Here is a 140,707-nt window from a genome sequence, read left to right on the forward strand (position 1 = left end):
AGTCAAGTACTTATACTAACTTTTATTTAAATAAAACTTAGTATAAGCGCCCACAGTATATTCTTATATGTAATGGTTTTGTAGTGAAGACATTTCTGCCTGGAAGGAGTACATTATTACTAGGGATGCACCGATACCAAGCATATGAGCGAGTATCAGTACTTGGCCAAATGCTCCCGATACTGAAACAGATACTTTGCAGTGCGATTTCCATCAATGCAAATTGAATGGGTGCAAATCGCACTGCAAAGAATCGCACGCATGCCATTTGAACAGGAATTTGGTGCGATTTCTGTCTGAATTCTATCGCTCCTGTGTGTATGTGTATAGAAAAGGGATTTAAAAAGCCATCTAATGAGCAGTTTAAAAAAATGTTAGAACTCTCAGTACATATCCGGTAGCATATCAGGGCTGCTGGAGGTGCTCACAGGGCTGGAGGAGATGTTGAGGGGGTCCACCCCCCAGGCCGACATCACTTCCGCCCTATACCCACGTCCCAGAACATCTCTTCCACTCCAGCGGCCCTGATTTGTTGCCGGTGGCAGACCAGGACACCCTATGGAAACTATTTTGCATGTCACACACTCGGTGGGGGAAATCGCATGTGATTTGGATAGGCATCGCACTGCATTCCTGTTCAAATCACACGCGATTCTTTGCAGTGTGATTTGCGCTGTTTTTTTTTTTTATTGACACAAATTACTCTGCAAAGTATCGGTACTCGTACTCACTGATAAAAAAAAATGTATCGGCGCAACCCTAATTGTTACCCTTCTAATTTACCTTTTTTAATTAAATTTTATTTATTTATTTTTTTAATCCTATAACATCAGATGTAGCAAAGGCTTGGATGCCTTAGACCCCTTTCACACTGAGGCTGTTTTCAGGCATTTTAGCACCTGAAAACCGCCTCCCATTCATTTCAGTGTGACTTTTCACACTGGGGCGGTGTGCTTGCGGGACGTTAGGAAAAGTCCTGTAAGCAGCATCTTTGGTGCGGTTTGGGATTGCTGTATTTAGCACTCCCAAAACCCCCTGCCCATTGGAATGAAATTGAAAAGCAATTCGGAAGCGCCGCAACGCGGGCGCTTTTAACCCACTTCTTTGGGGTTAAAAGCACCCTGCTAGCAGCCGAAAAGCGCCGCTAAAACGAGCGGCTCTTTAGCGACGCGGCCCCAGTGTGAAAAGGGTCTTATAGGGCTGCAGACAAGTCAAACCTTTTATGTTTTACTATATTGTGCCTTTAAAGAGACCCTCCACCCCCAATAAATTGTTTTGTTTTGTATAATGAAAATTGCTGCTGGAAAATGTGCTCTGAGCCTCCTCCACACAGCAAATGTCACAAGTTTAGGTGACATAAACTACTGCCACAGCGTCTGTAAGGTGTCTGTATTTTGCAGTGACAGTATTTGGGTGAATGAATGTCATTATTGGCATCTGGCTGTAATAGTACAATTATTTCCTCTAGAGAGTCTCAATTACACCTCCGGAAATGCACTATATTACCAAAAGTATTGGGACACCTGCCTTTACACGTACATGAACATTAATGACATCCCAGTCTTAGTCCGTAGGGTTCAATATCGAGTTGGCCCACCTTTTGCAGCTATAACAGCTTCAACTCTTCTGGAAAGGCCGTCCACAAGGTTTAGGAGTGTGTCTATGGGAATGTTTGACCATTCTTCCAGAAGCGCATTTGTGAGGTCAGGCACTGATGTTGGACGAGAAGGCCTGGCTCGCAGTCTTGGCCATAATTCATGCCAAAGGTGTTCTATTGAGTTGATGTCAGGACTCTGTGCAGGCCAGTCAAGTTCCTCCACCCCAAACTCGCTCATCCATGTCTTTATGGACCTTGCTTTGTGCTCTGGTGCGCAGTCATGTTGGAACAGGAAGGGGTCATCCCCAAACTGTTCCCACAAAGTTGGGAGCATGAAATTGTCCAAAATGTCTTGGTATGCTGACGCCTTAAGAGTTCCCCTCACTGGAACTAAGGGGCCAAGCCCAACCCCTGAAAAACAACCCCAAACCATAATCCCCCCTCCACCAAATGATTGGAAGTACACAAAGTAAGGTCCATAAAGACATGGATGAGTGAGTTTGGGGTGGAGGAACTTAACTGGCCTGCACAGAGTCCTGACCTCAACCCGATAAAACATCTTTGGGATAAATTAGAGTGGAGACTGCAAGCCAGGCCTTCTTGTCCAACATCAGTGCCTGACATCACAAATGCTCTTCTGGAAGAATGGTCAAACATTCCCACAGACACACTCCTAAACCTTGTGGACGGCCCTTCCCAGAAGAGATGAAGCTGTTATAGCTGCAAAGGGTGGGCCAACTCAATATTGAACCCTACGGACTAAGACTGGGATGCCATTAAAGTTCATGTGCGTGTAAAGGCGGGCGTCTCAATACTTTTGACAATATAGTGTATGTCTGAACTCTGATCTGCCTGAATCCCCCCAACACATTGCAATGGACAGCCACCAACCAATCACCTTCTCTATACTGGACAGGAGTACTAACTGCCACTGAAAACAAATGACAGAAGTTATATTGTACACATGATGGGGTAATGATGCTTTGCACTGTGGGGGAGATTTACTAAAACTGGAGCACTGAGAATCTGATAGAGCTGTGCACGGCAGCCAATCAGTTTCTAACTTCTACTTCTTCAATTAAACTTTGACAATAAAACCTGGAAGCTGATTGGTTTCTATGCAGAACTGCACCAGATTTTGCACCATACAGTTTTAGTGAAAACCTCGTGTCTTTATTAGTCGGTGATATTTGGTCTTTCATACGGCTGGCCGTCATATGATGTCCGGGGCTTTCAATGGTGATATCTGAATGATGCTGCAGCTGCAGGCATCCATTTTTTCAGCCAGCGATTCCCTTCACCGTAAGAACAATCGATGGGGCTGTTCAGCCGCTGATCGTTTCTTATAGGTGGCGGAAGGAGACGTCCCCTCCTGCCTCCCTCCCGGTGCGTCTACTGGCTCGCCTGTGTGATTGGTGAGCCGGAGAAGGAATCCGCCTCTGGAAGTTAGTCATAGAGAAAACCGAGGGCCACAAGGTTTAGGAGTGTGTCTGTGGGAATGTTTGACCATTCTTCCAGAAGCGCATTTGTGAGGTCAGGCTATGATGTTGGATGAGAAGGCCTGGCTCGCAGTCTCCGCTCAAATTCATCCCAAAGGTGTTCTATCGGGTTGAGGTCAGGACTCTGTGCAGGCCAGTCAAGTTCCTCCACCCCAAACTCACTCATCCATGTCTTTATGGACCTCGCTTTGTGCACTGGTGCAAATCATTGGGTGGAGGGGGATTATGGTGTGGGGTTGTTTTTCAGGGGTTGGGTTGGCCCCTTAGTTCCAGTGAAGGGAACTCTTAAGGCATCAGCATACCAAGACATTTTGGACAATTTCATGCTCCCAACTTTGTGGGAACAGTTTGGGGATGGCCCCTTCCTGTTCCAACATGACTGAGCACCAGTGCACAAAGCAAGGTCCATAAAGACATGGATGAGGGAGTTTGGGGTGAAGGAACTACTGGCCTGCACAGAGTCCTGACATCAACCCGATAGAACACCTTTGGGATGAATTAAGAGTGGAGACTGCGAGCCAGGCCTTCTCGTCCAACATCAGTGCCTGACCTCACAAATGCTCTTCTGGAAGAATGGTCAAACATTCCCATAGACACACTCCTAAACCTTGTGGACAGCCTTCCCAGAAGAGTTGAAGCTGTTATAGCTGCAAAGGGTGGGCCAACTCAATATTGAACCCTACGGACTAAGACTGGGATGTCATTAAAGATCATGTGGGTGTGAAGGCAGGCGTCCCAATACTTTTGACAATATAATGTAAATCTGTCTGCCTGAGGTGGGGCTTCACTGTCCACCAATCAGGAGTGGAGATTCAGATTACAAATGTTTGGCCTTTTAAATGCTTTCAATACATGATAGGGTGACCTGTCAGAGATGAGGGGTGTCATAGATTTCCTCCTCCTAACAACAATAGTTAAACATCGTTTCCGACTGTCCCTGATTTTGAGGCACCGTCCCTCTTTCCCCTCATGTGTCCTATTTATGGTCTGATCTATATATAGCTGTATATAAAGTTCTCTATTTATATATCAAAAACTATTTTACAGGACTAAGACTTTTATCCAGTTTGTACATTGCTGCATTTGTAAATTGCAGAAGCAAATATAAAAGGTATAGTTGTGCTAAAAGGGGTGTAGGGCTCTATTCTCCCAGTACAGAGGTGTAGGGATCTCCTTTCCCCGTACAGAGGTGTAGGGATCTCCTCTCCCAATATAGAGGTTTAGGGCTCTCCTCTCCTCTCCTTGTACAGAGGTGTAGGGCTCTCCTCTCCCCGTACAGAGGTGTAGAGATCTCCTTTCCATGTACAGAGGTGTAGGGATCTCCTCTCCATGTACAGAGGTATAGGGATCTCTTCTCCATGTACAGAGGTGTAGGGATCTCCTCTCCATGTACAGAGGTGTAGGGATCTCCTCTCCCAGTACAGAGGTGTAGGGCTCTCCTCTCCCGGTACAGAGGTGTAGGGATCTCCTCTCCCAATATAGAGGTGTAGGGCTCTCCTCTCCTTGTACAGAGGTGTAGGGCTCTCCTCTCCCCGTACAGAGGTGTAGAGATCTCCTTTCCATGTACAGAGGTGTAGAGATCTCCTTTCCATGTACAGAGGTGTAGGGATCTCCTCTCCATGTACAGAGGTATAGGGATCTCTTCTCCATGTACAGAGGTGTAGAGATCTCCTTTCCATGTACAGAGGTGTAGGGATCTCCTCTCCATGTACAGAGGTGTAGGGATCTCCTCTCCCAGTACAGAGGTGTAGGGCTCTCCTCTCCCGGTACAGAGGTGTAGGGATCTCCTCTCCCAATATAGAGGTGTAGGGCTCTCCTCTCCTCTCCTTGTACAGAGGTGTAGGGCTCTCCTCTCCCCGTACAGAGGTGTAGAGATCTCCTTTCCATGTACAGAGGTGTAGAGATCTCCTTTCCATGTACAGAGGTGTAGGGATCTCCTCTCCATGTACAGAGGTATAGGGATCTCTTCTCCATGTACAGAGGTGTAGAGATCTCCTTTCCATGTACAGAGGTGTAGGGATCTCCTCTCCCAGTACAGAGGTGTAGGGATCTCCTCTCCCAGTACAGAGGTGTAGGGCTCTCCTCTCCCGGTACAGAGGTGTAGGGATCTCCTCTCCCCATATAACGGTGTAGGGATCTCCTCTCCATGTACAGAGGTGTAGGGATCTCCTCTCCATGTACAGAGGTGTAGGGATCTCCTCTCCCAATATAGAGGTGTAGGGCTCTCCTCTCCTTGTACAGAGGTGTAGGGCTCTCCTCTCCCCGTACAGAGGTGTAGAGATCTCCTTTCCATGTACAGAGGTGTAGAGATCTCCTTTCCATGTACAGAGGTGTAGGGATCTCCTCTCCATGTACAGAGGTGTAGGGATCTCCTCTCCATGTACAGAGGTATAGGGATCTCCTTTCCATGTACAGAGGTGTAGGGATCTCCTCTCCATGTACAGAGGTGTAGGGATCTCCTCTCCCAGTACAGAGGTGTAGGGCTCTCCTCTCCCGGTACAGAGGTGTAGGGCTCTCCTCTCCCGGTACAGAGGTGTAGGGATCTCCTCTCCATGTACAGAGGTGTAGGGATCTCCTCTCCCCATATACAGGTGTAGGGATCTCCTCTCCCCATATACAGGTGTAGGGATCTCCTCTTCTACAGAGGTGTAGGGATCTCCTTTCCGGTTACAGAGGTGTAGGGATCTCTTCTCTGCATATAAAGGTGTAGGGATCTCCTCTCCCCATGTAGAGGTGTGGGGATCTCCTCTCCCCATGTAGAGGTGTGGGGATCTCCTCTCCCCGTACAGAGGTGTAGGGATTTCCTTTCCCCGTACAGAGGTGTAGGGATCTCCTCTCCCAGTACAAAGGTGTAGGGATCTCTTCTCCCCATATAGCGGTGTAGGGATCTCCTCTCCCCGTACAGAGGTGTAGGGATCTCCTCTCCCCGTACAGAGGTGTAGGGATCTCCTCTCCCCATATAACGGTGTAGGGATCTCCTCTCCATGTACAGAGGTATATGGATCTCTTCTCCATGTACAGAGGTGTAGGGATCTCCTCTCCCGGTAGAGGTGTAGAGATCTCTTCTCCATGTACAGAGGTGTAGGGATCTCCTCTCCAGGTACAGAGGTGTAGGGATCTCCTCTCCCCGTACAGAGGTTTACGGATCTCCTCTCCCCGTACAGAGGTGTAGGGATCTCCTCTCCCTTTACAGAGGTGTAGGGATCTCCTCTCCCCGTACAGAGCTGTAGGGATCTCCTCTCCCGGTACAGAGCTGTAGGGATCTCCTCTCCCAGTACAGAGGTATAGAGATCTCTTCTCCATGTACAGAGGTGTATGGATCTCCTCTCCCGGTACAGAGGTGTAGGGATCTCCTCTCCCCGTACAGAGGTGTAGGGATCTCCTCTCCCCATATAACGGTGTAGGGATCTACTCTCCCGGTACAGAGGTGTAGGGATCTCTTCTCCATGTACAGAAGTGTAGGGATCTCCATCCCCGTACAGAGGTGTAGGGATCTCCTCTCCCCGTACAGAGGTGTAGGGATCTCCTCTCCCCATATACAGGTGTAAGGATCTCCTCTCCCCATACAGAGGTGTAGGGATCTCCTTTCTGGTTACAGAGGTGTAGGGTTCTCCTTTCCGGTTACAGAGGTGTAGGCATCTCTCCCCATATAGAGGTGTAGGGATCTCCTCTCCCCATATAGAGGTGTAGGGATCTCCTCTTCCCATATAGAGATGTAGGTATCTCCTCTCCATGTACAGAGGTATAGGGATCTCTTCTCCATGTACAGAGGTGTAGGGATCTCTTCTCCATGTACAGAGGTGTAGGGATCTCTTCTCCATGTACAGAGGTGTAGGGATCTCCTCTCCATGTACAGAGGTGTAGGGATCTCTTCTCCATGTACAGAGGTGTAGGGATCTCTTCTCCATGTACAGAGGTGTAGGGATCTCCTCTCCCGGTACAGAGGTGTAGGGATCTCCTCTCCCTTTACAGAGCTGTAGGGACCTCCTCTCCCTGTACAGAGGTGTAGGGATCTCCTCTCCCAATATAGAGATGTAGGGATCTCTTCTCCCAATATAGAGGTGTAGGGATCATGTAGGGTAATGGGGGGATCCTGGTGAAGTGTACAGAGCCCCCCCTCCTCCAATGATCGATCTTTGGAGGGAAATCGGCCGATCTTCATCTTCTGCTCACACAGCCCCTCCCCCACACACACCGAGCGCCACAAATCAGGAAATTACCGCACCGAGCGGTACAACACCGCCTGTCTGAGCCGCACAGTGAGGTCATCATTCTGTTTCCCGATCATCCTGTGCATGTAAACACACATAAACCTTATATAGTATAGTATAGTAAGTGAACCTGATCACTGACGCATGCGTAGAAGGATCGGGATTTCCGAGGCTCCTACTGCGCATGCGTCGACCGGAGAGGTGTAGGGATCTCCTCTCCTTGTACAGAGGTGTTGGGATCTCCTCTCCCAATATAGAGATGTAGGGATCTCCTCTCCCGGTACAGAGGTGTAGGGATCTCTTCTCCCAATATAGAGTTGTAGGGATCTCTTCTCCCAATATAGAGGTGTAGGGATCTCCTCTCCCAATATAGAGGTGTAGGGATCTCCTCTCCCGGTACAGAGTTGTAGGGATCTCCTCTCCTTGTACAGAGTTGTAGGGATCTCCTCTCCCAATATAGAGGTGTAGGGATCTCCTCTCCCGGTACAGAGGTGTAGGATCTCTTCTCCCAATATAGAGGTGTAGGGATCTCCTCTCCCAATATAGAGGTGTAGGGATCTCCTCTCCCGGTACAGAGGTGTAGGGATCTCTTCTCCCAATATAGAGGTGTAGGGATCTCCTCTCCCAATATAGAGGTGTAGGGATCTCCTCTCCCGGTACAGAGGTGTAGGGATCTCCTCTCCCGGTACAGAGGTGTAGGGATCTCTTCTCCCAATATAGAGGTGTAGGGATCTCCTCTCCCAATATAGAGGTGTAGGGATCTCCTCTCCTTGTACAGAGTTGTAGGGATCTCCTCTCCAAATATAGAGGTGTAGGGCTCTCCTCTCCTTGTACAGAGGTGTTGGGATCTCCTCTCCCAATATAGAGATGTAGGGATCTCCTCTCCCGGTACAGAGGTGTAGGGATCTCTTCTCCCAATATAGAGTTGTAGGGATCTCTTCTCCCAATATAGAGGTGTAGGGATCTCCTCTCCCAATATAGAGGTGTAGGGATCTCCTCTCCCGGTACAGAGGTGTAGGGATCTCTTCTCCCAATATAGAGGTGTAGGGATCTCCTCTCCCAGTACAGAAGTGTAGGGATCTCTTCTCCCAATATAGAGGTGTAGGGATCTCCTCTCCCAATATAGAGGTGTAGGGATCTCCTCTCAAGGTACAGAGGTGTAGGGATCTCCTCTACCAATATAGAGGTGTAGGGCTCTCCTCTCCTTGTACAGAGTTGTAGGGATCTCCTCTCCCAATATAGAGGTGTAGGGCTCTCCTCTCCTTGTACAGAGGTGTTGGGATCTCCTCTCCCAATATAGAGATGTAGGGATCTCCTCTCCCAGTACAGAGGTGTAGGGATCTCTTCTCCCAATATAGAGGTGTAGGGATCTCCTCTCCCAATATAGAGGTGTAGGGATCTCCTCTCCCGGTACAGAGGTGTAGGGATCTCTTCTCCCAATATGGAGGTGTAGGGATCTCCTCTCCCAATATAGAGATGTAGGGATCTCCTCTCCCGGTACAGAGGTGTAGGGATCTCTTCTCCCAATATAGAGGTGTAGGGATCTCCTCTCCCAATATAGAGGTGTAGAGATCTCCTCTCCCAAGATAGAGGTGTAGGGATCTCCTCTCCCAATATAGAGGTGTAGGGATCTCCTCTCCCAATATAGAGGTGTAGGGATCTCCTCTCCCAATATAGAGGTGTAGGGATCTCCTCTCCCGGTACAGAGGTGTAGGGATCTCTTCTCCCAATATAGAGGTGTAGGGATCTCCTCTCCCAATATAGAGGTGTAGGGTTCTCCTCTCCCGGTACAGAGGTGTAGGGATCTCCTCTCCCAATATAGAGGTGTAGGGCTCTCCTCTCCTTGTACAGAGGTGTTGGGATCTCCTCTCCCAATATAGAGATGTAGGGATCTCCTCTCCCAGTACAGAGGTGTAGGGATCTCTTCTCCCAATATAGAGGTGTAGGGATCTCCTCTCCCAATATAGAGGTGTAGGGATCTCCTCTCCCGGTACAGAGGTGTAGGGATCTCTTCTCCCAATATGGAGGTGTAGGGATCTCCTCTCCCAATATAGAGATGTAGGGATCTCCTCTCCCGGTACAGAGGTGTAGGGATCTCTTCTCCCAATATAGAGGTGTAGGGATCTCCTCTCCCAATATAGAGGTGTAGAGATCTCCTCTCCCAAGATAGAGGTGTAGGGATCTCCTCTCCCAATATAGAGGTGTAGGGATCTCCTCTCCCAATATAGAGGTGTAGGGATCTCCTCTCCCAATATAGAGGTGTAGGGATCTCCTCTCCCGGTACAGAGGTGTAGGGATCTCTTCTCCCAATATAGAGGTGTAGGGATCTCCTCTCCCAATATAGAGGTGTAGGGATCTCCTCTCCCGGTACAGAGGTGTAGGGATCTCTTCTCCCAATATAGAGGTGTAGGGATCTCCTCTCCCAATATAGAGGTGTAGGGTTCTCCTCTCCCGGTACAGAGGTGTAGGGATCTCTTCTCCCAATATAGAGGTGTAGGGATCTCCTCTCCTTGTACAGAGTTGTAGGGATCTCCTCTCCCGTTACAGAGGTGTAGGGATCTCCTCTCCCAATATAGAGGTGTAGGGATCTCCTCTCCCAATATAGAGGTGTAGGGATCGCCTCTCCCGGTACAGAGGTGTAGGGATCTCCTCTCCCAATATAGAGGTGTAGGGATCTCCTCTCCCAATATAGAGGTGTAGGGATCTCCTCTCCCGGTACAGAGGTGTAGGGATCTCTTCTCCCAATATAGAGGTGTAGGGATCTCCTCTCCCGGTACAGAGGTGTAGGGATCTCCTCTCCCAATATAGAGGTGTAGGGATCTCCTCTCCCCATACAGAGGTGTAGGGATCTCCTCTCCTTGTACAGAGGTGTAGGGATCTCCTCTCCCAATATAGAGGTGTAGGGATCTCCTCTCCCAATATAGAGGTGTAGGGATCATGTAGGGTAATGGGGGGGATCCTGGTGAAGTGTACAGAGCCCCCCCTCCTCCTCCAATGATCGATCTTTGGAGGGAAATCGGCTGATCTTCATCTTCTGCTCACACAGCCCCTCCCCCACACACACCGAGCGCCACAAATCAGGAAATTACCGCACCGAGCGATACAACACCGCCTGTGTGAGCCGCACAGTGAGGTCATCATTCTGTTTCCCGATCATCCTGTGCATGTAAACACACATAAACCTTATATAGTATAGTATAGTAAGTGAACCTGATCACTGACGCATGCGTAGAAGGATCGGGATTTCCGAGGCTCCTACTGCGCATGCGTCGACCGGAGAGCCGACGCATGCGTAGAATGATCGAAATTTTTGCTACTCTTACTGCGCATGCGTCGGCCGGAATTCCGACGCATGCGTAGAACGATCAGGATTTTTTCGGCTTCTACTGCGCATGCGTCGGCCGGAGATTCGACGCATGCGTAGAACGATCGGGATTTTTGCGGCTCCTAGTGCGCATGCGTCGGCCGGAGATCCGACGCATGCGTAGTATGATCGGGATTTTGCGGCTCCTAGTGCGCATGCGTCGGCCGGGATTCCGACGCATGCGTAGAACGATCGGGATTTTTCCGGCTCCTAGTGCGCATGCGTCGGCCGGAATTCCGACGCATGCGTAGAACGATCGGGATTTTTTGTGGCTCCTAGTGCGCATGCGTCGGCCGGAGATTCGACGCATGCGTAGAACGATCGGGATTTTTGCGGCTCCTAGTGCGCATGCGTCGGCCGGAGATCCGACGCATGCGTAGTACGATCGGGATTTTTTGCGGCTCCTAGTGCGCATGCGTCGACCGGTATTCCGACGCATGCGTAGAACGATTGATATTTTTGCGGCTTCTACTGCGCATGCGTCGGCCGGGAATCCGACGCATGCGTAGAACGATCGGGATTTTTGCGGCTCCTATTGCGCATGCGTCGGCCGGAATTCCGACGCATGCGTAGTACGATCGGGATTTTTGCGGCTCCTAGTGCGCATGCGTCAGCCGGAGATCCGACGCATGCGTAGTACGTTCGGGATTTTTTGCGGCTTCTATTGCGCATGCGTCGGCCGGGAATACGACGCATGCGTAGAACGATCGGGATTTTTGCGGCTCCTAGTGCGCATGCGTCGGCCGGAGATCCGACGCATGCGTAGTACGATCGGGATTTTTGCGGCTTCTACTGCGCATGCGTCGGCCGGGAATCCGACGCATGCGTAGAGCGATCGGGATTTTTGCGGCTCCTAGTGCGCATGCGTCGGCCGGAATTCCGACGCATGCGTAGTACGATCGGGATTTTTTGCGGCTCCTATTGCGCATGCGTCGGCCGGAATTCCGACGCATGCGTAGTACAATCGGGATTTTTGCGGCTCCTAGTGCGCATGCGTCGGTCGGAATTCCGACGCATGCGTAGTACGATCCGGATTTTTATGGCTTCTACTGCGCATGCGTCCGCCGGAATTCCGACGCATGCGCAGAACATTCGGGATTGCCGTGACTGCTACTGCCGGGGATCCGCTCCTTTATTCATGCTTTGTGTTTCCCTCTATAGTATGCTGTGTGTACTGAATGTGCTTTTCCTGCACAGCTTCTCACACAGCACACTGTGATCACCAATCAGCACTCTACAATCCCTCCGGGGGGAAATACTACAAATATACAAATATAATGCTTACAATAAAATGATATTCTATGTGGATGAATAATCTCCATGGATCCGCCTCTATCTAGAATTTCCATCTATGAGATGATGATGAACACAAACATTTCTCTATTTCATGTAAAAATGTTAGAAAATGACTTAGAACACCAAACTATATATATTTATATTTCTAGCAGAGGCGCTAGAGAATAAAATGGTGGCTAAAAATTAACTTTAATGAATATTATTGCAAAAACAGACAGTATATCCCGGATGTTTTTGGTAAGATATAAAAGATGACGTCACGCTGAGTAAACAGACGTCTGACATGTTGTGATTTAATCGTCCGCCTGCACATGGAATGGTGACACACAGAGGAGAATTGTTGCTCTTACTATAACTTTCACAGCGATATCTCCCGTGTGTGGTGAGAACACGTTTACATGTATGTGCACAACATACGTATGCCATCGCCTCTGCATGTGGGAACCAGGGCACTTTAAAAAAATGTTTTAATTTATCTTATTTAAAAACTTCAACCCCCGGAAGATTTTACCCCCTTCCTGACCAGAGCATTTTTTGCGATTCGGCACTGCGTCGCTTTAACTGACAATTGCGCGGTCGTGCGATGTTGCACCCAAACAAAATTGAAGTCCCCTTTTTCCCACAAATAGAGCTTTTTTTTGGTGGTATTTGATCACCTCTGCAGTTTTTATTTTTTGCGCTATAAAACAAAAAAAGAGCGACAATTTTGAAAAAAACGCAATATTTTTTACTTTTTGCTATAATAAATATCCCCCAAAAATATATAAAAAACTATTTTTTTCCTCAGTTTAGGCCGATATGTATTCTTCTACATATATTTGGTAAAAAAAAATTGCAATAAGCATATATTGATTGGTTTGCGCAAAAATTATAGCGTTTACAAAATAGGGGATAGTGTTATGGCATGTTTATTATTTTTTTTTACAAATAATGGCAGCAATCTGCGATTTTTATCGGGACTGCGACATTATGGCGGACACATCGGACAATTTTGACACATTATTGGGACCATTGGCATTTATACAGCGATCAGTGCTATAAAAATGCACTGATTACTGTAAAAACGTCACTGGCAGGGAAGGGATTAACACTAGGGGACGATCAAGGGGTTAATGTGTTCCCTAGTGTGTGTTCTAACTGACGGGGGGAGGGGACTGTGTAGGGGAAGAGATAGATCGCTGTTCATACACTGTATAAATAGACGATCTGTCAATTCTCCCCTCAGAGAAGCAGAAACTGTGTGTTTACACGCACAGATCCCGGTTCTCCACGTGCCCCGAGCGATCGTGACTGCCGGGCACTCGCATCGGCTCTGTGGGCGAGCAGGGGGCGCACGCTCGCCCCTAGTGGCCAGAGGGCAAAGCGACGTTACGTTGTTTCGCCCAGCCATGCCATTCTGCTGCAGTACAACAATTCCTTGTGATAGCAATAAAGCGTGACAGGTCCTCTTTATGGAGACATCTGCAGTCTAAAGGACCTCACATCTCTCCTCTACCATTGAAAGTATGAGAGCAAAAAAAATAAAAAACATTGATCTCGTTCTTGAAGGGTGACACTTCCTCCATGTTCCCCTCCTCGTTGAGCACTAAGTGTTGGTCACATAGGAGGCCTACCCTAGGGGGGGGTTCTTTTGGGCTACACTAGGCCCTGGAGATAGGATCACATGGGCTACTTTTACTTGCACGGCCAACTTGACTTTCGTTAACTCTCCGGATGTTCATAAACACCATCACAGTCACTTGTGCATTTAGGAGGGGCAATCAGAGCCAATGCCCTCTCCACCTATCCAGCGTATCTTCCCTACCTCACTCCCAGTAACAGTATGGGGTCCTGCCGTGCACCTAGGGTGCCCACATGTCCCGGATTGCCCAGGATTGTCCCTTATTTCTGATTTTTGTCCCGTGTCCCGGGCATCTTCATTCCGGGACAATACAGTGTCCCGGAATGAAAAAAAAAAAACCACACCGCGAGCCAGCTGAGCCAGTCCGCCACCCTTATAAACATTTACACACCGCCAGTCCGCCGCCCGCCACCCTTATAACATTACACACTGTCACTACACAGTAACACATGACACATCATAGCATGGTTTCTAGGCTAGGTCCGCCCCGCGTCTAGAAACCAGTGACGTCGGCTGAGGGCTGACACGTGGGCAGTCAGTGTAGGCACCCGCACCCTACGGCTGAGCAGCGCGCCTCCGAGAGAGAGAGAGCAGCCAGCCACAGACACCACACCAGACAGAGCCACAGTCACTTACTGGTGGTAAAGATCATCCAGCCTGTGCTCAGTCAGTGCCAGTCCCGGCCAGGGCCGCCGCCGACTACTCCCGCAGCCGCTCTCCGCTGCAGGCATATTGCCATTTGCCAGCAACGCACTTCTCCACAGTAACAGTTCAACTTCTCTCCTGAGCTGAGCTGAGCCTCGTCCGAGTCCTCCTCCAGGCTCCCGCCCACGAGGTCCGCCAGTTTGCCGCCCGCCAGACATTGACAAACTTCCAGGACAGGTTAGTGTACTGTGTTACACACTTTGTTACAGTGAGCATGCTCCCACTCCGTTCTGCTGCTGTCCCCCTCCGTTCTGCTGCTGTCCTCCTCCGTTCTGCTACCGTCCCCCCCGACCCCTCCGTTCTGCTACTGTCCCCCTCCAGTTTTCCTCCATGTCCCCCTCCGTTCTACTGTCCCCCTCCAGTTTTCCTCCTTCACTCCGTGTCCCCCTCTGTTCTGCTGCTCCCCTCTCTTCTGCTGCTGTCCCCCTCCAGTTTTCCTCCTTCACTCCGTATCCCCCTCCGTTCTGCTGTCCCTCTCCATTCTTCCTCCGTGTCCCCCTCCGTTCTGCTGCTGTCCCCCTTCAGTTTTCCTCCGTGTCTCCCTCCATTCTGCTGTCCCCCTCCATTCTGCTGCTGTCCCCTTCCGTTCTTCCTCCGTGTCCCCCTCTGTTCGGCTGCTGTTCCCCTCCGTTCTTCCTCCGTGTCCCCCTCTGTTCTGCTGCTGTCCCCTTCCGCTCTTCCTCCGTGTCCCCCTCCGTTCTGCTGCTGTCCCCCTCAGTTCTTCCTCCGTGTCCCCCTCCGTTCTGCTGCTGTCCCCCTCCGTTCTGCTGCTGTCCACCTCCGTTCTTCCTCTGTGTCCCCCTCCGACCTGCTGCTGCCCCCCTTCAGTTTTCCTCCGTGTCTCCCTCCATTCTGCTGTCCCCCTCCATTCTGCTGCTCTCCCCTTCCGTTCCTTCTCTGTGTCCCCCTCCATTCTGCTGCTGTCCCCCTTCAGTTTTCCTCCGTGTCTCCCTCCATTCTGCTGTCCCCCTCCATTCTGCTGCTGTCCCCCTCCGTTCTTCCTCCATGTCCCCCTCCGTTCTTCCTCCGTATCCCCCTCCATTCTGCTGCTGTCCCCCTCCGTTCTGCTGCTGTCCCCTTCCGTTCTTCCTCCGTGTCCCCCTCCGTTCTGCTGCTGTCCCCCTCCGTTCTTCCTCCGTGTCCCCCTCCGTTCTTCCTCCGTATCCCCCTCCATTCTGCTGCTGTCCCCCTCCGTTCTTCCTCCGTGTCCCCCTCCGTTCTGCTGCTGTCCCCCTCCGTTCTTCCTCCGTGTCCCCCTCCGTTCTGCTGCTGTCCCCCTCCGTTCTTCCTCCGTGTCCCCCTCCGTTCTGCTGTCCCCTTCTGTTCTTCTTCCGTGTCCCCCTCTGTTCTGCTGCTGTCCCCCTCCGTTCTTCCTCCGTGTCCCCCTCCATTCTGCTGCTGTCCCCCTCCGTTCTTCCTCCGTGTCCCCCTCCATTCTGCTGCTGTCCCCCTCCGTTCTTCCTCCGTGTCCCCCTCCGTTCTGCTGCTTTCCCTTTCCGTTCTTCCTCCGTGTCCCCCTCCGTTCTGTTGCTGTCCCCCTCCGTTCTGCTGCTGTCCCCCTCCGTTCTTCCTCCGTGTCCCCTCCGTTCTGCTGCTGTTCCCCTCTGTTTTTCCTCCGTGTCCCCCTCCGTTCTGCTGCTGTCCCCCTCCGTTCTTCCTCCGTGTCCCCTCCGTTCTGCTGCTGTCCCCCTCCGTTCTTCCTCCGTGTCCCCCTCCGTTTGCTGCTGTCCCCCTCTGTTCTTCCTCCGTGTCCCCCTCCGTTCTGCTGCTGTCCCCTTCCGTTCTTCTTCCGTGTCCCCCTTTGTTCTGCTGCTGTCCCCCTCTGTTCTTCCTCCGTGTCCCCCTCCATTCTGCTGCTGTCCCCCTCCGTTCTGCCTCCGTGTCCCCCTCCGTTCTGCTGCTGTCCCCTTCCGTTCTTCCTCCATGTCCCCCCTCTGTTCTGCTGTCCCCCTCCATTCTTCCTCCGTGTCCCCCTCCGTTCTGCTGCTGTCCCCCTTCCGTTCTTCCTCTGTGTCCCCCTCCATTCTGCTGCTGTCCCCCTTCAGTTTTCCTCCGTGTCTCCCTCCATTCTGCTGTCCCCCTCCATTCTGCTGCTGTCCCCCTCCGTTCTTCCTCCGTGTCCCCCTCCGTTCTGCTGCTGTCCCCCTCCGTTCTTCCTCCGTGTCCCCCTCCGTTCTGCTGCTGTCCCCCTCCGTTCTGCTGCTGTCCCCCTCCGTTCTTCCTCCGTGTCCCCCTCCGTTCTGCTGTCCCCTTCTGTTCTTCTTCCGTGTCCCCCTCTGTTCTGCTGCTGTCCCCCTCCGTTCTTCCTCTGTGTCCCCCTCCATTCTGCTGCTGTCCCCCTCCGTTCTTCCTCCGTGTCCCCCTCCATTCTGCTGCTGTCCCCCTCCGTTCTTCCTCCGTGTCCCCCTCCGTTCTGCTGCTTTCCCTTTCCGTTCTTCCTCCGTGTCCCCCTCCGTTCTGTTGCTGTCCCCCTCCGTTCTGCTGCTGTCCCCCTCCGTTCTTCCTCCGTGTCCCCTCCGTTCTGCTGCTGTTCCCCTCTGTTTTTCCTCCGTGTCCCCCTCCGTTCTGCTGCTGTCCCCCTCCGTTCTTCCTCCGTGTCCCCTCCGTTCTGCTGCTGTCCCCCTCCATTCTTCCTCCGTGTCCCCCTCCGTTTGCTGCTGTCCCCCTCCGTTCTTCCTCCGTGTCACCCTCCGTTCTGCTGCTGTCCCCTTCCGTTCTTCTTCCGTGTCCCCCTTTGTTCTGCTGCTGTCCCCCTCCGTTCTTCCTCCGTGTCCCCCTCCATTCTGCTGCTGTCCCCCTCCGTTCTGCTGCTGTCCCCTTCTGTTCTTCCTCCATGTCCCCCCTCTGTTCTGCTGTCCCCCTCCATTCTTCCTCCGTGTCCCCCTCCGTTCTGCCGCTGTCCCCCTTCTGTTCTTCCTCTGTGTCCCCCTCCATTCTGCTGCTGTCCCCCTTCAGTTTTCCTCCGTGTCTCCCTCCATTCTGCTGTCCCCCTGCATTCTGCTGCTGTCCCCTTCCGTTCTTCCTCCGTGTCCCCCTCCGTTCTGCTGCTGTCCCCCTCTGTTCTTCCTCCGTGTCCCCCTCTGTTCTGCTGCTGTCCCCCTTCAGTTTTCCTCCGTGTCTCCCTCCATTCTGCTGCTATCCCCTTCCGTTCTTTCTCCGTGTCCCCCTCCATTCTGCTGCTGTCCCCCTTCATTTTTCCTCCGTGTCTCCCTCCATTCTGCTGTCCCCCTCCATTCTGCTGCTGTCCCCCTCCGTTCTTCCTCCGTGTTCCCCTCTGTTCTGCTGCTGTCCCCTTCCATTCTTCCTCCGTGTCCCCCTCCGTTCTGCTGCTGTCCCCCTCCGTTCTGCTGCTGTTCTTCCTCCGTGTCCCCCTCCGTTCTGCTGCTGTCCCCCTTCAGTTTTCCTCCGTGTCTCCCTCCATTCTGCTGTCCCCCCCATTCTGATGCTATCCCCTTCCGTTCTTCCTCTGTGTCCCCCTCCATTCTGCTGCTGTCCCCCTTCAGTTTTCCTCCGTGTCTCCCTCCATTCTGCTGTCCCCCTCCATTCTTCCTCCGTGTTCCCCTCCGTTCTGCTGCTGTCCCCTCCGTTCTTCCTCCGTGTCCCCCTCTGTTCTGCTGCTGTCCCCTTCCGTTCTTCCTCCGTGTCCCCCTCCATTCTGCTGCTGTCCCCCTCCGTTCTTCCTCCATGTCCCCCTCTGTTCTGCTGCTGTTTCCTTCCATTCTTCCTCCGTGTCCCCCTCCGTTCTGCTGCTGTCCCCCTCCGTTCTTCCTCTGTGTCCCCCTCTGTTCTGCTGCTGTCCCCCTCCGTTCTTCCTCTGTGTCCCCCTCCGTTCTTCCTCCGTGTCCCCCTCCGTTCTGCTGCTGTTCCCTTCCATTCTTCCTCCGTGTCCCCCTCTGTTATGCTGCTGTCCCCCTTCAGTTTTCCTCCGTGTCTCCCTCTATTCTGCTGTCCCCCTCCATTCTGCTGCTATCCCCTTCCGTTCTTTCTCCGTGTCCCCCTCCGTTCTGCTGCTGTCCCCCTTCAGTTTTCCTCCGTGTCTCCCTCCATTCTGCTGTCCCCCTCCATTCTGCTGCTATCCCCTTCCGTTCTTCCTCTGTGTCCCCTCCATTCTGCTGCTGTCCCCCTTCAGTTTTCCTCCGTGTCTCCCTCCATTCTGCTGTCCCCCTCCATTCTTCCTCCGTGTCCCCCTCCGTTCTGCTGCTGTCCCCCTCCGTTCTTCCTCCATGTCCCCCTCTGTTCTGCTGCTGTCCCCTTCCGTTCTTCCTCCGTGTCCCCCTCCGTTCTGCTGCTGTCCCCCTCCGTTCTTCCTCCGTGTCCCCCTCCGTTCTTCCTCCGTGTCCCCCTCCGTTCTGCTGCTGTCCCCCTCAGTTCTTCCTCCGTGTCCCCCTCCGTTCTGCTGCTGTCCCCCTCCGTTCTTCCTCCGTGTCTCCATTCTGCTGCTGTCCTCCTCCTCTCTCTCTCGGTCCTCCTCCCGCGGCTGCTGTAACAAAGACCCGGCTCCTATAATTCAAGTCACACTGATTGAATTTGCCATTGGATCAGTGTTCCACCTATCACTAGAGCCGGGACTTGTTACAGCGGCCGCTGGAGGAGGAGGACCAAGGGAGAGGATAGACACGGACACCCTCACTGCCTGCCTCAGCTCCCAAGCTTGAGGCCAGTCCTGCAGGGCTCGGCTGCTAATGGGAACGCCGTTCCTGCTGTGGAAAATGTACAGGAACATCATTCCCATGTGTTCCCGCAGGACTCGAGCCTTGACAGCACCCCAGTATTATCTGCACTCCTCACTCTAAATATTGAGAGCCTCCATAATAGGAGCACATGCATTATAATGAATAGGCAGATGGCAGGTAAGCTTGGAGGGAGCCCACCCCTCCATAAAGACACAGGGGCGCACTGGACACCCAGCATAGAGCACAATGGCAGCAAAGGTGTCTAGTGTGTCCCCTCACTAGCACTCCAACAGTACAAACAAATAGCTACTGCCCCCACCTTGTGCTATATGCTGTGTTAAACAACTTTGAACTCAGCACAGGATTTTTTTTAATGAGTACTTCTGTGCTTTAATCCTGTTTTATGTATTTTTACAGTTTTCTGTGTTCTACATTAGCGGCAATACTCTAAAACACTGAATTGTGAATAATAAGAAGAAGTCAGTATTGGGCATCACTAAATCTTGGCTCCTTCATTCACCCTCATCTCTGGGATATCTATGTACTGTTAGTTATATTCTCCCCAGGACCTGTGGCATCATTGTGAGGTTTGGGCTCCTATAGGGACAGCCTCGTACCTCCTGCATCAGCTTGGGGCTAAAAAACTGTTTTTTTTTTAAGCAAGAGATTGCCCCAATACTGTGCATATTTTTAGACAATTAACCCCTTGATCGCCCTAGGTGTTAACCCCTTCCCAGCCAGTGTCATTAGTACAGTCACTGTCTATATTTTAAGCACAGATTACTGTATTAGTGTCACTGGAGAGGTCAGTGGCCGTTAGGGTCACTGTCCCACTATATTTCACTAATCGCCGCCATTACTTGTATAAAAAAAATAATAAATCCCAGTACATATACAATCCTTAGTGGATGCTATAACTTTCACACAAATCACTTTATTGGGTTTTTTTTTTTTTACCAAAGACATGTAGCAGAATATATTTTGGCCTAAATTTATGAAAAATTAGATTTTTTTTTTTTATTGAATATCTTTATAGCAGAAATTTAAAAATATTTTTAAAAAATTCTATATAATATAAACCCAGTGGTGATTAGGAATGGGCTCGGGGGTGTGTTCGGGATCCCACCTGCCCAATCCTGCCAGGAAGCCGACAATGCACACCGCTAATCACAGGCAGTGAGACATTTCCTGGTCCACAGTGCACAGATCAAGAAATGTCTCAGTGCCTGTGATTAGCGGTGTGCAGTGCTGGCTTCCTGGTGGGATCGGGCAGGTGGGACCACAAACACGCCCGAACCCATCTCTAGCAGTGATCAAATAACCACCAAAAGAAAGCTCTATTTGTGTGAATAAAATTATTTAAATTTAATTTGGGTACAGTGTTGCATGACTACGGGATTGTCAGTTAAATTAGCGCGTTGCCGAAAAGCAAACAATGACCTGGTCATAAAGGGAGTAAAATTTTTTTTTTTTTTGTAGGCTGTTTTCTTCTGTTCTACTTCTTCACAAAATGGAATATTCCCAGCTCAGCCTCCAAGGCCATCATTCATACACCATCACACAGTGCTCTTTATTCAGCTTTATGTATCATAACACAGTCCAGCAATCAGCCACAAACCAAATTCCTAAGACAGTAGAAATGTGTCATTGTACAGAACTAGAATGAATATTCCCATGTGACATTCAATACATATTTTATTGCACAAATATACATAATATTGTTTTTTTGTGGTGTTTGTATGTGAAAGCCATTTCACAAAGACTATTGCACATTCTTGCACCTATAAATGGTGCCTCCTTCTCTCCAATATTTATAGTGATGATAGACAAAAGCAGAAAATCGAATGGTTCCAGGTTGCAATAAATTAGGACCTGCTGAGTAAGATCGGGGCACGATGACCATGGAGCTTCGGAAATAACAGGAGATTGTACACAAAGACACCCACCCGACCTCAATGAAAGAAACATAATGAGTAGAAACATTCCCTGGCTAAAAGTAGTACTCATCCTTCGTCCATTCATACAGTGTGTTCCTGTAAAATATTTATTCTAATTTCTACTTAATGTTGGCAGATTATATGAATGCATTGATTTGTTGGGTTTCAAGCCTCAGCAGATGTGAACTGGTAGCAGTAGTCATAATTCGTAGGCCGTGGTGGAATTGGTGGAGGTTGTTCTGGGATTTGAATATTCTCCAAGTCCAGTAACCTGAGTTTCAGTTCAGTATTGAGCAGTAGGTCTAGATCAGTGCGGCACCGTTCACTGGGCATTTCTTTCCCCAGCAGAGCATAAAGCCCATCCAGCCACAGACAGAACTGTACAAAGACAAGAAACATTTGGGTCATCTTTCATTGAGCTATATGGAGGCCCTCCACCCTCCATCTCCACCCTACTTCTCCCCTGAAAAGGTCCCCCTCAGTCAATGCCCCAAGCCTTCCTTCAAAAGTTCACCCCAATCACCCCCCTCAGCTTCACATTTCCCTTACAAAGGCCTGCCTCTGTCCTTGCCCCACTCCGCCTCAACAGAGTGAGTGTCCCCCTCAGTCAATGCCCCAGGCCTCCCTACAGCAGTCCATCCCTGTCCCTGCTTCACATCTTCCTTACAGAGGCCCAACTCTAACCCTCACACATCTCTCTTTCAGAGTCCCACCTCTTGTCATTGCCCTACCCCCTATAGGGGTCTCCCTCCATCTCCACCCCACTTCTGCTCTACAGAGGTCCCCCTCAGTTACTTCCCCAAGCCTCCCTGCAGCAGTCCACCTCTGTCCCCGCTTCACATCTCCCTTACAAAGGCCTACCTGCCTGCCTCCATCCTTGCTCCACTCCTCCATCCCCACCCCTCGCCTACCGAGGTCTGCCTCAACGGAGGAGGCATAAGACAGGGACAGAGACTAACCTCTGTGGAGGTGCCATGAGAACAGAGGCTCCACAGAGGCTGGGTCTCTGTCCCCACCTCTCATCTCCCCTGAAGAAGTCAGCCTCCATCCCTGTTTTGGATCTCCCATACTGGGAACAGCCTCCATTCCCACCTTCCTCTACAGAGGTCAGACTCTATCCCTGCCAAACATTTCCACTACAGAGTATAGTCTCTGTCCCCACCCTACATCTCGCAAATATAGGTCAGCCTCTCTCTGCCCCCCTGCCCCCCATCCCCCCCCCCCCCCCACGTCAACCCTATTTCTCCCAAACACAATGTCTGTTCATTCTTACATCATTAGATGAGGGAGCGATGAAATTCAAACAACTGTCCACGTCATAGCAGATGGAGAAGGCTTGATCCATGAGATCCTACAAGACAAGACAAAGTTTACACAATGCAGTACCTTCAGTTGAACTCTTCTTATAATGGTTTCTGCACAAATATTGCATAGGAAAAAAGCAAAACTGCATCTACTGGGAAATCCACCCACTGCCTCTACCAACACCTCCACAACTCCTTCAGCAGTATACCATTTCTCTTTTCACTCAAACTCCACTGGCTACATACTTTTTAATGACAAAAGTATGACATAGGTACAACTAGCATTTTCATGAGATCAGCAACGATAAACTACATATTTCTCTCTTGATGCCTTTTCCTTAAAGCTGAACTCCGGGATAATATATAATATAATCGATATGCGTAGTCTTCTTAAATCTCGGTGTGCTTTGTGCATTTCTTCCAGACCTCTGCAGTAATCCAGTGTGAAACTCTCTGTAATAAGGACCAGTCACTGCTGCTCTCTCTATTTGTGCATCATGACTGGTCTTGTCTCCGCCCCCTCCTGTAGTTTTCTGTTGGCAACCTGTGGTAGATGAAGCCTGCTGAGCCCCTCCCACAGCTCTGCTCTTTCCACAGGCTATGTACAGCACAGTGATGATATCACTGCTTCTTTTACAAGTAATATCTGAGTTTGCAAAGGCATTTGGAGCATACAAAATGAATATACACCGATCAGCCATAACATTACTGGTGACTAATAAAGTGAATAACATTGATTAGCTCATTACAATGGCACCTGAAAACCGGTGGAATATAGAAGGCAGCAAGTGAACATGTTGTCTCTGAAGCTGATGTGTTAAAAGCAGAAAGGGGGCAAGTGTACAGATTTGAGTGACTTTGACAAGGGCAAATTGTAATGGCTGGTTCAGGGGTCTCCAAACTTTCTAAAAAAGGGCCGTTTTACTGTCCTTAAGCCCTTTGGGGGGCCGGACTGTGGCTATTGGGAGTCTAAAATGTCCCACCGCCAGTGGGAAATAATGCCTCATTGTTGATGTCACTGGCAGGAACTGTGCCCCATTGTTGGGGTCACTGGCAGGGACTGTGCCCCATTGTTGGGGTCTCTGGCAAGGACTATGCCCCATTGTTGGGGATCACTGGCAGGAATTGTGCCCTATTGTTGGGGGTCACTGGCAGGAACTGTGCCCTATTGGTGGCGGTCACTGGCAGGAACTGTGCCCCATTGTGGCGGTCACTGGCAGGAACTGTGCCCCATTGTGGCGGTCACTGGCAGGAACTGTGCCCCATTGTGGCGGTCACTGGCAAGAAGTGTGCCCCATTGTTGGGGTCATTGGCAAGAAGTGTGCCCCATTGTTGGGGTTATTGGCAGGAATTGTGCCCCATTGTTGGGGCCATTGGCAGGAACTGTGCCCCATTGTTGGTATCGGTAGATGAAATAGTGCCCCAAGGGCCAAATAAAAGCAAGCAAAGGGCCGCATCTGGCCCCGGGCCGCAGTTTGGAGACCACTGGGCTAGATGATTGGGTCAGAGCAACTCCAAAACTGCAGCTCTTGGGGATGTTCATGGTCTGCAGTGTTCAGGATTGACCAAAAGTGGTCCAAGGAAGGAGAACCAGCAGCCAAGTCTCATTGATGCACGTGGGGAGCGAAGGCTGACCTGTGTAGACGATCCAATAGAAGATACTGTGGCTCCAACTGCTGAAAAAGTTAATGCTGATTCTGATAGAAAGGTGTCAGAACACAGTGCATTGCAGTTTTGTGTGTAGCAGACTGGTTAGGCTACCCATACTGACCCATGTCCACAGCTAAAAGCGCCGACAATAGGCAAGTAAACATCAGAACTGGACCACAGATCAATGGAAGAAAGTGGCCTGGTATGATTTATTCAAGAATAATTTGAGGAAACAACGAGTTTAAGGTATTGACTTGGGCTACAAATTCTCCAGTTCTCAATCCAAATGAGCATCTGTGGGATGTGCTGAAAAAACAAGTCTGATCCATGGAGCTCCATCCTCACAACTTATTCCAATTTCAGGAATTCAGCAAACTACGAGTTAAGTCCAATTAGGTGCATTTCACCTCCGGCAGTTACCTCTATTAGGCTGCTTTCACAATGATCAGTTTTCGCTGTGTTTTTACCTTGCTAAAAACACAAGAAAAACACAAGTAAAATATTTCCCTTTAAATCCTACGGGATTCTTCACACCACTGTGCTTCGGGTACAGTGTGTTTTGCAAAGTCATACATGCTGCACCTTTAATGCGCTTTACAAAAACACAGCTCCCCATTAAGATGAATGGAAAACGCATCACAAAAGCTCTGTGGTTGCGTTTTGGTGCATTTTTTGAGTCACACATCCACATTTCATAGGTGCATGCTGGGAGTCAGGCACCCAGAAAACGCAACTGAAACGCATCAAAACTGCATTTGCCTTTTTAGTGCATTTTGTTATGTCAACAGTGTAAAAAAATCCTTACTTACATCTAATAGGTTTGTTGCACTCCTGAAGGTTACACTTCAGCTGTGAGAAGAGAAAAATACTATGACACCCCTCGCTGCTTATTAACAGGAGCATTTGTATTTTGTGTTCACAGAATATAAAATAATGGTCAGAAGGGAGGGCGGGCATAGTAGTTCCAGCAACTCTGCTCTTGAAGGAATTGAGACTACAGTGAGCAAAGTTGGGAATTTATCTTCCTGGAGCACAATAAACCTGTCAAATGTGAATAATACAGACAGGTCTACAAGGTAGCAGGCACCTCCTTAGACTAAGGTATGTGTGCAGTTTTTACAAAGTAGCTGAATTCCTGGAATTCAGCTTTAAAGGATCTGCTACAGACAGCTTGGTGTCAATTACCACCTCATACCTTCAAAGGTCTAGTGGTGCCCATACCTCGGCGGGTTATGGTGGTTGGTCATGTTATGGCTGTACGGTGTTTATCCTCTGTGGCAAATCAGGAATATATTAAAATGAAAGTTTGACTGGAGTTGAGCTTTAATGAAGTCCTCACTTTCCTGATAGCATATAGAGACATAATTGGATTTTATTTAGCTGTGGATGGGTTGGTTCAATATATACCATAATTATTATTTTAGGTGAGTATTAAAAAAAGTATTAAAGACCATTTGTTCTCCTTTGATCTAATTGGCTGCAGTGTGTCCCAGGGAAGTTTATTTTTCGGATCTCATTGGCTGCAGCACTTCTCAACAAGATTTATTCCTAGAATCTCATTGGCTGCAGCACATCCTAGGGAGGTTTAATCTAGGGATCTCTTTGGCTGCAGTGTACCTATGGAGGTTTAATCTTGGGATCTTATTGGCTGCAGCATATTCCAGCAAGGTTTTTTCCCGGAATCTCATTGGCTACAGTGCATCCCAGGGAGGTTTAACCTTAGGATCTCATTGGCTGCAGTGTCGAGCGAGATTTATTCCTGGAATCTCATTGGCTGCAGTGCATCCCAGGGAGGTTTAATCTTAGGATCTCATTGGCTGCAGTGTTGAGCGAGATTTATTCCTGGAATCTTATTGGCTGTAGTGCATCCAGGGAGGTTTCATCTTTGGATCTCTTTGGCTGCAGTGCATTCAGGGAGGCTTAATCTTGGGATCTCATTGGCTACAGCGTATCTCAGCAAAATGTATTCCTGGAATTTGATTGGCTGCAGTGTATCCCAGGGAGGTTTATTCTTGAAATCTTATTGTCTGCAGTGCATCCCAGGGAAGTTTAATCTTAGGATCTCATTGGCTCCAGTGTACCCAGGCAAGGTTCTTTCCTGAAACAAGCATGGCAGCATACTTCCGGGTAATCTCCACCTCTTCTTACCCCACAGGACTGGCTAACCTATTGCCTGCATTCTTTTTCCTGCTCACAGGATCTGACATGAATCCTTTTCTCTTTTTGCCCTTCCCTGACCAATTTCCTGTGGCATGCCACCCAGGTTCTCCCCTTCTCCTAGTTGAAGTCACCATTGGACAGCCTCAATATGTTGTTTCATGTGGAGCGTCCTGTTTTGGTGGTCTTTGGGGGTCCAGCACGATTCCCTCAAAAGGTGTGGAATCCTAGTTATTTGATTTTTACCTTAAGGCTGTTTCTCTGTGCTTGTGGTCCTTCTGTGAAACATTTGGGCAATTTGCTGTTTCTTCTGGTTAAGCTGCAAGTTTTACCTCCTTTATGCTGGGCTAGGAGGAAGCCTGCTGTTCTGGGAAGGCCTTCCCTAAGATGGCCGCATGTTTGTGGCATGACATCACTTCCAGGAGGTGCTCTACCCCAATTTTGTTCAGGGATGGTGCTGCTTTCTTAAGGCTCTAAGTAACTTCCCCATAGTAACAGGCCAGAAACGTCCCCCTTTCCCTTCAGGAATGCCACCTTGGTTTCTAGTCAAGCACTGGCATTTTTGAGGTACTTTCCCCAGCAGGTAGGTGTGCGTCCATGGGGGCTTAGCATTTGCGGCTCTATTTAAATTATTTTTAATTAGTGCAGCACAGTGAATAATGGTTAGCAATTCTGCTTTGCAGCACTGGGGTTCCAGTTCCTGTTAAAACACTATCTGCATGGAGGTTGCACACAGTATGGGGGGGGGGGGTTGCCACACAGTTTGAGCCACCTTTACTTTATTTCCTGCTAGGATCATGTGTTACCTTGCCCATGGTATGTTTTAGCTTTGGTCACTGCAGTTTTATGTGTTCTGAGTCTCACTCACTTTTGATTGCCTGCTTTGCCCTGCATTTCAGGCTATGTCATATGTAGCACCCTGATGTTTAGGCAAGGTTGCTCTTAAATTTATTTTTCAAGTGATAGTTGCCGTGGCCAATTGCTAGGGGGTCAACGGAAGTCGCCCTAATTCTGTCGCTAGGTGGCCGGGTACCTGGCGACATTATATAGGACAAGGGCATTGCAATGACAGATTAGGAGTATATGGGGTATCTCAGCCAATGGGCAGGGATCCCTTGGCCTGCTAGGAGAACCTATTTGGGTGGAGTCAGGTGATCGGGGTTCTGTGCCACCCGGACGGCTGTCTTGGTGGACATGTGTCATCTAGCCCTGGGCTGCTAGGCCAGAGACCTGAGGCCTATCCTGGGGACATCTGGCTGCTAGGCTATCTGAGGGCCTATCCAGAAGCAAGAGAGCAGCATAGGGTTGGGATTGCGACTTGCAGTCCAACCAGAAGTGACGGTTCTGCCGGCTGGAGAACCTGTCATGGTCGGAGGTAGAGGGGAAGCTGTCGCCACTAAGGGCCCATCCACCTTATTACCAGGGACCAGTGTAAGTAGCTGAAGCAAGTACCAGAGCAGTATTCTCACCAACTCGTAAATTTCAGCAGATATCAAGCCAGGGACCCAGCCAGTAGAAGGGACGCTTGCAGAGCAGTCTTGCGTGCCAAGCCAGGGACCAAGCAGGCCAGTGGGGTGAAGCTTGAAGAGTATCTGTGAGTGCCAAGCTAGGGACCCAGCAGGGACGCAGGGGTGACGCTTGAGGAAGATAATCAGTGAGAAGGTTGGAAGAGCTCATGGGATCCAGTGGCAGTGGATCAGCAAATCTAGTGAGAGAGACTGGGAGCTAAGTTGAGCGAAGATCTACAAGAGGAGATTGTAGAAGAAGTAAAGGAGTTCATTACAACTTGTGTTAGAAACTATTAAAAGACTGTTGCCATAGGAGACAGCGATCCTACTCATGCAGATGTGGTGTCTTGCTGGATGCCTTTCCTTGCATGGATGTCTACCTATAGAAGTCCCGGAGTCTGCCAAATTAACACTGCAACTGCTAAAGGGTGTCTTGGCCCTAACCCTCTCTCCCACAGTTCTATTCAAGACTAAATAAATCTCTTTGCATTCAAGAAGTGTCTGGCACCCATGAATCTACCTTGCATTACACCCACCATGCCTCGTAACCCACTCTACATAGAAGGATGTCAGCTGTCCCTAGCTCTGGAGGTCACTATTAGGCCCCAGGGGCCCCGGGACCTTGCTACACATCGATAACCATACAAATAGACCACCATAGATTTACAGAGTTTTGTAATTGATGACAGTTTTTGGCTGGCCAGGGCCCACATCATCAGTGCTCATTCAGAAGTCGCAAGTTGTATCAAAGCTCCTTGCACAGAAGGCCATCCTCAAGCTCAAGGGGCACAATTATCATGGTCATGGTTTCCATTACCAGTCATTCCATTTACCATCAGGGTGGTCCTTAAAGAGGCCAATGTTAAGCATGTGGAAAACTGGCACAGTAATTGCCAAGCATGCCTTGCAGAAGCTTCAGGACAAGGTTTAAAGTGTTACTAACCCCAGCACCCTGCATTCACTATATCTGGTCTCCCACAGTACACAGAACATGGATATGCAATTATTTAAGTGATTATAAACTGCTAAATACCTTTTCTCATCAGTAGTATATAGCAATCTTGTGACTTCTATCAGTGTACTGCCGAGCACTGGTTAAAGCTTGTAGGAGGAGTTTTAATTCTACTCTTACTGTATGAGGCTGCAGGACTCCTGACCATCTGTCTGGACAGTGCTGATTGGCCCTGTGCCCATCACATGCACCCTTTCCAAGTAACAAAAAAAACAAAAACTCTCTAGCAATGCACACCAAACTGAGCATGTGCACAGTGCCCCCAGGGCTTTGTTTTATCAGGAGATGGATTAAGGACTGTGAAAGAAGGGGAGGATCAAAGAAGACAGGATCAAACAGCCTTTTTACACAATGCAGAAGATTAACCCCTTAGGTTTCACAGTGAGTATAACAAGCATGCTTTACTGCATAAGCAGACTGATTTCACTGTTGTGGGTTTAGTAACACTTTCAGTGATTGCCTTGGTTTTACAGACTGCCCAGGAGTCCATTCAGGGTCTGCCTGCTAACTAAGTGCCAATGACAGCAGATCCCATTCCTTCTTCTAACCTTCCATCTCTGCAACACAATTGAAGTGGTTTGGCTTCCTCAGAGGAAAAGTCATAATAATTGCCGGCCGAGGGGCTTTGTCTCCGCACTTGTGCAGCCCTCACAGAAGCCATCGAATGGGAATGCTACAACCAGCAATAAGTGTTCCACCAAAAATCATCTGCAGGGGAGGCAACTTGTGCATCATATGGTACTTTCTTGTCCCATTATCAGGGAAAACTGGCATCTCTGACAATGGTGCAACTCAGGGGAGTTCTCAAGTTCTTCTCAGTACTGTGAAATGTCTAATAAATGTTTTCTGTATCACCCTCCCTGGTTTTCATTGCTATATCCTGTCATACTTGTGCCAGGAAAACTGAAAAATTGTATACCTACCTATCTGTAATTTTCTTTTTCTGGCACCCACTCTTGTTCACAGTTTGTATTGTGACTAAAATGCAGACATCTGGGTGGGGCTTACACTAGTAGGGTAGTCAGTCCTATGGTATAAGAGGAGGCGGGGCTTACCCACAAGTATACTGCCATGGAAAGGAAAACTACAGATTGGTAAGTATCAAATTCCCCAGTTAACTTAGAATTGCTCTCTGTCAGTGACCGTACTAAATTCAACAGAATCATCAATCACCTCCTGGGCTGGTGCTCCTATGACAGAAAGTGTGATAAAAATGATCTACAGCAGAGCAGTGTAGAAATAAAATGGCAAAATGCTGAACAGATTTAATCAATGTCAGTATGAAAACCAACCATACATTTCATAGATCCAGAGGACTCACCTTATTCTGCTTCCCTGAACCTTTCTCCTTTATGTGAGGACAATCCTTTCCTGTCAGAATATATTTTATATCTGCAACTGGAACTAAAAAGAAAAAAAAGCATCCGTTACCTCTTCAGTATACAATAATCTGTCACCTCCTCAGTATACAGTCCCCCCACACACCCCAATAATCTGTCACCTCCTTAGTATACAATCCCCCCTATCCCACCCGCTACAATAATCTGTCACCTCCTTAGTATACAATCCCCTCCCTCCTTCCCACCCGCTACAATAATCTGTCCCCGCCTCAGTATACAGCCCCCTTCCTTTCCCACCTGCAACAATAATCTGTCACCTCCTCAGTATACAATCCCCCCACACACCCCAATAATCGGTCACCTCCTTAGTATACAATCCCCAGCCCTTCCACCCGCTACAATAATCTATCACCTCTTCAGCATACAACCCCCCTTTCCCACCCGCTACAATAATCTGTCCCCGCCTTAGTATACAGCCCCCACTTCCCACCTGCTACAATAATCTATCACCTCTTCAGTATACAGCCCCCTCCCTTTCCCACCTGCAACAATAATCTGTCACCTCCTCAGTATACAATCCCCCCACACACCCCAATAATCGGTCACCTCCTTAGTATACATTCCCCCTCTTCCCACCCGAAACAATAATCTGTCACCTCCTGAGTATACAGTCCCCCCACACACCCCAATAATCTGTCACCTCCTTAGTATACAATCCCCCCCATCCCACCCGCTACAATAATCTGTCACCTCTTCAGTATACAACCCCCCTTTCCCACCCGCTACAATAATCTGTCCCCGCCTCAGTATACAGCCCCCCCTTCCCACCTGCTACAATAATCTGTCACCTCTTCAGTATACAGCCCCCCTTCCCACCCTCTACAATAATCTGTCACCTCTTCAGCATACAACCCCCCCTTCCCACCCGCTACAATAATCTGTCACCTCTTCAGTATACAGTACCCCCACACACCCCAATAATCTGTCACCTCCTTAGTATACAATCCCCCCCCTTCCCACCCTCTACAATAATCTGTCACCTCTTCAGTATACAACCCCCCCTTCCCACCCTCTACAATAATTTGTCACCTCTTCAGTATACAACCCCCCCTTCCCACCCTCTACAATAATCTGTCACCTCTTCAGTATACAACCCCCCCTTCCCACCCTCTACAATAATCTGTCACCTCCTCAGTATACAACCCCCCCTTCCCACCCTCTACAATAATCTGTCACCTCTTCAGCATACAATCCCCCCTTCCCACTCGCTACAATAATCTGTCACCTCTTCTGTATACAACCCCCTCCCTTTCCCACCTGCAACAATAATCTGTCACCTCCTCAGTATACCGTCCCCCCACACACACCAATAATCTGTCACCCCCTCAGTATACAGTCCCCCCACACACACCAATAATCTGTCACCTCCTCAGTATACAATCCCCACACACCCCAATAATCTGTCACCTCCTCAGTATACAATCCCCCCACACACCCCAAATAATCTGTCACCTCCTCAGTATACAATCCCCCCACACACCCCAAATAATCTGTCACCTCTTCAGTATACAGCCCCCCCCTTCCCATCCGCAACAATAATCTGTCACCTCCTCAGTATACAGTCCCCCCACACACCCCAAATAATCTGTCACCTCCTCAGTATATAATCCCCCCACATACCCCAATAATCTATCACCTCTTCAGTATACAGCCCTTCCCACCCGCAACAATAATCTGTCACCTCCTTAGTATACAATCCCCCCACACACCCCAATAATCTGTCACTTCCTCAGTATACAGTCCCCCCTACACACCCCAATAATCTGTCCCTTCCTCAGTATACAATGCCTCCACATCTCGCCTCTTGATACATTTCCTCTAGGATCGTTATCTGTATATCCAGGGGCCTGGGCCATCCTGTCATGTCATGTCCCTGCTGGATAGCAAGTTGTGCACATAGATGTGAGTGTGCATTTGTTGGAGTGCATTCCTGCCACTGGGCATGCATACAGGCCAAGGGAGGTATTTAAACGTCTTCCTTTATCGTGGCTGGTACTGACAATTCTTACCAGCTACCTACTTTGTCTGAATATTGTTCTTAGCCTTGCTCTATACTGAATCTGCTCATATATTTTGTCCCCATTGCTCACTGCCCATTCCTGCTATTCCGATTACTACTGCCTGCTATGATCTCTGCCTGATCCCTGATGTCTCTATCCTTGATGGGGTAACCCTGGTGACGTGATATCATCTTGCAGCAAAGTAGCTTGGGGGCCACTAAGGTTGTCAGCCTATCATTCCTTGATAACCAAGTTTTCACTTAGACCCCATGTCTCGAGGGAGCCCATGTCACCCATCATACTCATCATAGTACAAACAGACTCACTTTTTGATGCAAGCATTTCAATTGGAGGGTTATCGATGTTGTCCTCAAGGTCCCCGTAGTGCAGCACTTTGTGGTTTGGGGACAGGCGGCAGAACCAGAGTTTATCTAGAATAAGGGAAAGATTTGCTAATCCAGGAGGATTACACATCTTCACAATGAATAAATCAAAAGAGAATAAGACAGAAGTCATGAACTGCTACCAGTATTTTATCACCCCAGGCACTGTGCAAACATTGGCATTAGTGTGACATTAAAAGATTGGCACCAAGCTATCCATAGCCTTAGGGACTCAACAAAGGATACTTTTTCGTGGATGAGGTGAAGTATCTTGTTTTGTTCTAGGGGTTGCTTTAGTATATGGTTAATAGTTAGTATGAAGAGTTGACTTTTTTTCTAGTTTTGTATAGAGTAGGGAATGTTTAAAGAGTATGTTACCCCAATATTTCATATTCCTGATATGTGCCTGTTTGTAGCATGTACTTGTAATAAAAGGTATCCTGTTCCCTTTTGTATTGCTTTTTTTGTGTGAAATACCTGGTTATCCTACCACCACTCCCTTTGCTTTCGCATTTTAAATTGACCATGCTAGGCAAATAAGCACGTACTTCCCAGCGTGGTCAGTTTTCTGGCTGTGCTGGGAGCACAGTCTGCCTATCCTCCAATGGCCAAGACTTGTGCTGGCACACCCCTCTGCACAGCTTTTTACTTGGAAGATCAGTGTATTTATTTATTTCAGGTACTTATATAGAGCCATCAATTTACTCAGCGCTTTACATATACATTGTACATTCACATCTGTCCCTACCCTCAAGGAGCTTACAACCCAAGGTCCCTAACACACATTCATACATATACTAGGGTCAATTTTTTTGACAGGATCCGATTAACCTAACAGCATGTCTTTAGAGTGTGGGAGGAAACCGGAGTACCTGGAGGAAACCCACGCAGGCACAGGGAGAACATGCAAACTCCAGGCAGATGGTGTCGTGGTTGGGATTAAAACTTTTTTTTTTTTTAATCTATACACAAATATTTTGTCTTTGATTTCTATTTTAAACTCAATGAGTCGTTTTACAAGGTGAGGGTTCATGTATACTTTAAAACTACTGTCAGGTGTGTCATTAAGGAGATTTCCCCTCACTTTCTGTAGAAGGGACACAGCTAAAAGTAAGAGGAAATCTCTCCAAAGTGAGGGAAATTGCCTCTTTGACAGTTGTCACCAATGGAACATTTCCTCTCTCTTCCTGGTATGATGACAACTGTCACATTTTGGATTTCCTTTCTTAGTGATCCAATGCTGAGATCTAGTTAAATCATTTTTGGGGTGCAACTGCTTCTCGCCCGCATCATTGTAAAATGATGGAAGGGTGGGAACCCTATTGTTCTGGGAGGACATCATATGACGTCTTCCTGAGAACGGGTCGCGCGCCGGTGCAAGATTTTGGTGGACACAGCGGATGACTGATCACTGCAAGTGTCATGTAATCCCTGTGACCAATCACAGCAGACCACGTGACAGTTGTAAACAATGAATGGTTTCCTTTCATGCCATTCATTGTATACAATTGTGTTGCTTGCTGTGATTGGTCACAGTGATCTCACTGGTACAAATAGGGCCAATCACAGCCCATCTGGACCATGTGATTAGCTGTGGCCAATCACAATAATACACAGTGTCATTCAGTAAAAATATTTGCTTATAGCAGTGAAATTCACTGCTATAAGCAAATATAGTATGTAAAAAGAAAAAAAATCCTGATGGATTAACTCCCCAGAGTGGTACAGTGTTACTATGGTAACAATGTATTTCTCTGGTCACAGTATGTAGAAAAAAAAAGTAAAAAAGAAAGAAAAAAAGAAAAAAAGAAACATATTTTAAAATATTAAAAAATATTATTATTATTTCTTTACATACTGTCACCAGTCAGTGTCCCTGGTCACCACCACAACAGTTATAGGATGATGCTGTACTGCACTGACAGTATGTAAAAGAAAGAAAAATGTGAAAAAAACACAATTTTTTTTTCTTAATTTTCAAAAAAAGTGACCAAAAAGTATAACTTAAAAACACATTCAATGCACTTACTAATTATCTCAGACTATCTACTTTCCAAAAAGGGGTCATTTGGGGGGTATTTGTATTGTCCAGGCGTTTTTGGGCCTCAATAGATAAAATAGGTTGTCAGTACAGCGGGATTAATCAATTTTCATATATATACCATAGATTGTGGACGCTATAATTTTCCTACAGACTAAAAAATATAACCCAAATATACACTGAGTTGGGTTATTTTCACCAAAGAAATGTAGCAGAATACAATTTGGCCTAAATTTATGAAGAAAGATTATTTATTTGCAAAATTTTATAACAGAAACGAAGAAAAGCGCATTTTTTTTTAGCCTTTTTTTTGTTTATTTACCAAAAGAAAAACCCAGTGGTGATTAAATTCCACGATAAGAAAGCTCTGTTCGTGTGAAAAATGTAAAAAGTCTAATTTTTAGATTTAGAAATGCCATATGGGTACAGTTTTGCATGACCGCGTAATTGTCAATCAAAGTGTGACAGCGCTGAAACATAAAAATAGGCCTGGGCAGGAAGGGAGTAAAAGTGCCCGGTATTGAAGTGATTGATAGATCAAACTGGAGTTTAGTAAGCCCCAAGCTCTGGCAGTGTCGCTTTTGCCAACATTTACCCTGTCTCCTTCGACTGCTGACCTTCCTGAACTTGGTGCCCTCACACAGGAAGTGGAGTCTCTGCTGTCTGATCAGGTTCAGGAGTTCTGGTTGAAGCTGCTCTCTTAGTTCCCTAAATAAAAGGCAAAAGTTGAGATTTATCAATCTGTCACTCGCTGCTATTATTTTCTCTGGTTCACAAGCTTCTGCAAAGCATTTGGAAAGGTCTCAGCAATCTTCCAGCCTGGCTGTTTTAGTGTTAAAGGAAAACGCAGGTGCAATATGGGGATGGAGTGGCGTCATTATCAACAAGCAGCTAGCAGGCGTCAACAAACTTCAAGCAGTACTAGACGGTCAGCATCTTTGATGTTCACCTAAAGATGGGTGGTCCTCAATGTTGCAGGGAGCAGTGCTGTCTATACCATTACATGTCTGTGACACCTATGTTCTCAGTGTTTCAGACAGACTGACACTGGGCTTCATTTAACCCAGAAGACAAAAAATGACTGCAGGAAACAGCTCCAGATTCTAGCTCTGTGCAAACGAGCTTAAAAGAAAAAAAAAAAACCACTAGTGCTCTTGGCAGAAACAAAAAAGCTAATTTTGAGCATTTTTTTGTACTAGCCTTTAGGAACATTGTGTTTTTTTTCCTGCCAGAAAAAAAAAAAAAAAAACACAAAACAGTAGAGGTTTTCTTTGTGCCTCTAAACGCTGAGCTTAAAAACGCCTCTAGACTACCTAATGTGCATGAACACATAGGATAACATTAGCTGCTTCTACAGGCAAAGCGCTAAACTCCTCTAGGAGCAGCGTCTTTTAACTGCTTGCCAACTGCATCACGATAATGAACGCCGGCAAAGTGGCCTCCCTGCGCTGGATCACGTACCTAGTACGTGATCCGTGTGCTCGGGCAGGGGGCGCACACGCTGTCACAGCACATGCTGATCACCGTGTCCCGGCCGATGATTGACCGCCGACACCTGGTGATGGGCTCTGAGCGTCCACGAACACAGCTCTCTGAATGTAAACAACACAGAGCTGTATTCTTCAGTGACAGGGGATCTTGTTGTTTGTTCATTTCCTGTTAAGTCCCGCTGATCGCCACCATTACTAGTATAAAAAAAATAATAAAATTACAGTATATATTAAATAGTTTGTAGACGATATAACTTTCACACAAACCAATCAATATACACTTATTGGGACTTTTTTTTTTACCAAAGACATGTAGCAGAATATATTTTGGCCAAAATTTATTACGAGATTAGATTTTTTTTTTAAATGTGATTTGTTTTGTTTATATAATAAAAAATAAAAAACCCAGAGGTGCTCAAATACCACCAAAAGGAAGCTCTATTTGTGTGAAAAAAATTACGCGGTGACGTACAACACTACGACGAGCCAAGAAAATGAAGTTCAATGCTTCCGAGCATGCGTCGAATTGTTTCCGAGCATGCGTTTTTTTTGCGCTTCGGAATTGCATACAGACGATCGCATTTTCAGATAGGAACTTTTTCCAACTGAAAAAATAGAGAACCTGCTCTCTCAATTTTTTGCTGGCTGGAATTCCGTCAGCAAAAGTCCGATGGAGCATACACACGGTCACATTTTCCGACCAAAAGCTCTCATCGGAGTTTTGCTGGCGGCATTTCCGATCGTGTGTACGGGGCATAAGGTGAATTCTGAATCAATGTTTAACCTCCTCAAACTGGAGCTGAATAGTACCTGAATGGTGCTGTTTAAAGCTTGCTGTACACACTTGTCTTTTACAAGCTGAAGCCTTATTAATAAACAGACATCTCCTTATCTATGACCTATAGACTTCATTCTGACTCATCGATACAACACCGATCTCTGTAGGAATAGTGTCATAAATGAAAACTATATGTGTAATGTTTGAGCACAGGCTTAAACTGAACCTGACCTGCAATTTGGGCTGCACCATGTGGTCATGGCATTACTGTGTTGGTCTTCAAATATTGGATACCAGACCCTGGGGGTTCAGGAGGCAAGATTAAAAGAAACCTTTCCTGAGAGAAATGTGGGGCTGATCTGGCTGACCTCCTGTTCGAAACCCTCTTTGTATGGCTATTCAGCTAAGCCACTGGATCTGGAACAAGTATGAAGGTTAGGAAAGGTGGAAGTTCTCATCTGCATGTTTGTTCCAAATCAACGACTCAGAATATTGAGGTGAGAGAGTAAGTGTGACAGCCAGGAAACTGGTACTTTAAGAATAAGATGAAGTAATAGCAGCATCCATGTTTCTCTCAGTAAAGGTTTACTATATGTCCACCCACTCCTCCAGGTACGGAGTCCCACCTGTTATTCAGTTGTATAATGCTAGTGCTTCTACAGCCCAAAAGGGTTCTAGCATGTAACGTTTGTATGACAGGGGCAGGGTTTCATGTCAGCTTGGACAGAAGTAGAAGCCCCAGATTCAGTCTGGGTCTAGAATCCAAGAGCCCCCATCAGAAATCAGTTTAAATACTAAAATAAGTACTTTGAAGGAAACCTATGCTTGAGAGAAACATGAAGGGCTACAATTGTAGCCCTTTCTCCTGAAAATTGTCACTGCCAAACACTCTAGATTCTTCTTGAATCATTGACTTGGAACAATATGCAAATAATAAGCTCCAGGCCAAAAATCACAAGGGTCAAGGGATCAGGCATGACTGACAGGCAATTAGCATTTTCAGAAGGAAAAGACTAATGGCAATTTTCCTGTTCCTCTTGGCACAGGTTCTCTGTCAGTCACCACGGGGTGCCCACAGTTTAGTCAGGCTCACTTTAAGTTGGCTTTGTGGTGCATTTCTCACATCACAGGTGGGGAAAGTGCTTCATCTTGGATCAGCCTCTCCTCCTGACGTCTGCGAAGAATCTCACTGTAATTCAGGGATGAAATCTTTGTCCTGAAAAGGTCCAATGTAGTTGGTGCGAGGGCAAGAGTGCGAGAAATCTGCTCCTTCAACACATGCATCACCTGGGCAAATAAGAACAACAAGCTCACAAAAATGAGAAGATCAAAATGAGACTTAAAGACATGAGAAGCTCATAACAAGGAGACAGAAACCTTCTCAAAGTCCTCCTGAGTGGCTCTCATCTCCTTCCATGTCTTATTCAGCACCTGAATGCAGACAGAGAATAGTTCCTGCATGAAATGGTCTTGTGCATAGAAGAGAGCTTGAAAGCCTTGGCCTGTCTCCGAAGCTGAAATATCACAAAAATTAAATTAAGTTTTACAGATACCATTCTGAAACTTGATGAGCTGGAACAGGACACCAGCTTCATGCCATACTCAACACCTAACGCAGTTCACAAATAAATAAAGCAAAAATAAGTTTGGACTTACTGAAAAATCTATTTCTTAAAATGCATTATTGGACACAGAAAAAACATTCAGGAACATCGGGTTATCCTGCTGCCATGAGATTGGACACTGGCAAAAAATAAGCTAAGGACAGCTAAGGAGAACCCCTCACATTCCCAGCATGCTTCAGTTTTGTAAGCAAGCACCGATTGGAGTGGAGTGGATTATAAAAACTAACTGTAAGAAAAGAAAAGAAAAGAAAAGAAAAGAAAAGAAAAGAAAAGAAAAGAAAAGAAAAGAAAAGAAAAGAAAAGAAAAGAAAAGAATAAGAATAAGAATAATAATAATAATAATAATATATATATATATATATATATATATATATATATATATATATATATATATATATATATATATATATATATATATATATATATATATACATACATACACAGTATTTCATAAAGGTGAGTACACCCCTCACATTTTTGTAAATATTTTATTATATCTTTTCATGTGACAACACTGAAGAAATGACCCTTTGCTACATCCCCTCAAAATAACTCACACAGCCATTAATGTCTAAACCGCTGGCAACAAAAATATGACTTTTTTGTCATACTTACCTGTAAAATCGTTTTCTTTGAGTACATCATGGGACACAGAGTCAGGCTAATATTCATTACCTACTGGATTATACGCCATCTCCAGGTGAATGGACACTGGTAGACCAAAGGTCTTTAGACAGGAAGTGATCCCCTATATAACCCCTCCCATACATGAAGTACTTCAGTTTTGTAGCAAGACTGAATCCTCAAAAAGAGGGGAGGGACCTCTGTGTCCCATGATGTACTCAAAAAAAAGGGGGGCACAGAGTTAGGCTAATATTCATTACCTGCTGGGACATCCCAGAGCAATAGCCTTGAGGGGAGGGAGACACCCTGGCAAACAATAGTCATCAAACCTTATACGGTAGCCCGCAGTATACTGCGGCCGAAAGCCAAATCCTCGGCTGCTCGAACATCCACTTGATAACATTTTGTGAACGTATGCACTGAAGACTAGGTAGCAGCCTTACAAATCTGAGCCACAGATACCTGATGGCGAAAAGCCCAGGAGGTTCCTACACCCCTGGTAGAATGCGCTCTCACCCTAAAGGGAGGAGCTTTACGTTTCAGACCATAGGCCTGAATGACCAATTGACGGACCCAATTGGCAATGGAAGCTTTGGAAGCTGCCCGCCCCTTCTTAGGTCCTTTTGGTAAAACAAAAAAGGAGTCTGATCCTAGGATCTCCGCAGATCTAGACAAATAAACCTTGACTGCCCGGACAACATCCAAAGAATGCAGTCGTCTCTCTTCTGCCAAACGAGGCTGAGAGAAAAAAGAAGGCAAAATAATGTCCTGATTTAAATGAAAGGCCCACACCACTTTTGGCAAAAAGGATGGAACAGGTCATAACACGACCCTGTCACAGTGGAGGATCAAGTATGGTTCCCTGCACGAAAGGGCTGCCAACTTCGACACCCTTCTAGCTGAGGTGATTGCCATCAGGAAGGCTAGCTTGCGTGACAGCAAGTCTAATGGAATTTCCTTGATAGGCTCAAATGGTTGTTTCTGTAACACAGACAGCACCAAGTTCAAGTCCCAAGGACACATAGGTGACCTAATGGGGGGAAGCAAACGAGTTGCCCTGCATAAAGGTTCGGGTCAGTGAATGGGGGGCTAAAAGCCTTTGGAAGAATACTGATAGGGCCGAAACTTGACCTCTGATTGTACTCAAAGCCAATTTGATTTCTACAACTGACTGTAGAAAAGAGAGAATTCTCCCAATCACGTATTTCCGAGGATGCCATTTTCTGGCTTCACACCAAGCAATATAAAACTTCCAGACCTTATGATAGATCTTCCTAGTGACAGCTTTTCTAGCATTCACTATGGTAGACACCACTGGTCCCGAGATGCCACGGTCCTTTAACACCCTGGCTTCAATAGTCATGCCGTCAAATTTAGAAACTGTAAATTGGAGTGGTATATAGGACCTTGAGACAGTAGATCGGGGCGCCGTGGAAGTGTACATGGCCCGTCTATTGTCAGTCTCACAGTCCATGGGAACCAGAGCCTTCTGGACCAGGCTGGTGCCACCAGAATGTCTGGAACTCCCTCTCTCTGAATCCTGCGCAACAAATGTGGAAGGGGAGGGATCGGAGGGAAAGCATAAACCAGGGAGTACTGGCTCCATCGAACTACCAGAGCATCTGTTCCGAATGCCAGAGGATCTCTTGTTCGGGACACAAACTGCTGTAGCTTGTTGTTGAACCTGGATGCCAGTAAGTCGACCTCTGGCCATCCCCAATGTTGGCAAATTACCTGGAACACCCCTGGGTGTAGGGGCCATTCCCCCGGGCAGATTTGCTGGTGGCTGAGATAATCTGCCTTCCAGTTCTCTACTCCCAGGATATGGACTGCCGATAGAATTGGCACATGTCCCTCTGCCCAGGCTAGTATGTGGTTCACCTCCTTCAGAGCTGAACAACTTATGGTACCGCCTTGGTGGTTTATATATGCCATTGCAGTGGCATTGTCAGACTGAACCCAGATAGGATAGTCCTAAAGCTCTGTTGTCCAGGAGTGTAGGGCCAGACGTACTGCCCGTAATTCCAGGACGTTGATGGGTAGGATCTGCTCTGTCCCTGACCATTTCCCCTGAGTTGTGAGCCCTTCTAGGGTCGCTCCCCAACCTGAGACACTGCCATCTGTATTCAGTACTCTCCAAGTTACTGGGAGGAAGGATTTTCCCTTTTGCAGGTTCTGATTCTGCAACCACCAGTTTAGGCTTAAGCGTGCCCAAGGAGATAAGCACATTGGATAATCCAGGGCTTGTCCTCTTTTGTTCCAAGCCAACAAGATGTCTTGTTGTAAACGCCTGGAATGGAACTGGGCATAGGGCACTGCCTCGAAAGACGATACCATCCTCCCTAGAGGACTCATACAGAGCCGAATGGAGGGTTGTCTGGTGCCCCTTATCTGACGCACTTGATCCTTCAGGGCACAGATCCTTGTGAGTGGCAAGAATACTCTTGCTTGGACCGTATCTAGGATCAGACCTAAATACTTTAGACTTTGAGCTGGTTTCAAGGCTGACTTTTCAGTTTTTATGATCCAGCCTAAGCTTTTCAAATACCGCACTGTGCATATTATGCTCTTTTCTAGAGCCTGTAATGAGTGATCTCTGAGCAGGAGGTCGTCCAGATACCCGAGCACCAGGATCCCTTGGGCCCTTAAAAAACCCAATACTGTACTGGTGTTATGACCTTTGTGAACACCCGGGGAGCTGTAGCAAGCCCGAAGGGTAGAGCCACAAACTGAAAATGACGTTCCTCTACTGCAAAACGTAGGAAACTCTGATGAGGCTGAAAGATAGGTACGTGTAAACACGCGTCTTTTATACCGATAGAGGCTAGAAAGTCTCCCCTCTGAAATCAGGCTACTACTGAGTAGACAGACTCCATCCTAAAGGACTGTATCAGTAGATACTGGTTCAGGGATCTTAGGTCCAAAATGGGCCTTGTGTCCCTGTTTGGTTTTTGAACCATAAACAGGTTTGAGTAAAACCCTGTGCCCCTTTCGGCTAAAGGAACCTCTACAATCACTCCTTGATGAACTAGATGATGTAGTGCCTGAAGCAAGAAGTTTCTTTTTGGAGGATCTGCAACTCCAGCTTGTAACTGTGGGATATAATTGAGGTGACCCACTCGTCCTGAATTATTGTTCTCCAGATGTCCGCAAAGTGCAGCAGCCTTCACACCCACTCGATGGAGTGGGGGCGTCCCCTCAAAAGGAGGGATTGGTGCTGGGTTTAAAAGAATTTTGGACCCAGGACTTTTTCTGGCCCTGGCCTTGCGGCTTGCCCATGGCCCTAGCGCCCTGTTGGCAGCGGAACTGCCTTGGTGCAGACATTTGAGGAAGCAGTCCCTGAGGTTTTAAACGAGGGACGTCTAGTGCTTTTCTTCACAGGAAGTAGAGAACTCTGCCCTCCAGAAATCTTTTGGATATATTTGTCCAAATGATCACCAAATAAACGTTCCCCATGAAAAGGGAAACCTGACAATAACTTTTTACAAGGAAGCTCGGCTGACCAGTTCTTAAGCCACAAAAGTCTGCGCATATGTACAGACAAGAGAGCCAAAAGAGAAACCTGCTGTATTGAATCCTTTAAGGCGTCAACACCAAAACACAGCACTGGAGGAATATCTGTCTTACCTTCAGGCAAATAATCCTCCTGGTTAGGCCTATCAGGCCGTTTGACCTGATCCTTTACGGACTGGCAGATACCAATTGCTGCAACAGCTGGCTGAAAAGTTGAACTGGCCAAAGAAAAGGAAACCTTTAATAATGACTCCAGTTTCTTGTCAACATGGTCTTTCAAGCCCTGTGCGTTATCTACTGGACAAGTTAAGTTCTTGTTTAAGGAAGAGACTGCTGCATCTATGGCTAGCATGCTCCATTTTTTGACAAACTTTTCATCCATGGGATATAAAAGGGAAAACCTCTTAGGAGGAACAAAAATCCTGTCAGGATGTTCCCAATCAGCATACACTGCCTGTTCCAACAGGGGGTGTAAGAGGAAAGCCTGTGCAGCCTGAAGAGGCCTCAGGGATCCCAAAGAGGACCAGGGGGGCTTAGTCACCTCTGCAAGAGGCAACTTAAAGGCAGAACTAACCATTTCGTTCAGAGTCAGGTTCAAAAGCCTCTGTGACTGTGAGGCAGACATCAACTGGATAGCTTCCTGTCCAGATTGCTCAGAAGCAGACTCATCTGCCAGGCCATCCACAGAATCCTGAGCCTTTAGCTCTTCCCTATCCTCAAACCATTCCTGCTCCAAACTAGGAGGTTCCGGGGAGGGGGAGCTTCTTGCCACCCTGCGGGATGGGGGCAATCATGCCAGCAATCCTGTGCTCTAACCAGGCTAAAGCTGAGGACAGTTCATCCTTGGGTGAAGCAGCAGCGTTGACTGTAGGCACAATACCAGATAGGCGCAGAAGCCCGGAAGCCTCTAGTCCTTCAGGGGATACAACACTAGGGATAAGGCTAGGTTCATCAGGAACTACTGATGATATAGGAGTGCCCTTTCCTATAGTGTTAGTCCCGCTCCTCTTTTTTGAAGACATTTACTAGCCACAAAAAGAGAGTACTTGGGTGTAGTATTAAAACACCTCAGAAGGGGGACCCTTTAATAGGGCTCACCAAGCCCCTATGTAACAATCCTGCTAAGCACCTTTAGCCTGTCAACCAACACTTGGTGACTCAAGTGACCCGGGTAAGAAGGAATAAACTGCTGCAAGTGCCTGTTCAGAGCCTGCTGTATGTCCCAGAGCTGACTTCTGGAAGCACCATATGCTTTGGCATACACAGCTTAAATAAGCTAGGTGTGCACTGGAACTTTCTGTGCGTGCATGTGCACTCACGTGCGTGGTCCTGGCGATCGGGCGTGAATCTTAGTATGCCCAAATACAGGCTACTGCGCATGTGCAGCGAAGCCGCGTGTGCCATGGCCGCCAAACAAACTGCTAAGTCCAGCAGCGCTTTTGCAAATGCATGTGCGCCATGGCTGCCAGCAAACAAACTGCTGAGCTCAGCAGCACTCTTGTGAATGCACATATGCCATGGCGAACCAAGGTGAAATTGGCAGACCGGTGTGTGCATCATACAGGTAAAAAACAGCCAGACACAAGCAAAAAAGGTACACTTTGCAAACGCCCACAGCTAGCCCAAAACTCCCCCGTATGGTCACCGCACACAGGTGTCCAGCCTCTAGCTAGTTTGACTGATTGTTACAATCACTGGGACACCCCACAATAAGTAAACACAGGGGTTTCACTTACCCGTCTAGGCGCAGGGCAGCTTAGAAACTAAGAGCCCAAACTTCACCCATCACGGCGGGTTCCTGTCACTTGAGGACCTTCAAGGACTGGGTACCCTTTTCATGTTTAGGGTCCATTCCCTTGGACTTGTACAGCACCCTGCAGGAATGCCTTAGCGCTGTGGTGTCCAGGATTTCACTACGCAGGGTCCAGCGCCCGGAGGCCGCATTACAGGCAAAACCTCACAGGATCTTGAGTCTTTGCGAGGCTCGGGTACCATTTATCTAAGCATATAAAGCCTGTGTCAAATGGATCCAATCGGTCAATCCCCTGATTCATTTAAGAACCGTTTGTGGGACTAGAGCCCTGGAGCTCAGAAAGCTCAAACAACCGTGCCATCCACCTTGCAGACACTGGTAAAAAACTGAAGTACTTCCTGTATGGGACTGGTTATATAGGGGATCACTTCCTTTGGTCTACCAGTGTCCATGCACCTGGAGTATAACCCAGCAGGTAATGAATATTAGCCTGACTCTGTGTCCCATGATGTATGAATTATTTGCCTTGGGCCTGGAGGCTTGGGGGAAATGGAAGAACATGCTTTAAGCCTCAGGAGCAGAGGGTTTCTCAGAGGCAGACTTTTCCTTCTTTTTCTTGGTCAAAAGTTTACTCCTCCCCACAGTGCCTTCCTTAATCAAGTTGTCCAGGGATTCACCAAAAAAGTGTTTCCCATCAAAGGGCATATATAAGAGGCACTTCTTAAATTGATGCTCTGCAGATCAACAAGTCAAAGGGTCCTTCACATATGTACCAAAAGTGACTAAATTCTGGATTTTTATTTTATATGGTCTGCCCACACAATAAAGCAGGGCCACAGGCATGTGGTCCACTTGAATGGAGAACAGCAGGATCCATCAGGATAGATTCAGGATGCCAGGACATAAACTTGGACCAGATAGCTAAAGTTCGGTAGATGGACATGGTTGTAATGACAGGCTCTAGGGCAGAATTTACAAGGGAGAATAAGACCTTAGAAAGGGCTTTTAGCGTTTCTACCACAGGGTCTTTAAACATGGAGACATCTTCAAAAGGGGCAGTCAGAGTCGTGCTAAGACAGGAAATGACTTAGGTCACAATGGGGACAGACAACTTTTTTTAGAATTCCTTCTCCTGCAAGGTATTACTGGCAAAATGCTTGGGAGAAGCAAAGACCTGGTTGTGGTTGGATTAGGCCAACCACTATACAGGACCCAATGCACTAGGGATTGCACTGGAAGGGTCTTAACAGATTGAGTGCAATTTAGAGGCAACAGGCTATTCAGCTTAAGTGTGGCTGACACAGGCAGCTCTAAATCTAGGCATGGGTGGACTGTGTCAATATGGACCATGATCGTATCCTAAAATTTCAAGTAATGTCTGCAACTACGACTTGTTGTGTACTAAGTCCATCAGTAATCATTCTCACTAGACTCTGTAGAAGCAACTGTAGCCTCAAGGAAGTCAGAGACGGACTCTGGAGGAAAAGGCTTGGAAGCACACTTGTAACCACTACCATGGCTGAAATTTTGCCCATAAACCCAGACGCAAAAGCTGAGAATGTCTCCCTAAATAATACAGAGTTAGGATTAATTCCAGAAAGGGTTAAGGATGACTTAGAGTAATGTTTCAACTCTGGCAGGGAACAGTGATCCAAGCTGTTTGTAGGCAGGTTCCTACTAAGTAAGTGTGCTTTTAGTAAGCGAGAGTTAGCTGCCCAGGCAAGGAAGGGTTAAGCTTTGGGTCTGCTGGTTCCCCAGGCATTTTGGGTTCTGCCCCTCTCCCTTACATATAAATAGGGGGAAGGCCGGGCTTGACAGGAGTATGGGCCCGCATGGGAAGCAAGGAGGTCCGGATCACAGGAGATGTAGCCCAGAGTAATACTATAGGAAAGGGCGCCTAAATTAGAGGAACGGCCGCAGTTGGCTGCTCCTGTCGGCCGATATCTCAACCCCCCACAGGGAAAAACAGGGGGGGACTATTTCGGTACTCGATATAACTAAATATTTACTGAGAAAGGGTAAAGAAGGAAGTAGTAGTTTGATAAAAATTCAATTGTAATAGAAAACATTATTAAAAGATTATTACAATGTCACATACAGTTGTAGTTCAAAGCAGAGGCAGTATATACAACCATATGGATTAAACCCAAAATAATGGTGGATACATAGCTTGAATTCTCGACCGGTTTCGCGGTATTCACCGCTTCCTCAGGAGAGCAATATCTATAGTGCAACATAGGATAAATTGTAATAAATACAAACAGATCAAAAAGTGTATGAGAAAGTAATTATTGCAGCAAAGTCATTGAGTAATACATTAAACAGTTACATACAAATTATATACAATAAGGATAAGCTCACCCGTTCAGGAATTCTCTGTGGGTATGTAAGGCCCCATGTAATTCCCCCTGCGGCGAACACAGGGGATAGCAAACAGCCTCTGGTGAATAAATTTTTTGAATAATTGGATCATGTAGGTCACTGAATTAAAAAATCAAAAAATTCAAAAAAAATTCAAAAAAATTCAAAAAAAGGGTGGAATATAAGGGTGCCACTGATGTAGCTCTAAGACTTAAAAAAACAGTGTGCAGAAGAGAAAAAAAAAAAAAAGGGAATAATAGATGGTAATAGAAAGGGGAAATGCAGAGGAATGGGAAGGGGAGGGAAAGAAGTGGGGAGGGAGGGGGGAGAAAAAGGAGGGGGGGGGGAGAGGGGAAGAGACGAAGGGGAGGAGAACAGTGAGGGAGGGGAAGGGAGGGGGGGGGGGGAGAGGGGGAAGGGAAGTGAGAGGGAGAGGTAGAAGGAAGAGAGGGACCAGTGAAAGGTCAATGAAAGAAAGAAACCCAATACTTCCATCTGTGTAGGGAACAGATCCGGACTGAGAGAAGCTGCACATAGGTATTAAGAGCTGGCACTCACCACTAAAACGTTAATTGGTTGGAAGACGCATGAGCTGGGATGGAGGACAGTATAACAGGGGATCATATAGCAAAGTTGGAGAGACCAAACACTGTTACGTTGGCAATGAGAGCCCCCCAGGGCTGGCACCATTGATATGTACGGGGAGAGGGAGGTCACCGCGGCAACTGCAATCGAAGTTTATATTAGAATTACCATCCACAAAAATATAGGGGGTTTGCCTACAGGTAAAGAGCGATATACAAGCAACAAACTGGGGATAAAGTTTACAGTATTGTAGGAAATGTGGATTAACAGTAAATGCAAGACCATACCAGGTTGGGGGGTACTAGTCCTCAACAGAGGGGAAACACTATGAATATGGCAATAAACAGATTTAAGTTAATGCTGCAGGTGGCGTTACATGAGAAAGCCGTATTGGATGAACTTGTTGCGGAAAGAGGGTACAAAATGCAGGAAGAGTCTGACTGGGAACAGGGAGAACGAAAGGGAACAGTCCTTACCCACAGAGAATTCCTGAACGGGTGAGCTTATCCTTATTGTATATAATTTGTATGTAACTGTTTAATGTATTACTCAATGACTTTGCTGCAATAATTACTTTCTCATACACTTTTTGATCTGTTTGTATTTATTACAATTTATCCTATGTTGCACTATAGATATTGCTCTCCTGAGGAAGCGGTGAATACCGCGAAACCGGTCGAGAATTCAAGCTATCTATGTATCCACCATTATTTTGGGTTTAATCCATATGGTTGTATATACTGCCTCTGCTTTGAACTACAACTGTATGTGACATTGTAATAATCTTTTAATAATGTTTTCTATTAAAATAGAATTTTTATCAAACTACTACTTCCTTCTTTACCCTTTCTCAGTAAATATTTAGTTATATCGAGTACCGAAATAGTCCCCCCCTGTTTTTCCCTGTGGGGGGTTGAGATATCGGCCGACAGGAGCAGCCAACTGCGGCCATTCCCTACCCCCTGCCTCTTTCTGTACTAGCCCAGAGTAATGTCCGTCTTCCACCCTAAAGAGGTTCTCCACTAATGGACTCTGCCAGATTTGGGCTTACACCTGTACAGGTATGCCTGGGCTGGCACAGCTTAGTTAGTAAGGAGAACTGAGTCTGCATTGTAATCTGTAATGTTTGGAAGCATTCAGTAAAGTCTTTTGAACTGTCCAAATGCCTGGTCTGAGTCATTGAAAGGGGTGCATGGCAGAACATGGCATATCAGATAAACAGGGCCTGTAAACCACACGGGGTACAGGAGTATGGTCACCATAAATGTTTAACTCAGGAGAGTTGGAGCAGGAGAGTAGTTACCACGGGTAACCCTAGCCCAAAAGCAATTGGGATCAAAGCTGTACGGAGACCCAAAGTAATTAGCTGCATGGGACAAGAGAGCTGAAGGAGTAATAAGTACCCCATTCTGTCATTAGGAGTGAGGTGGCAGAGTTGCGCTGGACTAGTGCAGAGGGTAGGGGCTCAACCCTCCTAGATGCAACATACATCAAGCAAGGGTGTGTAGACAGAATGCACACAGGGGAACTCTATACATCACACGACTGTACACAGTGTACGGCTCATCTCTAAGCAGGGGTTCTGCCCTAGCGTTGACTTTCACGTCAATGCGACCTCGCCTAGTTCCAGGCATTGATGAGAGTGTACATGAGAAGGGGAGGAGAGGAAACCCAGACCGGTGTCCAGTCCTATAGAGAAGGCACTGCAGGACCCCCTGCAAACTTTAGAGGATTGCAAGCTGGCCAGCTTCCTCTCGGCAGGTTCTAAGTACAGCTTCCAAGGCTGTGTGAAAGATCATCCAGAAACTTGCCAAATGACCCCAGTGGCTCTGCAGCAACTGAAGAAAACTTGATAAAAAATTGTCCTGATAGAAGTAAAAAATCATTAGCTTCTCTAAGAGAAGAGAGAAGATGTCTGTTCCCCTAGCAAAACACTGAGACATGATAGGAGTGGGCAAGGTTATACTGAGCTGTCATTTCAGCTTTTGTTACCAATGTCCAATCTCCTAAACTCTAAAGGCAGCCACGTAATCCAATGGTGCTGAATACTCTTCCTGTGTCCCGTAATGTACAATTAAGAAAGCTGCTTGTTATAATAACAGTATTAAACAAGTGTGCTTCAAGTGTCTAATAACCGGGCTTTATATACTATGTCTATTCATGCTATCCTTTAACGAATTCAATATGTTACTAAAAAGGAATTGCAACTTCCTTTTATCACTGGAAGATTCTGCCACCATGCAAGGCTACATCCTATCTATTGTGAGTATCTGGATCATAATCTGTGCAATCAGTCCGAGCAGCTACTCAAAGTACATTTGAGAATCAGCTCTTCCTCCTTCGTTCCTGCTATGTAGAGACAGGATAACTATCACTATTACTGCTACAGGATTCAGTCACCAAGAGTTTACATTTTAGGAAAATATATGATCCACCAATCTGATCTGACCTTTTCTAGGGCCTTCCATTGCATGTGCAGATCCCCGGGATATACAGGATTCCCTCAGCAATGTTCATATTAGTGCACCTGCTCCTCATACCTATGTGGCAGCTCTCTCTCCATTGTCCACATACCACTACACTGTTCCCTTAGGCTACATTTAAATGTGCGGCTAAATTGCAGTGCCTCTGAAAACTGAACTGCTTTTGGATCTTTTTGCAGAGGCATTTAACCTGATTGATCCCTGTAATTGCCACATCAATGCAAAGCAGCTGCATGCTATGCAAGTTTCCAGCATGCCATTATTTGCTTGAATGGGTTGTGTTGGCAGGTGCTACTTTTTTTTTTTCTTGAAAGCCTATGGCGTGCATAACACACCCAAAAAAACTCTACTGTCTGACGTGACAGGATTGATAATTTTCCTCGCAGGCGTGAAGCAAAGCATTGTGACTGCGGCATGTGATCACACCTGTTTGCTACCTTTGCAGCTTATGGGAGAGCAGTTGGGGGAGGAGGACCTAATAACATGGCTCCACCGACCGTGTATCCACAGTAGAAGCCCTCTCCACACCATCTGGAGAAGCTTTAACTCCACGACTCCCTCCACTTTCCACAATATAGCCTGGTCATGTCTGTATGTGTTCACACTGCTCTCCACCCTAAACCTTTGCCACAATACTGCCTGCTGCATTCAGTGAGGTCCATATTCTACTCCCTCATGTTTTGTGCAGTACCTTAACCTGAAACCCTATATGGCTGCTGTTTTGTCGCCATTTTTGTGTTCCTGTGTTTCTCTGGCATCCATTCTCCACAACATTGTCCTTTCTACTTTATTTTGTCTCAGAACACTGTCCTGATTCTGATTCACAACAAATCCCACTTTCCCTCATCTCTCTTCCCTTCATCTATGATCAGCTCCTCTTCTGTCTTTCTCTCTTTCCTTCCAACACCTGTGATCAGCTTTAAGTCTGCATTGCCTCCCGAAGCTCTATGGTCAACTTCTCCTTCTCCTCGACTCCCTGCTATGATCAGCTGCTCTACCTCCTCAATACCCTCCAATCCAAAATGATTTGCCTCTCATATGATTATTGTCATTAGGTGCTGTATACTTGCATACTTTAAAAGGAGCCTACTCTGTGTGTTGGTAGTTATATATTTATATCATCTTACATTGTTTACTAGATTGGGCTGGCCTGACCTATCTGTGCATAGATCCTGACGGTGGTGTAGTAGAACCTGTTTCTAGTGGGATGGTACCCTCTGAACCAGTTTCTGGATACTTATAATTGAGACATATCTCTCTGCAAGGTATGGTCTTTTGTTTAAATGTATCTATCTATTATTTTTTTCTTTTTTTCTCTTGTATATATCCACCTGCATTATGGTTATTTCCTGTTGACGAAAATCAATATTTTAAATGTACAGTGGTATATTACCATTTGAAAACCTATATGTTCTATTTTCAGACAGTGAGGTCCGTTCTCTTTATTTGCTATCTGTAGAACCTTGACTGTATCCTGAAGAAGCCTAACGGTGAAAGGTGTAGATAAACAAGGGCTCACTGCACACTATGTATCAGTATACATGATTTTTAGTTTTTCTGTATTGTTCTATTCATGTTGTGTATTTCTCAATAAATAGTGTTTATTCTCATACTTCTTCCTTGTTTCCTATGCCTCTAAAGTCCGACCTAGGTTTACTGCTATAGTACACCTTTTTTCCTTGTTCATTCCCTCAATTTACGGATGTGGCTATGTGAGTGTGCTCCTTTTCTGTTTATCATTTGCCATTGTTCCTCCTTTACCCACAATTCCCCCAATGATCAGCTGTCACCCTGCATCTAACTACCACTGTCCACTTTTAGCTCCTGCTCTGCTTTTTTCTTATTGGTCTATGATCAGATGATCAGCTACCAACATATTCCAAGTTAGCTGAGATTCCTCAACAATCAGCCTCTACTCTGTTCACCCCATAATCAGTTCCTGTGAGATGGTACAACTGACAAAGATATCTCCAGCTAAATATTGCTTGATTGGACAGGCAGTTTACACCTACAGTCCACAAATCACAAAGAGGTAAAAGCCTATAAGCCTAAATGAACTTGTTCAGTAAAGAATAACTAAACACTCTCAAGGAACATTAACTATTTTAATCCATATGCTGCTAGCCTTAGTACAGTAAATAGATAGGAAGGTACAGTATATTCTATTTACCTATTTTATTTTATTTTTTTTATTTCTTCAGATGCTTCCTGGTTTCCGACCTAGGCCAAAATGATGTCATACCTCCCAGGAGTCTTCATGGGAGGAGGGACTTTTTCAGATAAGCACACCCTCCTGCCTGAATGCTTGAACTAGGAGCATATGGAAGTAAATGCAACATAAATCATCTGCCTTCACTAAAGATGACCATGGCTAGAAATGTTAGGGGAACTATTTCTCAACAAACTAAAGCATTAAGACAAGGGTGGATGGGTGAGTTTGCGTTGAATATTCAAAAATGAATTCAATAATGTTTTCAGTTTGTGGTGCTCAGATACAGTTAAATTCTGCTTTAAGGGGTGAACCTATTCTTTGGAGGTACAGATTTAAGGGGTACATGTTTGATTGCAGACATTTGTCTACTCCAAAGGAAGATGTGCTACAAAGATTTTCTTAAAGAGAAACACTGGAGACTAAAAAACTAAAGACAGAGTGATGAGGAAGATCTTGGCTACCTGTCTCTCTAACCCGCAAGATGTCACACAGGACGAGAGTCAGGTGAATGCTGCTCCGAGCGAAGGGGCACACATGTTTATCCTCCCGGCTGCTGTTTTCAAGGACAAACTGTGGACAGAACAGAAGTTTATGTTAGATGTTCTGCATTCGACTTTAGTGATGGCACTCATCCTATATGGCCAATCACTCACCCGGTTGTAAGCGCTGGGAAAGCGTGTTGAGAAATACGCCATATTTTCCAGAGCCAATAGTCCCGGTGGTGTGAGAGCAAGGTCCTGCCATGGGCTTCCATTGTTCTAAACAAGATTCAAGAAAGATAAAATGATTTCAGATTATTATAACATCTAAGAATCAGAATCTCATCCTATCTGTGTCAAATTTCAAACAGAAAGACCTATTATGAATGGATTCTGGTTCTGTGCACAATCCATAATTGTGGTTTAGTTTGAATCGTTTTTGTTTTAAGTTTATAAGTTTTGAAACTGATATTTTATATCACTTTAATATGAGTATTAAATCTTTGTTTTACAAAAATACATTTAGTATATAAGGAAGGATTCCCTGATTTCCACCGGTACACACCTGTCATACAAATATACACCTGAGACTCCCCATCCTGTGCTAAGCATCCGCCAGTACACACCTGTCATATGAATATACACCAAAGACCTCTATCCTGTGCTAGGCATTCTCCAGTACACACCTGTCATACAAATATACACCTGAGACCCCCCACCCTGTGCTAGGCATCCTCCAGTACACACCTGTCATAAATATACACCTAAGACCCTACACCCTGTGCTAGGCATCCTCCGGTAGACTCCTATCATATAAATATACACCTGAGACCCCACACCCTGTGCTAGGCATTCGCTACACACCTGTCATATATACACCTGAGACCCCCTACCTTGCGCTAGGCATCCTTCGGTACAAGACTGTCATATGAATAATCACCTGACCCTACCTCCACTCTGTGCTAGGTGTCCTGGGTATAGGGGAACATGTGATATGCCCTTTGCCTTCCCACAATGCACACTTGGGCAAACTACAGCGATGAAACACTGATCAACCCAATTACGGTCAGTAATTGCTGGTGATTAATAAGTTTAGAAGGTTTCCCTCAATCTGAAATGTAAGAACTTACTGTAAAACCAAGCTTGTGGAATTCCCTGGCACAAAGCGAATGTCGTCTGTCCACAGTCATGCGACCATCTTCATCCCCCTCATTTGGAAAAGCTGTGAGTCGAAGGTTCTGGAGTTGTTGACGCTGCTCCTGCAGGAGAGAAATTAAGACGTTTCAAAAGACACAAATTAAGTGAAAGGATTTGAAAATACCTGGCACCTGACAGCTGGCCTCTATGGAGCATTGGATCGGGACATGATGAATAGGAAACGGAAGAGAGCTGGGACCAGTGGAAAAACAGCTTAGAACTTCTAAATAGGAGGTGGGAACTGCTAGAAGACAGCAGGGAACTGCTGGAAAATGTGGGAAGACAGCTGGGACCTGCTAAATAAGAGCTGGGAACTACTGGAAAACAGCCAGGAACAGCATAAATATGGCTGGGAATTGCATAAATATAGCTGGAAATTACTGGAAGATGGATGGGTTCACTGGAAGAGAGCTGGGACATTGGGGAGACATTGGCAACTACTGGAAGAGAGATGGATCCACTGGAAGAAAGCTGGGACTGCTCTGGAGGAAAGCTGGGACTGCTAAGGGAGTGTGGGAACTGCTCAAAGAAAGCTGGGAAATGATAAAAGAAAGCTGAGAACTGCTGGGATCTGCAGGAAGGTAGATTGATTCGCTGCAATGGAGCTGGAACTGCTAGAAGGCAGCTAGCTGCTGAAGGAAGACAACTGGAAACTTCTGGAAGGTACATAGATGTGCTGGGACTGCTGAAGGACAGCTAGGAAAAGCAGGAATAGTGCTAGGAACTGCTTCAAGACACCTAGAAATGCAGGAATACAGCTGGAAACTGCATGAAGACAGCTGGGAACTGTTTGAGGACAGCTGGGAAATGACTGTGTGAGGGTTGGATCCACTTTAAGAGAGCTGAGGCCGCTGGAGGAGAGAGTTGGAAACAACTGGGAGACATATAGATCCATAGGAAGAAAGCTGTGACTGCTTGAGGGGTGAAAGAACTTTTGGAGGGGAGCTGGGAAATGATAAAAGAAAACTAAGAAGTGCTGAAAGAGAGCCAGGATTTGCGGAAAGACCACTAGGAACAGCTGGAAGAGAGCTGGGATCTGCTGCAAGGTAGATGGATTCACTGCAAGAGAGCTGGGGCTGCTGGAATACAGCTAGGAACTGATGAATGACAACTGGAAACTTCAAGAAGGCACAAGAATTTTCTGCAAGAGAGCTGGGGCTGCAGGAAGACAGCCGAGAACTTCTGGAAAATAGATGGATGCACTGAAAGAGAGCTGGGACTGCTGGAAGACAGTTAAAAAAACTGATGGAAGACAACTGCTTATGTTTTACTTGGATAGCTCTATTAGGGCTATATGAGTTATTTGAGACATCAAAGTGCACAGGTACATCATCCCAGGGTCCTAACCTCTGGGGTCATTCTGTTCCCTGCGGGTTTCTTACAGCATCATTGGGGTCCATTGGAGTCTTCATCCGATCTTCTAACAGGCCTAGACTTAGACATTGCAAGACATAAAGGTAATGGCTCATTTCGTCTCCCAGGACAGGCCAGCCATGAATAATGTGCTGCAGAGAGAGAATATTACAGATTACTGAAATGTTTTGGGATCCTGTACAAGAGGAATCAACATAACGCTCACCTTATGGATAAACTGCCTCATATTCTTTTTCCACAGAAAGTCTAGCATGTCCTGGAAGAGAAGACAGTTGGGTCACCTGTAATATGCAGCTAGTAAATAGCAGCTGCCATTCCTGCTGTCCGTAATTACTACACACATATATAAGGAGAAAGCCCCACACACATTTTATCCAGGCTTCCCAGACATTTGCCATCATCTATGTGCTCTCTTACAGCTCACGCTCTATTCTCAGACACTCAGCCATCATCCATATGCTCTCATAGTGTTCAATATCTATTTACCAGACACTCAGTCATCATCCGTGTGCTCTCTTACCACTCACTCTATTCCCAGACACTCAGCCATCATCCACGTGTTCTCTTATCGCTCACACTCTATTTCCAGACACTCAGCCATTATTCATGTGCCCTCTTAGTGCTCCATCTCTATTTCCCAGGCACTCAGCCGCCATCCATGTGCTCTTTAATTCAGCATACACACGGACAGACTTTTCGTCCGGACTGGTCCGACGGTCTTCCGATTGACTTTCCCAACGAACGGACTTGCCTACACACGATCACACCAAAGTCTGACGGATTCGTACGTGATGACGTACGACTGGACTAAAATAAGGAAGTTGATAGCCAGTAGCCAATAGCTGCCCTAGAGTTGGTTTTTGTCCGTCGGACTAGCATACAGACGAGTGGACTTTTCGTCGGGACTCAAATCCGTCGGAAAGATTTGAAACATGTTCCAAATCTAAAGTCCGTCAGATTTTTGACCGAAAAAGTCCGCTGCAGGTCCGATGAAGCCCACACACAGTCGAATTGTCTGCCGGACTCTGTCCGGTCGAAAAGTCCGCTCGTGTGTACGCGGCATTAGTGCTCCATCTCTATTTCCCAGACACTTAGCCCTCATCCATGTGTGCTCTTTTACGGCTCAATCTCTATTCCCAAATACTCAGCATCATCCATGTGCTCTCTTACCACTCACTCTCTTTTCCCAGACACTCAGCCATCATCCATGCACTCTTTTACTGTTCACTCTCTATTTCCCAAACACCTAACCATCATCCATTTGCGCTCTTACCGCTCACATTCTATTACCAGACACTCAGCCATTATCCATGTGCTCTCTTACTACTCACTCTATATTCCCAGACCAGGGATGAGCTCCGGCGTGTTCGCATGCTGCACGTGCCGAGCCGGCCAGGAAGTCGGCACTGCACAGCGCTAATCACAAGCAGTGAGACATTTCCCGATGTGCAGCTGCAGAGATCGGGAAATGTCTCACTGCTTGTGATTAGCGCAGCGCATTGCCGACTTCCTGGCGGGTTCGGCACGTGCTGCATGCGAACACGCCGGAGCTCATCCTTAGACACTCAGCCATCATCCATGTGTGCTCTCTTACTACTCACTCTATATTCCCAGACACTCAGCCATCACCCATGGGTGCTCTTACCGCTCGCTCCCTATTCCCAGCTTTCTGGAGCAGAGCCACAATCAGAGCCATCACCTTAATTTGCAGGGGCTGATTAGGCCTGCAAGAAATGGACAATTAGGGATCCAACTCAAACTACATCACAAATTTACCCAAACCAAACAGTAACAATAGCATACTACAAGCTGAAAGTGGAAGCTCATAGTCATTCAGTTCTCCGGGAGAAGATTAAACAACAGTAGTTGGAGAATATTTAATTTGCTTTCATTTGCTCTGAACTCCAAAACTTAACCTATATACCACAACACCGACTACCTAACCTCTATATCCCAATATTTAACCTATATACCATAACACTACCCACATAACTTCCATGCCCAAGTACTTAATCTTTAGCCTGGGACACTGACCACCTAACCTCTATATTCCAAAACTTAATCTATACACCACAACACCAACCAAATCTCTTTTTTACAAAAATATGTAAACTATACATCACAACACTGATCACCTAACCTCTATACCCCAATACTTAACCTATACACCACAATGACAACCACCTAACCTCTATACCCCAATACTAAGTGATTTTAAAGGCTCAAGGTTTTTAACCTTAAAGTGTCACTAAACCCACATCAAAAAATCTATCAATAAATGGAGTATTACATGCTGTTCATACTCACTCAGTCACTATGAGATTAATTTTCTGTATTCTGCAAAAAAACCTGGTTGATCCTGCTGTTCTCTATCTCCATCTTCTGTTCATGTCCCCAATTGTCAGGAACCATGAATCAGACTGAGACAGAAAAGCAGTAAGAATCACACTATTTAATAAAATGGTATAAACAGAGCAAACGCAGTCAAAACATAACCAGAGTTCAGTAACCAAGACGGGTAGTCAGAACAAGCCAGAGAAACAGGAATCCAGAGATAAGCGAAGTTGCGTGCAACAAACAGGATCAGGAAACAGAAGGGAAGTCAGCCAAGCAAAAGTCTTTCACAGGAAAACACAGCAGAGAGAGTCCGGATATGTTGGCAAAGGCATAGAACATATGATCCAAGGAGTTTATATAACCGGCAGTTCTTGCTGACGTGCAGGAAATGAAGACCAGGTGGGTCACTGTGGAAGGAAGAGGCTTTAGCAATTAACCTACAGCTGAGCACAGAGCTCTGAGAAGAAAGGGCTGAGCCCAGCCCTGACACCAATTCAGCTAGGGATTTTGCACCTGTGGTGGCAAGTCTACACATGCTCAGTTTTCAGCGAGTTTCTATACTGAGCATTTCCTCTCTCCGAGAAGCCCATGTGACTATAGAGTCACACATGTGGGCGTATACAGAGTGGTAAAACACAGCCCACTCCCTCCCTCCTTCTCCATGCCCACTAACCAGCTAAACACAATGTGGGCGGGACATTACACGTAGATTATTGGTGGCTTCACCTCCCTCTTATTCCAAGACACAGCCTGGAGGGGAGTGACACAGCCTGTGACTGGCAGAAATCCACCCACACCATGTTATTCCCAAAAAATAACAGAGATTTGATTTTAAGTATATATATCTGTATGATGATTTAAAACAGTTTATTGATATTAATTATTTATTTTCACTCTGTATTCCAAAGGCTGTTTTTGTTTTGTGACCAGCAGCAGAGGACTAGAAGCTCCTCCTGCTTATGATTCTCTGCAAACTGGCTGGGAAAGATCTGGGTCATGTGACAGCTGTATATGGATTAAGAAAAAGGTACTTAGATGTTTTTTTATTTACAAATGACAGTGCCATCATCCACAAACAGAAAGAGAAGGGACAATGTAAATTAAACAGTGTGTGTTTATTATCACTTCAATGCATTAAAGTGATTGTAAAGTCTTGTTTAAAAAAAAAAAAACCAACAACAAAACATGTTATACTTACCTCCTTTGTGCAGTTGGTTTTGCACAGGGCAGCCCCGATCCTCCTCTTCTCTGCTCCTGGCCCCTCCCTCCTGTCGAGTGCCCCCACAGCAAGCAGCTTGCTATGGGGGCACCCAAGCCGAGCTGCAGCTCCGTGTGTCCATTCAGACACAGAGCTGCTGTTCGGTCCTACCCCTTCTTTCCTGATTGGCTAACTAACTTTGATTGACAGCCGCTGGAGCCAAGGGCACTGCTGCTGTGTCTCAGCCAATCAGCAGGGAGAGTCCTGGATGGCCGAGGGACTCATGGACTTTGTTGGACAGAGATGGGGCTCAGGTAAGTATTAGGGGTTGCTGGGGGGGCTTTTTATCTTAATGCATAGAATACATTAGGATAAAAAACCTTCTGTCTTTACAACTCCTTTAAGGTAAAAACCTTCTGGGTGCAACTCCCCCTCAGCCCCCCCCCCATACTTATCTGAGCCTCATCTTGATCCAGCGAAGTGCATGAGAGCAGTAACTCTCCCTGGTCTCTCTCATCGTTGGCTCACACAGCCATTCAATTGTCAATCACAGTCAGTGAACCAATGAGGAGAGAGCGGGGGTTTGGCTGAGCCACGTTCCATGTGTGAATGGACACACAGAGCGTGGCTTTCTTGAGCAGGGGGACCTTGAGATTGCAGCAGGATTTCAGTCCTTCATGGCGTAGTGTGTTACTAATTGTTTTCTTGGTGACTATGGTCCCAGTTGCCTTGAGATCATTGACAAGATTCTCTCGTGTAGTTCTGGGCTGATTCCTCACCGTTCTCATGACCATTGAAACTCCACAAGGTGAGATCTTGCATAAAGCCCCAGAGCGAGGGAGATTGACAGTTATTTTGTGTTTAATCCATTTGTGAATAATCGCACCAACTGTTGTCACCCTCTCACAAAGCTGCTTGGTGATGGTCTTGTAGCTCATTCCAGCTGTGTGTGGGTCTACAATCCTGTCCCTGATATGTCCCTGTCTTTGGACAGCTCTTTGGTCTTGGCCATGGTGGAGAGACTGGAATCTGATTGATTGATTGCTTCTGTGGTCAGGTGTCTTAAAAGACTCCCTTTAAGAGAGTGCTCCTAATCTCAGCTTGTTACCTGTATAGAAGACACCTGGGAGCCAGAAATCTTGCAGATTGATAGGGGATCAAATACTCATTTCACTCATTAAAATGCAAATCAATTTATAATTTTTTTGAAATGCGTTTTTCTGGATATTTTTGTTGTTATTCCGTCTCGCGCTGTTAAAATAAACCTACCATTAAAATTATAGACTGATCATTTCTTTGTCAGTGGGCAAACAAACAAAATCAGCAGGAGATCAAATACATTTTTCCCTCACTGTACCCCAATACTTAAAGTGGTATCAAACCTAAAACCAAAAATGTAATATACTGTATTGCAGCTTACCAAGCATTATTTGTGGTGACTGCATTAGTGGTGACTGTATTTCTTATTTGGCTTTTTCCCTTCTGTTTCATCTGATGATTTAACCAGTAACACACCTCCTGTCTTAGAGTGGCTCCACTCTGGATGAAGGAGCACAGAGGCACCTTTGGACAGCAGCATTATTAGTCCGGGGGAAGGGGAGTGTTAGATGGACAAGCAGATTTGGATACACTAACATATTTACGCTAAAATTCAGATAACACTTCAGTTACACAAGCAGTTACAGCAAGTTTTTTTTTTTTCCTTTTGGAATAAAGGTTTTACAGGAATAAATAAAATCAGATCATTGTAAGCACCCCTATCAGTGGTAAATGGTTTGTCTCAACACTCTTAACTGATAGATTTGAAGGGGAGCTTGTTCTGTTGAAAAACAGACTTAATGGCTGGATCACCAGGTGAAAATAAAGGAAAGAAAACCTAAAAAAGAAAACTAATGCAGCCACCACGCCTAAAAATTGGTAAGCTGTAATATAATAAATGTTTGCTTTTGAGTTTAATACCACTTTAGCCTAATCTGATGCTCAGCCCAACACTTAGGTCAGGAACTATAGCTGGTAGGCACCAACACTGACCACCTATCCCCAAGCTAGTATGAAGGGTAATCATCCTTGAAGCCCGCCTAGATCAACTCTTCATATAACTTTCACTTTCTGGCTCTTCGACGCAGATAACAGTAATTGATTTACTACTAATATTAAAGAACTATGATATAACGAATGTATTATGTTACTGGAACAGAACTATTGTGTTCCAACAATATCGTATTTCTGCTATAGTTCTGCTCTATCACTCTATGCAGTGTCAGTATGTTCATTCCATGCAGTATCATGCACATTTCAGTCTGACTTACAGCTGCAGTAAAGTAAGAAGTCGCTCCAAAGGAACTTCTTGTTTGACCATTGCTCCAAGCTTGGTGTTACTCTGCAGCACGTTCTCCAGGATGACCAGCGCCAGCTGTGTGATCTCCACCATCATCAGATTCATGTTCACAAATGTCACCACCTGGACACAAAGAACCAAATGTCAGCTGAGAGCAAAGTCTAGAGTCTGGTTATGTATAGAGTGTAGTGTACCGCTCATAAATGTCATGTAGGTTGTATGTGTCTCCAGGTAAATGGTTCATATCAAATAGAGTTTATGTGATTTTAGATGTAAAGTTAATTCTACTCCCATCAATCAACACTATGCCCCGTACACACGATTGTCTTGCATACACACGGTCACACAAATGTTGGCCAACAATTACGAACGTGGGAACGTGGTGACGTACAAGACGTACGACGAGCCGAGAAAAAGGAAGTTCAATAGCCAGTGCGGCTCCTTCTGCTTGATTCCGAGCATGCGTGAACTTTTGTGCGTCGGACTTGTGTACTCACAATCGGAAATTCCGACAACAACGTTTTGTTGGCGGAAACTTTGAGAACCTGCTAGTCACCATTTGTTGGCGGAAAGTCCGACAGCAAATGTTCGATGGAGCATACACACGATCAGACTTTCAGCCAACAAGCTCATATCCAACATTTGTTGTCAGAAAATCTGATCGTGTGTACAGGGCATTAGACTGGCCTTTAAAATCTGAATCTGATGGGTGGTTATGGGAAAATCAGGTCATAGTAGGAACACATTGATTCGCAAGTCCCATAACTTGTAGATCACAGCAGTTTTAACCATCACCATGGAAAGTCACAAATCAAAGATGCTCATGATTTGGATCACCTGTTAGGCTGCTCTGGGACAATTTTCGGTCCACCATTACCATCTTCGCAGTCTGGCCACACAACTGAGTGTTGTGTACTCTAACTGTCTCATCAATTAAAACCTCTGCCCAATGACTGGCATAAAAGGGTTTTTGTACTCATCCTTAAAACGTTTTTCCTGGCGCCAACATGGCAGCATACTACCACATGTATGCTGCCATGGATTGGTTCCAGGAAAGGAAAATTATAGTAAGTATTTGATACAATTTTCCTTTTCCTAGTGCCAACATGGCAGAATACATGTGGTACATGTGGCAGTATGCTGACATGGATTGGTTCCAGGAAAGGAAAATTATGGTAAGTATTTGATACAGTTTTCCGTTTTTCTTGGATTCCATTAAGGGACACAGGAAGTCTTTAACTTTTGGGTTATATTACCCTCTATAGATGGACTGGACCCTGGTAAACTGTAGGCCAGCCCAGGATACAGCCTCCTACTACCAGCCTGCTTCATTTCTGTAGCAAAGCAGTACCTAGGGCACAATCATAAATACAGAGTGGTGTGTCCCTCCATAGACTCCAAGAAGAGGATTTTACAGCGAGTACAAATCCACAACATCCAAGAGAAGTCCAACTGAGGGGCGTGCAACACAGCAAACAAGCGCTAACAGACCCAAGAAAACAACCAACAGAAACCTGGGGACTGCCTGCAGCTCAAAGAACCTCCTGTAGGATCTTAAAGCTGGCATGGATAGAAGAACGTGTGAGCGGAACCCAGGTGGTAGCCCTGGGCAGAACAGATTAATCATGTGACCTAAATTTGGGTATGGTAAATGGTTTATGGTATACATGAAGGTTTTAATACATGTACCAGGAGGGGGGTCAATTATTTCGATATGTTTGCGTATTACTGCTTATATGGTTAGCTTTTGTCATCATTCTTATTTGTATACAAATCTAATTTTTTTTAAATAACTATTTAACACAAAATGGTTCAATATTTCAGTGCATATACAATGTTTGCCAGTCTTTCTAATAAGAGATCTCAGCATTAAATCTAACAGTACCTACTAGTACAGAAGGAGAAGAGATTGAGAGGCGGCCTCTCCTCCTAATCATTCAGCTGTGTGTACCCTATGACCCCTCAGGGCTGTTCACAGCACAGCAGTAAAATATTTCTGAACCCTAGAGTACCAGATTGGCTCTTGTCATATGCTGGCTGCAAAGGGCAAAATATGAAATGTAAATGCAGTTCCCCATATTTAAATTATTTCCAGTTGTTTGTGCGCACCTTGTGAATGAAACTTATGCTGAACGTCTCCCAAGACACAAAGCCGTGTTCCATCAGCTCGGCGATGGCCTTCAGTGTGTAGCACATCACATCCCCCCTGTGAAGAGAAGAAGATGAAGTTGTAGCCAGGAGACATGTCAGTGCCACATGCTTCCCACTACACATTATTTTTTAATTTGATTTAAATTATATTTCTTAAGGCCCCTTTCACATGGGGCGGATCCATGATGATCCGCCCCGTGAACATCCGCTGCTCAGCGGGGATCTCTTCGTTGATCCCCGCTGAGCCGACGGATGACAGGGCGGTCCCTGCACACTGTGCAGGGACCGCCCTGTCAGATCTCCGCTCTCCCCTATGGGGGTCGGATGAACACGGACCATCTGTCCATGTTCATCCGATCCGCTCTGCAGACGGATAGAAAAATAGGATTTTCCTCCGTCTGCAGAATCGGGCAATAGCGGGGACGGATGATATCGGGTGTCAGAGGATGTTTATTCGCTGACACCCGCTATCCCATAGGGATGCATGTATGCCCGTATTTCATCCGACAACGGATGGATGAAATACAGACATACGGTCCGCACGTGTGAAAGGGGCCTTATATTTATACATTGCAGTTCTTTAACCAGCTTTCAGTATTTTCAAAACACATATAGCCATTTATGCTGCTTTTAAAATATCATTTCTATTTTCCTGCAAACCATAAAACTGGGTGCTCAGGGAGCCTGCATGTAGAACATTTGTATCATTAGGTCTGAAGATCTCCATAGCAAACACCAAAAAGGAGTCCTTTGTATCCACCCTGATATCAAATTCCTGAAGATTTTATTGGGTGACCATCGAAAGCAGACACTCCTTTGAGGGCTCTTCCCTTTTCTTCTATCCGAATGTCATTTGTATAAAGGAGAGTGGTATGAAGGAGCACAAATAGGAGAGAAAGCTGAAAAGACAAGACTGCCATTATTACTGGCAAAATTTAACAACCAGGGTGGAGAGCTATGTTCCCAGAAAGAAAACTAGTGTGGTTTCTGGTAAATTTTACCACAAAACTGAGTGCATAGGGATCCTGCGGAATAAGAGGAATCAATGTTCCCAGGGCATAGTCTTTGTTCTTAGGTTCTCAAGTCAACAAAAAAGACTCAATGAAAAGAAAAACTCAATGGAACGGGAACCAATATAAATGGCCGAAATCCATTTCTACAAAACTATGGGGGTTATTTACGAAAGGCAAATCCACTTTGCACTACAAGTGCAAACTACAAGTGCAAAGTGCACTTGAAATTGCACTGAAAGTGCACTTGGAAGTGTAGTCACTGTAAATCTGAGGGGTAGATCTGAAATGAGGGGAAGTTCTGATGATTTTATTATCCAATCATGTGCAAGCTAAAATGCTTTTTTGTCATTTTCCTTGCATGTCCTCCTTCGATCTATAGCGACTGCACTTCCAAGTGCACTTTCAGTGCAATTTCAAGTGCACTTTGCACTTGTAGTGCAAAGTGGATTTGCATTTAGTAAATAACCCCCATATGTTTTCAGATAACATCTGGCAACATGGAATATGACTGAACTGGAAAATGACCTTTAGGCTGTGTTCACACTGCAGCACGGAGCGGCACACAGCAGGGGTCCGGTGCATCCCTGTTCACTGTTTCTGGTCTGATTTCAGAAGACGCACAGAAACCCGCATCCAATTCGCAATAGTGTGAACCCAGCCTTAAAAAATTCTAGAAATTGATTCAACAGGAGAAGAGCACAAGCAGAGACCCTCCTAAAGGACATACCATTTTTTCCTTACAGCACCAACAGGACAACATTCTGATTCCCAAAGGACGTGAGTTCTGTAATGGGAAGCTACGTGGACAATTACTTGTAATAACATGCACACTAAACTTTCAATCCATTGGTCGTTAAAAGATGCAACTCTTTTAAGGGAACTCATCCTCATTCCACTTGAATTGCATCAACCACATATGAAGATATGCATTGCAGGTGGAGGGTTTTTGGCCTGTAATTTGATGACTATTCAAGAATAGCCCTTTTCCTTCAGTAAATGAGCTATATCACCTATACTGATAAATGTGAGAACAGGACCCCGTGAGAGGAGTGCAAAATGTCAGAAGATTGACAATAGGCTGGCCCAGTAAGAAGCCATTGGAATAATGAATAATGTAGTTCCGCAACAGCTGGAGGGAAAGATGTTAAGCATCCATTATAGACAATATTGAACTGCCTCCATTGAATAACCTGAATGTCCACCTTAACCAAGTGCCCTGGTTCAACATCAAAGGGACCTAACTGCTTTGATAGGTAGCCACCATCTCTATAACATTTTAACTGGTTAGAGATATGGAGAAAGATATTCAAAAAAATTGGGTTCACTGTCTCACTATCTATCTAGGTCAACTGCCTGTTGGCTCAGAAAGGCAACAATGCAACTGATCACATACTAGGAAGTGTAGTGCAAGAGAGTTAGTACACAGAGTTCTGAGAAAACCAACATTTCCCTCATGACATCCATTTCCTATATTAGTCAACAATTATGAACATTTTAATAACCTACAACCAATACTACCCTTTTCCATAAGGAGTATTCTCTAGCGTAGTAATATCCTCTCAATAATATTTTCATCTTCTACTTTCCACCACAGGCCCAAAGAAGGAGTGAAGGCACCAAGGACAGCAACTATGAAAAATGCACTGATAAGGTATGATGGCAATGGAGTGTTTATTTATTGACCCTTACTCTTTTTGCTCTTCCACCGTCGTGGCCAGAATACGGAGTCCATCACGGCTGATGAATTCCTGGGCAAATGTGACATCAGCGGAAAAAGCAGCCAATTTCTTCAAAGACTCTGATCTCACGTCTTGATTCTGACTCTGAACACCATTACACAGGCTGCTGGCCTCCTTGTCCTTTATATCCAAAGGGGAAAAAATGTAGAATGAAAAGACTTCTGGACTACAGCAGGCCATTTCACAGGAACCATCAAACATTTCTGTCACAGGAAGGACATCTATTTTATTTTAGTGTAATAGGTCAAAGAGAGTGCCAAATGAAAAATCATTGGGAGTCCAAAGTCTTTATTGTCCAAATTGTTATAACAAGCAGGCGAAAAGGCATCAAACACGTTTCAGGGCCACACAATCCCTCTTCATCAGGGCTAGGGTTAGTTTATGAAGGGGGTTTTGTGGCCGCTGAAATGCATTGGCTTTCTATTAACCTGCTTGTTGTAACCAGTTGGACAATTATGACTTTGGGTTGAGGGTCAAGGTTGGCTTAACCCTAACCCCATGAGGCAACTGAGGAACTCACCGGGGATGTGGTCAGTTTCAGGATGCTGCCATTCTTTATTTCCATTCTGTTCTAGAAAAGAAAAAAAAAGAAAAAAAAAGAAAATTGGATAATTCTAGAACACTGCAGTGTGTCTATCTGATCAGCTTCGTTATGTGTCATTGTGTGATTTCTAAAGATGGACAGTCAATGCTCAGTATAAAGGACATAAGACTCTTCATGTACCACATTTTCCTATGTGACTAGGAAAAGCTGAGGTAAGATTTACAAAACCATTCCTAAATCAAGGATCACCCCCAATCAGAAGTACTCACCAGCTCGGTGATATATGCCTGATGTCCATCCACATACTGCAGGGCATATTGCTCAGAATTATTGATATTCCACCTGAAGACCATACAGAGAGTCAATAAGACTTCCTACATCCCATAATAACACTCCACTCTAGCAAAAGGAGATCCCTCTTTATTTCCTGCTTCAAACAGAACTTTTTTTTTTCGATCTGAATGGAAATGTTCTCAATCTCATTGGAAGAGATTTTCCATAGAGATGCTTTCTGTGTGTCTAATAGTATAGAGGAGACTTCTCATCTCTTCCTGTTCTGAAGTTTCACCTGGACAGGAAGTGATGGGAAATATCACTTATGGGTACACAGGCTGCAATACAATCCCGACAAAGGTTTAACCCTTTCTCATTGTAGCAGAAAATGTGCCATTTCAGCTTCCACGTATAGGACTCCAGTTTATTTCTGTCTAAGGATCAGTCCAATATAGTAATCGAATGGTAACAAAGGGTTTACATACCATATTCTGACTTTGACAATTAATATTTCAGTATATTTGCCGTCATGTCTAACCGTATACACTTGTGATTTTTTTCTGTTGGAGGCTGACAACACTAAACCACAGCTGTTCAATTAGTCTCAGAGTTGTCAGCCTGCCGCATGCCAGTTGCCATTGGGCCGCCTGTCAGGTATCAGCGTAAAAAAGTCAGCTGTATAACGATGAGCATGGTAGTGAATTATTAGTATATGTTTTGAGGATTGCCTTATTACACTGGTTTGTCTGCAGATCCTCCAATCTGTATGATACTTGTTATAAGAGATTTGCTCTATAAATCCCATATAATAATAATCATCATCATCATATCTCATCATCTACAAGGTCCTAAATACGGCTCATAGCACCATTGTGACACTTACGCGTCGCACACATCCTTCAGGACTGCAGACAGAGGTTTGCTCTGAAATAGAAAAGCGATGTGTTAGAGTGCCCCCTGTTTGTCACAAACCACTTGTGTTGAAGCCAGGGGATGAAGATCTCCCCCAATACTGTCCTTTACCCAGCTTATACCTGATTCAGCTCAATCAGCTGGGGGTACGCTCCCATCATCTGAACAGCAATCTTCACAATATTTTTGGGGGGCTCCATGTCACCCAGGTATGTCTACAGGGAAGACATCACAAAGTTCATTTTCAACGACTGTATATTGCTATATCATTTATCTGAAACTCCCGACTGACAGAGAGGAAAGCATTATTTTGCTGTGTTCAGCAGATAGGCTGCCCTGCAATGCCACCTACCTGGCTGCAGCTTTGTCACATTATGAGCCCATCACAGCAGCAGCCCCAACAACACATGCCGAGCAGAACTGGTTTTAAGAAAAACTGCATTCAATGATGACCATGATTTACAAGCATGGCTTTCTGAAATATTTTTATAGTTAGCAGACAGCTTCATGTAAAGTGTGACTGAGATTGATCCCATGGTGCACCTAAACATGCAGGTGGTAGGTTCCTTTACATGTTCAGGAGAAACTCAAGCCAAGCTTATCCATTATGAACTTTGTATTATCCATGCGTAGAGGGTTCCTTCCTCTATCTTTAGTGGTCTCATAGCAGATCTCCAATCTTTCCAAAAACTCAATCCAGGGTTAACGTTAGGGAGCAAAGACAAGATCAGTCTACAACCCAACTAGACAGATCATGGAAGATTCCCATAGTGCGTCAATCACAATACAAGCTCAAAGACTCCAAACCAATTAATGAAGAAACAGCAGGAATTCCCAAAGAAAAGCAATCCCAACACCCAAAAGAGGACCCGTCAATACCAAAAAAAGATTCAAATCTCAACACTGTAAAAGAAGAGATCTAATGTTATGTGACAGGATCGAGGTCAGATTTTTGTTCCCTAGAAAAACTGTGAATTAGTGACATCTCTGTGTGTATCAGATACTGCGTACCCAACAGGACACGGGACAAGTTTGAAAATAAGAAGAAAGGCTGCACATCCAGAGGTTCCAATTGCCTTTATTAAGCACTGAAATGACACCAGGTACACCAGCAAACAGTCACGTAGACGCGTTTCACGCATTTGTAATGCTTAAGCACATGATGTATGTGTGAAACGCGTCTACGTGACTGTTTGCTGGTGTCCCTGGTGTCATTACGGTGATTCAATAAAGGCAACTGGAACCTCTGGATGTGCAACCTTTCTTCTTTTTTTCAAGCATTTCCTAGGAGGCAGGCCGGGGCTGGCACTCCTGGTCAGGTACCATTCAGGCTCGTCACATACACCTGTACATGTATAATGCTACATATCATATACTATACTGACTGCTACTATATCAAACAGGACATGGGACAGATATACACACATATAATGTCACATATCATACGCTATACTGACCGCTATGTCATACAGGACACAGGATGGGTGGGGTATACACATATAATGTCACACATTGTATCCTATACTGACTGCTATGTCATACAGGACACAGGATGGGTGGGGTATACACATATAATGTCACACATTGTATCCTATACTGACTGCTATGTCATACGGGACATGGGGACAGATATACATGTATAATGTCACATATCATATACTATACTGACCCTGATCGCTATGTCATACATGATATGGGAGGGGTATACACATATATACTATACTGACCACTATGTCATACAAGACCTGGGAAGGGTATACACCTGTAATGTCAAATATTGTATACTATACTGACCTCTATATCATACAGGACATGGGAGGGGTATACACATATAATGTCACATAATATACACAAATAATGTCATATAATATAAGCTCTACGAGCAGGGCCCTCCTGTACCTTTTGTATTGAACTGTACTGTAATTGGGTTGTCCCCCCTAAGCATTGTAAAGAGCTGCGTAAACTGTTGGCGCTATATAAATCGCGTATAATAATAATAATGTCACATATTATGTACTAAACTGCCTGCTACGTCATACAGGATGCAGGACTGGTATAAACATATAATATTATCTTTGGTGAATAAGATGTTAGTTGCTGGACTCGTTCCTCTCTGGGTTTACTCTACATTGTCGCAGCTCTTGGTAACTCCTGTTGTGCACTGTGTGTTCCTATTCTTTGCAGCTGAAATTATGAAAACTGTTTCACCTACCAAAGGATTTCTAATTATGTTTGGTCTCATGAGCCAGGAATGCCTGCCGCACAATATAGCCAGGTCCTTGATCTCCAATATAGCATCTGCATAACCTGGTTAAGAATACATCCCCAGCCTGATACTGCAGCCCACCAACAATGTCATCACTCTGCTCTTTACTCCTGTCAGCAAATGTACACTGAGGCTGGGCAGGATTGCCTCCTTTTGCTGCCCCTGCCATGCAGGGAATTACAGGCTGATACTGAAGTTCAGGGACACATAATTTCTATGATGAGATATTGTTTATTAAAGAAGTGCAGCATTTCTTTTGTATCTCTTCTAATGTATCTGTGGAAAAGAAGCAATCCCGCATTAATATGATAGGATTCTCCTGTGGGGGCCCATGTCTGGGGACACAAGAGGCCCGTTTTTAAGAAGATGAGATCACTTCCAAGAGACAGAGGAGCTGACAGAGGAAAATATTCTGGTTGCTGTAAAAACAGTTGTAAAGTGAGCAGGCAACATTTTCCACACCTATAGAACACAACTACACAGGATTACATTGCTGACCTCCCTCCAGGTGACCCCACAAACCTCTCTGATCAGGAAACACACAGCGTAGTCACTCCCAGCGTCTTGGAGGAATCATGAAGAAGGATCAAGATTACCTGGCAGGGAAGGTGGAGGAGGAGGAGGAGGAGGCTCACAGACGGGTTGGGACAAGTCTGCATTCCATTGCTCTAGAGAAGAGTCACGCCTTTCCAGTAGGAGTCCTGTAGACAGCATACTTCTTCCTGAACCAACAGAGCTTGCAAACTACAGATCCCTCTCACATGGTCTATGTTCTCTTAACCCACCCAAACCTGAAATAAAAATGTAATTAATGTCCAATAGAAGCATTAGAGGTATTCACAAATTATAAGTTCTGATGACATGAATGAGCCCGGCGGCTTCTTCTTTCACTGAATTTGCATCTGCAGCTACAGCGTAGACTAGGGGTCAGTGTGTTCCCCAGGCAATGACTGCCTTGTACTGGGGCCAGGTTACATGACTGTATGTTCTGTCCTAAGTGATACATGTAGGGGCAGCATACAATGAAAGAAATCCAGCACTGGCCATGACTGTCTTGTACTAGGATGAGGTCAACTGACTATCTTCTGTACTAACTGACACCTGTAGGGAGCAGCATACAATGGAAGGAACCCAGCACTGACCATGACCGCCTTGTACAAGGATAAGGTCACCTATCTTCTGTACTAACTGACACCTGTAGGGGGCAAAATACAATAGAAGGAATCCAGCACTGACCATGACCGCCTTGTACAAGGATAAGGTCACCTATCTTCTGTACTAACTGACACCTGTAGGGGGCAAAATACAATGGAAGGAACCCAGCACTGACCATGACCGCCTTGTACAAGGATAAGGTCACCTATCTTCTGTACTAACTGACACCTGTAGGGGGCAAAATACAATGGAAGGACTCCTGCATTGGCCATGACTGCCTTGTACTGGGGTGAAGTCACCTGACTATATGTTCTGTACTGTTAACTGACACCTGTGGAGGCAACATACAACGGAAGGAATAGAACACGGGCCATGGCTGAAAGACTCCATGCTATTCATGCCCCTTAAAATTTTTCAAATTTTGTCATGATACAACCAGAAACGTAAATGTATTTTATTGGGATTTTATGTGATAGACCAACACAAAGTGGCACATAATTGTGAAGTGGAAGGAAAATTATAAATGTTTCTAAATTTTTTACAAATAAATATCTGAAAAGTGTGGTGTCCATTGGTATTCAGCCCCCCTAACTAAAATCTAGTGGTACCAATTGCCTTCAGAAGAACTTAATTAGTAAATAGAGTCCACCTGTGTGTAATTTAATCTCAGTATAAATACAGCTGTTCTGTGAAGCCTTCAGCGGTTTGTAAGAGAACCTTAGTGAACAAGCAGCATCATGAAGGCCAAGGAACACACCAGACAGGTCTGGGATAAAGTTGTGGATAAGTTTAAAGCAGGGTTAGGTTAAAAAAAATATCCCAAGCTTTGAACATCTCACGGAGCACTGTTCAACCCATCATTTGAAAACAGAAAGAGTATGGTACAACTGCAAACCTACCAAGACATGGCCGTTCACCTAAACTGTCAGGACGGGGAAGTAGAGCATTAATCAGAGAAGCAGCAAAGAGGCCCATGGTAACTCTGGAGGAGTTAATAGGCACATAATCTATAATCGTTGGGATGTTTTTGAGCCGAAGAAACGAAGGACAAGTTTGGACATTTTCTGCCAAACGAACGATAAATTGAAAGGTTAATGTGTTTCCCGTCCGAACTGTTTGTACTAGGTATATGTAAAAAAACGAACAAAAAATGGATTCATTTATGTCCACTGAACGATTTATCGGTCATTACATGATGGCACTATTGTTTGCTCTCATGGCCGAATGTTCGTTTTTCGAAAATGGGTTTGGCCGATTTTTCGTATAGTGTACGGCCAGCATAAGACCCCATACACACTATTAGATTTTTTGCAGATTTTTGTCTTCAGATTTACGAAAACCATGTAGTGCAAGGGCCTGCCTGATTGCATACCAATTGAAACTCTGAGCCCCCTTTAACACCTATGCGAATTAGATGCGGCTTACACCGCATCTAATTCGCAGGACATTTTAAAATACATTCATATGAATGCATCTGGTTCACATATGTGCGTTGCATTCGCACTGCGCATTGTACAAAAAACGTGTGCGTTTTCTGGGCATTGCGGTGCAAATTACGAGCCCCTTATCTTCTATGGGAACGCATCTGCTTCGCAGATGCATTGCGTCTGAACATGGATTTTCTCCTTCTCCTCACTACACCTCCCCCCCCCCCCCTCCCCACTGATCCGGAACGCAGATAAGCCTTTGAACAGGAGATTTTTATCTTCATAGTGAAACCTGAGCTTCAATTCGCACTGCACATGTGTGAACCCAGGCTTAAGGTTTGACCTCATATTATATGGTTTTGGTAAATCTGAAGACAAAAATCTGCAGAAAATCTAATAGTGTGTATGGGGTCTGGCCCAGTCAAAGTCCAGACCTAAATCTAATTGAGAATCTGTGGCAAGACTTGAAAATTGCTGTTCACAGACGCTCTCCATCCAATCTGACAGAGCTTGAGCTATTTTGCAAAGAAGAATGGGCAAAAATTTCACTCTATAGGTGTGCAAAGCTGGTAGAGACATCCCCAAAAAGACTTGCAGTTATCACTGCAGAGAAAGGGGGTTCTTCAAAGTATTGACTCAGGGGGGCGCCATACAAATGTACACCACACTTTTCACAAATGTATTTGTAAAAAAATTTGAAAACCATTTATCATTTTCCTTCCACTTTACAATTATGTGCCACTTTGTGTTGGTCTATCACATAAATCCCAATAAAATACATTTTTGTTTGTTGTAACATGACAAAATGTGGAAAATTTCAAGGGGTATGAATACTTTTTCAAGGCAGTATATTGCCATGAATGCCTTATACTGGAATAAGGTTACCTGACTGTATGTTCTGTACTAACTGATACCTGTAGAGGGCAGCATAAAAAGGAAGGAATTCGGCACTGGCCATGACTGCCTTGTCACACAGAGAGAGAACACACCGCTCCAGGCTATCCACGGGTGAAAACAGGTACCAGGTACACACCTCGGCTCACCACCGTCCACAGCAAATAGAAGTCCAAACGAAATGGAAGCACACTGGAATCTTAAATTGCTTGATAAATACTTTATTGTCAAAGCCAGACAAATGACAGTCACTTGTCTGGCTTTGACAATAAAGTATTCATCAAGCAATTTAGGATATTTAGGATTCCAGTGTGCTTCCATTTCGTTTGGTCTTCTTCATGACTGCCTTGTACTGGGATGAGGTCACCTGACTGTATGGTTTGTACTGCTGACATGCGTAGGGGCAGCATAAAACGGAAGAAATCCAGCACTGACTATGACTGCTTTGTACTAGGCCAAGGGCAAGGTCACTTGACTGTATGTTCTGTACTGCTAACTGACACCTGTAGGGGGCAGCATACATTGGACGGAGCCCAGCTCTGTAACCAGTAGGGAAGGTCGCTAGCCTTCGCTGTCTCCATATGACTATAACAATGGCCGTGTGTTCCAATGTTCTATCTAATTTCAGCCATTTGTCTCCAGAGAGGAATTCGGGGACCACAAACCGACTTCCATCTCCATGACAGATCTATTGGAGGAATTCTACACACTGGGAAACATGTACCAATTCCAAATTCTGGGGTCACCTCAAACACCAAAACTTCATATTAACCTTCAACTTTAAAGCAGAACTCTGGCAGATACTATAAAAGATACATGTAAACTTGGTGTTGGTGGAATGGCACTGGAAAAACTGGGACAGCATGGACAGAGGGATGGATCTTCTTCCTGTGTAGCAGTTCATTGGATCTATGCGACACAAAGTAGAGAACCAATCCCATCGTTCCATCTGATTGCCGATATATAAATGTAGATTTCCAGAACGTCCTAATCCTGGCTTTACTAAATATGTGTGTGCATATCACATGTCCAGACACTTTACTGGCTGCATGCTTGTTCTGCATCAGTGCCTCACTTGGTGCTGCACCTTCAACACCAAGAATGACAACCAATCACTTCTTGATTCCTTTAGGAGGGAACCCGTCTTTGTAATCGATTTATAATCTTTATCTTGAGAGGGTCAGAAAAAAATGTTTAATTTGGATGTCACTTTGACACATTTTGGGGACCAGTAACAGCAATACTGTGATCAGTGCTAAAATCATGTACTGTCACTGTACTGACACTGGCAAGGGTTAACATCAGGGGCGATCAAAGGGTTAAATGTGTACCTGACATGTGCTTTACTACTGTGGGGGAGATGTTTGTACTAGGAAAAGGCATGGATCTGTTCCACTGCTTAGCAGAGACACAGGATCCATGTCTTGTGTAGTGACAGAACAGCGATCTGCCTTGTTTACATTCTATCAGTGTACTGAGGCATTGGTGGGCGCCAGCAGACATCGAGTCTGCCGTTCCCGCCAACCGACTCTTGCTGTGATTAGCGGGCTGCTGGCGGCGCACACACACCCCAAACCCAGAACTGCTGGATCACGTAGTAGGTACGCAATCCAGCGCAGGAGAGCCACCTTGCTATCGTATACAGTCAGCAAGCAGTTAATAGACAAGTGCTCCTATGTTTAACCACTTTCCCCAGATGGACGTACCCATACTTCCTCGGGTTTCAGTGGTTCTGCCAGAGTCATGGCTGCAACTGGAGTCATGACCCTGGTATCTATTTTTTTTTTTGGAAAATTCTGTTTTTTGTAATTATATGAAAAGAATTACAACACAAGCAGCCTATTGGACATACCCAGGCTTAAAGTGATTGTAAGGGCTCGTATTTTCTTTATTTAAAATAACAAACATATCATACTTATCTCCACCGTGTTTTGCACAGAGTGGCCCCTGAATCTGCTCTTCTGTGGTCCCACGGTGGCTTTTGCGGCTCCTCCCCACATCAGATAACCCCTTAGGGGAAGCACTTCCCCGAGGGGGTTACCTTGCGGGCGTACTCCCGAGTCCAGCATTCGGCGCCCATAGCCGCTGAATGTAAAACTGGGCCCCGCCCCTGGGTCACTGGATTTGATTGACAGCAGCGGGAGCCAATGGCTGCACTGCTATCAATTTATCCAATCAGGACACGAGACACCGGCCGGAGCTGGTGTGCTCGTTCCTGTCGTGCAAATTTCGGGGCTCAGGTAAGTATAAGGGGGCTCAGCTGCTGCATTGAAAAATGTTTTTCACCTTAATGCATAGAATGCATTAAGCTGAAAAACGGCGAAGGTTTACAACCCCTTTAAGGTCACAAGGACCAACTAACTATACAAAAAACAACTGACTATCATCCCTCCCCACCCCCTTGTGCAACACGCCCTTTCCTAAACACTAGGATAAAGACATTCCCACCTACTGCCAACATTTCAATGAAAGCAAACCTCAACTGAACACCTACATTATTTATCAGGTGTAATTGCTAAACAATAACTTCCTTAATTCCCATCCTCCTCAGATGCCAGATAATACTTCAGGTGACAGTAGATTAATCAGCCAGCCACCCCTGCCAAACCATATCAAATTTGCGTAGACAACCCTGAGTTGAGTTGCATAAGTTGCCTTGTAGAAAGGTAATGATTGTTAACCATACCCTTCCAAAACGCAAGCGACGGTGCCTCAGGTTTTTTCCAATATAAAACAATTGCTTTCTGTACATAGAATAATGTGCTAAAAACATCTTTTGTGCCCTCCTTGGTACCAATTCCTCCACCAATCCCAAAAGACATACCGGGATGGTCAAGGGGACCGGCGCCAACAAGAGTTCCTGCAGCGTACGTATGACCTCCAACCAAAGATGTTTTATTGCCGTACAGTGCCAACAAATGTGATCAAAATCCGCCGGTGAGGCTGTATATATCCAACATTCCATTGAAGTGGAGCTATATATCGAGGCCAACCGCGCTGGGGTATAATAAATTCTGTGAACTATTTTGAACTGTAGGAGACGATCTTTAACCGATACCAGGGCCCTAAACGGGACCTCCCATATATCGTCTTCTCCCTGAAAATTTGGGACGTGTTGCATCCAAACCTCTCTACACTTGGCTAGAGCCTTCGGTCGTACAGTGAACAATTCTTTATACATTTTTGACATAAGCTTAACCAGGGAATCATCATGCGGAAGCAATTTCAATGCAGGTGACTGAAGCTCCAGGGCATCAGAGCCAAACTGAGACTTATGCCCTGTACACACGGTCAGATTTTCCGACGGAAAATGTGTGATAGGACCTTGTTGTCGGAAATTCCGACCGTGTGTGGGCTCCATCACACATTTTCCATCGGAATTTCCGACACACAAAGTTTGAGAGCTCGCTATAAAATTTTCCGACAACAAAATCCGTTGTCGGAAATTCCGATCGTGTGTACATAAATCCGACGCACAAAGTGCCACGTATGCTCAGAATAAATTAAGAGATGAAAGCTATTGGCTACCGCCCCGTTTATAGTCCCGACGTACGTGTTTTACTTCACCGCGTTCAGAACGATCGGATTTTCCGACAACTTTGTGCAACCGTGTGTATGCAAAACAAGTTTGAGCCAACATCCGTCGGAAAAAATCCATGGATTTTGTTGTCGGAGTGTCCGATCAATGTCCGACCGTGTGTACGGGGCAATAAAGGCATGCCTCAGTTGCAGATACCTAAATAAGTACCAGTTTGGAAAATAAAAGCCAGCCTTGAGTTGATCAAATGTACTCAGCCTCCACCCTTCTACCACATCCTGCAACCTCTTGATTCCGACTCCTGGCCAGCCAAATGATCGGAACAGGGATTTCATTAAAATGCTGTAGTTTTGGATTAAACCACAATGGAGTTGACGGAGAAACAGATTTTATCCCGGGAGTCATAAGTTCTTGCACCTTTTCCATGCCCTAATTGTTACTGTCATAGATCTTGTTAAAAAAGACTGTACCTTTGGACCTCTATGGATTAGGTTAGCCAGACTCTCATACGATCCAAGTATCGCCACTTCCAAAACTGTGGGCAGCGCTTGGCAAACACCATTTGTCCTGTTAAGAAATATTTATAAAGGTCCGGCAGCCCCAAACCCCCTGTCCCGTGGGTTCTTGCAAGGTGCGGATACGGATCCTAGGATGTGACTCAGGCAATAAAAACACTCTAAAAAGACTTTCAATACGTTTGAAGTAAGTCCGTGGAACCCAGACCGGAGAATTACGCAGAAAATATAAAAGTACCGGTAATATTTTCAGTTTGAGAAGGTTTACCCTTCCAATCAATAACAGAGGTAGGTTTTTCCAGGCCTCCAATCTACGTTTAACCATTGGAATTAGGGGTAATAGATTAAGGGTCATATAATCCCCTATTCTAGGTGATATCTGAACATCCAGATATTTAAATTTGGATACCCAGACAATCGGGATGCTAGGGTCTGCAAATGCCTGAGCCCCATCGACTTAGTCCAGTTGACTTTGAGACCGGAAAACCTTGCAAATGTTGTCAATATGTTAAAAAACGCTCGTAAGGATGGGCCTGGATACTGAAGAAAAAGTAACACATCATCCGCATAAAAAAAATGAAAAAACGGTGCACTCACAGATGCACCCCCACCCCACCCCCGATCTCCAGTACCCTGACCCCCGTAGAGGTCCACGGAGCAATATGGTATCTTTTATTTTTTATAGCTGGCAATGCTCTTATAATGTAAAAGTGATCCATTTCCGCCACCTTTCTGGGCTCTCCCATTCCACCAGAGAGCCTGGGACTTAAACTGGCAGTCAGGGCAGCACACCACAGAGATAAAGGAGGAGCTTCTGTTCCCCGATCATCTTTATGGTCTACAAAACTGGAAGCGACAAGGATTTTGTCACTTCCAGTTTCGGTTTGTAATCTGATCAAACTAATCTCGGTTTGATCAGATACTTTTGAAGGCATAGGAGAAACCTCGGGTCTACTAAATATATATATGTATTTATGCGTAACTCCTGTTATTTTAGTTAACCGTGTCCATTCTGGCCTGGGATTCATTCTATAGCTAGTTTTAGGTCAGGGCTCAATAACTAGCATAGGCTAGAGCCAGGTTAGGCACCAGATTGCCACTTCTGGTAGTTAGAGGTCTGGTTGCATGACAGATTAGACACTACTAGGGACTAAGAGGCAGAGTAGAGGCTAACTCCAGTGCCACACATCGGTTTCTGCTGGTGAGAAGCTGCGTTCCAGGCTGGTTGGAAAACAGTTGGGAGGATCTATCCATCATTGCAGATCTTGTCTTCAGGTCTCTGACACAAAAGGTCACCACATCAGGATCATCCTCAGGAGCCCCTGCAACATTCAACTGGAGGTATCTTTATCAATAATGTTATATACCCGGGTATATGTGCACAATTCTACCAGGACTCTTGTTGGGCCCTTTGCTGATAATACCTGTCTGTACATTGGATGCATGTACTATTTTTTATCTCTTCTTATATAAAGCTTGTATTCTTGTTATACTGATGTGTATCTATATATATATATATATATGTGGTATTTTTTTTTTTTTTATGCGGATTGCAGTAGTTCCTCTGCTCCCAACTGCTTTGATTATTGATTAATTTTCCAGGTAGGGCATCCCCTCACAGAGGCCCTGTCCTGGGTGGAGGCATTGCTAACTTTATTATCAAACCCACTCTTTCAACTAGCAAAGCAAAACCTTATTTATCTACAGGTTTGGCACAATAGCCTGTTTGGTGAGGGCCATATCTTAGGCCCTACGCATAGTACTGAGCACCCCCCAATGTCAACACCTGGAAAGTGCACAGACCTTTATTTCTAGTACTGAGCTCTCCCTGATGGCCATTCCTGCCAAATGCACAGGCCCTCGTGCTTAGTACTGGGCGCCCCCTAGAGGCAGCCTCTGCAGAGTGCACAGGCGCTTATGCCTAGTACTGAGCACCCAGTGATGGCACCACCTTATGTTGTATACTGAGTACCTTTAGTGAGACTATTGGGGGGGGTTTCAGCAACAGAGTACTGGGCAGGACTAACAGTGGCCAGGTGATGATTGACAAGCTACAGGATTGTAAATGCGGATAGCCACGTCCCCTCCAGTGAACTTCACTGGCAGGATCAACAGGTATTTGTGGGACTTTGGAGGACTATGAGAAAATTATCAGCAAAGATGGATTCAGAATGAAATACTGTAGCGCATAATGGGGAGAGAGAGAGTGTGAATGAGTGTATGTCTGCAAACCAGCTGATAGGTAGTGAGTAATAGACAGTTCTTATGTCAGGTAAGTAGATCATGACACAGCAAGAATCAGAACAGCTTTTATGTCCATAAAGTGCTACTGGCCAAAATGGATTTATTTTGTAAAAAACAAAAAAAAAAAAACTTAAAAAATAATAGAACATGAAGCACAGAAAGGACAGTTTGGTAGAAAAATATCTTTATATCCACATATTCCTGCAAGAATGGCCATTCTCCTGGCACATATGGCAACATGGAGCTGTGTCATCCGGGATCGCCGTAATGCAAAGTCTCTACACCATTCTGCATTGCACAAATAACTATCAAATCCAAAAATAGACAACTCTTCATTATGGAACCAAATAGTGTCTCTATTAACAATATGGCACAAAGCCAAGTTCAGACGTCAAAGATGGATGGGAACGTCAAATAAGTCGCAGACTCCTTCACTTTCATCCAAGTTGTAGACATAGTCGTGGTCTCCAGGGGGTGGGGAGAGTCTGAGCAGAGGAGCGAACACTGGAGAGGAAGGACCAGGAGGGTAAGAAGACCACCAGTAAAACATAGGACAGCCAGGCAATCACAGTACAGCTCAGACACTCACCTTCAGATGACATCAGCTCTTCCAGCAGGTCAGAAGCTGTGCATTCTGGGACAAAAAAATAACACACATTAATGTGTACATGGCCTTTAAAACACCATTCAAGTAGACCTTTCAGTTTAGTGTGGAGACGCTGCAAACAATGAAAGTAGTTAACAACAAACTTTAAGATTACCACAAATGATTAACAAAAAAAACAGGGGTGATACAAGCAGGAGGTGAGTGTGGCATACACAAGAAGCATAGCATGGGCTAGGCATGCATCTTTATACACCTAGGTTATCTCAGGTGAAAAAAACAGCCATCGACCAGCAGAATCCATGCCTGACAACTGCACATTCCCCCACAAGATCAGTCAGCCTGAGACAGCTCATACATCATCACTATAAACTGGTCCAGGCTAAGCTCTCTCTCTATTGGAATCCAATGCATTCCTTCTTTTTTTTTGCATGTTACCATGGAGATGCCGAGAATTTGGTGAAAAGAGCAGACAAAAAGGGAGGAGGGGACTGGGATCCCACATTTGTGTTCTGCCATTGTGATACAGAAAGGGGTGGAGCTTTGACAGAATAATCAATTGGGAAAAAAAAAATGGAGAAGAAGGTACTCCACTGCAGCAGCAGCACATCCTGTGACCTGGAGAACACACAAGAGACAGCACATGCACTGCTTTTCCCTTCCCAAGGTGTCAGACATTACATATTCATTATTACACTGGAAGAAAGAACCATTACTGGAAGCAATCACTTTCTCAGCTCTTCACCCCATATAGATACTTGGCCCCTCCACTCCAGTTAGACTCTATACACACTTGTAGGACTCCAAAGTTGTGCTGACTTTGGAGTGCAACTTTGATACAACTTTGGCTTTGACCAGTGATAATGGACAACTGTTGCACACAAGTTGCATTGTATAACATTCAGGTACGACTTTCATGCAACTTCTGAGGGATTAACATTGAAGTCGGTGGCCCTCAAGTTGCATGAAAGTCGGACAAAAGTAGTGCATGAACTACTTTGAAGTTGCTGCAACTTAAAGTGACGCATATATGAATGGTTATCATTGGGGAACGACTTGTCATGCAACTTTAATGTCCAAAGTTGCATGACAAGTCACACAAGTGTGAATGGAGCCTTAGAGACTCAGACCTTCACACTGGGTGGACAGATTGCAAGGAAGTCCCTTGAAACCTCTGAAATGACTGAAGAATAAAAGCAGCACCATTTACCTTTTGTTGGGTCGAATAATTCAGAGAGATCGGTGGGTAACTCCAATACTACAACAAAAAGAAAGAAAAAAAAAAACTCTTTGTAATACACCTGTCTGTATACACAGAAATCACATACTTCTGTAATCCACCATCACAAATTATATAGGATAGTAGGGCTGGACACTTAGGATCTAATGAACTACACCTCTTAAGAATCCATTAAAGATTTTCATTGAGGTGTTCTAAAATACAAATCGTTGATCTTCCCCCTATAACCAAGAACAATTTGGTGATAACAAAACTCACCATCTGATGGGTCAGACTTGATTGGCTGGAATGAGGTAGATGGATTTGGCAAATCAACACTGCTGTCTAATGAGGCTGAAGACTGGAGGGGGCAGCTGGTATCTACACTGGGTAGAAGGGTGGATCCAGAATCTTCTGCTACTTGGCTGGATGGAGGGTATTCCTGTGTTTCTGAACAACAAATACAATTAATCAGCAAAAGTCTAATGAAATCACTCTTGCATCATAGCACCCGTATGCCTCGGGGTGGCAGTAGTCATCACATGACATACTGCTCAGGTAAGTAGAAAGTAGACATTTGGGTACTCATACTCGCATAGGTAGAAGTAGGCAATAGTCATTACTATCTTCACAATCACGAAGGGAAAACTAGAGAGGAGCCAACACAATATCCACACTATTCATACTCCCTGGGGGTGGAGAGCAGCTATCATAGTATTTATATTCCATGGTGGATACAGAGAAGCCATCATAGGGTTTATGCTCCCCGGGGGTATAGAGAAGATGTCGCACTATTCATACTCTCTGCAGGTAAAGCGTAGATATCACACTATTCATACTCCTTGGGATTATACAGTAGATCTCATACTATCCATACTCCCTGGGGATAAAGCAAAGCTCTTACATTATACTAACTCACCAGAAACAGTGCTCTGAGGCGTAGCCGGTGGGTGGGGCTTAGGTTCTGTTTCATGGGTGAGTGCAGCTTGATGGGGGTTGTTTGTGATTGCAGGATTTGATTGGACGAGATCTTCTGGAGGTGGGACAGGCACAACAACTGGAGGAGAGTTTGAAGTGTCTTTATTAACCAAAAGAACCTCTATGGGCCCCGTGGAACTCTTCAGGTGAATCTGAAACTTCTTCTGCCCGTTGATTGCCTGAAGGTAGAGCAGGAGGTGACAGAATTAAAATATATGGTAGTCAGACATGCAGAAGCTGCAAATCAGAATAAGGGACACTTACCTCTGGCACCGGAACCTCCAAACATGTGCCCGACGGAGCTCTAACGGCAAGCAATGTATTACCTGTAAAACCACAACAATCACTATAGACTCCACAACTAAAAGATAACCCACGTACTGTTATAATTAAGATGAGCAGTAAGTGGGAACACCGCTGAGTCTAGCATTACAGGGACATGGGCAATAGGTGGGAACAACACCACAGAGTCTAGCAATTATGGGAACACCACCATTGAGTCTAGCATTACAGGGACATGGGAAATAGGTGGAAACACCACCACAGAATCTAGCATTATGGAGACATGGGCAACAGCACCACTGAGTCCAGCATAAGGATGACCCAGTATAAGAATCATATAATCAGTTAATGAAATTAGCTCTATACACTGAAGGGTGACCAGGCCTTGTGAAATCCCTTCCCAGCTCACACCATCAGTAACAAGACTAACCTGGAAAACAGCGACAGATATCTTCGTGCGTCAGGTATGCTAATGTGAACCCAGTTAAGGAAGAACATACAAGAAAAAAGAACCACTGCTCCAGGTGTATAAAGATAAGGCTGATTGGAGTATCTTGCAGAGTGCTAGCCCCGGCCCGCCTCCATGGGAAACTTGGAAAGAAGAAGTGGCTGCACATCCAGAACTTCTGATTGCCTTTTATTTTGTTTCACAAAGATAAAACTAAAGACACCAAACTGTGGTCACGTAAACACGTTTCACACATACATCTTGTGCTTAATCATTGCCATGATTAAGCACAAGATGTATGTGTGAAACCCATCTATGTGACCACAGTTTGGTGTCTTTAGTTTTATCTTTGTGAAACAAAATAAAAGTCAATCGGAAAGTTCTGGATGTGCAGCCATTTCTTTCTTCTAAGGAAGAACATTCCTTCCATCCCAAGTAACTTCTCCACTCCCATAGATAGCCATTTATGAGGGTTCAATGAGTAGATAGCCCAAGCACAGACTGACATGCAGCAATGTCTTATGTGTAAACAGTGCAGAAGACCAGAGTAGCCCCATACAGGGGAGGGTTGGGGGATAAGGTAATGTACTGTATATGGTGGCTGAGGGGTAGACCAGTGTGGAAGAGGAGGGGTAGATATGTTTGGGAGGAAGGAGGTAGATCATTTGGGTAAAGGATATCCTGTGTTCTGCACGTCATCTGTCACATTCTTAATGCTTTGTTGCACCCAAACACGTTGCTGGTTGAGTTCCTGCTCTCGTTGCTCCAGATCGGCTAGTTCAGCCTTAAGGTCAATGAGTTTGTCGGCAATCTCCCGTGTGTTACACCCAGGTCCAACTCCCCTGCAGAAAAGTAGAACAGATTACTCTCCACAGTCCAATGTATGCATACATACAGAGTTCTAGCTGGACTGGGAGGATCAGAATGCAGGATCCAGCTGACCGATCTAAGAACCAAAAAGTACATGAAGTATTTTTGGTCCACAACTGCCCAAAAATATAAAAGCAAATGTCAGCACCAACCAACCGTATAGCTGCACTGCTCTTCGACTGTGGGAATGTGTATAATGCCCTGCCTGGAGGCTTTTCACACACCAAATGACAATTCCCCAGTCTCCAAACTGCCCTCCCTGTGGGGTGGACTGTTCACAATAATACCCACTACTTCTCCAATAATATCATAAACACACAAACACACACACTTCTAGACATACAGATCGGAATCTCCGGATTGACCCCACAGAGAGGAAGGGCAGTTCATCCCCGGGACTGACCCTACAGGCAGCTCATGCCCGGGACTGACCCTACAGGCAGCTCATGCCCGGGACTGACCCTACAGGCAGGAAGGGCAGTTCATCCCTAGGTCTGACCCTACAGGCAGGAAGGACAGTCCACTCACAGGACGGATCCTACAGATAGGAAGGACAGTGCATTATACAAGTGCCGCCACCCAGTCCCTGTATGAGCCCCACCAATCAGACTCATCTATTCACAGACAACTACAGACATGAGGCCTGCTCTGTGCATGATTCCTACTTCCACTGAATACTGTTCTTTGATTTCTTCTCTATCAGCCCGATGCCTTCTAGCACATTGGTGATGTCGTAAATTCGACGTTTCTGTCTGACAGCGAGAGTGTCTGCAGCCTGCAAGACAAAACATAACAATGACAACCAAATCCTATTACCACACAAGACAAAGACAGCTAAAACAACCGAAAATATACCAGCATGACACACATCTCCGTTGAGCTGGAATGTGAACATCATAGACAGAGGAAGAGTCAGAAGACCATCGTCCACGTGCAGTAGCGCCCTCAGTGTCAAGTGACTGGTTTATACAGTAGTGTCCTCAGTGTCAGGTATGTACAGTAGGGTCCTCAGTGTCAGGTGACGGTATATACGGTAGGGTCCTTAGTGTCAGGTGTGTACGGTAGGGACCTCAGTGTTAAGTGATGGTTGTATATACGGTAGGGACCTCAATGTATGGTGATGGGTATATACAGTAGGGTCCTCAGTGTCAGGTGACAGGTGTGACAGACCTAGCATGGACAGGGGCTTTTGGATAGGACTGGGAGCAAATCTCTTACACACTATGGGCCCTGGTATTACTACTCTTCGGGAAATATATACCAGGGGAATCCGCGGAGTGGTCTTGTTACTTTGGATTCAAGTCCATGTCTCCCCAAGACACACAGACGCTGGGACTCTAAGCCCAGTGTCCACGTTAAGAGCCTAGATGCCACATTTCCAGCAAGAACTGCTCCACACTGTGATTGGAGTAAGTGGTATATGACGGAAGCACTTAAGCGGTGTGGGACGTTCAACGGGTATGTACAGTAGTGTCCTCAGTGTCAAGTGACAGGTATGTACGGTAGACGCCTCAGTCTCAGGTAACGGGTATATACGGTAGACGCCTCAGTGTCAGGTGACGGGTATATACGGTAGACGCCTCAGTGTCAGGTGACGGGTATGTACAGTAGTGTCCTCAGTGTCAGGTGACGGGTATGTACGGTAGACGCTTCAGTGTCAGGTGACGGGTATATACGGTAGACATCTCAGGTGATGGGTATATACGGTAGTCATCTCAGGTGACGGGTATATACGGTAGTCATCTCAGGTGACGGGTATATACGGTAGTCATCTCAGGTGACGAGTATATACGGTAGATGCCTCAGTCTCAGGTGACGGGTATATACGGTAGACATCTCAGGTGATGAGCATATACGGTAGTCATCTCAGGTGACGAGTATATACGGTAGATGCCTCAGTCTCAGGTGACGGGTATATACGGTAGACGCCTAAGGTGACATACGGCAGTGTCCCCAGTGTCAGGTGACGGGTATACACAGTAGAGTCCTCCGTGTCAGGTGACGGGTATACACAGTAGAGTCCTCCGTGTCAGGTGACGGGTATACACAGTAGAGTCCTCCGTGTCAGGTGACGGGTATACACGGTAGAGTCCTCCGTGTCAGGTGACGGGTATACGCATTAGTGTCCTCAGCGTCAGGTATACGCGATAGAGTCCTCAGTGTCGGGTGACGGGTATACGCGGTACAGTCCTCAGTGTCGGGTGATGGGTATAAACAGTAGAGTCCTCAGTGTCGGGTATGTACGGTACAGTCCTCAGTGTCAGGTGACGGGTATAAACGGTAGTGTCCTCAGTGTCAGGTGACGGGTATATACGGCAGTGTCCTCAGTGTCAGGTGACGGGTATATACGGCAGAGTCCTCAGTGTCAGGTGACGGGTATATACGGCAGAGTCCTCAGTGTCAGGTGACGGGTATATACGGCAGAGTCCTCAGTGTCAGGTGACGGGTATATACGGCAGAGTCCTCAGTGTCAGGTGACGGGTATATACGGCAGAGTCCTCAGTGTCAGGTGACGGGTATATACGGCAGAGTCCTCAGTGTCAGGTGACGGGTATATACGGCAGAGTCCTCAGTGTCAGGTGACGGGTATATACGGCAGAGTCCTCAGTGTCAGGTGACGGGTATATACGGCAGAGTCCTCAGTGTCAGGTGACGGGTATATACGGCAGAGTCCTCAGTGTCAGGTGATGGGTATATACGGCAGAGTCCTCAGTGTCAGGTGACGGGTATATACGGCAGAGTCCTCAGTGTCAGGCGACGGGTATATACGGCAGAGTCCCCAGTGTCAGGTGACATACGGTAGAGTCCTCAGTGTCAGGTGACGGGTATATAGGGTAGAGTCCTCAGTGTCAGGTGACATACAGTAATGTCCCTAGTGTCAGGTAGACACAGTAGTGTCCTCAGTGTCAGGTGACGGGTATGTATGGTAGAGTCCTCAGTGTCAGGTGATGGGTATACACGGTAGAGTCCTCAGTGTCAGGTGACATACGGTAGTGTCCTTAGTGTCAGGTAGACACGGTAGTGTCCTCAGTGTCAGGTGACGGGTATATGCTGTAGTGTCCCCAGTGTCGGGTATATACGGTAGAGCCCTCAGTGTCATGTGACGGGTATACACCGTAGTGTCCTCAGTGTCGGGTATATACTGTAGAGTCCTCAGTGTCGGGTATGTACGGTAGAGTCCTCAGTGTCGGGTGACGGGTATACACGGTAGTGTCCTCAGTGTCGGGTATACATGGTAGTGTCCTCAGTGTCGGGTATATACGGTAGAGTCCTCAGTGTCGGGTATATACGGTAGAGTCCTCAGTGTCAGGTATATACGGTAGAGTCCTCAGTGCCGGGTATATACGGTAGAGTCCTCAGTGCCGGGTATATACGGTAGAGTCCTCAGTGTCGGGTATGTACGGTAGAGTCCTCAGTGTCGGGTGACGGGTATACATGGTAGAGTCCTCAGTGTCAGGTGACATACGGTAGCGTCCCTAGTGTCAGGTATACACGGTAGTGTCGTCAGTGTCAGGTGACGAGTATATTTGGTAGATGCCTCAGTCTCAGGTGACGAGTATACACGGTAGACGCCTCAGTCTCAGGTGACATACGGTAGTGTCCCCAGTGTCAGGTATACACAGTAGAGTCCTCAATGTCAGGTGACGGGTACATACAGTAGTGTCCTCAGTGTCAAGTATACAAGGTAGTGTCCTCAGTGTCAGGTGACGGGTATACACGGTAGAGTCCTCAGTGTCAGGTGACATACGGTAGTGTCCCTGGTGACGGGTATACATGGTAGTGTCCTCAGTCTCAGGTAACGAGTATACACGGTAGACGCCTCAGTCTCAGGTGACATACGGTAGTGTCCTCAGTGTCGGGTATACATGGTAGAGTCCTCAGTGTCAGGTGGCATACGGTAGTGTCCTTGGTGAAGGGTATACACGGTAGTGTCCTCAGTGTCAGGCGACGGGTATACATGGTAGTGTCCTCAGTGTCAGGCGACGGGTGTATATACGGTAGATCTGCACGATTCTGGCTAAAATGAGAAACACAATTCTCTCACGATTCTCGCGGCGTAACATCATCTTTCACATTAAAACAAAACAAAAATTGGGCTAACTTTACTGTTTCTTTTTTTTTTTTTTTATTCATTGAAGTGTATTTTTTTTTCCAAAAAATTGCGATTGAAAGACCGCTGGGCAAATACAGTATGACACAAAATATTGCAGCAATTGCCATTTTATTCCCTAGGGTCGCTGCTAAAATATATATAATGTTTGGGGGTTCTAAGTAATTTTATAGCAAAAATTATTGATTTTAACTTAAGAAAGAAGTGTCAGAAAAAGATTTAGACTTTAAGTGGTTAAACTTCCTGCATTTACAGGTTGTTGAAAACCTGGCAGATTATGCCCTGATTATTTACACAGAAGTTCTATCCCTTGGATCTAAGAAGGAAGATTAGTTACAATGTTTCATGTTAAAGACTTGGCAGACTGCCCAGATGCTTTTTGACAGCTGAGTGAGAATTCTCTCCACTTGTTTATATGAAAGAATCAGCAAAATCTGCAGGAGAGATCATCAGGGGGGGTGAATCGAGATCACGATTTTTTTAACGATTAATTATGCAGCTCTAATATACCGTAGAGTCCCTAGTGTCAGGTGACGGGTATAAATGGTAGTGTCCTCAGTGACGGGTATAAACGGTAGAGTCCTCAGTGTCAGGTGACGGGTATACAAGGTAGAGTCCTCAGTGTCAGGTGACATACGGTAGTGTCCCTAGTGTCAGGTATACACGGTAGTGTCCTCAGTCTCAGATGATGGGTATATACGGTTGAGTCCTCAGTGTCAGGGATATACAGTATTTTTCACATACAATAGTGTCAGGTATACAAGGTAATGCTCACATACAGTTATATATGGGTGGGTGAAGTATATATGGTAATGGTGATTTACACAGGTGAATATGGTGGTGTCCACATACACGGTCAGGGTATATACCGTATTCCCCCGATACATGGAGCGCTCACATACACAGGTATATATGGCAGCGAACACAATATATATATACACACACACACACATACACACATTTTACACCCCTATATATGGTAGCACACGGGTATATACAGTCGGTTTCGGTATACACGGTGATGCTCACATACAAGGATATATAAGGCAAGGGTCCTCTACAGCGGTATATACGGTAGTGTCAGGACTATAGAGCAGTTCTCTACACTGATATATACGGCAGTGCCCCTGTACACAGGTATATACGGTAGCGGTGTGCGCTGACAGCGGGTAGTTCGGACTCGGTGGAGGGAATATGGAGGACGGACAGTTATGATGGGTAGGAATACCGCTCACACCGATAACCCTCTATACGGATATATACGGTCCTGTGCCGCACACATAGACCGTAGCGGAGCACACACGGCTCTCTCCGGTATTACCGCCTTGAGGTCCAGCACACCGTCCTCGGCTTCCTGTAGCAGGGACACGAACTTGCTGGTGAGGAGCCCCAGACTCTTCTCATGGCGGCTCGGCGTGACCGGACACTGCGCGGGATCCGCCATGACAGCACCGCGAGGCGGGGGGCGGGGCCTCCGGTCAGCTGCTCCAACGGCCAACCCAGAGCATGCCGGGAGAGGGCGGAGCCCAGCGCGCGAAGGGGGGGGGAATGAGGGACCGTCTGTAAATGTCACCTCGCGGGAGTCCGCGGGACCGTCTATAAATAGCTAGGAGTGAGGGAAGACGAAGGGGCAGCTCACGCTGGGTATACAAGCGACCAATGGATGTGTTCTGTGTACTCAGAGGATCCTGTGTATGGGGTGTACAGGAGGCCCTATCTCTGTCTATTGGGACACATTCTCTGCGCCCAATGGGGTTGATTTACTAAAACTGTGCACAATCTGGTGCATATGTGCATGGCAGCCAATCAGCTTCTAACTTCAGGTTGTTCAATTAAACTTTGACAATAAAACCTGGAAGCTGATTGGTTTCTATACAGAACTGCACCAGATTTTGCACTGTTCAACTTTAGTAAATCAACTAGGGCCGAAACAACAAATCGATTATGAAATGATCGGCCACTGTGTGATCTGAACACACCACGCTCCATGTATTCCTACATCCCCTGTGATCGTGGCCTGAACTCTGCGTTCTATGTACAGTCCGTGTGATCGCGTTCTGGTGCTAATAGAATATACACTCACCTGAGATTTAATATTATTATTAGGTACACCTGTTCAATTGCTTGGTAACACAAATTGCTAATCAACCAATCACATGGCAGCAACTCAATGCATTTGGGCATCTAGACGTGGTGAAGATGACTTGTTGAATTTCAAACCGAGCATCAGAAAGGGGATTTAACCACTTGCTGTCGTTATACGGCGGCAGGTCGGCACGTTCCCGCAAATCACCGTAGGTGTACGTCGGGTCCTTTATTAAGAGCCGTAGCAGGCACGCGCCCACTGTACGGCGGGGGACCCGATGCGCGTGACTGGTGGCCACCCGCGATCGCGGGAACGAGAGCCGGAATGTGGATCTGTCAATGTAAACAGACAGATCCCCGTTCTGACAGGGGAGTTAAGCCTCATATACACAATCAGATTTTCTGCAGACAGAACCTCAGACTTTTGTCCGAAGGCGTGTCATGCATACAATCGGCAAGGAATTGTCGGCCAACAAACACGAACATACTGATGTACTACGTGGTTTTTCAGCTCTTTGGCGCCACCCTTTGGGCTCCTTCTGCTAATTTCGTGTTAGTAAAAGTTAGTTGAGTGTTGAGTCACGCTTTTCATTTTGCGCTTTTCAGTTCATTTCTGAAAGGCCGTTCGTCAACCAGACATATTGCGGAATTAGAGGAGGTAACGTGTTATTTATTATTGGCCTTGGAGTTATTGTTTTGACCCAAGTCCAGTCCAGGAACAGGAGGAGGAGGAGTTCTTGGACCAAAAATTGGTTGCTTTATTAAGCGTGACCAATTATGTCATATGCCTTTGCTGCGGGAGCTCCAGGAGAATAAACCAGATGATTTTCGGAATTATCTCCAGATGACGGACCCCTACTTTCACCAACTCTTGGCATTGTTGACCCCCTATATTAAAAAGCAGAATACATGCATGAGGCTTTTATTTTCATTTTTTGGTTGAATAATGATTTGATTTGTTATATTTTTTATACTTTAGATGCATAGAGTGCACTTTTTTGGTTACGTTCTATTGGCAGATAGCATGTCTAATTTTTATTTGTTTTCTTTTTTTAATGCACAATAAAAAAAATTGAATACTTGTCTATGTGTTTTACTTCAAATGACAGTTTGGGAGTAGGCAGTTACATTTAAAAAAATACAATGTAAAATTATAAGGGACACCAACATAGTTATACAACTTTGTTATATAACTTTATATCTTTGATCTTAAAAACTACGGGATAATGGTGTTTTGGTAACTTGCCCAAAAAAAAAAAAAAAAAAAGCATAATAATATTATTCTTGATATCACAAGAAAAAAAAAGCCTTTGAAAATTAGTTTGCAATAACTCCATCAGTATCACCAGCAAAGCAGCTTCATTATTATCCAATTAAAGAAGAAGAGAATTGTGCGCTGCACTTCAAGATTTCATAATTTGCCACGTCACGAATGTTAATTCTTCATTACGAACGCTAGTTTACAAGACCGACCGCTTCTGGCTCGTCCTTGCTTCTGTGCATGCGTGTTTGGACTTTTGTCTGACGGACTTGTGTACACACGCTCGGAGAATCCGACAACAGACATTTGTCCGTGGAAAATCTGACAATTGTCTGATGGAGCGTACAAATGGTCGGATTTTCTGCCAACAAGCCTGTCATCACACAATTCCCGTTGGAAAATCCGATTGTGTGTACAAGGCTTAAGAGACAGATCTGCTGTTCCTAGTGATCAGGAACAGCGATCTCTCTCCTCCTCCAGTCAGCCCAGCCCCCATACAGTTAGAAATACCTCCTAGGGAACACACTTAACCCGCAAAGCCAGCACCTGGAACCAGTTCTTACTAGGGCGGTGTCATTCCAGAGCAAGAGTGTTTGTGAGCTGCATCTCCTTTTTTCCGGAACACACTTAACCCCTTTGATTGCCCCCTGGTGTTAACCCCTTCCCTGCCATTGGAAACATTCCTCAGAGATTTTGCTCCATAGTGACATGATGGCATCACGCAGTTGCTGCAGATTTGTTGGCTGCACATTCATGATGTGAATCTCCCGTTCCACCACATTCCAAATGTTCTCTATTGGATTGAGATCTGGTGACTGTGGTGGCCATTGGAGTACAGTGACCTCATTGTCCAGTGGTGAGATGATTGGAGCTTTGTGACATGGTGCATTATCCTGCTGGAAGGAGCCATCAGAAGATGGGGACACTGTAGTCATAAAGGGATGGACATGGTCAGCAACAATACTCAGGGAGGCCGTGGTGTTTAAACGATGCTCAATTGGTACTAAGGGGCCCAAAATGTGCCAAGAAAATATCCCCCCACACCATTACACCACCACCACCAGCCTGAACTGTTGATACAAGGCAGGATGGATCCATGCTTCCATGTTGTTTATGCCAAATTCTGACCCGACCATCTGAATGTCGCAGCTGAAATCAAGACCCATCAGACCAGGCAAAGTTTTTCCAATCTTCTATTGTCTAATTTTGGTGATCTGTGCAAATTGTAGCCTCAGTTTCCTGTTCTTAGCTAACAGGAGTGGCACCCGGTGTGGTCTTCTGCTGCTGTAGCCCATCTGCTTCAAGGTTCGATGTGTTGTGCATTCAGAGATGTATTCTGCATACCTTGGTTTTAATGAGTGGTTACTTAAGTTACTGTTGCCTTTCTATCATCTTGAACCAGTCTGCCTATTCTTTTCTGTCCTCAACAAGGCATTTTCGTCCACATAACTGCCGCTCACTAGATATTTTCTCCTTTTCGGACCATTCTCTGTAACCCGATAGATGGTTGTGTGGGAAAATCCCAGTAGATCAGTAGTTTTTAAAACACCCCCCCCCTCCAGTCCTAACCAATCTGTGTGTATGGGGCCTAAAGGTGCGGGCAAGCTATGGTAAGTGGTGTGTTTGGGGGAGGTGGGCACCATACAATGGGGGAGCGGCCTTTGCTCTGTCCTCGTCCTCATTCCGCACTTGGTGGACACTGGCGGGACACTTTCTACTTCTCTTTATCAGGAAGCCTTTAGGCATGTCTGCGGCAGAAGCGGTGCAGACATTTTTCGGGGAATCAGAATGACCCGGGGGGGGGGGGGGCATTGCCCCCCGGCCCAATCTGCCCCTGCTGCATAGTCAATGCTAAATATTCCATCCCCTCTACTACTACATATGTCCTACACTACTACTCCACCACCCTTCACTACGAGCAGTGTTGCGATGGTGATTGGTGGAGAGCAGACAGTGGCATGAATTGGATTTCTTGAAAAGTAAAAATATCTGGGAAGATTTCTGATGATGTCATATCACAGTTTATTAAACACACATTGGAGTGGTTGGTACAAATTTACAAATTGCTCATCAGACTTCAACATATAAAGTACTTCACAGTGTAGAACTCGCAGCATGGCATTCTTACATTTTAGACAACTTTCCCTGGGTTCATGAGGTTCTTGGGGTCCAATGTCGCTTTAATCTTCTTCATGACCTGAATGCCAACTTCCCCGACTTCCTCTCGCAGTAATAACCGTTTTCCTATTCCGATTCCGTGTTCCCCGGTGCAGGTTCCATGCAGAGCTAGTGCCCTCCTGCAGGACACAGTAATATTTGTAATCACAGAGAAAATTGATACAATGTCTGATTCCCGCAATGTTCATGCCTCAAATTTCTAACTTTTCCATCCAACCTGATTTACTAAGAGTACCTCGCCCCGGAGACATCACTGTGGGTTTGGTTTACTAAACCTGGAGAGTGCTGAATCTGGTGCTGCTGTGCACAGAAACCAACCATTTATTTTATGAAAGCTTAATTGAATATGCTGATTGGCTACCATAGTTTCATATTTGGTAGGGTTGAATAAAGACAACAGTCCGTGCAGTTCAACCTGTGTAAGTAGGTGTGTGTGGAAAAATCATTTCCCATATCCCTGTAAATCATTTTCACTAAGATGCACGTCCAAGAGTCTTTTAAAACTATCCATACTTCCTGCCGACACCACCAATTGTGGAAGAGAGTCCCAAATCCTTACCACCCTGACAGTGAAAAACCCTCTGCACAGCTTAAAGGGGTTGTGAAGGTAAATTTTTTTTTTTTTTTTAAATAACAAACATGTTATACTTACCTTCACTGTGCAGTTCGTTTTGCACAGAGTGGTCCCAAACCTGTTCTTCTGGGGTCCCTCGGCGGCTGTTTCAGCTCCTCCCCGCAAGCACTAACCACCTTAATGCGAGCTCCCTCGCATGGTGGTTAGTTCTTGCGGGCGCGCTCCCGTGATACAGCCGGCGGCTATAGCCGCTCACTGTATCACTCTGCCCTGCCGGCCAGCGTGCCGCGTCATTGGATGTGCTTGACAGAAGCGCGAGCCAATGGCTGCGCTGCTTCCAATCCATCCACTGTAGCCAATCAGCGGCCAGGCTGAGCGGAGGAATAGATGTCGGGAGCGAGCAGCTGACTTTCGAGGGGTCAGGTAAGTAAAACGGGGGGGGGGGGGGGCTGGGGGCAGCGGTATTGTCAGAAGTTTTTTCACCTTAATGCATAGAATGCATTAAGGTGAAAATTTTTTTACCTTTACAACCCCTTTAAAGGGGTTGTAAGCCTTCATGTTTTTTCACCTTAATGCATCCTATGCATTAAGGTGAAAAAACACCTGGCAGTGACTGGCCCCATAGCCCCCCCATTTTACTTACCTGAGCCTTGGAACTTGACCCGGCAGGGACACACTGTCTCTCTGCCCGGAGATCTCGGTTCTTGATTGGATAGATTGATAGCAGCACAGCCATTGGCTCCCGCTGCTGTCAATCAAATCCAATGATGCGGGTGGCGGGAGGTGGGGCCGAGTCATACATTCGGCGGTTATGGACGCCGAATGTATGACACAATAACACAATTCCTACAGTAAATCATGGAGGTGTTAATATCCTGTTATGGGGGTGTTTCTCTGCAGCAGGGACTGGAGCACTTGTCAGGATAGAAAGAAAAACGGATGGGGCAAAATACCATCAAATTCTTGGGGAAATTCTGCTGCCCTCTGACAGAAAGTTGACAATGGGAAGCAGGTTTACCTTCCAACATGACAATGACCCAAAGCACACAGCAAAAAATGACCACGGAGTGGTTGAAGGAAAAATGTGAATGTCCTTGCATGGTCTAGTCAGAGCCCAGACTTAAATCCCATTGAATATCTGTAGAATGACTTGCAGACTGCAGTCCACTAACGTCACCATCAAATTTAATTGAACTTGAGCGGTTCTGCAAAGAAGAGTGGGCAAATATTGCAAACTCTAGATGTGTAATGTTAGTAGAGACAAATCCCAACAGACTAAAGGCTGTAATTATAGCAAAATGTAGTTCAAGAAAATACTGACATAAGGGGGTGATCCTTTTTTCAACTTGGTGGTTCTGTTTTTTTTTGTTGTTTTGTTTTCTGACATGTTAGTGTTATATCTTTCACATGGATGTTATAAGTTGCACTAAGTAAATACAGCTGGATAAAACAAAAACTGTGTTTGTCTTCATTTCAGGCTGCAAAGCAATAAAATGTGATTATTTTAAAGGGGGTGATTATTTACTATATCCACTGTATACTTCTGGTATATTGTAACCCTGATGAAAAGGGGGTTCTGCGCTTCACCCCCAAAATACCCTCTTTTTGTCGCCAATACAAATCAATATCAGAACCGGTCTACAGCTCGGCTTTCCCATCCTCCAATCCATATATGTCAATTGAAGTTTAGGAAGAGATTAAAGTATATCAATGTTGAGAATGTAAAATCAGAGCTTCAATAAATTTCTAGCCTACTCCTATTTATCTGAACCGTCTTCTTGAAGTTTGTAAACTTACCTTGTGAAGACCCCACACATTTGCGTCATGGAATCCTGTGACATGTAGTCACTATGCCCTGTGAGTAGGCACTGCTAAGTCACCCATTTCACAGAGCCTGCCCTCAGAGGGGAGGAGTCTCAGGAAGCTGAGTCAGTGCAGCAATCACTGCTTGCAGGCAGCAAAGTCCCATGGGAAATGTAGTCCTTAGAAATAGATAGGTTGCAAAGCATGCAGGGCATCCAGGAAGTTGTGTAAAGAGATGGCCAGCAGACAGGCAGTGCTCACAATATGAAAGGAGGTTTTTCCAGTAAGCTTATATTGGATTGTCCATAATAACTATTGCTTGTATTGTTATTACAATGCTGATATGATACAATTAAAGTGTAAGCTGTGACTACAGATCTCCTTTAGGTGGTCATGAAATTGAATTGATGGTAAATTTCCCCATGTACATTTTCATACATAATTTATTTGGCATTACACATACATCTTTATTCTTATAAATATATTTTGGGGGATGCCATATTTGATGTAGTCCAACCTAAACGCTCCTCTGAGAAAACTATCTTCTAGGAACACTCCTCATGCAGAACACTCATGATTAGGAACACTCTTCTCTGGGAATACCAATCATCAGAACACTCTTCTCTGGGAATACCAATCATCAGAACACTCTCCTCCGGGAATAGCAATCATCAGAACACTCTCCTCCGTAAATACCAATCATCAGAACACTCTCCTCCGGGAATACCAATCATCAGAACACTCTCCTCCGGGAATAGCAATCATCAGAACACTCTCCTCCGGGAATACCAATCATCAGAACACTCTTCTCCGTAAATACCAATCATCAGAACACTCTCCTCCGGGAATACCAATAATCAGAACACTCTCCTCCGGGAACACTTATCAGAATACTCTCCTCCGGGAACACTTATCATCAGAACACTCTCCTCCGGGAACACTTATCATCAGAATACTCTCCTACAGGAACACTTATGATCAGAACACTCTCCTCCGGGAACACTTATCATCAGAATACTCTCCTACAGGAACACTTATGATCAGAACACTCTCCTCCGGGAACACTTATCATCAGAACACTCTCCTCCGGGAACACTTATCAGAACACTCTCCTCCGGGAACACTTATCATCAGAATACTCTCCTCCGGGAACACTTATGATCAGAACACTCTCCTCCGGGAAGACTTATCATCAGAACACTCTCCTCCAGGAACACTTATCAGAATACTCTCCTCCGGGAACACTTATCATCAGAACACTCTTCTCCGGGAACACTTATCATCAGAACACTCTTCTCCGGGAACACTTATCTTTAGAACACTTTCCTCCTGGAACACTTATCATTAGAACACTCTCCTCCAGGAACACTTATCATTAGAACACTCTCCTCCGGGAACACTTATCATTAGAACACTCTCCTCCGGGAACACTTATCATTAGAATACTGTCCTCCAGGAACACTTATCATCAGAACACTCTCCTCCGGGAACAGTTATCAGAACACTCTTCATCAGAAAAACATTCCTCCAGGAATACTCTTTGTTGGAAACACTCTTCATCAGGAGAACTCTCCTTCGGGAACACACTTCCTTATCAGGAAAGCTCTCTTCCAGGAACACTCTTCATTACAAACAATCTCCCTTGGGAACACTCTTCATTGGAAACATTCCCCTCCAGGATAACGCTTTATCAGGATCACTCTTCACCAGGAAAACTTTCATCCGGGAACACTCTCCTCAAGGAATGCTCTTCATTGGAAAAAAACTCTTCATCGGGAACTCTCTTCAGATTCTACATACTAACACTAGATCCATCCACAGCTTGTAATACAGATTAAAGTGGTTCTAAAGTCTAAGGCTTTTTTTCCTTAAGCCCCGTACACACAGGCAAATGTCGGGAGACATTTTCTGGTTATAAAAAATGGCCCGATATTCTGCCCGTGTGTATGTCGGTCTGTCTGACAGAATCCTAACAGCGCATCGGGGGAGATCACTGAACTAACGTTGCATGGTTAGTACAGCGGCTCTAACCAGAGCTGACAGTTTGTTTTTTTTGTGCAATCCGCTGGATTGCACGAAAAAAAAAGTTGTAGTGTGTACCCGGCTTTAACACATTCCATGCATTAAGGTAAAAAACCTCCCACTACCTGTTTCTCAGCACGGGCATTGCTTACCGGCACTATGTGTGTCTACAGATGCACACAGCCCAATTCGGGAGAGTGCCCGCACAGCAGCCTCCATAGCATGCAGTTTGCTAAGGAGGCACCTGGGGTAAGGAGGAGTGGAGAGCACCAGTCGGGGACTCCAGAAAAAAAAGGTAAACGATTGCACAGAGGAGGTAAGTATAACATCTTTTTCATTTAAAAAAAAAAAAATCTTTTTATCTTATTTTTCTACTATTCCTACTATCCATCCACCACTTCCAATACAGATTAATACTATCCTTACTAGATCCATCGCCACTTTCAATGCAGATCCACCGCTTTTAATACAGATTAATTTAATACTATTTCTACTAGATTCATCCACCGCCTCCAATACAGAATAATACTATTCCTACTGGATCCATCCACAGCTTCTAATACAGATTATTACTAATCTTACTAAATATATCCACCCCTTCTAATAGAGATTAATGCTATTCTTACTAGATTCACCAACCCCTTATACAGAATAATACTTTCATTACTACTGTAGATCCCTCTGCTACTTCTAATACAGATTAATACTATTCTGTATTAGAAGCTGTGGATGGATCTAGTAAGAAAATGTATAAATGTGTATTAGAAACTGTGGATGGATCTAGTAAGATTAATGCTATTCTTACTAGATCCATACACCCCTTCTAATAGAGATGAATACTATTCTTACTAGATACATAAACCACTTTTAATACAGATTAAGGCTATTCTTACTAAATCCATCTACCGCTTCTAATACAGATTAAGAATATTCTTACTAGCTCCTAGGGGTGCAACGGATCAAAAAACTCACGGATCGGATCGATCCTCGGATCAGAGTCACGGATCGGATCATTTTCGGATCAGCAAAAAAAAAACAAAAAAAAAAAAAACACACAAATCTTGTTACACCCACCGGAGTTTTAGATTTAAAAGCTATTTTCAACACAAAACGGAGCTTATATGCATAAATACAGTATTTGTAGATCGGACAGACTGTTTAGATGTTAGATTTTAAAAGCAACAGCAAACCTGCCGACCTTACATTGTTGCTAATGTGACAGAACACCTCTGATTTTCACATTTAATGTCCCGCACTGTAATATAGCCACATGTCCCCCACTGTAATATAGCCACATGTCCCCCACTGTAATATAGCCACATGTCCCCCACCGTAATATAGCCACATGTCCCCCACCGTAATATAGCCACATGTCCCCCACCGTAATATAGCCAGTCCATGTCCCCCACTGTAATATAGCCAGTCCATGTCCCCCACTGTAATATAGCCAGTCCATGTCCCCCACTGTAATATAGCCAGTCCATGTCCCCCACTGCAATATAGCCAGTCCATGTCCCCCACTGTAATATAGCCAGTCCATGTCCCCCACTGTAATATAGACACAGACTTCCCACTGTATTAGTGCTGTGCCTGTTAGTCAGACTCATACCTTGCTTTAGAGAAGCCGCCAAACCCACGAGTTGGGGGCGGGGTGATGACGTCAGCACGATGCTCAGCGCCGCCGGGTGTACCAAGATGGCCGCGGCTTCGGCCTAGCTCCGGAGCCGCGGCCATCTTGGTACACCCGGCCGGGTGTACCAAGATGGCCGTGGCTCCAGAGCTAGGCCGAAGCCGCGGCCTTTCCTAAAACCCGAGGCCGCGGAGCGCTCCGCGGATCGCGGGTGTGCCGATCCGAACAGGTTGGCCCGTTCGGATCGCGGATCGGTGACGATCCGTTGCACCCCTACTAGCTCCATCCACCGCTTCTAATGCCTTGTACACACGGCGGACTTTTCGACCAGACTGGTCCGACGGAACGAATCTGTCGGACAATTCGGCGGTGTGTGGGCTTCATCGGACCTGCATGACTTTTTCGGTCGAAAATCAGACGGTCTTTAGATTTGGAACATGTTTCAAATCTTTCCAACGGACTCGAGTCTGGTCGAAAAATCCGCTCCTCTGTATGCTAGTCCGACGGACGAAAACCCACGCTAGGGCAGCTATTGGCCACTGGCTATCAACTTCCTTATTTTAGTCCGATCGTACGTCATCACGTACGAATCCGTCGGACTTTGGTGTGATCGTGTGTAGGCAAGTCTGTTCATTTGAAAGTCCGTCGGAAGTCCGTCAAAAGTCCATCGGAAAGACCGTCGGACCTTTGATGCCGAAAAGTCCGCCCGTGTGTACACGGCATTATACAGCTTAGTACTTTTCCTACTAAATCTACCGCTTCTAATACAGATTAAGACTATTCTTACTGGATCCATCTCCCCACTTCCAATCCAGATTAATATTATTCTTACTGGATCCATCCAATGCTTCTAATATAGATTAATACTATTCCTACTAGATCCATTCACTGTTTCCAATACAGATTATTATTATTCCTACTAGATCTTCTAATACAGTGTTGCCAACCGCCCGTGTTTTTACGGGCAGCCCGTAAAAACGGGGCTATTTTTTCATGCCCGTGGAAATCCGTGAAAAAAAAAACATGCCCGTAAAATATGACGGTCCCGGGCCGGCTCGGAACTGCGCATGCGCAGTTCCGAAGCATGCCGAGAGTCTCCGATCATTCCCGATGATCTCTCTGACACTGCTCACTGCTGCGCCTGCTTACTTGTGTGTCCTGTACCCTCCCCCTTCCTTCCACAGCGCGCCTTATTCGATTCTGCACAGGAGATGCTGGGAGGGGGAGGGGTGAAGTCAGCCTGCAGTTGAATAGGACAGACTGTAGTGTCTTCGGCTTAGCAGAGGAGGGTAAGCTACTGATTAGCTAAATCAATGTCTCCCTATTGCCTTGTGGTCTTAGTGGGCAGGAGGAGGGGGGCAGAGAATGGGCTGTGTACAGTAGATCGTTTTTTGTGTCAGATATTTTAGAGCTTTGTTTCTAAAACTGATTAGGGAGGATTTTTTCTGAGATCTCCCCCAATCTCTAAGTATTACCTGCACTGCTCACCAGTCCAGCCCAGGCACAGCCTCTGCAGTCATCTCCAGAGTTACCACCTCATGTGTCCCCGGCACTACAAATCCCAGCATGCCAGGAGGGGAGGCAGCAGCAGCAATATGATTTAGCTAATTTTCTGATGAAAAGTGCTGCTGTATATTGTGTCTGTAATAGTGTGTGTACTGTTTGCTCATAATACAATTGATTATGTATTGTGCTTGATGGTCTTGAGGTGTTTATTCCTATATTTTTTATCTGTATAAGTAGTAGTGAGCACATTTGGTCTTCTGTATTATATCCGCAGCATCTGACCCTCTCATGTATTATATCCGCAGTCTCTGACCGTCTCCTGTATTATATCCGCAGTCTCTGACCGTCTCCTGTATTATATCCGCAGTCTCTGACCGTCTCCTGTATTATATCCGCAGCCTCTGACCGTCTCCTGTATTATATCCGCAGTCTCTGACCGTCTCCTGTATTATATCCGCAGCATCTGACCGTCTCCTGTATTATATCCGCAGCCTCTGACCGTCTCCTGTATTATATCCGCAGTCTCTGACCGTCTCCTGTATTATATCCGCAGTCTCTGACCGTCTCCTGTATTATATCCGCAGTCTCTGACCGTCTCCTGTATTATATCCGCAGTCTCTGACCGTCTCCTGTATTATATCCGCAGTCTCTGACCGTCTCCTGTATTATATCCGCAGTCTCTGACCGTCTCCTGTATTATATCCGCAGTCTCTGACCGTCTCCTGTATTATATTCGCAGCCTCTGACCGTCTCCTGTATTATACCCGCAGCCTCTGACCGTCTCCTGTATTATATCCGCAGCCTCTGACCGTCTCCTGTATTATATCCGCAGCCTCTGACCGTCTCCTGTAGTATATCCGCAGTCTCTGACCGTCTCCTGTAGTATATCCGCAGCATCTGACCGTCTCCTGTAGTATATCCGCAGCATCTGACCGTCTCCTGTAGTATATCCGCAGTCTCTGACCGTCTCCTGTAGTATATCCGCAGTCTCTGACCGTCTCCTGTAGTATATCCGCAGCATCTGACCGTCTCCTGTAGGATAAAACCCACCCAGAGCCACCAAGCTGGAGCCTTTTGACTGATTCCTACACGGTGCAACTGAGAGGAGGTCAGTGACAGTGCTGTCAGGCCAGTCTGAGGGGGGATCACTGATGTAAGGGGGGAGTGAATACAATAATGTAAGGGGGCACTGATATAAAGGTTTCCACCTATATTAGTAACTCCCCTTACCTTCACTCTATTCACTCTACGGAAGGTGGTCTCTGGTCACCAGAGTGCACCCACATCAGCGTTCCTGGCATTCCCTTTTACATCAGTCAGCAGGATTCCCCCTTACAGTGCAAGGGGGAACTCAATCTGCGGACCCTGATGTAATTGGGAACTCTGATGTAAAGGGAACACAGTGGACTCTGATATAAGGTGGTCTCTGGTCACCAGAGCCCCCCCTCTACATCAGAGTTCCACCTTAGATCATGATTTGCAGCGTTCCCCTTTACATGAGAGTTTTGTTTCACTGTAAGGGGGAATCCTGCAGACTCTGATGTAAGGGGGAACTCTGTGCTGACTGGGTTCTAGTACCCTAACTTAAACACATTGCTAATAGCACTAGATATGTATTCATAGTTTAAATATTGATATTTGCACTGTTTAGCACTGAAAACTGCAATTTTAGGTACTTTTTTGCAATGCCAGTAAAAAAATGCGGCTGCCAGTAAATTTCATGATTATTCGCCAGTAAAAAATTGGTGCTGTTTGTAAATTTTGGTATCCTGCCAGTAAATTTTGCTTCGTAGGGTTGGCAACACTGTTCTAATACACACCGGCATGTGCCGAACTGTGAGCAGAGCATATCGAGAAACATGGTCACCTATTTCACGTCCTGTTATGTAATGCTCACTCTGGTTGGTACATTGTTCATTCATAAAGCTGCAGGGAATTGTTTAAAGACTGGAGGTAATTGGAGTATGTGTATGAAGATTGCTTACCGGGCTAGTCTGTCAGTGAATTCCTTCACCCTTCGCACTTCATCCTCATCTTTCAGGTCCAGCACGATAATACAATGGAAATTTCCATCGCCAACATGTCCGGCTATGGGACCTGCCGAGACACATAACAATGGGCTGATCATGGTTGAAGAGAGAAGTCTTGGTATCCTTCTGGGAGGAAGTGACAGTGTAATAGTACATATTTACAGAAGTATCCTACCTGTGATACGAGACTGAATGAGGTCTTCCCTAGTGTCCACTATGATTTCAGGGAGTTTAGAGATGGGGACACATACATCTGTAGAATAGCCCTGAAACAAGAATATTATGTTGGTGGTATTGCTAGTGGGGTCCTCAGGATTTGTGTCACCCATTGTTACAGTACTTGTAGCTGTGGACTCGCACAGGATCCATTATATTATTTGTGGACACCTGAACCTGACAATTATAGCAGCTTGTTGGACATGATTGTTGATTTGATACCCCTGTGGGTGGGGCTGAGACACCTGACCTCAATAACATGGCGGGTGTCCACATAATTTCAATATGGCACCCCTGGTGTCATGTCCTGTGTTATATCTCCCTCCACCTGATACTGTATATCCACACTTAGGCTTAGGGATAAGAATCTGCCTGGGTTCAAAGTTTGCATGATTTGTGGTGAAACCCATTATGGTCTGTTGGGGGGACGAATCTACTTATTCAATTATGGCCATTTGTAGGGCCAGTCAGCAAGCTATTGCCAAATCATGGGAAGTCAGGCACTGCCATGAGGACATGTGCCAAAGTACAGCATGGAAGGATCTATTCATGGTAAGCTGGACACTGCTATGGGGGACATGTACAACATATAGCTGGGGAGGGTCGTTTCATAGTAAGCTTAGAACTGCCATTAGGGACACATACATTTCATGGAAAAAGGGCACTGCCATGGAGGACATGTACCAATATACAGTGGGAGAGGGTCTATTCATGGGAAGCCAGGCACTGCCTTGGGGGGACATGTACAGTGAGTTGAGGGTCTATTCATGGGAAGCCGAGCATTGCCATGGGGGCATGTACCAACATACAGCAGGGGAGGGTCTTTTCATGGGACAGCAGGGGAGGGTTTATTCATGGGAAACTAGACATTGCTATAGGGGACATGTATCAATTTACAACGGAGGGATGCTCTATTCATGGGAAGCTGGGCATTGCCATGAGGACATGTACCAACATACAGTGGAGGAGGGTCTTTTCATGGGACAGCAGGGGAGGGTTATTCATGGAAAGCTAGACATTGCTATAGGGGACATGTATCAATGTACAGCAGAGGGAGAGTCTCTTCATGGGAAACTGGGCACTGTCATTGGGGACATGTACCAACATACACTGGGGGAGGGTCTTTACATGGGTTAGCTAATCAGCATATTGCAATGCCAGAAGAATGCATCTGCACCATCTAGTCCTCACCTGGCATCCGGGGCGCAGGGCCAGTACCGCATACCATGCATTGTGCCGGGCCGTCCACAGCCGGGTCCTCTCTTCCTGGTCTTGGGCCCATGTGAAGTCTGAGCCACCATTTAGTTGAATAATTTCCCCTGTGTGAAACAGAATGCCATCAGCCCATAAATGACCGGTGTACAATGATCGGGGACACCTGTTGTGTGTGCAGGAGAAGGTTCTATGTGTGTGTATTGTATGTTTAGCTCTCTGTACTGTGTATGCATATATATATATGTGTGTGTATACTGATACGTGTATATACTGTAGTACTGTGTATATGTTTATATTATTCTGTGTATGTATATATAGTGCTGCGTAGGTGCATACAGAGCTGTGTAAAATGCGCAAGACACCGAGGGCTGTACGATCAGTGAGAGTGAGCAGAAGGGGAGGATGCTGGTGGCTGTGTGATCAAAGGTAGCTGGAGCGTTCTAACAAACACAATCAACGATTTAGGAGCTATATACCAGTGCGCAGAAGCTGACAGAATCCTATCGCAGCCTCAGAGCACACAAGGAAAAAAATAATATGTGCTGGTACAAAATTAAAAGACATGTTCACAAATGCCAGGAGTTTTGTGAATAAAATTATAGAACTAGAACTACTAATATATTGGGAGGATTTTAACTTCATGGGAGTATCAGAAACCTGGTTTGACGACGCACATGACTGGCTTATGACTTTCCAGGGGTACCCCCTGTATAGGATGGACAGGGTAGGTTGAAGAGAGGAAGGGGAGTGCAAATACATTAGGAGTGATTTGATAGTGAATATGAGGGATGATATTACTAACGAGGCAAGGAGGGAGGTGGAATCATTGTGGTAGGAGCTTCAGGGGGAAAAAATCAAACAGGAGATTATAAGTGGGTGTATGGCTGCTACAGGCCCCTTAACCAAAAGCAAGAAGAGACCAATCTCCTCTCACACACCAAAATGGCAACGAGGCAGGTTAATGTTATAACCATGGGGGGCTACAATTATCTGGATATTGACTGGGCAGACAGAACTGCTCAGTCATCTAGGGCTCATCATTTCTTAGATGTCTTGCAAGACAATTTCATGTGTCAGTTAGTGGATGTCCCATCTAGAAATAATGCTCTGCTTAAGCTACAAATTACAAACACAGAGCTGATTGCAGACGTGGAAGTGTAAGCGTTAACTTAGGAAACAGTGATTACAGAGTAATTACATTTACTGTAAATCATAGGAAAAGGAGACACAAGGATAGGACAAGAACATTCAACTTCAAGGGAGCCAACTTTACTAAACTGCACTCCATACTTTAGGACAATAAATGGCAGGATATGCTAGAAACAAAAATCACAGATGAAAAGTGGGAGTGCTTTAGGAAACATATTAATTAAAGTGGTAGTAAACTCTGTACTACCACTTGTACCTACAGGCAAGCCTATAATAAGGCTTACCTGTAGTTACTGTGAATAACCTTGCACAGTTTAGGAGATATTCAGCGTGCATGCAGCTGATGACATCACTGGGGCATGCGCTGTGAAGGTCTGAACATTGCCGAACATTCAGAGCCTGTGCCGGAAACGGCAGCTCCCGCGCGCATGCGCTGGAGTGATGTCATCCCGCCCCGGCCACTCATGTAGCCGGAGGCTGTGAACCTGGAAGGAAGACCAAGGGAAGATGTCAGCCGTCTCAGCGGTGACATTGGGGCCCTGGAGGGCTTCGTTCTCAGGTAAGTTTATCATAATGTGCTTGTATGCGATGTATACTAAAACATTTTGACATTGCCTTGCAGGGAATTTTTTTTTTCCAATTACCTGCGGTTTAAAACCACTTTAATAGCATCAGCCGGTGTCTTCCAATGGGCAACAAATATAAAAGAACTAAAGTCAAACCTGGGTGGCTAAATTTGAGTGTAAAAAGGCATATTAAAGAGAATAAAAGATCCTTAAAAAAATATAAGGCTGAGGGGTCACTGTTAGCATTCCAACACTGCAAGGTATGCAATAAGAAAGCTAAGCACGTGATCAGGGCAGCAAAAATAGACCACAAGAGACACATAGTGGAAGAGAGTAAAAAGAATCTAAAAAATTGTTTTAAATATATTATTATTAGTAAAAAGGTGGAGCATATTGGTATAAAGGATAGTCAGGGGAATTTGGTTACAAAAGACAGAGAGAAGGTAACCATGTTAAATACATTCTTCTTTGTTTCTACTAAGGAAAAGGCGGGGTATAATAGACAAGACAGTATTATGAACACAGCATGGAATGTTCCCTTATGGCTAACGGAAGCCTGTGTTCAAAAAAGACCGGAAAACCGGGAACGGGACTTAGAGATAGTTTTCACCCCCGCCCAACTATCTTCCCTCTATCAACTTACCCGATCCAGCTCAATCGACTCCAAGATGCAGGAAATGAAGTACAAATTACTGCTACGCTGGTACCGAGTACCGGCAGACTTAGCAAGAATATACCCATCCACATCAGACCAATGTTGGAGGGGCTGCGGCCACAGGGGCACCCTTCTGCACATTTGGTGGGATTGCCCGGTGATCAGACCTTACTGGGAGGACATCAAGTCCCAAATCAAAGAAATTATAGGTATAGACATACCGCTCTCTCCGGTCCACTTCCTGCTACACATTCCTCCCATGCCAGTGAGCCAGTACAGGAAAAGTGTGCTGCCCCACTTACTAAACGCAGCTAAGCAGCTACTTTCCACATACTGGAAGCGACCGCAAACCCCAAGTAGGGAGGAATGGAGTCGCAGGGTGAGTGACATCCGAGAGGCAGAGGATTGGATCGCTACCTGCAGGGGTGTCAGTGACCGCTTCACCGCAACTTGGCAGACTTGGACTGCATATGTCTCGGACCCGAGCCATGTGCCCTCCAGCTTAGATGTGGCCCTGCTGGAACTAGCGGAGCCATCCCTGAGGGGGCGACTCCGAGGCTCACAGACGGGAACCAAGAGCTGAAAGGGCTCTAGCACACAACTACATCACTCAACAGATAGAGGGAATAGGGATGAGATGTTCTTTTCTCTCCTTCTAGCTTTCCAGTAGGTGTTGAGATGCCGGCAAGGCTCGGAGCGGAGTCGGACGTGAGGCTCCAGGTATGTTCTAATCTATCTTTCTTTTTCCTTCTTTTTCCCCCTTTACCACTTACTACTACTCTATGTTTCAACTGGTTATGGTCACCTGTCTACAGGTGGCCGTTATGTTTGATACTAGGTGACGGGTGAGAAATAGATGAGCAGGTTAGCCTGACAGGATTAGGCAGCCTGGTGCTGTGAGACTCCCTGTAAGGGGGACTGGCACCTTTGTGCCACCATGGTACAGACGCCTGGACGAGGGATCGGGCTGGACAAGGGGCGGTGTGGGGAGAGGTTAGTTGGAGGTGTAAGTGCGCCCACTCCCCCCGCGCGCGCCCGCCTGGGCCACCCCTTAACCCCATGCGATAAACCATAATCTAAGTATTGTCTAGGAAACCTACCAAATTTATCACGTACAAGAACTCCTTTTAGGAGGACAGATTTGTCTAACACTCAGCAGTAAGTGCAACGGGCAAGGCTTAGCTCGCCCGCTGAATAGATTGAGACCATCCAGCCGACCCGTTACCTGATAATTGACCCTTCTATAATTTCAGTTGCATCAAAGTTCAATTGTGATTGTTTACCATTCATGTTCTCATACTCTTCTTATGTGAAAAACAAAAAAGAAACGACTGGTATATTACTTGAGGCCACCACCTTTGGCAAATGTTTTTATTGAAACGTATTACCCTGTCTTTCATAAATAAAGATTATTTAAAAAAAAACTATTGGAGGGGATGATAAGGGACTTTATCTAAGAATTTGCTGATGAAAGTATTATCATTAGTAAAAATCAGCATCGATTTATGAAGGATCGTTCTTGCAAGACCAGCCTTTTATTATTTTATGCGGAGGTGAGCTGTAATCTGGATAGGCTAAACCCTGTGAATGTGGTAGATCTGGACTTCGCAAAGCATTTGATAAAGTACCCCATAAACTCTTAATTTACAAATCGAGGTCTGTTGGCCATGACAAAAATGTATGTACCTGGATAGAAAATTGGTTACAGGAGCATATCCTGTAACCAATGGTGATAAATAGCATATTTAAACAGGTCTGTTACTATGAGCAGCTGCTGAATGGTCTTCAGCCTGTTTCCATGCTCCTGAGACCTGATCCTCTGTACCTGCTTACCTGTGTATGACCCAACTTGCATTTGGACTTTGCTTCTGCTCCTTCCTCAACTCTGTTCACCTGATTACTCTGACCCTGGCCTGTTTACGAGACTTGTCTTTGCCTGCTGATTCTGTACTTCCTTGCCTGGCTGTTACTGACTTTTGCCTGCCTCCTGGACTTGCTCTGCCTACCAATTTGGTCCCTTGCTGTCCAGTTGTTGCTGTCTTCTGGTCCTGCTTCTGTCTTCTGCTCTGGTGCCAATCTGCTTCTGCATCCTGTTCTGAGGACTGCAACTACCAGCTCTACCCACTTGAAGAGTGGAGATCACCAGCCAGCTACTCTGGTACTCATGCCACTCCTTGCTTTCACAATCTCTGTCTCCATCTCCAGGTGCGTTGCCCGGCAGGCGCAATGGAGGCCCCCTGAACTGGATGAACTATCTTTTTTCAACCTTACCAAATAGGTAACAATATAGTACTGTGCATGTATATATATATATATATATATATATATACATATATATATATATATATATATAGTGCTATGTATGTGTACATAGTGCTGTGTATGTGTATATAGAGCTGTGTATGTGTACATAGTGCTGTGTATGTGTATATAGAGCTGTGTATGTGTACATAGTGCTGTGTATGTGTATATAGAGCTGTGTATGTGTACACAGTGCTGTGTATGTATGTGTGTGTATATATTGCATGTATATATAGCACTGTGTATAGTGTATGTATGTGTGTATGTAGTGCATGTATATATAGCACTGTGTATAGTGTATGTGTGTGTGTATATAGCACAGTGTAAAGTGTATGTGTATATAGCTCTGTGTATAGTGTATCTGTATATAGCACTGTTTATAGTGCTGTGTATAGTGTATGTTTATATAGCGCTGTGTATAGTGTACAGCATGTGTATGCTCTGCATTGGGTGCAGACATTCTGGACTATGTGCACCTACCTGTTTGCTGTAGTTGCTCCTTTACTGCAGCTTCAGAGCCGTGGAACTCCAGAAACAGGGTGGGTAGGACGGGATAACTCAAACCATTGAATTTATTACACGCATCCATCATGACATCATCTAAAAACTCTGTGCAGAGACAAAGCAGTGTCAGTAAGGGATTAGACACATTCACTACACATTCACCTTTCATCCTTCTACAGTCATTAAACTCTCATATGTCAGAGTACCATCTCTACATACATTAATGAATCAAGACCTCCTACAGATCCTACAAAAATACCAGCAATGGGTGACCAAGGCAGATGGCAATAAAATTTGGCATGCAGCTCACAAATTTGTAACCAGCAATGGGTGCCCATGGCAGACCAGGAGAAAATGTGGCATGCCACCCACAGATTTATAACCAACAATAGGAGTTGGAGAAAATGTGGCATGCAACTCAAAGATTTATAATCTGAAATGTGTGAACATGGCAAAGCAGGAGAAAATGTTGTGTGCCAATCATAGATTTATAACCAGCAATGAATGTCCATGGCAGAGCCAGCTCACTAAAGATGTTCATGTCTTCTGTACTCCTTCCTATCACAGCTTACCAATTCTGGCAATGGGGACTCCATACTGCAGGATCTGCACCGTGCTGTCTACCGCAGCCTGGACATTCGGAAAGGCGCAAACCGCCGCCACTGTGGCCTCTGGGACCCCATACAGGCGCAGTGTGGCTTTAGTTATGATGCCCAGAGTCCCTTCTGAGCCCACAAAGAGGTTGGTGAGGTTGTAACCTGCTGAGGTTTTCCTGTAATAGAAAAGGAGGAATTAAAGTGATGAGTGGAGATCCTTTTTGTCCTGGCCAATCATTAGATCACTGTGACCCTGGATCATTTTTTTTTTCCTATCTGTATGTCCTCTGCAACATGATGGGCTACACTCCCATCATGGCTTATCCAGGATAGGCACACAATGCCAGAGTCGAGTTTGGTCTTTTCCAACCTGTCTGCATTTCATCCATGTTTTCACACTATGTCTGTCCCTCGGGGCGGGGCAGATACAGAGGGTAGCAGGATGATTTCCTAATATGTGCCAGTGTGCTCCACACTACAGCCTATGGGTGCCCATTTTATAAAAGGGGGGCTCTTAGACTTTCCAATTTGAAAGCCTGGTTGAGTGATAACTGACTACAGCCTCTTTGTGATTGAGGTCATCGGGTCAGAAATGTTCTATTCATGGCAAGGATGAGAGACAGCTTAAAGAGGTCTGTAAAGTGGTTACTGGGAAAGTGTGACATGTAATGACATACCTGAACCTTCTGTCTTTCCCTGCGGTGTCCAGTACTTGACCATCAGGTAGAACCACTTCCAGATTGATGACGTTGTCACGCATTGTGCCATAACGTACTGCGTTTGTCCCAGATGCACTGGTGGCGGCCATACCACACAGAGAGGCATCAGCACCTGGATCTGAAAAGTCAAAGTGAGATTAACAGTCCATCAGACAGCGAGGGGCCATGGGTTACATTCTGAGGATGTGGTTCCTGAAGCCTCTTAATGGCCACAGAAAATAATCTATTCTAATTGTTCTTATTAATAAAGGAGATAATCAATATTATTAGTCATTGTGGATACTGGTTTATCGTTTTACCTGAAACAGACTGAGACCCTCAGATTTAAATGGACTGAATCTAAACACCATGCTCACCACCTGTGTCAGGTCGGCCATACCCAGGATTGAGTACAGTCGGGTACAATTTACCATATGAGGGATAGTCAGGAAGAATTCAATTTGTTTTCTTATGTTCAGGGGGTTATTAAAGGACTGGAAATGACCCTGGGCCATCAATTCAGGATCAGAAATATAGAGGTTACTTGTAGAGCTGACCCATTCATGCACAGTTCACCCTGGTGACCCAAATTGCTATTGCCAAGGGGGAGGGGGGAGCAGTCACATCCCAGAAAGAGGACCTGATAGGCTATGCTGTATTTGAGCACGTTTCCACATCAGGCCATCAGATCTGTTTGATGACCATATACAACCTCACACTAGGCACAATCAGATATGGAGATCCAACCAGGGCCCAGAATGTGGAGATATCTTCTCACCTACAGGGAACCAGAGGCCACTGTCCCGCAGGTAAGTGTTCAGGGATTTACGTGTCACCCCTGGCTCTACAGTCACATGGAAGTCCTCTGTACTTAGGTTCAGAAACCTCTTCATTTGAGTCATATTGAAGCAGACACCGCCCTGGGGAGGAAGGAACGAGAGATCAACAGGGGTGTCAAGGCACTACTGAGACTATCTATTGATCCATATATTATCTGTCTATCTATCGATCCAGCTATCATCTATTGATCCATCTATCATCTATTTATCAATCTATTGCTCCATCCATTATCTACAGTATACTCTATAGATGTCTATATATCTATCTACTGTATCTATTGATCTATCTATCTATCTTCAGATCTGTATTATAAAATGGTGGGTGGGTTATAAATATGAAAATACAGTATTTACATAATGAAGGCCCTTCTTGGGTTGTCCAGTGTATGGACACCTAGTATGGTACATACCTTCAGTGCACTGACTCCACCCTCCAGCCCCGTCCCTGTCCCGAAAGGGATGATGGGTATGTCGTGTGTGTAGCAGAGTTTGGCCATTCTGCTGACTTCTTCCACATTCTGAGGCCAAACTACAACATCAGGTGGCTGGCAACTGGGCAGAATGAGAAGAAGAGCAATAGTGAGAGCTTTATCTACCGCACATTGCACCAGTGTTGCCAACTTACCAGATTGAAATTTACTGACACAACACCCAAAATTTACTGGCACAGCCAAGTTTTTACTGCCAGTTCCAAAAGTTACAAAATTACAGTTTTAAGTGCAAATTCCAGTATTTAGGCTACAAATAAGTACAATATGCAATTAGCAATGTGATTTAGGGTAGATATTAAGGCAAAAAGCGTATTTCTTATTTTATTTTTAATATAGTAAGTAGCTCAGGGGCAGGACTCAGGAGGGCAATACATTCGAATGGGTGATGCATACATGAAATTGACTCTCACGCAAATACTGACCACAGTGTGCAGCAGCAGAGATCACCGACACGACATGCCCCCTCCTGAGTCACAGTGACATTCTCTTTCCATGCCAGGTGGTCCCTTCAGTCCACTCCAGTCCAAACAGCACTCACAGTCCCGCTCCTGGCTTGCCTTAATCCCATCCTGCAGACCCGCAAACGAGGCTCCGGCCGCTCCGCTCGGCTCCCATGAACCATGAAATCACACGACACGCTCAGACACCGCCTCCACCTGACCTGCCCCCCACTGGCATCGCCCGAACACACTGTAGCAGGAACTTGGATAGTCTCGGTCGGCTCCAGGCCCGAGCTGCGCATGCGCAGTTCCGAGCCAAGCCTCACAGCCATATTTTTTACTGCCAACCTTTTCCTCTTACTGGCATTTACTAGCAGGAGAAAAGTGCCCATTTTTTACTGGCTGCCCGTAAAAATACTGACGGTTGGTAACACTGCATTGCACTGCATGATACCCTACCCCCTCTATTAAGAGGGAACTCCCCTTCAGAGACCAGATGGAGGATATGCATCTAATATCTGGTCCCACAGATCATGGGAAGTGGGACATTCTGTGATGGCGGACAGAAGTTTAGAATAGTCTGCATCACTGGAAGGAATGGCACAAGAATAGTGGGTGAATTATAAATGGGACATTAAATTACTGTTGACAATGAAGAGGATGACACTGAAGAACATGACTATGAAGAGGTGACAATGACATTAAAGAGGATGCTAATGAAGAAGATGAAATGACAATGAAGAGCATAACACTGAAGATGTCTATGAAGAGGATGACAATAAAGAGAATGACAATGAAGAGGATGACAGTGAGGAGGATGACACTGAAGAAAAGGTCAATGAAGAAGATGATAATGAAAGGATGACAATGACACCCCATACCTGTGCATTGATTCATCTTTGCCATGCTGCTCCCGGATAATCATTGCAGTAGACACATTGGACTCGCCAACCACTGACCTCAGATCTTCTATAAACTGCCAAACAGACCAACAAATTCATGATAACTCACAAATGAAATGCACCATCAAAACATTATTACAACTTATAAAGAGTCAATATTTATTAACGCATACCATTCCAAGGGCCCTCCAATCTTTACTGACAGATGGTATGCTAGGGGCCCTCCATTCTTTACTGACAGATAATATGGCAAGAACTCTCCAATTGTTACTGACATATGATATAGCAAGGGCCCACCACTCTTTACTGACAGATGGTATAGCAGAGGCTCTCCACTCTTTACGGACAAATGATATAATAGGGTCCCTTCATTCTCTCCTGAAAGATGATATAGTAGGGTCCCCCCATTCTTTCCTGACAGATGATATAGCAGAGTCTCTCCACTCTTTACTGACTAATGATATGGTTAGGTCCCTCCACTCTTTACTAACAGATGATATGGTAGGGTGCTTTCACTCTTTACTGATGGATGATATGGTAAGGGACCTCCACTATTTATTGACAGATGATATAGTAGGGGCTCTTTATTGTCAGATGATATGGTAGGGTTGCTTCACTCTTTACTAACAGATGATATGGTAGGGTTGTTCCACGCTTTACTGACAGTTGATATGATAGGAACGCTTGACTGTTTACTTACAGATGATAAGGTAGGGTCCCTCCTCTCCTTACTGACAAATGATATGGTAGAGTTGCTCCACTCTTTACTGATAAAACGATATGGTAGGATTGCTCCACCTATTACTGTCAGATCATACGGTAGAGTGGCACCACTCTTTACTGACAGATAATATGGCAGGATCTCTCCAATTGTTAATGACATATGATATAGCAAGGGCCCTCCACTATTTACTGACAGGTGATATAGCAGAGGCTCTCCACTCTTAACTGACAGAATATATGGAAAGGGCTCTCCACTCTTTACAGAGAAATTATTTGGTAGGGTCGCCCCACTCTTTACTAACAGATGATATGGTAGGGTCGCTCTACTCTTTACTGACAGATGATAGGGTAGAGTCTCTCCTTTCTTTAATGAAAAATGATATGTTAGGGTCGCTCCACTCTTTACTGAAAAATTATTTGGCAGGGTCCCTCCATTCTTTACTGTCAGATAATATGGCAGTGTGTCCATCCACTTTTTAATGACAGATAATATGGGAGGGTCACTGCACTCTTTAATGATACTGTAGATGATATGGTAGGGTCCCTGCACTCTTTACTGACAATTTATATGATAGGGTCCCTCCACTCTTTACTAACAAATGATATAGTAAGGACCCTTCAATCTTTACTGACAGATGATATGGCAGGGGCCCTCCACTACTTACTAACAGATGACATAGCAGGAATTTTCCATTGTTTTCTGAGAGATGATATGGCAGGACCCTCCAATCTTTACTGCCAGATAATTTATCTGGAATCTTACAACTGCTACTGATTTTTGATGTGGCAAGGGCCCTTTAATCTTTACCAACAGTTATTACAGCACTGGCGCTCCATTCTTTACTGACAGGTGACACAGCAGGGGCCCACTATTTTTTACTGACAAGTGACAGTGCAGGGGCCCTCGATTCTCTGTGAGCTATATTTAGCTGTCTCTTTTCTCGCTCTCTTGTATACCCCTGTGAGGTGACATTGTTTTACTGTCTCACCTACATATTTATCTGTGTCCTATCTCTCTATATACAGTACACTATATTACCACAAATATTGGGATGCCTGGCTTTACACGCACATGAACTTTAATGGCATTCCAGTCCTGGGTCGTAGGGTTCAATATTGATTTGGCCCACCCTTTACAGCTATAATAGCCTTAACTCTTCTGGGAAGGCTGTCCACAAGGTTTAGGAGTGTGTCTATGGGAATGTTTGACCATTCTTCCCAGAAGCACATTTGTCAGGACAGGCACTGATGTTGGACAAGAAGGCCTGGCTCACAGTCTCCGCTCTAATTCATCCCAAAGGTGTTCTATCGGGTTGAGGTGCAGGCCAGTCAAGTTCCTCCATCCCATACTCGCCCATCCATGTCTTTATGGACCTTGCTTTGTGCACTGGTCCAAATAATGTGGTGGTGGGGGAATTAGGGTGTGAGGCTGTGTGGGACTTGGCCCCTTAGTTCCAGTGAAGGGAAAGTCTTAAAGCGGAGTTCCACACAAAAATGGAACCTCCGCTTTTCGGAACCCTCCCCCCCTCTGGTGTCACATTTGGCACCTTTCAGGGGGATGCAGATACCTGTATAATACAGGTATTTGCACCCACTTCTGGGCACCGTGGGAGTCTATGCCTCTCCCCCCCCACTGTCTGCTGGGAAACACATGGGTCCCAGAGACAGCAGAGAGCATCCAGATTGCGCAGCGTGACTCGCGCATGCGCAGTAGGTCGCAATGCTTCACTTCCTGATTCCCTCACTGAGGATGGAGGTGGCAGCAGCCGAGAGCCGAGCGATTGATCGGCTTTGGCTGCCGACATCGCGGGTACCCTGGACAGGTAAGTGTTCTTATTTTAAAAGTCAGCAGCTGCAGTATTTGTAGCTGCTGAGTTTTAAAAAATATTTTTTGGGGGAACCTCCACTTTAAGCCGTCAGCATACCAAGACATTTTGGACAATTTCATGCTCCCAACTTTGTGGGAACAGTTTGGGTATGTATATATACATATATATATATATATATATAGGGTGGCACAGTGGTGTAGTGGGTAGCACTCTCGCCTAGCAGTAAGAAGGGTCAATGGTTCGAATCCCAACCATGACACTACCTGCCTGGAGTTTGCATGTTCTCCCTGTGCCTGCCTGGGTTTCCTCCGGGTACTCCGGTTTCCTCCCACACTCCAAAGACATGCTGGTAGGTTAATTAGATCCTGTCTAAATTGTCCCTAGTATGTATGAATGTGAATTAGGGACCTTAGATTGTAAGCTCCTTGAGGGTAGGGACTGATGTGAATGTACAATGTATATGTAAAGCACTGCGTAAATTGACGGCGCTATATAAGTACCTGAAATAAATAAATAAATAAATAAATAAATATTGTTAGCTCATTGGTAGTGCTTCCCAGTGAGTTTAGTCCAGTCCAGAGATGCTGTTTAAGGCTGCGTTCACACTATTGGGAATTGGATGCGGCTCTCTGTGGGATTGTGACCGGCTATCTATGGAGCCAGTTCACACATCTCCGCAGCAGCTCTGGTGCGAATTGCACAGGAGCCCTGTGCGTCTTTTGGTCCGTTTCAGGTCCCAAAGTTCGGGCTGAAATTGGACCTGAAACGCACCGGACTCCTGCTGTGAGCTGCTGCGATCTCTAGTGTGAACCCAGCCTAATGCCACGTACACACGATTGGAAATGCCGCCAGCAAAACTCCGATGGGAGCTTTTTGTCAGAAAATGCGACCGTGTGTATGCTCCAGCTCCATCGGTCTTTTGCTGGCGGAATTCCAGCCAGCAAAAGACTTTTCAGGCGGGAAAGGTTCCTATCCGAAAATGCGTTCGTCTGCATGCAATTCGGCCGCGCAAAAAATCACGCATGCTCGGAAACAATTTGACGCATGCTCGGAAGCATTGAACTTCATTTTCTCGGCTCGTCGTAGTTTTGTACGTCATCGCGTTCTTGACGGTTGAAAGTTCAGAGAGCTTTTGTTACGCGGCATAAGGGTTTGCTGGCCAGCTACTATTAACAAGAAAAAAAAAAGTTCACAAAGAAGTTGATTTGCCCACGCAGAGGTTTCCACTATCAACACGAACATAAATGACAGTCAGCCTCCTGGCTGTCTCTAGCAGCGCCGCTGCTCAGGCCCTTTGCCTTAATCATACAGATTATCTAACACAGCACCTCTGTGCCCTCGTACACACTTTGTACCTGGGCTCTCTTGTAGCTCTGTGCTACTTTGTCACCACCTGCACCGTGCAGACGTACACATTCTGGCTGCCCCATGCAGCCTTGCTGACTCCTGGGGAGTGATTGGAGTCCTTCTGACACATAGGCTGAGACCTCCTGTCGTAGATTATAACAGGTCGTAAATTATAACAGGTGTAAACACCTGTGCTCTCCAGCAAGACCTGCACACTCTCTCTCTCCGCTCAAATCTCTTTGAAGTCTCCAAGTTCCAGACCCTGGTCCAGGAATCACAAATCCCAGAGAAAAATAACCACCTTTCTCCGCTCAGAACTGACTTTCTGGAGCCCCTCAAACTGTATTCTTGAAAACCCTGTGTTGTCACAATATATATTATTTGTCTCCTTTCTCTCTGTCTCCTCTATATGTATATTTATCTGTATGATTATAATGTATCATATATATTTATATATACAGTTACTTGTCTTTTGTTGACAGATCTCTCTCTGTGTTACAAAGTAATGAGTGATGTAATACTTTGTACCTGTGGGGTGACATGGTTGAACCTGAAGGTCAGTGCGGGCGTTATACGGAGGGATTTGCGCAGCAGGGCGTACATGGCGCTGTCCTCTACAGTCTATACATCTCTTGTATAATGCCTGCCCAGAGGCAGCTGCACACGAACATTACAGAGGCGTGTGAGAGGCGGGGACACAACCAAACACAACACCCACTTAAAGAGACAGTATGGCACACAGCAGAGCCCCTGAAATCAATCCTTTCTAATGCCTAGTACACAAGATGAGAAAATTGAACGAAAAATACAGCTTTTGGAGCAATTGCCTGATAATCTGATCTTTAGTACGCAGCTTTCGAGGGACGATCACAACAGTTTATTCGAAAATATCCAAAGGGACAAGCATGAAAATGTTTCTCGTTCGATAACAGAACGAATGATTTTCGTGTAGGTATTTGCACAAAATAAATAGTGTGACCAAGACCACACATGCTTGGAAATGAAAGAATACATTGGGGCTGATTTACGAAAGCCGTGCGCCATCAGTAGAGGCGCACGGCGAGGCGTAATGCACATTTTCATATTTACGAAACGGTGCACCGGGAACAGAGCGCAAATCCCCCATTTACTATAGCGATCTTGGCGCACGGGAGAATGTAATCTGTGCGCCACTATGGACATAGCACATGGCAACTTCAATTCAATATTAACAGAAGATGGAGGTGCCAATATTATGGGGTGGAAGTTTAGTAACAATTGCCCAAGTAACAAATATTCCCAAAATAGAATGAGAAAGTAACTTTTTCAGAGAAAGCCTGCTGTGTCTGCAAGTACGTTTAGAACTTTGGGAGATCAATGTAAGCAGTGCGCATGCGCAAGCAGCTCTTGCGCTTGTTCACTGCGCGGCCAAAATCTTAGAAAATGTTAAGCAACGTACATGCAAACTTTTTTTTTTTTTTTACACTGGTTCACCCCTATGTATTTTTTTAAGGAGATTTGCACACAGGTCATGTTAGCATTTTACGTTGCCAACATGTGACATGCACCTTATTAAAATTATGTAAAAAAACTCTTGCTCCTCTAGCTCCTCCTAAAAGGGCATTTAACCTTCCCCCTCTAATGCATATGATTTCCTTGGGCTAACTTTTGCTTGTAAAAGGGAACTCCATACTCCATTCTACAATACTCTTGTTGAGGGACAGATCGGCTTCGGGTGCCGACATCGCTGGCGCCCTGGACAGGTAAGGGTCCATATTTTAAAAGTCAGCAGCTGCAGTATTTGTAGCTGCTGACTTAAAAAAAATGGCTGAACTCCACTTTAACTAGGCTGATTGGCATGGCAAAACAAAAAAAGGTGATTTGTCTAAATGCTACTTTCCTGGTGCCTTCATGGTAGCATATGGATTGTGCATATACTGCCATGGATAGGAACCAGGAAAGGAAAATTACAGAGAGGAAAGTATTCAATTTTCTATTTTAGCACAGTGGTTCTCAGCCTCAGTCCTCAAGTACCCCCGACAGGACATGTTTGGGAATTTATCTTAGCTAAATAGTTGTCCAAAATACCTTTTTCAGAAAATTGGCTTCACTTCCTGTCACATAGCCAAACAGGAAGTGAGGATAAAACCCTACCAATGTCTTTCCTTGGGGACACACAGGTCAATCAAACTAGTGTCCCCATTAGGCAAATTGCACTCTAGCAGTTTGTGTACACCCCAAATTATTTTATTAAAGGAAAATCCACTCTGCAATACAAGTATACTCGTTGTAAATCTTAGGGGAAGCACTGATGATTTTATCATACATTCATGTAGAAGCAAAGATGCTGTTTTTTTAATTCTCCTTGCATGTCCCCCTCAGATCTCCAGCAACTGCACTTCCAAGTGCACTTGTAGTGCAAAGTGGATTTGCCTTTAGTAAATAAACCCCAAAGTCCAAGATACCTAATAATTTGGGGTGTACACAGCAAAATGCTAGAGTGCAATTTCCCTACACCTACTAATGGGGAAACTATTTAGGTTGACCTGCGTGTCCCCAAGGAAAGACATTGGTAGGGTTTTACCCTCACTTCCTGTTCGGCTATGGGACAGGAAGTGAATACATTTAAAGAAGAAACTGGCAAAATTTGGGAGTTGTCTTCACCCTATCAGGGGTGCAGACATCCCCAAAAACTGACAAGACTACTAATCCTTCTGTACTCTATCCCCAAGCAAAAATTAGAGGGGATTTCATTTAGTTTAACTTTGCAAAGACACATTCCTAAGTTCAACTGTGATGCATGTCAATGGCCCATTTAGACCTTGTTTAATAGTAAACACCAGTTGCCTTTTACTATAAACATTTGTTAGTCCAGTCCTGGAAATCTGCATCTGCTTTACTATAAATTTCCCTAAAAATTGGGTTCCTGCAGCTAGATGCGTGACCGCTGTGTATGTGAGATGCACAACTGCTGTGTGCGTGGAGTTATGTACCCGTGGCACATATCTGGTTCCCGGTAGCTGTGGCCTCACACAGGAATGACATCACGCCCCTTCAGGAAGTTGCTTGTACTGATGCTAATTTCTTCCCACCACCATGCCCCGCTCACTGTTCTCTGAGGAAGAGATGATCCTTATTTGAAAATTAAGATCATTTTTTATTTATTTTTACATGGGGTGGTGTTTGTGTGGGTCATGTGTGTATGTCTAAATGATTTGGCCTCAAAACACACACCTATTTCCTGCGTATAGATTCACTTCCGGGCCAATGTATATTGCTTCCTGCTTCAGTGTGTGTGTATATATATATAAATACATACTTACCATCTGTCACAAATTTCCCCGGGACATTCCCAGGATTTAGCCCCCTTTCCCAGATTTAGCCATTCCCGGGAAATGACCCGGGAAATTCTCTTTTTTTTTTCGATTTTTTTTTTTCGCTGCCGCCCGCCACTAGAGGTCTGTGGCCGACGGAGACAATGTCTACACTGGCTGCCATTTTCCCGGAGGCCAAATTACTATTTAGTAATGGCCGGGTGACTGCCAATAGAATTTGGGCTGTGGAACCACCCACCTCCCGCCCCGCTGCGACCTGATGTGGGAAGGGGCGGGGGTGGGCGGCACCGCAGCTCAATTGCTATTGGCAGCCACCCAGCTATTTTGTCCCATTCTGCACTGCTGGGAATGCCTGACTCCATTGGGGGATGCCTGGTGTAAAGACAGGACTCTGCTGGCAGTGCCTGATGTAAGGGGGGACTCCGCTGCAATGCCTGATGTAAGGGGGGACTCCGCTGCAATGTCTGATGTAAGGCGGGACTCCGCTGCAATGTCTGATGTAAGGCGGGACTCCGCTGCAATGTCTGATGTAAGGCGGGACTCCGCTGCAATGTCTGATGTAAGGGGGGACTCCGCTGCAATGTCTGATGTAAGGGGGGACTCCGCTGCAATGTCTGATGTAAGGGGGGACTCAGCTGCAATGTTTGATGTAAGGGGGGACTCCGCTGCAATGCCTGATGTAAGGGAGGAGTCAGCTGGAAATGCCTGATGTAAGGGAGGACTCCGCTGGGGACACCTGATGGCATCTGGTGGCAGGCGACGTGGCAGCAAAATAATTTAATTCTATATTACAATGTAATTATAGAAATAATGCACTTCAATCATCCTGACACCATAACAACCATGGTGGCGGGATTATTGAAGCGCCAACACCAGGTGTTTGGAGTATCTTAATCTGCTGCTTTGTTAAACTTTCTGGAATACACATATTTCTACTGTTGTGTAGGATCTGGGGCTGCTGTCACTCCATCCCTCTTTCTTTCTCTCTTTTTCTTTCTCTCTTTCTTTTTCTTTCTCTCTTTCTTTCTTTCTTTCTTTCTCCCTCCATCCCTCATTCATCTCATACCACACCCCTTCCGAGCCATGCCCATTTAAGACACACCCACTATTCTGCTCAAGCCACGCCCACTTTTTGTGGTGCTGCGCAGAGCGCGCCACAGTTTTCTGTTACATTATGCCCCGCCTACAAACTAATGCCACGCCCCCTAATTATAGCAGGCTCTGCCTACATGCAAAAAAAGTGCCCCTAATGTTTTTTTTGCAATGTTGGCAACTATGTAAATATATCTATAGACGTAGGTTCTTGTGTCCACCAGCAGAGAGAAGTTGGGTAGATGCCACACTCCAAATTCTGGAGGCATAATAATGGTCTTGCTGCAGCATGTTTTGAAAAAAGCAGTTTTTTCATGTGCCTTGTATAATGCCCAAGAAATATCGTTAGGAATATACAAGTGGGTCATGGCACCTCTACATTCCAAATTTGGCACTTAAGATGGTCATGCAGTCTGATTGGCCATTCTCTGTACAACATGATATTTAGGCAAAATAGGTAATAGGAAGACGCACTTCAACAAGTAATTTAAAATATAGGATATAAAACAGGCTCTTGCACTAAATCTAATTTATTTAAGATTGATTGCAGTGTATAGTCACCTAGATCAAGATCTGAAAATATTAATTTATTGGGTTTAGAAACACTTCTCTGTTCTTTGTAATGTATTGAAAGATTTGGGTAAAAAAAAAAAAAAACACATTTCAAAGATATATTAGAAGTAATAGGAATGAGATTAGCATCAAAGGAGTTAATTAAGTGAGTACACCTACTACCGTGTTTCCCCGAAAATAAGCCCGGGTCTTATATTAATTTTGACAACCAAAAACACACTAGGGCTTATTTTCGGGGGGTGTTTTATTTATTTAAGGTATGTACAATGATCTTAAAGTGGTTGTAACCCTAAAAAAAAAAAGAAAAAATCCTTTTCCTTTAAAGCACGATAGATTGCATAGTGCTTCTGCTGTGTCATTTATCCATCTCCTGTGTCCCCTGTCTTCTCCTCCTCCCCCTCCCCCTCCCCGTCAGGTCAGGAGTCAGTATTCTGACATAAAAGCATCTTAAAATCCATCCTTATAGAATTATGTAATTTGTTTGCTGCAGCTCCCCTGGGTGTTGCATGGTCTGTCTGGGCTCTTCTTCTGTGCTCCGGGATCCCCGCTGGCGTTGGGCCGCTCTGTGCACTGGGGAGAGGGGGCCGCGGGCGTAGAGCGGGAGGAGAGCGAAGGAGGGGGGAGCCGGTGTCCCGCTGGCGTCGGCCTGCTCCATGCGCTGAGGAGGGAGGGGCCGCGGGCATCGGGCGGGAGGAGAGCGGAGGGAGGGAGCCGCTGTCCCGATGGCGTCGGCCCGCTCCGTGCGCTGGGGGGGGGGGGGGCGCAGCGTCAGCCAGGAGGAGAGAAGAAGTCTGTAAATAAGGTGTTTTGCACGGTGCAGTTACAAAGGGATACATGCACACCTTATGTCGGTGTAATCATTCTGCAAGGTGGAATAAAAAAATTTTAAACAAATTTTACTAGGGCTTATTTTCGGGGTAGGGCTTATATTGCAGCCCTCCCTGAAAATCATGCTAGGTCTTATTATCGGGGTAGGTCTTATTTTCGGGGAAACACGGTAATTGCCTAACAAGACAAATTCAATGAGATGAAATTAACCAATTGTATTGGGCATGCGCTATTATCAATAAGAAAACCGCAGTTACCCTAGCACCAGTTGCAGTTTACATATGCGGGTATTTATTATCGTTATTTGCGCATTAATGTGCACCGATTCGCACGTTCAATTAATTACTTTTCCGGTGCACCAATTAATGTATGAACTGGTGCAGTGTTATCTTCTTAGTAAATTCATTACATACATTACATCACTTCCGAAGTTGTATTCTGTCCTACAAGATATTTCGTAGTTTTAGTGACCTATTGGTTTTCGATATGAGATTAGCATGCAAAAAAAAAAAAAAAAAGAATGCATGAATATTTGTATGCTATTCCTAACATGTGTACATGGCTTAACGCAATGAAGAAGTACCTATGCAGATCAAAGAAGTTGCCTTATCTTTGTACATACGGTTAGGAAATATTCACCCAATTACAGGAAGTGGATCATTTACAGATCTACTGGCAGGGTCAACAGATAATAAAACACTACTGACAGACTGTAACATATGTCATTTTTTTCCACCCAGAGTTCCACTTTGAGTAAGCTAAGAATGCAGGTGAGCAAAGTCATTGATTTACTAAAGAAAAACAGCTCACTTTACATTGGAATTTCTCCTGAACTTAGTGAGTTAGGTGGAGCTCTGCTGACTTCCACCATCCAATCATGTGCAAAAAATCCTGTTTTTTCTGTAACTTTCCTTGCACGTGATTGGGTATTCTTTGCAAAGGGAAATTTCACCGCATTTACTAAACTCTGGGCAAAAATTCCCTTGCAAGGTCAACAGCCTATTTGTCTTTAGTAAATCTACCCTATAGTTCCTACCTGTTCCTAACCACACCATTCAATGTGACGGCCGAGTCATAGTTCCTTCCCGTTCCTAACTACACTCTGCACTGGGGGACAGAGTCGTAGTTCCTATCTGTTCCTAGCCAAACCCTCCACTGTGGGGGTGGAGTTATACTTCCTACCTGTTCTTAACCAGTTCCCTCCCAGCCTATAGCAGAGGTCCTCCTATGACATCCTTCCGGTCCCGCCGCTCATGCAGGGCTGGTGCAAGGATTTTTGACACCCTATGCGAAACCTCATTTTGCCGCCCCCGTTGGCTCTACCCCTGACTCCACCCCCTTTGCCCTGCCCATGTGACAGAAGGCGCCGCTATACAGGAAGCATTGGCTCTGCTTCCTCTAGCGCTGGCTCCAGTGCTGCACTGCACCTCCAATTACACTACTGGTCGGACTGAGTTAGTTACATGCTGCATCCTGCAGAGCATGCAAATGTGGAGGGAAACCAGCAGCCGGGCGCCCCTAGGCAGTAGTGCGCCCTAGGCGGCTGGCTAGTTTGCCTAGTGGTAGCACCGGCTCTGTGCTCATGGGCACCCCCTGGGTGCGTGCAGCATGGCAAATGATGGGCTATCATACCTCCCAACATTTTGAGATAGGAATGAGGGACACCTACCCTATTTCCCCAAAAATAAGACCTAGCGTGATTGTCAGTGATGGCTGCACTATATGCCCTACCCCCCAAAAAAGCCCTACCCTATTTCCCCGAAAATAAGCCCTACCCTGAAAATAAGACCTACAAAGACTTTAATTAGGGCTTATTTGGGGGGTAGGGCTTATATTGCAGCCATCACCGACAATCAAATGTATGTAGGCATAGGACACGCCCCCTGCCACACCCCCTTAAAGGAGAAATAACCAAAAAAAAAAAGTTAATTAAATCCACAAGGGCTTTTTTTTACCACTACTATTCCTTTATATTGGCTTTTAAAAGTTACAAATGCGGCAATTTAGAAATTGGATGAAAAGTTTAGCACTGGAAAACACTTTTTGAAAGATAAAAAGTGCATTTTATATACAAATATATAGATCAGAGCAAAATGAGGGACAAATGAGGAGGAAAGAGGGACAGAGGGACTGTGTTCTAAATCAGGGACAGTCCCTCGAAATCAGGGACAGTTGGGAGCTATGGGCTATCTCTGCCCCCCATCCTCAGTTCCTCTATATGCCAAGATGGACTATCTTTCTCCTGCCCCCATGCTCAGCTCCTCTCTAGGCCACCACAGACAGCGTTTCTCTTGACCCACATCCTCAGCTCCCTCCTAGTTCACCATGGACAGGCTTTCTCCTGCCCCCCAACCTCAGCTCCCCTCTAGGCCACCATAGACTGCCTTTCTCCTGCACTCCATCCTCAGCACCTCTCTAGGCCAACAAGGACAGTCTTTGACGTTGATTTAGTAAAGGCAAACAGATTGTGCAAGTGAAGTTGTACTTTTGCAAGTGCAGTTGCTCCAGAGCTTAGTAAATGAGGTAAAGCTTCACTTTACAAAGAATACCCAATCACATGCAAGGAAGATAAAAAAACAGTACTTTTGCTGGCACATGATTTGATGATGGAAGTCAGCAGAGTTCTCTCTCATTTACTAAGCTCTGGAGCAACTGCACTTGCAAAAGTGCACAGTCTATTTGCCTTTAGTAAATCAACCCCCCTATCTGTCATAACCTAGAGAAGCTCAGGTTGTGGAACAGGAGAAAGGCTGTCCATCATGTTGGCTTAGAGAGGTGCTGAAGATGGAGTGCAGAAGAAAGGCAGTCCATGGTGACCTAGAGAGGAGCTAAGATTGGGGGGGGGAGGGGAGAAAGCCTGTCCGTGGTGAATTGGAGGGAGCTGAGGATGTGGGTCGAGAAAGACTATCTGTGGTGGCTTAGAGAGGAACTTAGGTTGGGGGGCAGGAGAAAGATAGACCATCTTAGTGTTTAGAGGAACTGAAGATGGGGGCAGAGATAGGCTATCATTGGCTCTTTACCCTGATCGGTGATGCGAATCCCAGGGGGTGCGCATGAGCTGTGTCAGGGCTTCCTTCTCTGAGCTGGTGGCTCAGCTGTTGGCTAATTGCCAGCTCCTATCTCTCCACAGTTACTCAGCTGTTGATGATATCCTGCTCGTCAGTCCTGCCTACTTAAGCCGTCCAGTCCAGAGGAGCTCTGCCTTCACCTTGGTCAACATCACAGAAACTCCTGTGATCCTGTTCAAGACTTGTTTTGCTGACATCCCTTCTGGCTCCAGATCCTGCTTGCTGTTCCACTACATTGATCCCTGACTTCTGGCTTGGCTGACTATCCGTTCCGGTTAATGAACTTTGGCTATGCTTTGACTACGTTTCTTCTTTTTACTTTTATTATTAAACAAGTGTGATTTAACTGTACTTCTGTCTCGGCCTGATTACATGGTTTCTGACAGTAGGCAAAGGCCATGAATTCAGAAGATGCAGTCAATTTTGTTGGCAATATCTTTTCCAGATTGGATGAACTGGATCACCGCATGGATCAGTTTGCCATGGTGTTACAAATGCTCCTGAGTCGCGCGGCTTACCTGGAATCTCCCACTGTGGCCACCCGGTACAACCTATGTTGCAGGCCGACCCTGCTGCTGCTCCAGTCTCTGTGCAGGCACCTGCCTCGAGTATTACCTCTATAAGAGGTATGCCTGGTTCCGCTCCGCTTCCCCAGCGATTTGGGGAAGATCCAGTCCAATGCAGAGGGTTTCTCAACCAGGTTGAGATATACTTTGAGATGCTGCCCCAGGCAGCATAGTTTTTTTCGGTCACCCTTTCTTGGTCTGAGTCCGTCGAGATACAGGCTCTAATCGACTCTGTGGCTGCAGGCCTGTTCATTGATGCTGCCTTTGTATCGAAGCACTCGATTCCACTGCAGCTGCATGACGCTCCACCTGTCATTGAGGCTCTTGACAGGAGACCTCTACAGCCTGCCCATGTGACTCATGAGACGGTTCTGTTGTCCATGGCCGTAGGGGCTCTTCACCATGAGATAATCCAATTCCAAGTTATTTCCTCACCTTAGTTTCCACTGGTTATTGGTTATCCTTGGTTACAGAGGCATAACCCCTCTTTTGATTGGCTCCATGCTGAGGTTCTCTCCTGGTCACCACAATGCAGTGAGACATGCTTCCAGAAGGTAGCCAAGGTCCTGTGCACCTCTTCGCTCTCCTTCCTGCCGGAGGAGTACCGCGATTTTAGCGATGTCTTTGACAAAGGTCAAGCCAGTAGTGTGATTGCACAATTGACCTTTAACCTGGTGCCATACCCCCTTGTGGCCGGGTTTACCCTTTGTCGGTCTTGGAGGATAAGGCCATGGAGGAGTATGTTGCAGACGCACTTTCACGAGGTTTCATCTGCAAATTCTCGTCTCCTGCTGGTGCTGGTTTCTTCTTTGTGGTGAACTGAGACCTTGTATTGATTATAGTGGTCTCAATCATTTCACGATTAAGAATGCCTATCCGATTCCGTTGATTACGGAATAAATTGACCGCCTCAAGGGAGCAACGGTTTTCACGAAGCTTAATTTGAGAGGGGCATACAATCTTGTGAGGATTAAGGAGGGCGACAAGTGGAAAACTGTGTTTAATACCAGAACAGACCATTATGAGTACCTCGTAATGCCTTTTGGCCTTTGTAACACCTCGGCAGTCCTCCAGGAATTTATTAACGATGTCCTCCGAGATTTGTTGCAGTTATGTGTGGTGATTTATCTCGATGATATCCTCATATTTTCCAAGTCCCTGGAGAGCCACCACACAGATGCCTGTCATGTGCTTCAGAAACTAAGAGAGAACAATCTCTATTGTAAACTGGAGAAGTGTGAGTTCCATCATGAACAGGTTAAATTCCTGGGTTATGTAATTTCCACTGCTGGTTTTTTGATGGACCCAGAGAAACTTTCGGCAGTCCTAAAGTGGCCCTGACCCGTGGGTTTACATCCTCTGCAGAGTTTCCTGGGCTTTGCCAACTATTATCGGAAGTTTATTCGTAACTTCTCGTCTCTGGTCAAGCCCCTGACTGATATGACCAGAAAGGACGGTAACCCACAGAGTTGGTCTTCGGAGTCCATTAAGGCCTTTGAGAGTCTCAAGGCTGCCTTTGTTTCTGCTCCTGTGTTGGCACATCCTGATCCTACGTTACCTTTTATCCTTGAAGTTGATGCTTCTGAGAATGGTGTTTACGCCCTTCTTCCTCAACATCCTACCTCTGGGAGCGCTATGCATCCTTGTGGCTACTTTTCCAAGAAATTGTCACCTGCAGAGTGCAATTACGAGATTGGTGACAGAGAGCTGTTGGCGATCATTTTAGCACTGAAAGAATGGAGACATCTCCTCGAAGGTACCACTGTGCCAGTTCTCATTCTTACTGAGCATAAGAATCTCACACTCTTGTCTGAGGCTAAACGCCTCTCTCCCAGAAGGGCGCGATGGGCTCTTTTCTTGTCAAGTTTCAATTACATTGTCTCATTCTTACCCGGTACTAAGAATGTAAGGGCTGACGCCCTGTCATGACAATTTTCCTCCACTTCCAAGTTGGAGTCGGTTCCAGTTCCTGTGATTCCTCCTGATCGTATTCTGGCTACAGTTCGCACAAGTCTCACTTCTCCTTTGGGTGACAAAATTCTTGCTGCTCAGGTCCATGCTCCTCCTGAGAAACCTTGTGACCGCTGCTTTGTCCCAGAGAGTCTCCGTACTGCCGTGCTCCAGACTTACCATTCTACCAAGGCTGCTGGGTACCCTGGGAAGAATCAACTCTTTTGGGCCATTTCCCAACAATTCTGGTGGCCTAATCTACGTGCTGATGTAACTGTTTTCATAGCTGCCTGTTCCGTGTGTGCTCAGAGTAATGCTATGTATACACAATCGGACATTCCGACAACAAAACCATGGATTTTTTTCCAACGGATGTTGGCTCAAACTTGTCTTGCATACACACGGTCACACAAATGTTGTCGGAAATTCCGAACGTCAAGAACGCGGTGATGTACAACACGTAGGACAAGCCGAGAAAAATTAAGTTCAATAGCCAGTGCGGCTCTTCTGCTTGATTCCGAGCATGTGTGGACATTTGTGCATCGGAATTGTGTACACACGCTCGGAATTTCCGACAACAAGTCTTCTTGTCTGAAAATTTGAGAACCTGCCCTCATACAGTTGTGGTCAAAAATTCTGACAGCAAATGTCCGATGGAGCATACACATGGTCAGAATTTCCGACAACAAGCTCACATCAAACATTTGTTGTTGGAAAAACCTATCGTGTGTATGGCCCATAAGGCTCCACGACACCTTCCAGTGGGCCTCCTACAACTCATACCCAATGGAGAGAGGCCCTGGACCCACCTGTCTATGGATTTCATTGTGGAGTTACCCAACACAGTTATCCTTATGGTGGTTGACTGGTTCTCCAAGATGTGTCATTGTATTCCACTTAAGAAGTTGCCCACTTCTAAGAAACTGGCTTCCATTTTTGCTCGGGAGATCTTTCGATTACATGGGCTACCGAAGGTGATTGTCTCAGACAGGGGTAGTCAGTTTGTGTCCCGGTTCTGGCGAGCCTGTTGTGTACAGTTGGGAATTCAGCTTGCTTTCTCCTCTGCATATCACCCGCAGTCTAATTGGGCCGCAGAATGAGCCAATCAGTCCTTCGAGCAATTCCTACATTGCTATATTTCTAACTATCATAACAACTGGTCAGACCTATTACCGTGAGCAGAGTTTGCTCACACCGGTGCCTTGAATTCTGCTTCCCAATTGGCGCATTAGGGTTTCCAACCTTCCATGTTGCCTGACTCGTTTGTTGTGCAGAATATTCCTGAGTTAGAGGAGCATCTCCGTGGTCTTCGTTCCACCTGGACACAAGTCCAGGAGGCTTTGCGACATGCTAATGATCGTTCTAGACTCCATGTTGACCGCAGACGCCTGTCTGCACCTTCCTACCAGGTTGGGGACAGGGTCTGGCTGTCATCTTGCAACCTCTGACTTTGTGTCCCCTCACTGAAGTTCGCACCTCAGTTTAGTGGGCCTTTCCATATTCTTCACAGGATTAACCCAGTGCCTTACGCATTAGACCTTCCATCTAATATGCATATTTCGAATGTATTGTATGTCTCCTTATTAAAACATTTGGTCTGCAACCGCTTTACTACCTCGGTGCCACATCCTCACCCTGTACAGGTTGAGAACCATGAGGAGTATGAAGTACAGTCCATTGTTTACTCCCGTAGGTTCTGTGGGCGCATACAGTACACGTGCATTGGAAAGGGTATGGTTTGGAGGAACGCTGTTGGATCTCATCCTCGGACGTACATGCCCCCGTCCTCCTCCGTGATTTCCATAGACGTTTTCCCCTCAAGCCTGGTGGTCCTCCGAGGGGGAGGGTTCGTTGAGGAGAGGGTACTGTCAGGGCTGGACTCAGCCTTTCCTTCTTTGAGCTGGCGGCTCAGCTGTCGGCTAATTGCCAGCTCCTATCTCTCCACAGTTACTCAGCTGTTGCTGATATCCTGCTCGTCAGTCCTGCCTACTTAAGCCGTCCAGTCCAGAGGAGCTCTGACTTTGCCTTGGTCAACATCACAGAAACTTTCTCCTGCGATCCTGTTCAAGACTTGCTTTGCTGACATCCCTTCTGGCTCCAGATCCTTCTTGCTGTTCCACTACATTGATCCCTGACTTCTGGCTTGTCTGACTATCCTTTCGGGTTACTGAACTTTGGCTGTTTTGACTACATTTCTTCTTTTTACTTTTATTATTAAACAAGTGTGATTTAACTGTACTTCTGTCACAGCTTGATTTCATGGTTTCTGACAAGCGGCATGACTGGGAGGATGTCATAGGAGGACGTCTGCTATAGGCCAGGTGGAAACTGGTTAAGAACAGGTAGGAAGTTTAACTCCACTCCCATCCTCCGCTCCTCTGTTAAGTTACCATGGACAACCATTCTTCTGCCCCCATCATCAGCTGATCTCTAATTCACCATGGACAGCTTTTCTTCTGCCTCAACACCAGCTCATGTTTGGGTCTTTTTTTTGACCGTTCTATGTACCATTTTGGTCTCAGTGTCTCAGTGTCTTGTATGGTTGATGAGAATTGGTTTTGTGCTGTGAAAGCATGTCTCAGTATGAACTGGACAACAAACGTAATCATTAACTTTTCTTAGGAAACAAGCTTACCCTTTCATAAGACCAGTCCATTCTGAACTGTTTACTCTCACAGCTTCCTCACTGTCAGCTGTGTCACCTGGTCATGCTGGGGTTCAGGACTAATTATGGGGCATGGATTATCCTTCTCTTGTTGTATGTTACTCTGTTTCCTCCAGCTGGGGCATTGTGGCTCCTGGATGTCCTATTTCCTCCTGGTATCACCCCCAAAGTGAATCTGAGCAACAACACCTCTCCAGTGGTGCTGGGTAAGACATTTTCGCTGATTCATTCATGATATTTCTAGGAATGGGCGGTTGTTTGTGCTGAACATTGGGAGAACCATTGTGGCTATTAGTATTTACCTTATTATTAATATTTGTAATAATATTCTTTGTTTCTATTATGATGAGCAGGAAGGGGGCCAGTTCACATTTCCCATCCACAATGTCATTAAACAAAAGTGATTTACATCATGCCGTTTATTAGTTCTCATCAGTGATTAATATGAAATAATGATTTATTGGACAGGATAGCCTTTGTCCATTTAAAGAAGAACTACTGACAAAAAACATCTTTAAATAGTGTTTTAAAAAAATAAATATTTTCCTGGAATCCAACATCAATAGTTATTAATATGAATATGAGCAGCATCTATTGGATGACCTTTCACCAGTTCCAGCCAGCTGTATCGTAAAGTGATACACTTAGCCCCCCCCCCCACCATTCACACTGAATCTGACTTTGAAATTGTGCGACTTCACTTGAAGTCGCACGATTTTAAAGTCGCATGTCAGGGCGACTTGGCTGACATCGGTGTGACTTCCTGCACAGATGTCTATGCAAGTCGCACCTAAAATTGCAAAAAAAATAGTGCAGGAACCTTTTCTTTTTGCAAAGTCGGCGTCACACTGATTTAAATTGTTCAATTGTCGACAACAGAGGGTGTCTTGTCACGCAATTTGGACCTGTCAAATCCCATGACAAGTCGCACCGATGTGAATGGGGGCTTAAAGTACCCAACAAGAAAACATGTAACATCTCCCCATCCCCAATGTAATGGAGATGAAGAAAGGCTGACATGTTTAAAGTTTAACCTGGGTGGAAGCCATGGCTCCTTCCATAGATACTTTGTAGTGAGTGAACGATGTCACTGTAGGACAGGAAGTGTGATATTCAACACTAGATGAAAATAAAGGATGGAGGCTGAAAAAAGAAAACCAATGCAGCCACCACATCTAAGGACTGGTAAGCTGCAATATATGGCATTTAAGTTTTTGGGTTTAGATATGCTTTAACTTAGTCAGTGATATGTCCACACCAGGCAGTGATTGCTAAACCTCTGATGGCCTAGATACTACAGATAACCTGCACACATACCAGGTAATCATTAACTAAAACTTAAGCCACAGACTTCACATGACTTTACTAGAGTATCTCCTTCTGGTTGCTGAGTACCCCCAATCCCCCCCCCCCCCCCATCTTTGGAATCTTATTTCAGTTACCTGCCACGGGCCTTTTAATGGGGACCTCACCTCTTGTATATGGTTGTCTCAGGTATAAAGTGAAGAGATTCATTTTTTTTTTAATCTTTCTTGCATTCAAATATATATAATAGTTTTTACTCTGTCTGTTACTTTCAGTGCCGGGCACCTTCGGAAATCAACTAGAAGCAAAATTGGATAAAAAGGAAGTTGTGAATTGGATGTGCTATCATAAGAGTGAAGATTATTTCACCTTGTGGCTGAACCTGAACATGTTTCTTCCTCTTGGAATAGACTGCTGGGTTGATAACATCAGGTATGATTAGACAGATTACACTTTCCTTTACAGTGGGTTGAATGGTCATAAATTCGGGGACTCTGCAGAGAATATTCACTTCTGTCTGATTACATGTATCTGTACCGGGACTAATGGACTAATTTTTTCTTCCCTCGTTAGTTGGAAAGTTCTTGTGATAATGGCTTTCATGGCAAATTTGAGTTCTTCAAGCCCCTCCAAGCCCACACCAGCATATAGTGAAAAACCTTGCGCCAATATCTATTTAATCTGCTAGTTAAGCTGCTCCCCAAATGCTGTAGATTCCTACTGTGCAATGAGTATAAATTGATGATAGGGGGCACTGTGACTACTATTTAAATGAAAAACTAAATGGGTTTAATGGGTGAACAAATGCTATAATAAATGATAAATATACAACATATAGTGAATCGATGTGATCACTGTGACCAAATACTGGTAATTACTAAATATACAACACATATATAGTAAATCTCCATAATTAATTATAAGTGCGAATAGTCCATGTTCTTTAGTGAATATTCCAAAATAAAACATGGTTGGTACAATTAATAAGTGTAGATATCCTCCACCGTTATAGACATCCACGGACACCCAACGTGCTCATGTAAAATGATCTGTTTACCAGACAGCCATGATCTCTTTAGCTAAAAAGCAGGTCAAAAATCACTTGTAGCCTGATGTAGAATCACAGACTTTTCAAACTGTGCTCTCCTCTCCACCACAGCGGGTACATGAGATGAGAAAACACAAGGAGGATCCAATATCGTAATATTGCTTCATTTATTAAAACATGAATAGTCATAAAAAATGCCTGCTTACATTCATATGTGCCTGTGTCCCGACACTAGGAAGTTAAGCGTATGGGTCTGATGGACGCCACAATGTGCCCTGCTCACACTGGGAATTGGCGTGCGTTCCACCGCCGCTGGAGATAGAACCGGAAGTTGGGACTCGGAAATAACATGACCGGAAGCGCCGCGACGTACGTTTCATATCACTACGTCATCAGAAAGCATTCCGGTCACTAGGCAGAAGACTCTAAATAGACTGAAGGTGGAGACATCAATCTCCTGCCCCTTGCAAACCTACAGGATTACAGACTTTAACAAAAACAAAGTCTACAAATGGCAGGAAGACATTAACCCCCCAGGGTCCAAAGAATCCTCAGTGGAAAGAGAGATCGAAATACAAGACAAGACATTATAGTACACATGACTAATAATTCTAACACTAATACAAAAAAAGAAGATAAACCTCAGATTAAATCCAAAAATCAACCTAAAAATCAAAGCTAAAAATCCTAATACCCAACCACGTACTCCTCAGTACTCGGTTCCTACGCACAATAGGTTTGCACCATTGGCGAATAGGACACTCGAGTATAATAGGTATTATGACTATGGTTGTAACCATTATCCACCTAGGCCCCCCAGAGGTGGATATAGGGGCAATTTTAGGGGTAGACCACCACCCCATGACAACTATTACAACCGGGGGGGGGGATGGGGATGGAAAGAGCCTTACAGAATCCCACCCCCACCACCCCAAAATCATCACAGAGACTATATAGACAGAGAGGAAACAGAGGAGGAAGGGGAAAGAAAAAGAAAAGGGACAATTAAATGTGGGGATTTTCAACCTGGCAGGGGTCCAGTTTTCGGAGGAAGAAATGGAGGTCCTAGCTCAAGGTTTAAAATTTGCACCAGACAAGGACCTTGATAAATTTTAGGTTTTTGTTGATGTGGAAAAATACGCCAGAAAATTAAATATTAAAAAACATTATGCAGGGATTCCCATCATTCCTCCATCGGATCCAATAGCTGATTTTTACATAGTGGCCTTTAAGCGGAGGTCCACCCACACCGCCCAAAAAAAAAAATATTAAAAGCCAGCAGCTACAAATACTGCAGCTGCTGACTTTTAATACATGGCCACTTACCTGTCCCAGGGCCCAGCGCTGTCGGCAGGGGACGCCGAGAACCCGCTCGGTTCTCGGCAGCTGCCGCCGCCATCCTAGGTGAGGGAATCAGGAAGTGAGGCGTTGCAGCTTCACTTCCCGGTTCCCTACTGCGCATGCGCGAGTCGTGCTGCGCGTCCCAAGTGGTCCCCGCTCTCTCCTGGGAGCTGTGTGTTCCCAGCAGACAGCGCGGTGGGGACGGGAAGAGGCATAGACTCCCATGGGAGTCTATGCTGGAAGTGGGTGCAAATACCTGTCTTAGACAGGTATCTGCACCCCCCTCCCCCCTGAAAGGTGCCAAATGTGACACCAGAGGGGAGGAGGGTTCCGAAAAGCGGAAGTTCCATTTTTGTGTGGAACTCCGCTTTAAAAACAAATCAGTGTTTAATCCTAAGGCACTCACCATTTCATTGAGGTATTTAAAAACATTATCCAAGATGAGATAAAAAAAATTAAAAAAAAGACATTTAAAAAAACAAATGTATATGGGAAGGGATCAAAAGATTAGAGGATAATAAACAGATTGCAGTTGGACCTGCAGATAAGGGGTGGGGGGGGTGGGGGCTAGTAATACTCAGTAAAGAAGAATATAATACAGAGGTGCATAGACAATAAGCTGACACCACCACATATAAAAGACTTAAATCTAATCGTACAGGTAAATTAAAAACGGAAAAAAGGTTTAAAGAAAAAGATATTAGATAAGAAGGAGGCCAAATATCTTATTCCACATACTCCAAAAATACCAGTGATGTACATAGTTCCCAAAATACATAAATCCAAAGATCACCCCCCAGGACGGCCCATTATAAGTGGGATTGAGTCCCTCTATTCCAGGGTGGGTAAATATTTGGATATTTACTTACAACCCTAAGTCACACAAGGAAAGTCATATCTCAAAGACAGCAGAGAATTAATTAAAATGTTGCAAAAAATAAAAGTCCAAGAAGATACTATATTAGTTAAAGTAGATATTGAATCTCTGTATAGTAATATTAAACAAACTGATGGCCTTAAAGAGGCAAAATGGGCTTTGAAAAAACAATCATCATTAAAAGATGTACAAATCCAATTTTTGCTTGAAGGGGTAAAAATGACTATGGGTAATAACTACTTTTGGTTTCATAACCAATATTTTAACCAAATTAAGGGGGTAGCTATGGGGGCGCATTATGCCCCCAGCGTAGCCAATTTAGTGCTTAACAAATGGGAACATGAAACTATATATAGCAAAGAGTGAAAGGGCCTTCTGTTTTACAAATGTTACATTGATGACATTATCTTGCTATGGGAGGGTCCCCAAGCCGGTTTAGTCATTCCTTACTATACTTAGGCCCCTTTCACACTGGGGCAGTGGGGGCGTCGGCGGTACAACAGCGCTATTTTTAGCGCTGCTGTACCGTCGTTCTTGTAGCTGTATTCGGCCGCTAGCGGTGCGGTTTTAACCCCCGCTGGCGGCCGAAAAAGGGTTAAAATCCCTTTGTACAGCGCGGCTATAGCCGCGGTATTGCCGCGGTATAGCCGCGCTGTCCCATTGATTTCAATGGGCAGGAGCGGTGAAGGAGCGGTGAATACACCGCTCCTTCACCGCTCCAAAAAAGCGGTTTGCAGGACTTTTTTCACCGCCCTGCCTGCGCACCGCTTCAGTGTGAAAGCCCTCGGGCTTTCACACTGAACAAACAGCGGAGGCTGTTTAGGGGCGGTTTGCAGGCGGTATTTTTAGCGCAATACCGCCTGCAAACCGCCCCAGTGTAAAAGGGGTCTTAATGTCAACCCCTATGGCCTCAAATTCTTAGCTAGTTGTCATTTAGAAACAATTAGCTATCTGGATTTGGTTCTAACAAAAAAATCCAATAGAACTGAAACTGAAACCAAAACGCATTTTAAAGCAACTGAGAGAAATGGCTATGTGCCTATCAAGAGCTGTCACCATCCACAGTGGCTAAAAGCCATTCCCAAAAGCCAATGCATGTGGTCGAGAAGGAACTGCAATCATTTAGAAGATTTTATTACCCAATCTGAAGTCATTACAAATAGGTTTATTGAAAAAGGATATACCGGTAGTCCCACAGAATTGAATCATTGCAGAAACAAGTCCTTAACATGGACAGAGAATACCTTTTAACTTCTACCACAAAAAAAAGAAGTTTCAGGCGACCTAGCAGTTATCACAGGATTCCTTAAACAAAATATCACCTAATATTCCAGATCCCCCCAAAAAGGCTAGCATCTTTTTAGACAGAACAGGGTTCCACTATTACACTAGATGCAAAGCATGCAATACTATCAAAAGAAAGAAAATGAAAATTTTCACTCGATAGTAACTCAGAACGAATATCAAATTCGCCCTCTGATTATGCATGACTCTGAATATGTCACTTACGTGCTGGAATGCCCGTGTCCCATGCAATATGTGGGTAGGACCACGTGTATGTTACGTACTAGAATAATGAACATATTACCAACATCAAAAATGGGTTTCCAAAACATAGTGTGTCTAGCCTCTTGCCGACCACTGCAAGATGATATACGCAGAATGGCACGGCTGCGCAAATGGCCATACCCGTACGTTCCTCCGTCATCGCAGGCTAGCGGGTGCGCGCACGCCCACGGGAGAATGCCCGCGGATCCCACGGACTCTATGTCCCCAGTGGCCTGTGTTTGTGGCACAGAAAGGCAGAATGGGGAGCTGCCTATGTAAACAAGGCATTTTCCTGTTCTGCATAGCAACATGACAGGGATCTACTACTCCCAGGGATCGGGAGCAGTGATCTCTGTCATGTTCTAGTGAGCCCATCCCCCCTACAGTTAGAACACACTTAGGGAACACACTTAACCCCTTGATCATCCCCTAGTGTTTAACCCCTTCCCTGCCAGTGACATTTACACAGTAATTAGTGCATTTTTATAGCACTGATCGCTGTATAAATGTCAATGATCCCAAAATAGTGTCAAAAGTGTCCGATCTGTCCTCCGCAATGTCGCAGTCCCGCTAAAAATCACAGCTCGCTGCCATTACTAATAAAAATGCCATAAATCTATCCTATTTTGTAGACGCTATAACTTTTGCACAAACCAATCAATATACGCTTATTGCGATTTTTTTAACCAAAAATATGTAGAAGAATACGTATCGGCCTAAACTGAGAAAGAAAGTAGTTTTTTTTATATATTTTTGGGATATTTATTGCTAAAATATTGCTTTTTTTTTTTTTCAAAATTGTCGGTCGTTTTTTGTTTATAGCGCAAAAAAATAAAAACCGCAGAGGTGATCAAATACCGCCAAAAAAATGCTCTGGTCATTAAGGGGGTAAATCCTTCCAGGGCTGAAGTGGCTAGACACTTTAAAACACATCACAATAAGGACCCTAAGTTACTTACATTTTATGGAATTGATAAAATTTCGCAGCATTGGAGAGGCACTCACCTTAAACGGGCGGTGTCAGAGAACGAAACCAAATGGATATATTGGCTGGACTCTTTGCAGCCAGCCGGTATGAACATCAACCTAGACTTAAATTGCTTTTTAACCAATGAATCCTTGCAGTCGAGTTTTATTCCTGTATTTCATTAATCTGGCAAAAATTAGACTTTCCTATAGATAGTTTACATATGTACATCTGCCCATTTTTGAAATTTATACGCAGATATGTGCATTTCATTGGTGCTTTTATATTTTAGTTTTTAGTGTAGTAAGCATATATTCTATGTATTGTATATTTTAATCATTTGCATCATACATATATTTTGTACCATTTTTTTTATTAATTAAGGTTATCTGTTTTTATTTTGTTTGTACAGTGTTATGTCTTTCTTGTCAGATAACATAATAAGCTGGTTTTAGCCTGTAGGATTGCATGGGACGGAGGATTGATGTCTCTGCCATAAATTAAGCAATATTACGCTATTGAATCCTCCTTGTCTTTTATTTATTTACCCGCTGTGGTGGAGAGGAGAGCACAGTTTGGAAAGTCCGTAATTCTGCATCAGGCTACAAGATTGTAGCAAAAGTGATTTTTGACCTGTTTTTTAGCTAAAGAGGTCATGGCTGTCTGGTGAGCAGATCATTTTACATGAGCATGTTGGGTGTCTGTGGATGTCTATAAGCGGCGGAGGATATCTACACTTATTGATTGTACAAACCACGTTTTATTTTGGAATACAGTATTTACTGAAGAATATGGACTATTCACACTTATAACTAATTACAGGGATTTACTATATACGGTATATGTTTTATATTTAGTAATTATCAGTATTAAGTCACAGTGATCACAGCGATTCACTATATGTTGTATATTTATCATTTATTATAGCATTTGTTCACGAATTAAACCCATTCAGGTTTTCATTTAAATAGTAGTCAGAGTGCCCCCTATCATTAATTTATTTGCACACCAGCATATACCAAACTCTATTCCTAGGGAAGGCAGCCATCATGGTTCTTCCTGACACATAATTTCTGTGGAAGAAAATGGAAAGTATTGAGGCCAAAATTAACTGGTGAAGATAGAAAATGATATTTTTATAGTTATTTCAGACCTTCTGCAACATTTTTGAGGTGGCTATGTGCTTGGATATCGAACAGACAAGCTGGGAGATATGGGTCCTGTGAGGGCCACATTGATACCTGTATGAAGCTTCTACTGTCCTTAGCATGATATGCACCATTGGCGCCCACACAGATTGGCATCTCAGTTGGGTTTGCCAATATTTATTGTACTTTGGACTGTCCTTCATGCCGCCCAGTTTTTCTATGTGTGGGCAGCTTTATTTTTCTTTTTTTGTATAACTAGCGTTTATTGAGTATTCAGAAAACCTGACAAAGTACAGAAAAAAGAGAAAAACAAGAATAATACAAACTGTCAAAATAAGAAAATAATAGGGTCCATCAGTGAAGGACCGGTACCAAGTCTGACCGGCATTGTAAACAAACATAACAGCAATATGGATATAATCAAGGCCATCACACAAATTCAATAATAACCAGTAGTCATATCTGATAAGGCCGCCTTCATATGCTTAACAAAGAGAAATCCATGCAATAGGAACCCCATTCAAAATGTACTTAGGAAGGCTAGACCTGTACACGTGTATGTAGTATATCACAGGACACTGGTCTCTGATGGAGCAGAAACAGAATGAATGCCCCCCCCGTGTCCAAAACAGAAGACCGGTCCCCTGACGAATCCAAGGAAAAAAGGGGAGGAGGAAGCAAAACTTTACCAAAACTTTAAGGCATCCCAACCATGGGTTGGGTGTGTAATTAATCAACCACAACTGAAGATTACTGGTTACCTTATGACTGAGGCAGCAATAAGCCCATTGACGCCCTTTCAGACTGTGTGATAAATCATTGTAGACATACGCATAGTACAGCTAGGGCAGTTACGGGCTTTACTTTTCTAGAAAATAAATATGTTTCTATTTACAGAGTTGTTTATAACAAGACAACGCGAACGGCTTCTAACGCACCTGGAGTCGATGTCTTCATCCCGGGATTTGG

The 140,707-nt window shown here is 45.3% G+C and overlaps 4 protein-coding genes across 6 annotated transcripts in view; 1 reads left to right on the top strand and 3 right to left on the bottom strand.

Annotated features, from left to right (window-relative positions):
- Positions 1-20,643: 20,643 nt before the first annotated feature.
- On the bottom strand, positions 20,644-70,261 carry ELMO3 (engulfment and cell motility 3). Of its 2 annotated transcripts, XM_073605581.1 has the most exons (21): positions 70,126-70,261; positions 67,460-67,552; positions 67,309-67,349; positions 66,422-66,494; positions 66,129-66,179; positions 65,559-65,728; positions 62,815-62,911; positions 60,677-60,828; positions 56,478-56,556; positions 55,038-55,088; positions 54,841-54,963; positions 53,392-53,520; positions 52,436-52,540; positions 52,244-52,352; positions 38,004-38,140; positions 37,750-37,913; positions 34,954-35,066; positions 32,261-32,365; positions 29,856-29,938; positions 22,177-22,254; positions 20,644-21,281 (listed from the first exon to the last, which is right to left on the bottom strand). In XM_073605581.1, the coding sequence occupies exons 2-21, from the start codon at positions 67,535-67,537 to the stop codon at positions 21,069-21,071; spliced, it is 2,151 nt and encodes a 716-aa protein (XP_073461682.1). In that variant the 5' UTR covers positions 67,538-67,552; positions 70,126-70,261; the 3' UTR covers positions 20,644-21,068. The 2 variants fall into 2 exon arrangements, with proteins under 2 accessions (XP_073461682.1, XP_073461683.1); XM_073605582.1 differs by lacking the exons at positions 55,038-55,088; positions 56,478-56,556; positions 60,677-60,828; ... (5 more) ...; positions 67,460-67,552; positions 70,126-70,261 and having other exon boundaries at positions 54,806-54,937.
- A 9,282-nt stretch (positions 70,262-79,543) lies between these two features.
- E2F4 (E2F transcription factor 4) lies at positions 79,544-89,405 on the bottom strand. Its single transcript, XM_073605584.1, has 10 exons — positions 89,210-89,405; positions 84,443-84,552; positions 83,586-83,749; positions 82,890-82,931; positions 82,442-82,503; positions 82,119-82,356; positions 81,479-81,649; positions 81,191-81,238; positions 79,966-80,010; positions 79,544-79,880 (listed from the first exon to the last, which is right to left on the bottom strand). The coding sequence occupies exons 1-10, from the start codon at positions 89,330-89,332 to the stop codon at positions 79,768-79,770; spliced, it is 1,116 nt and encodes a 371-aa protein (XP_073461685.1). The 5' UTR covers positions 89,333-89,405; the 3' UTR covers positions 79,544-79,767.
- A 3,834-nt stretch (positions 89,406-93,239) lies between these two features.
- LDHD (lactate dehydrogenase D) lies at positions 93,240-118,145 on the bottom strand. The gene is made up of 11 exons (XM_073605583.1): positions 117,977-118,145; positions 113,529-113,623; positions 112,127-112,268; positions 111,656-111,797; positions 110,857-111,016; positions 110,156-110,355; positions 109,560-109,688; positions 104,385-104,512; positions 103,153-103,243; positions 102,933-103,044; positions 93,240-93,531 (listed from the first exon to the last, which is right to left on the bottom strand). The coding sequence occupies exons 1-11, from the start codon at positions 118,049-118,051 to the stop codon at positions 93,366-93,368; spliced, it is 1,440 nt and encodes a 479-aa protein (XP_073461684.1). The 5' UTR covers positions 118,052-118,145; the 3' UTR covers positions 93,240-93,365.
- A 13,329-nt stretch (positions 118,146-131,474) lies between these two features.
- The window catches only part of LCAT (lecithin-cholesterol acyltransferase), a 16,557-nt gene continuing 7,324 nt past the window's right edge, over positions 131,475-140,707 (top strand). For both annotated transcript variants that reach the window (XM_073605585.1, XM_073605586.1), the window contains exons 1-3: positions 131,475-131,710; positions 133,085-133,241; positions 140,636-140,707. The exon at positions 140,636-140,707 is cut by the window's right edge and continues 44 nt beyond it. In XM_073605585.1, the coding sequence (XP_073461686.1) occupies positions 131,548-131,710; positions 133,085-133,241; positions 140,636-140,707 (392 nt within the window). In that variant the 5' untranslated portion in view covers positions 131,475-131,547. The remainder of the gene's footprint in view (positions 131,711-133,084; positions 133,242-140,635) is intronic.

The sequence above is a fragment of the Aquarana catesbeiana genome, linkage group LG11 (genome assembly GCF_042186555.1).
Source record: "Aquarana catesbeiana isolate 2022-GZ linkage group LG11, ASM4218655v1, whole genome shotgun sequence".
Classification (NCBI taxonomy): domain Eukaryota; kingdom Metazoa; phylum Chordata; class Amphibia; order Anura; family Ranidae; genus Aquarana; species Aquarana catesbeiana.

What these genes read in the sequence shown, in the direction of transcription:
- ELMO3 (XM_073605581.1), bottom strand. Translation starts at nt 67,537, where the DNA reads ATGGAGCCCCCCAAAAATATTGTGAAGATTGCTGTTCAGATGATGGGA. An exon ending in AGGCATATATCACCGAGCTG is followed by an intron (nt 66,180 to 66,421) that starts GTGAGTACTTCT and finishes TTTCTTTTCTAG; the next exon opens with AACAGAATGGAAATAAAGAA. An exon ending in ACGGTGGAAGAGCAAAAAGA is followed by an intron (nt 62,912 to 65,558) that starts GTAAGGGTCAAT and finishes TTCTCTTCACAG; the next exon opens with GGGGGATGTGATGTGCTACA.
- E2F4 (XM_073605584.1), bottom strand. Translation starts at nt 89,332, where the DNA reads ATGGCGGATCCCGCGCAGTGTCCGGTCACGCCGAGCCGCCATGAGAAG. An exon ending in TGACGTGCAGAACACAGGAT is followed by an intron (nt 82,932 to 83,585) that starts ATCCTTTACCCA and finishes CTGGGTTCACAT; the next exon opens with TAGCATACCTGACGCACGAA. An exon ending in CAAGTCTGACCCATCAGATG is followed by an intron (nt 81,239 to 81,478) that starts GTGAGTTTTGTT and finishes TTTTTGTTGTAG; the next exon opens with TATTGGAGTTACCCACCGAT.
- LDHD (XM_073605583.1), bottom strand. Translation starts at nt 118,051, where the DNA reads ATGTACGCCCTGCTGCGCAAATCCCTCCGTATAACGCCCGCACTGACC. An exon ending in GTGGAGTCAGTGCACTGAAG is followed by an intron (nt 111,798 to 112,126) that starts GTATGTACCATA and finishes CTTCCTCCCCAG; the next exon opens with GGCGGTGTCTGCTTCAATAT. An exon ending in CATTCAGTCTCGTATCACAG is followed by an intron (nt 103,045 to 103,152) that starts GTAGGATACTTC and finishes GTGTCTCGGCAG; the next exon opens with GTCCCATAGCCGGACATGTT.